Raw genomic sequence first — 112,282 nt, 5'->3', positions numbered from 1 at the left:
TGTGAGAATTGACTCGTGGATCATGTTTTTTTGACAAAAAATTACATTTTTATGAGTCAAAATTGATGCCTTCGTAACCACTGATTTTGGATCACTGAAAAAACCTGTATACAGGTCAGATTCTGGTGATCCAAAAGGTTCCCAGTAAAAAAAGCCTATATACAGGTCAGATTCCGGTGATCCAAAAGGTTCCTAGAAAAAAAAACCTATATAGATCACATCTATGATGTTAGATTTGAGAAAAAATACCAAAACTAAGATTTTTGAATGGGCTTCTTGGGGGCAGAACAGGCGCATTACTCATTTATATATATTGTACTTAAAATATATATAAATTGTATATATTACACTTATTAGTTCATGTTTTATGCATATATCTTTCATTCATCTTTCTCTTTTTATATATAATTTATGCATTATTTGTTTATGTTATATATATATATATATATGTGTGTGTGTGTGTGTTTATCTATACAAGTTCTCCTAAGCCAAATATCGTGTGTTCAGGCTCGATTCATTTAAGCTAAACAAGCTACTCGTGGCTCAACTCACCAGCTATACAAACTGACAAACAAGTTTGTGACGAGCCAAACCAAGCCGAGTCATGAGCTTCCACTACAAAAAAAAATTGTGTATTAGCGACAGACGGTATCCGTCGCTAAACTATTTAGTGATGGATTGACGATGGCTTAGCGACGAAAAGCGTCTGTCACATAATCCTGGTTGCTAATTAGCGACGGATATGATCCATCGCTAAATAAGCACAAATTTGATTTTGTGACATATACATATCTGTTGCTATTTTAGCGACAGATTAGCGATGAATTACATTTTGTTGCAAAACCAAATATTAGCGACGAATAATATTCGTCACAAAATTTTAAAAAATAATTGTTTGAAATATAAATATCAAAAAAAAAAATCGTTATACAATTTATATAAGTTGTGTATAAAAGACAAGGTACACATAAAAAATATATATACAAAGTAGGTGAAACAAATTTAACACAAGTTACAAGTGATTAGTTAATTTTGTGGTGTTGCATGTTAGAAATAGCATGTATGCAATACATCACCAGAGTACTATTAGGAAACGTTCAAGCAAGAAAATTGAAGAAACAAGAACAATCAAACCACAAAGAATATGGACACACAGATTTACGTAGAAAAACCTCTCCTCAAATCCGAGAGGGAGTAAAAAACCACGGCCGCACAGAGAGAAATCTTATTACTCTTTTGAATGATACAAGAGAGAAAGGAAAAATAAAGACTTTATACAAGGTAAGGGCGACAACCCTAAACCTAAATGAATCGGGTCTGATCCATAAGAAACTGGGTCTCAAACAAAAGCCCGTAAAAAAAATCTTCTTTGAGGGGGGAGGGGGCGCTGCCCCCCTATAACCACCCGGGACCCGCACCGGGGAGAACCCCTGGACCCCCCCCCCCCTCTAGTAAGGGCAAAAAACACTGAATCAGGCTCCACAACTCATCAAGTACAAGTATCAGTGTGACATAGATACAGGGAAATGATGGTTGTTGTGATCACATCCAAATTCGGATATCAAATTCTATATGCCTAAACAGTGCATAACTGCATTTTTATACTTCATATCAAAATTATTACATATAATTTTTTACAGTCACCAATACATAACTCTGATATACAAAATAAAAAATGTTATTTATCCAGAAGAGGAAAAGAACATAACATCATTGTTCCACAAAATACCCATAATAAAAATACATAAGTAATATGGATTGCTATTGCAACAATTAACAACACAACAGTAATATGTAAAAAGGCCCAAAGACTATTTTCTGGTCATGAAAGTCTGATGAGAATGCATAGCAGTGACATGCAATTTAGCATAATGGACAAAATCCTTACAACCAATGCTAGAAATTAGAATATTGACTACTCCTTGCTATTTTTTTTTATCATTAACGTTGGATTTGAGTGCAATCTTTTCACCAATGCTACAATGAAATTCTTTAGCTTACATAGTTTTTTATCTTTTTCTGAGTCAACAAGGATAACATCTGCTTTGAGGCCCTCAAGACTTAAAGAGTAAAGCTCATCAATAGAAAGAACCTTATGAAATAGCACTTTAAGTTTTGATTCCTGCATGATAACTGTAACGCCCCGGATTTCCAAAACAAAGCTAAGTTAAAATTTTCATGGATTTCTTTTTTTTTTCTTTGCAGCGGAACTTAGAAAAGCTTTTAGCAGCGGAATAAGACGATAATGAGTCGTCGGTTTTAGAAAACTCCGAGCACGTTGCAGGTATGTGACCAAGCAACTCATTGACCACCAAAGTGTTCCATTTTATCGAAAGCACATGTTTATTACAACACTACTGCTTAGAAAAGCAGTGAAGGTTCAATAAAAAGGAAGCAGTGCAACTCTGTCTAGAGAAACCTTGGAACTTGATGCCGCCTTGCTCCGCATATCGCCACGCAGGTTCAACACCTGAAATCCCCATTAAACGGGGTCAGAACCACTGATGGTCTGGTAAGTAGGCAAACACCTGTCTATTCAACTCAAGTAAATGCATAGACCACTCAGGGTCGCAGTTCGTAATACGACGCTCAAGCCTCCATGACTTAGCGTATATCGCAAAAGCCTCATCAGGGCTATGAGTTGAACATCCACGCAAGTCGTCATGACTTCGCATAAGCCTCTTCAGGGCTGTGAGTTAGAATAACCTCTTAAGTCTCTACGACTTAGCCTTGACTTCCTCAGAGTCACGAATGGATGTCTAGCTCAAGCCTTTATGCTTGGCACATCCGTATCCTACGAATCTAAGGACAGCTCTCCGAGCTTCACTTAGTCGTACGGATATCAATGGGGTTCTTTCCCAATCGGTCCAGTAGTATACCGACCATGACACCTTCACAAAGGTTATGCAGGACTGACTCAACAACGTCATTCACTCATACATTCAAAGTAGCATTGTACCTAAGCTAATGCTTTGTTTCGATAATTGCACCTCCCCCTGGGCTTAGGGGACTCATATCTGGGCGATAACGCGACGATCTGGGGGTTGATTATTCTATGTATTTTAGATACCCCAGAGGCCTGTTGACCCCATCCCCCTAGTAGGACGGTACAGCATACCGGAAGAGATCCTTACTAGGTATCTGAATGCATTCTGCTACTGCAGTAGTTGGGTTCAATCCTTAGATATTTAAGGATAACCACGACCTTCATACCTCTGAGTGACGAAGGCCATTAATGAACTCTATCAGGTTCGGGTGAAATATATGTCACTCAAGGTTGCGCCATCACCGTCTTCCTCGGTGAGAAATTCTGAAAGGGGCCTGCCGGTCTTACAATTACTTGACGAACATTGCATGCCTATAGGGCAGCCTTTGAGAAGTATGTACCCGACCCCAATCAACCACACAGTTTTCACCGTGGAACAAAGGTTTTATTCATATGCATGCTTAACTCTACTCTCGGCACTTCGGCCTTGACGAGCACTTCACCTCTTTCTGTGGAAACAACTCACTCCGGCTCAGCGGCCCTTACGAGTCTGGTTGTCTGATAATTCTCAATGAGTATGCACATGACTCGATCACTACGGATCGGCTACTCGGCGTATTTTTACGCAACGAGCTCAGGACCTTGTCAAGGCGCTACCACTACTTTGGCGCAACGGCTCTTACAAGTATGATGCCCTTGCAGGTGTCAGGGAGACGAGTCATTCTGACATCGTTCCAACAAAGGACATCATTGTGCCACTTAACTGGTTTTGGCAGCTCTTCTGCCAACCATTCTGTCAACACCTTCTCTGCTCTACTGGCAGTGGTGCGACGAACCTTTCTACAACGTAGAAGGCGTTCCATAACTAGGTAGCACTTCTGCTACGTTCTTTCTGAGCTATTCTTAGCCCTTCAGGAATTTTAGCAGCACTTCCTCTCTTTAACGGAGAAAGCGTGCGTTTTCTTTTATCCATTTCAGCGGCATCTCCCTTCTTTGGTGGGAAATCGCTACGCTTAACTCGGGAAATGGATGCGCACTGTTGTGCGTACTTTGCATCCATCAAGGTTACCGGAACCTTGGGCCATAGCCAGGCCATACGTAATTGATTTAGTCTTTACGTAAAGAGCATTTTGCCAAAAGGCGAAGCCTTTCCAATAGGGGCTTCATTCGTCAAGCAGAATCTTGTACGAGGAGCGGTAAGGGAATCGCATGGGCGATTTTGGAGTTGATCTCCGTTTGAACGCTCACTTACGCGCCATATATGTAATATAAGCAGAAGCCTGTGCTTTATACAGCGGCAGCGTAAAGGAAATGCATATACTATTGTTCAGGATGTGTAACTGAACGAAATATTCTACATATATAACAAAACAGGAGCCTTGGCATCGTTTGACGCGACGGCATAAGTAAATACATTGCAGAAAGCAGGAGCCTTGGCATCGTTCGACGCGACGGCGTAAGTAAATGCATAATCGGAAGTGCAGTAATCGGAAGTACAGAAAGCAGGGAGCCTTGGCATCATACGACGTGACGGCAAAGGTAAATTACATAGCCTGTGCGATATAAGACGCGTCGGCAGAATCAGCAGATATACACCTAGATCCGCATCCAACGATAGTTACGAGGCGAGCGGGTGAACACCGAAGTGTCCTAAAGAGCTCAACCAAAAACTAAAGCGAGATACCATTTTGAAGAACGCATATACTGCGTATTCGAACATATATATCCGACGATAGTTACGAGGCGAGCGCGTGAACACCGAAGTGTCCTAGAGGGCTCAACCAAGAACTAAAGTAAGATACTACTTCAGAAAGTATATGCTATATACAAACAATCAAATACTTGAGAGAGATGGTTTAATGAAGCGAACTTACTTCAAATCGTGGAAGAAACGGCTCCGGGTTGCTTCGTTGGCTTTGAGCCTTCCTTCGAGAGGTCAGACTAAGTCAGATGAAGCTGACTTAGTTGAGAAAAAGGTAGAGCAGGTCAAGCTACTCAACCTAAGTGGTTTGAACCAAACAGGGTTCGATTCAAGTCAACTGGGTTCAGCAGGTTCGAACTCAGCTCAAGTAGGCTAAGTCTGGGTTCAGAAATCCAAACCAAAAGCTGGACCAAAAAGGACTTTGACTTTGACTTCCAACCCAACTAGGTTCAAGTCAAGTCAACTGGGTTTGAGCTAGGTCAGGTGGGTTCAGACCTAGGTCAGGTGGGTTAGGACCAGGTCAGGCAGGCTCAGACCAGGTCAGGTGGGCTCAGGTGGGCTAGGCTAGGTAGGGGAGGTTTGGAAAAGGAGGAGAGAGAGAGGGCTAGACGATTTTTCAAAGGAGGGGGGCTCCTCTATTTATAGATTCTGAAACTTGAGCCCCAAGTTTCAGAATTTCCATTTTAGTCCATAGCTTTTTTAGAAATTCCCTTTGATCTTATCCATCTGACTGTTTGATCTTATCCATCTGACTGTTTGATCTTATCCATCTGAGATATTTCCATGAGATATTTTCGTGGGTCCCACCGAATATTTTCTGAAGAATATTTCTATGGGTCCCACCAACATTTTCGTGGGTCCCACAAAAAAGTTGAGTTTTCGACATTTTTTTCCGAAAAAATCTGAGTAGGCCATTATCTTCGTATTGATGCAACTAAGAAAGTTGGCTCGCAGAAATCTCTTGATTTCGATCAGGGAGGAAGTTATGATCTCCAGAGCGTTTGAGCATATATTCGTGAAGATACGAATATCCTAAGTATATTTGGATCGCAGGAATCAGTTTGATTCGCTTTACGATAAAAACGCTATTTTTCACTGGAAAAATGCCTCAGGAATTTATTCAGAGTTATCTGAAAAATTGCGGGTCTTACAATAACATACAAGATCTATGAGTTAGAAGATGGGTACCATAGCAAAGCATTAGTAGCACCGATAACAATAAAAATATATATGTATTTATAGGAGTGAAATTTTGAAAGCAGAAGCATGGACCACAACATGCCCATGCTTGATGATGAATAGTTCTTTTAGCTATATGATCTCCATGGCTTTTAGTAGCTAAGAAGAATTCGATGAAGGTACTTCAAACATGCAGTCGTTGATATTCCATTCTTTATTTATAAAACAAAGAAACCATAAGGCATCCTAAGAAAAATAAAAATACAAAATAAAAGATCAACAAACTCATGAGCACTGCAAATAAGATTATATAAAACCAGAAAAGGCAGATAGACCAAATCCCACAATAAAAGCCAAAAAGCTGACATATATCCACAATAAAACCCAAAAAGCTTTTGATGCCCAATCAATAAATAACATTGAGGTTCAGTCCTTTTATGTTTACAATAGTCAAAAAGGAAAGAAAACAACCCTCTAGTATATTTTTTTCATCCTTACATTTTTTCTTTACTCTTCTTTTCTCTATTGTTTCCTGCCATCCTCTTCTCCTTCTTCTTCTTCTTCCTCGTTTTATGAAAAGAAACCTAAGTCACCAAATGCATCTAATTATAGTCAATTTGGGGGTTTACCAATATCTTTCACAATAAGCAAACATGATGAGATTTTTGAACAATCAATTAGTTTTTTATCAATAAGCTTAGTATATAATTTTTCAAAATCTTATGCCTTATTCTTTCCAAATAATGCGAAATTAAAAATTAAACAATCTTGTCATATTTTTAAAAGATCTCCCATTGATTTTATGGAATTTGTGGGTCAGATAATTATCTTTTTACAAAAAAGATTGTTAATCTTTTCATATTTATAACACCATGAATATTTCAGTTTTTCAAAATTGCAAAAGATAAAGTTGCAACAGGGTTATCACCCAGAGCATATCATAGTACTACAGTTTTCAATATATTGCAATAATTTAACATTTACTTTGTTTTCTTTTTAAGTTTCACTAAGACTGTGTAAATTGAGAACATGTTAGATGTGGTGGCTGTGTGGATGAGATTTGCGCACTTGACAAAGTCATTTAATTCATCATTGTCATTGTCAAGCATTGTCTCATCTGTCGTGTGCATGAGGTCAAGTTTATTCATCTTACCTTTTTCTTGAGGAAATATGTATTTAAACTATTATTAATATTCAACTATTTCTTATCACCCTTGCTCTTTTGTTCGTTCTATTGTTGAACATCTCATAGCCTATGTATCATGAATTTATGTTGAATAAGATAGCTCCACCCGTTAGAATCACACTATCTTAACCAAGTGACCTCGGGTTCGAATCCCGGACAATGCTATGGAAGGGCAGGAAAAAAAAACAACAGTGACAATGAACACCACTTTATTTCCTCCACCCATCCATCATAAACAAATCTCACTAACAATGTCCTAATAAATTCAATCATTTTGCATAATATAACCAACTGTTATTAGTTACTAAACAATATAATTGTGAGTCAAAGTGACTGTTCCAAACATAAGCATCCATGTTGTGACTACACAATAAAATTGTGAGTCAAAGTGAATGTTCAGAACGTAAACATCCATGTGGTGAAGATCCCACCTTTGATCTATTTCAAGATCCAAAATTGTTAAATCGAACCAGAATGAATTCAATCATCTTAAAAACAAGAAAGTTCATAGAACAAATAAAAATAACAAAATACTATACATAAGTTAGAAGAAAACTAAGAACAAGTGAGAACAGAATAAAGATTCATGTTAATGAAACATCTACACATTTATAGAAATTTAATTAAGATACAATTCAAATTTGTCATATAAATGAGCAAACAAGAAGCAACTAAAAGGAATCTAAGATTCTAATTGGTGGCAAAACTTTATGACAATTAAACCCTATTAACCTTATTGACACAATATTCATAAATCAATACTCATTCCCCTTAAATCTGAACTAGATGACTGAATTGAAAATGATATTAGGAAATACAAAGGATAAGAAGAAAAAAAGGGAGCCAAAAAAAGCTAGGTTGTAGGGTTTATTATCTTATGACCTGAGGATGGTCAGTAGGTCTCAGGTAATTAAAGCTCCCAACACATCCTTCTCTATCGAAAAAACCCAGGTGCTCGGAGCTTGACAGGTATAATGAAGATATGAATGATTGTCCTTGTAAATTTGATGGTGTTGTCAATTGATGGATCAACAAATCATACAAGCAAACTAATGTACAATTTACAATGTATGAACAATTAGAAGTTATTAGCCAAAACCAATGATGCTCCATAATCAAATACATGATGGCATAAACTCATGTGGATGCACAATATGTACCAATTGTGAAAGACATTGGTAAGCATCAATATACATGAAAAAAGGGATATTCAAACCCAATGCTAAATCAACTCATAAACCCAATAAATTAAGGAAACAAAGACAAAAGAAAATGAAGTATTTGCTACTCTAATGAAATGTGAAGTAAGCTAGAGCTGACAGATCCATGAGGAATGAGTAATGAATTCATAAAGGCGGTCAGATGCATCAAGAAAGCACGAGAAAGGGATTTAAAAAAAATCACTCACAGGAATTACAGAATAAAACCCATCAGGAATTACCACACTAAAAACTCCAGTTGCCCACAATATCTGTGATGCTGCTAGAGACGACAACTAATCTTGTTCATGACTACAAGCAGAATCTCTGGTACTCAAGTTTTCCTCCAGAGAATCCAAAGAAACATACTGGAACCTTTCCATGAAACCAGGAGACGACCAACTGGCACTAGAAGTCTCTGATTCAGATGGACCAGGATCTTCTGTTGCTTCCTCCATCTCCTCGTGGATTGGCTATATTAACATCTCATCCCACCGGTCACCCCATGAGAAGCATCTCAAAGTTCATAATGATATCAACAAAAGGCTTCACAGGAAAGGCTTCTATCAGCAAAATATTGAACAATCTGGAAAAATGAAGTGGCAAAAGAAGATGTCAGTCACTGGGAAATGAGCCACTGTGGTGGATCGTGCAAAGGGTGGCGAAGAAGGGGGCGTCCGACAGTGGTTGGGGCTCCCGGCGGCATGGTAATAGCATCGAGTCGCAGTAGGGGTTGGTTCACCTCTGATCGGCATCTGAATAGGGAAGAGCAGGGGAAATAGGAAGAGGAGGAGGAGGAGGAGGTCACGACGGTGACAGTCACGCTGGTCTTCGGCAGGCTCCTAAACAGACACTTCACGGTGGTGGCTCACCCAACTTCTGACATCGACAGTGGAGGGTTTCAAAAGAGAGGGGGTCGCCAGAATGGCGTGGCGACTATGCACCCGTGGGTGCTTGGACAAAAGGGGAAACACAGGAGAAAGAAAGGAAGAGGGGAAAAGAAGAAGGGAAGGGAAAGGAGAGAGGAAGGAGGGGAAGACAAGAGTCGGCCGACGGGGGTCGACGATGACATGGCTACGATTGGCCTGCGGACGAGGAAGAGAAAGTAGAAGAAGAGAAGGCTTAGAGGGTGGTTGCGTACAGTGAAAGGGGGAAAAGTGCAGAGGGGGTGAAAAAAAATTCGTGCCCCAAAAAAGTAGCGACAAATTAGCGATGAAAAAACTCTGTCTCAAAATCCGTCGCTAATTAGCGATAGAATTAGTGACAGACAAATTTTGTTGCTCATCTGTCGCGAAGTTACGACAAAGTATATTTTCGTCGCTAATTAGCGATAGACTTTAAGACAAAATTTTTCCATCGCTAATTCCGCAGTTAATTCCAATTTTAGGGACGAATAGTTTTCTCTAGCTAATCTGTCACAACTTTGCGATGAAAATAATTCGTAGCAAATTTCTATCGCTAATTAAAGTTTTTCTTATAGTATTCTTCGTTTAACAAAGTGTCATTCAATGACAAAGAACTAAAGTTAAAAATATCATTTTTGAAAGTTTGGTTGAGTTAGGTTAATAAAAAAGCAACTCAAGCAATCATTTGATCAATTTTTGAAAAAAAAAAAGTTAGATGCTCATTTTAAATTTCTAAAATCTAAGGCAACTAAATGTAAAATTTTCAAATGCTAGGCACTTGTATGTAAATTACCCTTATCTTTATTTTCTCTACAAAGAGACATTGGTTATAGACGACGACGAATATTTAGTTCAGCTTTATTAACTACTGGATGAGGCAGCATCTCTCTCTCTCTCTCTCTCTCTCTCTCTCTCTCTCTCTATATATATATATATATATATATATATATATATATATATATATAGAGAGAGAGAGAGAGAGAGAGAGAGAGAGAGAGAAAAAACATGCGAAATGGGTTGAAATGAAATTTTCAACATTTTTTCACAAGTCTGACCCCGTAAATGTGTTATGCATGGTCAGTTTGCTAAGAATTAATACTTGGGACTGTTTTTCCATGAAAATAAATTTTTTTTTGAGTTAAAATTTTATAAAAACTTTGAACCTTTCATTTTTCAAATCTTATAATAACCTACCCATGTATTTGGATTATATGATCCAAAAGCTGATATCTATGAAAACCAATCATTTGAATAACATCTGTATGGTCAGAATTAAAAAAAAAATAAAAAATAAAAAAACCCATTTGCATATTTCATTTTATATATAGGTCTCTCTGGAGACACCAAAGAGGAACAGGGGTCACGGAGGCGTTCACAACCCCCAACCTTGAAAACAAGCGGATCCTAACGGGCCATTGGAACTAGGCATAAAACCAAACAATGTCATGCAACTATGGGCTGATTTGAGGAGACTAATTTAGGTACCTAATCGGCCTGAAAACGATTATCAAATGCCCAAAAAGAGATGATAAATAAAGAAAACTATCCAAAAAATTCCAGCATATACCCGCCAATAACCCAAACGGATCCTAACGGGCCATTGAAACTAAACCTAATAAAATAAAAATTACAAAGTTTTAAAATAAAAATCTTACTACAAAATAATTTTCGGACAAAACAAAATTTATTTTCTCCAAAATATAATCCAAAAGTTCCCAAAAAATACCAAAAATAAGCATTTTGTCCTGCAAGCTTCATTTAAGTTGGGCGTGAGTTAGGTTGGTGAGTCCGGGTTCTTCGATATTTTTTTTCCTGAATGTGTCTTCATCACGTCCTCTTCCAACTCACCCAGATGCACTGCATCACTCTCTCCATATAATGAGCAAGCAAAGCAAGCAGAAGCAGGTTGCACTAATGTATGACTGTATGCTGAACATGTTTCAGATAGAGTGATTTGGATGTCAATATCACGTCACGGTTATAGCATTTGGTGCAAAATGGCCGACCAATTTCTTTTTTTCCTCCGTTATATGAAAAGCTGTCTCACATCAAAATCAAGCACATCAAAGTGTTTAAGTAGATCGTGAAATGATCAAGTCAGTCACTGTACTACAATAGTCAAAATGATTGGTTTGCTGGGTACTGTGGGACACTATTCAACCACTCAGTGAGAGTATGCCAAGCTTACTTGTACTGGCTAGACAGAACCGAATGGCAGTGAGACATGAATGAGAGAAACAAAACGATTCAGTAAAAGAAAAAATTAGAACTTCCTCTTGGACTTCTATATTCCAAAGCGTATCTGGCAATCTGGATTTATCTGCCAACCTTTAGCCAGATGGCAATCGAAAATCAAAAGGCAGATGAGTTAACCATATAGCAGGAGTTTTTTTGAATAAGAACACTGAGGTTATTTTTTATGCGGGTTAAAAATAGTCATTTATTACATATTTTTTCAGCAAATCAAGTTCTTCAGATATGATCTATACGGTTAGTTTAGTTGAAAACATGTTTCAGATTGAATTATATAAGCAGGTTTCTAAGAGTCTCAAATTAAATCAAGAATAAATTAATATGCCCGAATTTTATGATGAAAAAAAAAATGTATTTTACATAAAAAAAACCGTCAATCCAAAGTGCAATTCTTAATAAATAGACCATAGGTACGGAACACTTCCATGGTGTCTGGTTGAGCAAGTTAGATACTGTGCAAGCATATGACAGAGTGGTTCTGGTCCAAATTTCTCGATAGGTTTAGTGACAAAAGTTTAAAATGGCAAAATATAGGCAGCCAAAAAACTTGAGAGAAATTGTTTTTTTTTAATTCGAGCATTTTTGGAAATGTCTTGGCAATAAAAATAAAATAAAATATAAAAAATATTTTTTTACAACGAAATATAAATAAAAAATATTAAAAATAAAAACACTATTTTTTCATGATAAATAGCTAATAAAAACATAATTATCGCATTTAAAACACAATATTTATTTTTCTGACAAAAAAACTCAGGAGACGTCACCTTGTGTTGGGACGTTGCAAGTTCAAAACCCAGTGGTACATTGCATAACTGGTGGGGGGTCTGCCTAACCCCAGCTTGCTTTTAAAAAAAGAAAAAAAACTTTATTTTTGCAAGATTTTTTCATAAATCTTACTAGATTTGTCACTGTGGTTGTCACCCAGTGTCATTGAGAAGTCGATAGGCTTCTCGGGAGAATCGATGACTGCATCCTTGCTTGATGCTAGGGGTGGCAATAGTGTCAGGTTGGCGGGTCAGCATACCTCAACCCGAACCGACCCGTTTATTAAATGGGTCGGCTGTGGCAAACACGAACCTGACCCGTTTAATAAACGGGTAACCCGACACGACCCGCCAACCCATTTAATAAATGGGTTGGGTCGGGTAAACGGGTTCTCAGGTTCGCGGGTCAGGTTGACGGGTCGGGTTGGCGGGTCGACGGGTTGACCCACCCGCCTAACCCGTTTATTAAACGGGTCAGCCGGGTTGGCGGGTTGGCATACCCCCAACCCAAACCCGACCTGTTTAATAAACGGGTTACGCGGGTCGACCCGTTTATTAAACGGGTTGGCTTAAGCCCAACCCGAACCCGCCTAAGAGGCGGGTTGGCGGGTGGTGTCAGAAATTGCCACCCCTACTTGATGCTTTGTTTTTAATAAAGTAAACTACTGCATCTTTCGATGCGTTGTTACTCTTACCTGGCCAATATTTTTGAATTTTATGCATGGAAAGCGAGGAAGCTTTCAAGCTCCAACATTTCTAGAAATTGGTTTTAGCACAGCCCTTAGTACAATGATAGATTGGGGTGTCAACGGGTCAGGTTTGGTTCAGACCCAAGTAAAAGACCAGACTTGGACCCAATTTTTGGGTATGGTATCGGGTTCAGATTCAGGTCTATAATCAGATCCACTATAAGAAAAACCATACCCACATCCGATAAGAACTACATGAACAAGACCCGGACCATACCCGATAAAACCATATTTTTTTATCATTTTTACATTGAAATTTTGTGGGTCTTAATTGGAACTCAGGTCGGGTATAAAATTTCACAAACTATATCCAGGTCCATGCATGTATTAATCAGATATTCAGTTCGGACTCGAGTCTTAATATCGGGTCTTCTTATTTATCACCATACCCGGACCTTATAGGGTTTGGTTAGGGTCCGGTCCGGTTGACACCCCTAATGATAGAGTGGTTGTGTTTGCGTCTCTCAAAGAGACAAAGTTCGTGAAGGCTCTGGCAACAATCCACATGGATAAGATCAAAAACTAAGCTCAAAGACAAACAATACTGCACTGGGTTGCCAGCAAAATGATGAGGCATAATACATCTCCTTTTTTCTGCATGATATTCATAATTTCCCTGACATATTTGTCATAACATTTAACATTCATCATCCACTACAAAAGTTCATTTAATTAATTTGTTGGTATTACACAAAGGCCCAACCCGAAGGCTAACGAAAGATATAAGCAAGTTAAAAGAACAACTTGGAAGGGGACCCCTACACTGACAGATCAATGCCATGATTGATAGAGAAGGACACAACATGACCAACCCCACGCTGCGCATGAGGCCCCCCTAAAGTCGATGGTGATCGATTGTGGGGGTAAATAGCCCACGGGGTCAAGTGTCCTTTGCTCGTGTGTATCTCCATCTGTCAATGCCATGTGGGGGCACCATCTCTGCTGCCATTGGGTGATTTTAGTCCGTATAGTGGGGTCTTTAATGTGAGTGAGGATCGTATGAAACTGTTGGTGACATTAGCAATCTCACCCAGCATCCAGAACCGTTAATCCCGTTCTCGCTGGGCATCAATAATGTCACCCAGCTTTTCATACAATCATCTATCTTTTAAAGTAGCCAGGGACGGACCCCCAAAACTTTTATTAGGGGAGGGGCCAAACATAAACAAAAAAAATAATTCTTATTGGGGGGGGGCAGAAAAAAAAATTGGGAGGGGGCCAAGAAATTTTATTTTTACCTATGTTGGAAGCAGCCAGATAAAGGCTCCCATACAAGTTTTAAATTCTTCAGTCCTAATGTAGGTCCCTCTACGAATGAAACCAACTGGAGACGACTTTTGATAATCTCTCTCTCTCTCACTTTATATATATATATATATATATATATATATAGTTTAGTCTAACATCGAACTGATTGTATTTAATGTTAGATGAATTCAACCTTATTAAAATAAATAAAAATATCATTAAAATAAAAGCATTTTTTAAGCTGCACCATTACTTTTTTGTTCTTTTGAACTTGGAGAAAATTCAAAAGTCAAACACCTTTTCCAAAGAAGTAACTACAAGAAGCTATAAAGTTATCTTTTTTACTTCAAAAAGTAACCATGCATTTTTTTTTCAAAAATTGTATTATTTTAAAGATGTTTTAGTCATTTTAATATATAGTTGAATCCACTTAATGTTAAATACAATTAGTTTAATGTTAATATATATATATATATATATAGTGCTAGCTGCCTACCGTCAACCTACCATGAGTGAATATGTATCTTTCAGGTGAGTTTTTTGTAAATATAACCCTATAGATGTGTTTGGAATTGTCGATTTGCTAGGAAACGATACTTAGACCATATTTTTTTGATAAAAAAATATATTTTTTTAGGCCATAAATATTTATAAAAATCTTAGACCATTAATTTTTAAACCTTATAAAACTTATTTGCATGTTTTAATCAGACCATAAGAGCTGATACTTATAAAATCAAGTATATAGAATACATTTGTATGGCCACTTTTAAGGAAAACATGAAAAAAACCCTTCAAAAGCTCGGTAGGCTGGTGGTAAAAAAATACCACATACTATATATATAAGAGAACTAGAAATATGGGCATTTCAATACTTTTTTTGCAAATCCAATCATGTAGCTATGTGCAAGAATTTGCTAGGAATCAACCATTGGATCGTGTATGGGAAAATGTGATTTTTTAATACTTGAATATTTATAAAGATTATGACCCAAATTTAAATCCTTAAAAAATCTATTTTATGCATCAAAATCGGATGATTCAAGAGTGGGTTCTTATAAAACCAATCATGTAGATCATGTCCATATGGTTAGATTCAAGGGAAAAGAATAAAAAATCTATGAAAACCATGATTCACAAATTAATTCTCATATTCTAGTGACTATATATAGAGCCACTAAAATATGAGAACTCCATGTGAACCAAGATTTTCATGGGTTTTTTGTTCTTTTCTCTTAAATCTAACAATCTTGATGTGTTTTACATGCTTTCTTTTATAGGTACCAACTTTTGAATAATCTGATTATGATGCAAAACCAAGAATTTTTAAGACTTGCAATTCCATGGCTCAGAATTTTTATAAATATTAAAGCATCCAAAAATTATATTTTACTGTTGAAAATAAACGATCCAACAACCCATTTCTATCAAATTCACAATATTTGCATGGTCATATTTGCAAAAACAAATTGAATGGTACTTCACATATTTCTAGTTCTCATATTCTAGTGGCTTACACGCACACAAACACACACATATATATAGATAAGAGAGATTATCCTCTCCTTTAAAATATGTATGTTAGATCAGTTTTTTAGCAAATCTTACAACATGGATGTGATCTCCATGGGTGAAAACATATGAATAGACTCTTGGATCAAACTTTTTTTTTACGTGTAGATAGGATTTTACAAGGATTCAAAAAACAATGGTTCTGAAATTTTTCAAAATTTTTATTTTATAAAATCTTACCTACAGAAAAAATCTTTAATCCAAAATTCTAATCATATGTTTTCAACCATAGAGATCATATGTATATTTTGTCAAATTTGTCAAAAAACATATCTAGCGTATAGATCTTGAAGGAGAGGACAAAGGGGTGGACCATCCCCCCCCCCCCTCTCTCTCTCTCTCTCTCTCTCTCTCTCTCTCTCTCTCTATATATATATATATATATATATATATATATATATATCCTAAATATTATAAAAGCAGAAGCAAGGTTAACGAGTTCAAAAAATGGATACTTTTTAACTTTTTCTTAATTGACATTGTTGTCACGTGGGTTGAGAACGTAATTAAAAATTTGTATGGGTATTTGCATAAAGTTTTCATAAAAAGAGAAATTCTATTTACATAACACATTGTTATCCTAAATATTATAAAAGCAGAAGCAAGGTTAACAAGTGCAAAAAAATGAATGTTTTTTAACTTTTTCTTAATTGACATTGTTGTCATGTGGGTTGAGAATGTAATTAAAAATGTGTGTGGGTATTTGCATAAAGTTTTCATTAAAAAAGAAATGTTACTTACCTAGCACATTGTAATTTTTTGACAAATTAATTACCACTTATAACTCTCTCTCTCTCTCTCTCTCTCTCTCTCTCTCTTAATATGCATAAAATAAGGAAACTCTCTCTATCTCTCAAAAACTTTTTTCTCCTTTTTAATATGCATAGAATAAAAGCAATTTATAACATTTTAAATTTATTAATATATTTATGATTTAAATATTTTTACTTTCAATCTTGATAACTTATATGATGTAAACCTTTTTTTTACTATTTGAGTTATCATATCAAGCCGCCATATGGAAGGGCCCATTCTCCAGTGTGTGTGTGTGTGTGTGTGGAGAGAGAGAGAGAGTAATGGGTCCGCGCTAAACCCATTTTGCGCTAAACCGCATGCTAAATGAGCTCTTCAGCTTCTCTGGTATTTTCTATGCGGTTCAAGCCCTATAAATGTGTTGGGCATAGTCGATTTACTAAGAATCCACACCTGGATCATGTGTTTCCAATGAAAAAAATGATGTTTGGAGCCTCAAAAAATTACAAAGATCTTGGACCGTTGATTTTTTGAACTTTATAAAAACCCACCCATTTGTTGGAATCAAATGCTTCAAGAACTGGTCTCTATAAAATCAATTTCATAAATCACATATGTACTGTTAGAATTTAAAAATAAAATGAAAAGGACCAAAAAAACCATTTAGCACGTGGTTTAGTACCAAATGGGTTTAGCACAGACCCACATACATATATATATATATATATATATATATATATAGAGAGAGAGAGAGAGAGAGAGAGTAAAGTGATCACCTTTGACTAGCAATAGCAGGATATGTGTTTTTCAGATAAACTTTGATAGATTCAAGTAAGATTAAATGAGCTAGCTTTTGTTTAAAAAAGAAAGAGCGAATAAGCAGCTAGATAGACATGATTTTCAATTTTTAGATTTTGCATACATGGAAGCACAGTGACAAACGTTTTTATCGGCAATTTCTCATTTTTCAAAAACTCGCTAGAAATTGAAAAAATTCCATAAATCTCGCATTTTTGGCAAAATCTCGGAAATAAAAAATTAAATTTAAAAAATATAAAATTTATTTTTATAAGAAAATATTAATAAAAATTATTTAAAAATAAAACTACACAATTTTTTTGAGATAAATAGCCATTTAAAATGTAAATATCGCGTTTAAATGATGGTATTTATGTTTTTTTCATAAATATCATGAGAAATTGCCCTTTTAAACTTTCAGGCAATTTCTCGCGATATTATCGCAAGATTTTAGTAAATCTTGCGATATTTGTCACACTGCATGGAAGAATAACCCCAGCTTGCTTATCAAAAAAAGAAAAAGAAACAGCGGACACTATTAGCTCCTTTTTAATTTTGGACAAATATAGTTGTGTTCTTCTTTGTTTTTTCCTTTTTTTATGTTAATGATGAGGAACCCTCACTGAAAACCCGTTCACTTAGTGGACCAGCCCACCTCAAGTACGAATCTAATAGTTTGGTGTTAGATGCAAAGAACCGGGGAGGTCTAATCTTTGAACTTTCTAACCCTTAACTCTTCACTGTTAGAAAGTTTCAAAGCGAAATAAACACGAGCGAGAGAGAGAAGAAAAATGACACACGATTTACGTGGTTCGGCCAAAGGCCTACATCTATGGGCGGCAGAGGAGGAGAGATTTTCACTATGTAAAAAAAAAGGAGTACAAGGGTAGATGATGGCTCTCTCACAGAAAACCCTCAAGCCACACAGAATGCCCAAATTCACAAAATAAGTTGTCTTAGCAATAAAACCCTAAAAGAGTATTTATAAGACTTGTTACAAAGGGATTGGATCCATACCGAAGGGACTTCACGCACCACATACTTCCAAAAAAATTCTCAATATGGTTTTTCTTCATGTCGGGGTTGTAACATGGAATTCAAGGCACATCTCAACAACGACAAACAAAGTGTTTTGGAATATATACAAGAAGGATGGGACACCAGAGTGCCAGGCCCATGATATGGTAATAGTACTTAGGTGCAAATATTTTGGCTGGAGTCTGAATAAGTCAGTGCTAGACCCTGCTCAAGTTAAGTAAAAGAGGGTGTCACTCAGCTTGGTCTGACCCAAGTCAAGCCAAAGTTGCATATTAATGGGGCCAAATTTTTTATTGGGCCTAGGGCTTGAACCTGATATTACATCATTGGTGTCTGACCTGAGTACAGGCCAAACCTGAGTCTTCTCCACCTCCACATACAAGATGCATGAAATTGAGCAGATCTCCTTTTGTGTGTGTGTGTGTGTGTGTGTGTGTGTGAGAGAGAGAGAGAGAGAGAGAGAGAGAGAGAGAGCATGGAAGCATGGATATTATATAATCCCATAAGTAAAGTTAGAGAGGATCATGTTCTTGGTCAGCCTATCAATTTGATACAAGACCAAAAAATCACTTAATTTGAAACTTGAATTTGAAATCCAGCAGATATGTGTTGGAATCCAAGAGGCCCCATCCCTCTGATGAGCTAATCCAAGGTCCACAGTACATAGCCCATGTCAACATCTTTATCCTCAAGCTGTGCTGCAAGCTCTGCCGAATGGTGTCCTTTTCAGCCACCACATTAAGAGCATGTCATGTGTCCTCTTTGAACTGTATTACATAAAATGCTGTTGATGAAAAGTGCATCTTAGCAAGATGCCTTGCTGTGAAAAAGTCACATGGCATGACTCGAATTGGTGGTTGGGCAGACAGTGTCATCAGCAACTTCATTAATCACCTTTTTCTTTTTTCATTTGAATAAATTACAAAAGGCATCCCAATTATTCAGATACTAAAAAAATACTCATTTTTGGTTATTACATTCAACCTGCCTGTTTTTTTCCTAATACATTTTAAATACTCGTCTAAGGTATAAAATTTCTTTTGTACTATTTTTTTAAAGAAAGGAAGATATTATTATGGATAAATAGCTAATGCAGTTACAGTACTATTTATTGATAAAATTACTCATCTTTGCCCAAGAGGGTCTCTACTCATCTGGCTAGAGTTGTCTCATGATGTCCCAAGTTGAAGAGGCATCATGAATTGGTAACTTGGTCTGTGCACTTTCATAAATACTGGGAGCCCTTCTATAGCACATGAAGCCCCCACCTTGATAATCTAGCCTCAGGCCCACTGACAGTTCAAAGTTGGTCCCTTGCCAATGACACCTATGCCCCCATAACCCCCAAAGTATCAGCACAGTTCTAGCTCTTGTGGAACCCAATAATACTGTTGGTAGAAACAGTGCCATGGAGATAAAAGAAATGCTTACAAACAGTGCATGTTTAGTAACCTCTCATGAGGTTCAGAATCTTATCCAAATGAGAGAATGAATCTCATTTGCACAACTAACCAAACATGACAAAATGAAAATGAGACAGATTTTGATTTGAGGGAATCTCATGTGATTTCAAATCACAATGTATTATGTGGAGTATATATGTGATTTGAAATCACGTCTCCAAATCTCTTGATGCAATCAAACATGTAAAAGTTTCTTACATTTCAATTACCCCTTGAGGTTATTAGAAAGGGGCGGATTTCTAAACCTTGTTTTTTTTTTAAATGAAAAAACGTGATTTATTTATAAACCTGAAACATGGGCATTATATATATACATGCACAACATGAACATTTTTTTTTATGACAAGAAACTTACTTAGGATCGAGCCACATTGGGCCCCACACTGGGTGGTACGTAAGCACCATAGTGACAAACATTTTTTTCGGCAAAATCTCAGCAATAAAAAAATAAATTAAAAAATATAAAAAATATTTTTATAAGAAAATATTAATAAAATTTATTTAAAAATACAAATACATGGTTTTTTCACGATAAACAGCATAAATATCGGGTTTAAATCGTGCTATTTGTGTTTTTTTTTATAAATCTCGTGATATTTTGAAAATCTTGCAAGAAATTGCCGTTTTGAACTTTCAAGCAATTGCTCGCAATATTATCGCGAGATTTTCATAAATCTCGCGATATTTGTTACAGAGGTAAACACTTGAGAGTGGCCCAAGAATCATACTCTTGATAAAGTCATGGACAGGCCATTGGTGTTTGACCTCAAGAAGTCTAGGAACTCTGGATCATCGACCGTCTCCCCTAGCCAGAGGACCTCATCCATGGGGGCCCGGCAAAACATGAACAAGTTCATGTACCCAAACATGTGTACTAGTAGAGAAGTTGCACTGAGTATCACTATCATACACGTAAAAGATCATGTCCAGTAGAAACATCGAAGTTCATGAACTTGGTTGTGTTTTATAAGATGCCAGAAGTTTTCCTTTATATGGAAGGGGACATTCATTAAAGATTGTGGATTCTAGGGCATATAAGGTCTGTGTTCCTCCAAAAGAAACTCTAAACTTGACTCAAGTATCCTTTTGAAGAAAGGAAACCAGGAAAATTATGATTTTTGCTTTTAGGTCCAGCCAACTTCTCCTACACTGTAACTATTGTAAGGTCCCAATAGTCAGCTTTTGTACGGGGTCTTAGGGGTGTCAATGGATCGGGTTTACCCGAACCAAGCCCTATAGGGTCCAGGTATGGTGATAAACATGAAGACCCTTAAGACCCGTGTCCGGACCTGAAGCTCCAATTAATACATGGACCCGGGTATAGTTTGTGAAAATTTATACCAGACCCGGGCCTGACCCGAGTTCTGATTAAGACCCACAAATTTTCAATGTAAAAATGATAAAAAATATCGTTTTACTGGCAATGATCCGGTTCCAGTTCATGTAGTTCTTATCGGGTCTGGGTATGATTTCTTATATGGTGGATCGATTAGACTCGGGTATTGACCCGATACCATACCTGAAAATCGGGGCCAGGTCTGGTTTCACCTGGGTCCGAACCAAACCCAACCCGTTGACATCCCTACCAGGTCTCCATCCCTCCAGTCTATGGAACCGAAATATTATTCTTTTTTATAGTCCAAGGGACCGACTGCACAATGGCTAGCCTCAGGTTGGTAAAACCCTTGAGATCCTCCTGCCCACTGGGGATGTCATCCATGAGTTTCGAGCTTGTGATGCCCCCTCAACTTGGTGACATTCACAAGGCGCCCTTACCAGAGCCCTTGAACCAGTCTATAGAAATACTTGAAGCATTCTTCTTACCCAAGAATTTTAGGCTACCATGCCCTGATGCATGAATAATAGCATCTCTGGCTTTCATGAAAAAGAAAATTCCTTTTTCTATCAAAAAAGATAAATCATAAAAATTCTTGGCATAGGCTAAGTTTTTCTTCTCAAAAGGCTATACAAACTTTAGCATTTAATACCTTTTTTTTTTATTACTGAGAAGACCACCTCACTCATTCCCAAGCCCATTGGTGTAAAAACTCTAGGTCCCCCTTACCCACTATGTAGTACACTCAGGTCCCCCTTGTCCATTAGAGAGTACACCCAGCTTCGACCTTGCACACACATGGGTTTCGTCCTTTGACTTTGCAGGTTGGCATAAATTCATCGTTCAGGCTCGGCTCAACTGGCTCATGCTAGCTAAGCCAAGCTCAGCTTCTATGAGACCGAGCCAAACAAGCAGAGCTTGAACTGGCTCGTTTAAATAAAAGTCTTTTTCTATCAATGGGTCCACAGTGAGAATGGAACTATAATCTGCTGGTTGTAAGTAAACCAGTCCAACCAGTTGAGCCATGATGCTTCTTTTAACGCATATAGTAGAGAGTTGCCTATACTCTATATAAATGAGCCTATATATTCTGAGCCGGGATGAGATGAACAACCCTTGTTCATGCTGGACTCGGCTATCTATACCGAGACATGAGCTGCTCGGTTCATTTCCTAGCCCTGCTTAGAGGACAAGAGCAAACTGTCGTTGGCTCATTGTTTAGTCCAAGTCATGCATATGCTTCGAAAGGCTCAGGCTTCCTTTATTCAACCAAATCTTCCCATTCATAACTCACCAATCTTTGTTCTCATGCATAAAATCTCTAGTATAAGGACCACCAAGTCCTTCACAAGTCTTTATCTGTTCCATCTATGGTCATGACCATGGTCTAGCCCCAGTCGGTCCGATAAGCTACAACTACAAGCCCAGATGTGTCCTGACTAGCCAGTCCAAAGAGACAGATTTACAGTGGGGACTCTGGCAACTTGAGAGCCACTACTCACTAGTGCATTTATTGTCAATCTAACAAGCGTACAAAAGTCAACCATGCCAGTACCTCCTTATAAGCAGAAGCTGCAAGAGCTTACGCAAAATTTTGCTGTCCAAAAAAGCAAATCTCAAAACTTTGTAGCAAATGGAAATTCATTCCAATCCTTTTTTTTATTTCTAATTATTCATGTGCCATGCATTCCATCCTCACCAAATAATTCATGAGAGAGAGAGAGAGAGAGCTAGTGGGTCCAATCTAGAAGAGTTTTCACGCCTTCTGTGATTCTAAACATGCCTAGACAGGAAGAGGTATGGTAGGAACAGCCAAAAAAGAAAAGGGAAGAGATAAAAATAGACCTAGCAGCAATCCACTAGAAGTTCACTTTTTACTAGATGCCACACATGGATGGTATCTTGGAAAAGGGATGAAAGGTGTTCATTTCCACTACATTTCTGCATTGGCCTTGGAAATTCCTACTGTTTTCGTAGGAATTATGCAACGAATACCCCAGGTATATCCGGCTACGTACATCGATTATGCTCTTTCTCTCTCTCACATTTTTCTCAAAATTTTCTGCAAAGCCCTGGGTGACGTACACTTGTCTTAATGTAGTATAGAAGTAGATAGAGATAGATGTCTGCAGAAGTATTATGGTGCCAGCCTGCCGTGTACAGTATTATGGCACACCCTTTCTGTCAAGAGAGAGAGAAAGAGAGGCTAGATGCCAGAAAATTTACCGGTGTAACTATGTATGTATTTTTCTTTTCAGATGCATCTGTTCTACATGCTTCTCATCTGGTGAAAAAGAGTTGTAGAATTACGTACGCTTGGCGGCTGTGAATTAGAAAATCAGAGAGATGGGAGTACACCCAATAATTAAGATGACTGGGATGTGCATTAGAAGCTCAGCTCCCCCTCTATCATCTAGCTGTTGTTTGGTGTTCACGGAGTAATGGGCTAAGAATTTCTAGACTGGAATTTTGTTAACGTTCATACATTGGGAATAATAACACTTTTTTTTCTGCTAGGAGGAATCATAAGAGACTAGAATAGCCAAAGTTAAAAAGGAATAATATATGGATAAGTATTCTTACAATTCTTTTTCTCTTTAAGTGCATTATTAAAGTGTCAAGGCATGAGACAATATATTTATTAGTGATTTAAAATATGAGCATTTCTTTCCTTTTATATGAATTAGTTCCTGTATCCAGTCAATCAAAGCGTATGGCAAAGAGAAATAATGATGACTTGTAAACCTTATGGTTTTCTTAACGCTTTTCTTCTTTACAAACAGAAGCATCAAATATAACAGGACACCTTTTTTTAAGTTTTAATAGACACTTTCCTGTCAGCTAGATTGCAAAAGGCCTTAATTTTTATTTATTGACTAGTGGGAGAGACATTCAACAAATGACTAGAGATATTGTATCATTTTCAAAAGACATCTTTAGTCTCTTCCTTCAAGGACCTAGAAAAAAATTCTTGTGATTTATCATAAATGTGAATTGTATTTTACTGAATATGAATTAAACAAAGCAAGGAGTAAAAGCATTTTATTAGTTGGCCTTTCATGTGGGTCATCTAATGCAATAATATTTATTGAAGACAACACGTCGTGGCCAATATTTTCCATTTTTTCATTAATTGCTTGAAAAGACACTTTGCTAGCTTGCTTCAATTGGACAATGAGACCTAGAGCTCTTGACAGTGAACTGTGCAACAATTGCGTTTGGTGAGCGACACATGTGAATGTTCATTCTTTTCATGAGTTGTGATCCGACCTTGTCAGTCGGGTGCATGTATCATTATTGTGCATGCATGTAGAGAGCTTGACCACTTTTCTGTAGCGTTTTTCTTATGTAAATTGGCCTTTAGATCTCACCATGAACGATTAAGGTACTGAGCTTGATTTCACTAGATCTATATCACTATCCCAAATGGAGAAAAGCTCAAGATAAAACATTTAGTTAAATGGATCATGGCGATACTCAAGTGAACTTTTAAATGAAAAGCTCATCAAGACACATGAAGAGGCCAGTGTAATTTAATTTAGTTTCAAGAAATGCAGATAGGTGCCATCTAAAGATTAACATGATTTGCACGCCCATACATTGGTAAAAGGATATCATTCTTTTTTTTTTTGAGGAACAAAAAAAGAATTAGTTAACCAAAATATCATTCTGGTGCATTCAAAATGTATCAACCATGTAACTTCACTTTGGAAAAAAGATATAGTTTATTTAGTTAACCAAAGTTGTAATAGCATGAAATCTTTTTGAAAATGCATTTCTCACTTTTGATTTCATTATTTTTGTGAAATACCATGGCTGCTGTTAATATATACTTATGGGAAGTAAAGTTACTATAAGTGACCTGAAAAAATTATTCACTAGTCAAATCCACATTATGCCTCAATTTCACAAGAGATAGATTTGGAGCTAGCAGATATATCCTATATTTCCAAATGAGGGTCGATGATCAATGTTATAAAGTAGCCCAAGTACAACTCTGTAACACGTCCAGACTTAAATATTGCAATATTTCACTCTATAAAAAATTTATGTGTCCTAATTTGAAATTGGCCATAACTACCAATATGCTAAAGCCAACATTAACTAAAATCATATCCAAATAGCATCTATCATAAATATACACGTTAATTTCAAAAGGTCACTTATAATTTCGATCACCATGTTTTCTTATCCACATTCTTTTCCAAGTTTCTATCAGGTGTACATATGAAAAGAATAGTTAGATGAAGAGGAAAAAGTATCGACGTTAACTAAGATTAGTGAAAGTACATTTCCAACGATGTAATAAAGCCTTGAGGCTGCTGTCTGCCGTAACATGAACCAAAATTTTTAACACAAAGCAGCTACTTTTATTGTGAAAATGAATATCCTAGCACCTTTATGTAAGTCTGCCAATATGGACGAATTTGCAGCATTAATACAAAAGATACATAGCAGCCAGATATTTAAGAATTTCAATAAGTGGGCAGTAGCAACTGGTTTCTTGCAGGGAGAGGCCAATATCTTCATATATATGATTTTGGGTCATAGCTACCGTATACACTGATATGGCATGTTAATAGTAAAAACTATAAGCCACTTGCAACAATTCCAAGTTAATCTATTTTAATTAATAAGTATACCAACTAGTAGTCTTTGGTGCTCGGATGATTAATGGAGTCTGCTAAATATAACTATTAACCTTATAATATTCTTTTTTTATCACCGTATAACTAATTCTACAAATTAAAAGAATTTGCAAGATGCATGCTGCAAGTAGAACATAAGCTGGATGATGACAGAAGCAAATCTACAGTTATAGAATGGATTGTCAGATGATGATCAATGATATACACCAACCACTTGGGATGAAGGAGTTATCTTGCAGAGCATAGATTCAACTCCAAACTTGTTTTTGTTTTACAGACCTTCTAAAGACAAAGTATAGAAATCAATGCGAGTTTAAGCATTTGATATTAGAGAGAGAAAAAAAGGTACAGAGAGAGCCTATCATCAGTAAACACAAAAAATGAAGAATACCAGGACTCCTCTTCCTAATGAAATCTTATATAACCAGGAACCAGCAATAAGTAAAGGTTAATCCACAAACAACTGTCCAGCAGTTAAGCAACTTTCAACATTTAACCAGTTCACAGATCTATATACACCACATAGAGTGGGGGAATTATCACATTTATGACAGAAGAGGCAATGGACAGTTTGGCATACAAATCCAACATCATTAACTCACAAAACCCAAGCAACTTGTGATACACTTTCTCTTCACTTCCATCCAAAACTCACTACATGATTAACAGCCATCTTTGAACTCTAATGACTTATCAAATCTTTACATGGTGCTACTCATTTGTAGTCAATGACCATGTCATAGATCTAGAAGAAGAAACCAAACAGAAGAAAGAAAAAAAAGAATATATGGTTTTTCCATTTTCTTTCTTAGAAGCATGGGAAGACCTCAAGGAGATGAATCAATAGATACCATCCCCCAAACTCTTAATTAAGAAGAATCCTAGCTTCAAACCTTGGATAGTAACAATGACATTGATATCCATACTGTTGATATAGAAGTGAGATTGATCACATGGGTGAGGACTACAAGTCAAAAGAAAGGGATGGTAGCTTCCCCTTCCTTGGCAACTCTGGCTGTGGAACTGTCGGCAGTGCTAACTGAGAGCTGGCTCCATCATGAAGCCTTAATTGAAGGTGTGATGGAGCTTGTGATAACCAATTTGGCATTGAACTTGAACACAAACCATCACCATCTACACCATTGCCGCCCCCGCTGCCGCCACAAGTGCTACTCTCAGTCTCCTCTTCGTCCTCCTCCACCACCTCCTCCGTTCCCTCCATTGCAGCGGGACACTCAAGGTTCACCCCGAACAGCCTCACCCGCTTGGCTGCTGCCTTTCCGTGAACCACCGGCACCGAGTCAAAAACTGTCGGGGGGAAGCCGATGCGCTCGGCCACCGAATCGACGCCCCTCTCAGCCAGTTGTGTGCCTGTTCTTGCTCTCAAGTAGAACATTGGGTTGGGCTGTGGCTCGACGTACCCGAGTCCATAGCCGTAGTACTCGTAGTAACCCGCGTGTTGTGATGGCATCGGCGCCGGTCGGCCGGAGCCCATCGGCCAGAATAGGCTTGAGCCGAGAAGCGACGAGCGGTCTGATGGTGCATTTTGCCGCCGTTTCCAGCCGATGAATAGCCTGCTCTCACCAGAATGGCCTACGCTGCGCTCAAAGGAAACTATATCTCCGGCGTCGAGCTTCTTCTCCTTGACAAACCGGCTCCACCCTTTGGTCATCACGTAGCTCTGGCTGCTATTCCAGTATGAATATCGGAACCGCCATGACTTCCCAGTACTGTCTTCAAAGTTGAGAAGTAGGCCTTTCTCATTAGAGGACGTATCCAACGGGAAATACTTTTCAGCATGTTGTTTTGGGATCACTAGTCTGTTGAGCTTCCCTACATCGCTTGGTGTAACCACCTTATCAAACATGTGCTCCCTCCTGGTGCTGTTTTCTTCTTCTATGTCGGCGGCAGACGAGTCTTCAGCAGCGGCACCGGCGGCAGAGCAGCTGGTGTTGGTGAAATTGGTCATATTACTGGTTTGTTCCATCTGATTTGCTTGGAAGAATCTGAACCTAGTATCTGACAAGTCCATTCTTCTAGTCCAACGACTGAGAAATTGAGCCAGATCTGGCTTATTCTCAAGTATTCAGACGGGAAAAAGAAGTGGGTACTCAAGAAAACTAAAATTCTCACCTGTTTGGTGACTTGGGTGTGAATTTTTACTCTTGGTTGGTTGCTTTTCTCCCTCAAATCTTCATGGAAAACCTTTCAATCAGCTTCTGATCCATGAGATTAGCATGCTACTGTTAGTCTACTTCTTTCCCTTCTCAACCCTTCTGTGGTTTCTCTCTTTCCCCCTTGTCTTCAGTTCCGGAATGGAAGATCATGAATGGTGGGCTGGGTAATACTCTGAAGAAAAGAGTGTAAAACGACGGTGCGTGCTTCTTTGACCATAGATGCGACTCGCAGCCCAAAACCAAAGAGTTATAACAGAAATCCATGGTTTTCCATTTTCTCCACGCGGTCACCAGCCTACATATCATTGACCTATTATGTTGACTTCAAAGTCTCTTTGCACCCCCCTCTCCCCACCCCCCCCCCCCCCCCCCCCACACACACACACACACACACATATATATATATATATATATATATATATATATATGGTGGTGAGGTACCATAATACCACATGATGGTACACACTCTTGTCTGCTAACTGTATGTATAAATGTGCTTAGCATAATTTATTTATTATGTTAGAAGGTTTTATCATGTTTAATATATATTTTTTGAAAGGCAAATTGGGGTTAGGCAGACCCCTACCAGATATGTCTTAAGCACCATGTGGCAGAGGGATTCGAACCTGGGCCTTCAGCTTGGCTCAGGACTCCGCTTACCACATGGGATACCACCTCCGTGGTTTTATCATGTTTAATACATCATAAGACTTTTTTTGAGAAAGTGAAAATCAACAACCCATATTTCATAAAAATAAGGATGGTTTAAAAATTGTAGAAAACATCATATTTGATTAAACTTTAATGCATGTAAATAATAAATAGAACTTGCTACACATTATCCAATGGTCAGACTTTGCTTTTGAAGTTTAGATATATGTACACATATATAGAGAGAGAAAGTGGTAGCTACTAACCATTTATCTGGCTAATCAAGATTTTGAAAGGTTTTTCATGTTTTCCTTAAATCTGACCATACAGATGAGTTCTATATTTTTTTATTTTAGAGGAGTAGACTCTTGGATCATCTGATTCCAATATGCAGGTAGGTTTTTAGAAGGTTTAAAAAAATCGATGATCAAAGATTTTTGTAAATATTTATAGATTAAAAACCATATTTTTTTATCAAAAAACATTATTCAAGTATCGTTTCCTAGTAAAATGACCTTGTCGAACACATCTGTAGGTTAGATTCAAGTTATATATGAAAAAAACCCTTTGAAAGTCCAGTTAACACCAGTCAGCTAGAAAAGTAGTTAGCAGCTACCACCTTATATATACATATATATATATATGAGTAGAAGAATATGAGAACTAATGTTAGCACTGTGATTTTCATGGATTTTTTTTCTTTTCTTTTGAATCTAACCATAGCGATGTGATCTACATGTTTTGTTTTATAAGAACCCGCTCTTGAATCATCTGATTTTGTTTCACAAATGTGATTTTTTAAGGCTTTAAAATCAATAGTTCATAATCTTCATAAATATTCAATCATTCAAAAATCACATTTTTTTCATTGAAAATACACTATCCGGTAGATTCCTACTAAATTCACCATGTCAAGCACATCGACATGGTTGGATTTGCAAAAAAAAGGTTTTAAAAATGCTCATATTTCTAGTTTTCATATTCTAGTGACTATATATATATATGTGTGTGTGTGTGTGTGTGTGAGCAAGGTAAATTTCAATTCGGTCCCGTTATCTTTTTCTCCATCTGATGACTCGACTCGTGAGCTTGTCCTTTTCATGATTCTGATGAGTTCACAAGTGGAGGTGTTTTTTCTTTGTGATATTTTTTTACGTTTCTGCAGGGATAAGGCTTTCAAAGACATTTGTTTGCTGGGGGGCAGATTTTTTATGAATTTTGACTTTAGGCAACCATGAAATGGGGTTGTGGGTTGTAGGGTGAAGATGATTTTGGATTTTGGTTGATCAATCCACGGTCCCCATTTGGGTCCTAGCCTTTGGAGAAAGATTCTTGTGTGAGCTACAAATGTTGAAAAAGTTGTGATGTAATGCCCAAGTTACATGATGGTGGGCGTCATGGGCATGGATGTGACATTTGAGTGGTACCATTGAACATGAAAATATTAAATTAATAACCCATCTTTACATTTCCTGAACGCACCAGTATCTCAAAAAAAAAAAACTCATAAAGCTATCTGATATTTGCAGCACAACCCACATGCCTTGTTCATATCAATAAAATAAAGAGGCCTTATCGCTAGGAGAGCAAAACAACCTCTCTTGTTCATGGTGATAATCTTTTCTATTCCTTTACCAATGGAATCTGCAAAACACTTGCTACTTTGTAATTGTCATCCTTCTAAAACCAGCCTGACGTTAGATTATTATTGGTAACCACAAAACCCACATCAAAAATTGGCATCTAACCATCCATGTTGGATTCCTTCCAAGTACTAAATTCCAACTTACAATCCAGTTCCCAAATCTAAGAGATAGAATCTGAAGAGGAGGGGGAAGAAGAAGAAGAAAAGAGGAATCGTTATAATGAAACAGATGGCTGAGAATGAAATTGAAAATAAAACTAGGCCCACAAAATCCAATATCCCATCACAGGATAATTCGAGTGATGGGCAGCAGCAGCCTCTTCACTATCATGATGGGCTTGTTTTAATAGCATGGAATAACAGCTTATAAGCAAAAGAATGAAAGCATCCTATTATCTTCAGGGTAAACTCCAGTCTGCCAAACCGAGGGGGAAAAGGGAACAACAGAAAGAGCAGAAGCAGCTGTAACAGGCTACACAGATATAGCATCAACCTAACTCATTATATTCCTTTTTTTCCTTTGATTTCTCCTAAATTTACACCAATTAAACAGTGCCAGAGTATTCATTGGGTGGGGTTTTGCAAGGAGGAAGGGGAGGGTGTGTCCTTACAGACAAAGGCAAGTAGGCAACCCCATCCATCTGGGATCTCTTGTCATTTATTCAGATGGATGCCTCATTCCATTATTTGCCTGCAGCACTTAAGCCCAGGACCACACTGCCACCCTTCCCCCCTCTTTCCTCCTCACCCTTTGCCCACTAGCAATGCATTTCAAGAAGCCACTCCCCCTTTGTTCCGGTTGGCGGTTAACCATCCTTCATAATCCCCCCTGTTGCTCTCTCTCTCAAAACCATACCAATTTCTTCTGTCCCCCTGACACCCCAAACCCCCTTTTTCCTTTTTTTCTCTCCATTGTCCACACCAGACAAACCAACCATCCATTTCAACCCTCCCCACTTGGGTCTCTCTCTCTCTCTGTTTCAAATCTAACCAGTAACCAGTGGCTGAGAACCAGAAAGCCATCGTGGGAATTCAATTGGGGAGTGAAGAAGGGGTGAAAGCTGTGGCGTGAAAACCCAGATAATTCCTCCCCCATCATTTATCGCCCTCTCCTCTCCCTTTTTTTCCTCCGGTTTTCAATTTTCCATCGCGGGTATTTCTGTACGGCCGGGCAGATGGGGGGCCTGCCAGACTTTGACTGCCCAAAAACCTTTTCCCTACTGTGGTCCGTCTGAGAAACCGTTGAGGGTCAGTAAGAGTGATGGGTCATTTTCTATCCTCATGGGATGATGGATTGGAGAGGGGCAGGCGAGTCTGAGTCCACTCTGTCCCTGCTGCCCTCACCTACCATACCATCTGGCACGCGTCTTTGCATAGATATTGGTGCACCCATCGGAACTAACACCCCCGTCTCTCTAAAACGGCGAACCTCTCTCTCTCTCGCGGCAAGGGAAGGGGCATCAGTATCGCGGGCAGGCAAGTAACGAGGAATGAGTGCGAGACGTCACAGGAGTCCTATGTCTCACGTCATGTGCCATTAAAGTAAGAAAAAGAAGGAAGAAAACAAAAAACAGAGAGAGAGAGAGAGAGAGTTGCCTTTGGCAGCCACAGAGGGAAATGAATCTTCCTAATGAATACCAACTTCTCCTTTCGGCTTCTTTTTTAACTAATAACAGCAGAAATCAGGATGAAAAGTGTCAACGGGTTCTGCTCACTCAGTAGTGATAATTTGGGTTCCTCTTTTTTTTTTTCTACCCTTTTTTTCTCCCCCACCAACTTGTTTACTCTCACTGTGGTAACCTTAGTTACCAAGGTCGTATACGAAAGTTTAGTTGTCAGCTTGTCAAGTGACTTGGATATCTAACGACGTAGTGTTGGGGTCGACTCGCAGATATACATGAGCAGGACATGAGTGCGGAGCAGATCCAGTGATGGGACCCGAGTACTTTAAAAAGTAAAAGTACTCGGGCTACACAAAACACAGAAAATCACTGCTAGTGCAACGATTTTCTATTGTTTTATATTTTACACAGAAAAATGCTGTTTGCATAGTGATTTTCTGTGTTTGTGTTTTACACAGAAAAACTATGGACGTGTTAGTGATTTTCTGTATTTTGTGTGGAGTGAGTACTTTGTAAAGTACTCGATCTGACTGGCATTTGTATTGTTGTAACCAAAAGTACTCTTGCTGGAAGTGCTTTTAGGTTTGGAAGCACAAACAAGCTCATCTGAATATTACACATCCATAAAATATTCTATTGTGAAGATTAGAGTTACTTGGGCTTATTCTTTTTTGTTTTGAAATTTGAATATTAGTGCAACTTACCACCGTGGGGTCGCTGAAGGCACCAGATCAAACCCTGCTGGTGCACGGGTGTGTCCATAGCTTTTAGAGGTGGGCCACGTAAGGTAGGGTAGTCGTGGCCCCACCCTGGGTTTTTCTCGCTTTGGCTAGGGTTTCGTTTCATCAAAATAAATATTAGTGCAACTTTGGTTGAATGAGTCACAAAAAGAGATAGAGAGAGGTTGGCGGTGGTGACACGAAATTTTGGTATGTCAGGTCGGCTTTAGAGACAGACATGGACGGCAGCCATGCTGACCACAACGCTGATTGGAGCCAATATTCATGTCAAAGACAAAGCATCTACATCTAAGCAAAAAAAATGAATTAAAGTTATGGATTGCCATTTTCTAGGGTCCAAATTCTATATCTAGATCATGATTAAGCAAAAAGAAACAAGTTGGTTGACTACCCACACCCATTCCCACCAATGGTGGTTATTTTGGTGGCTGTTAAACTTGATGGGCTCGTAGGGAGGCGGGCCCATCAGGTGACCCGGTTCTTGGTGAGGGTTTTTCTTGGGCATAAAAAAAAAGCATGGAGATAGACATAGGGCTCAAGCAGACATGGTCATGGCGATGGTTTGATAGTAGGACGGTAACGGAGATGGGTGTGACAGGCATGTGGGAGATGAAAACTTTCTAGTTTAAGTACAACCGTAGGTATGGCAGGCTGAGCCAGGTCTTCATACGTTTCTTCGGGTTATAATTAATAAAAAACAAAGTACAACCATAAACCATGGTTGTTGATACGTACATACTACAATGTGGCAGCCATCTAGCCGTAAGGGCTCTTGCTAGGTGGGTCGGCTTAAGGCATTCAAGTTGAAGGACGTCCAACGGTGTACATTCCCTGTTACAAAGTCGAAAACAATGGAAACTATCTCCAGTGGGCGGGGCAGGAGTACTCGTGGAGTTTTACACCGTGACACCAAACTGGGCCGCAATCAATGTGACACCTCTTGGCTTGTAAATAGATTTGCAGACCATAATAGTCAAAACAAATCCAGCACTCGGTCGATTATGGGTGTCAGCCAGTTGGGTTTGGTTCGGACTCAGGTGGAACCAGACTCAAACTAGATTTGAGATGATGGTACCAGGTCCGGACCCAGGTCTAATCAGACCTACCATAAAAGAAACCATACCCAGATCCTATAAAGACTACATGAACCAGGCCCGGACCATACCTGGTAAAAGAATACTTTTTAATCATTTTTACATTGAAAATTTGTGGTTCTTAATTGGAACTCAGGTTGGGACCGAGTATGGTATAAAATTTCACAAACCATACCCAGATCCATGTATTAATCGCACCCTTTCGGACCCAGATTCTAATCAGGTCTTACTTATCACCTGACCCTATAGTGTTTTGTACGAGTCGGGTCCAGGTCAAACCCGACCCGCTGCACCCCTTACTGCCGAGTACCTTGCAACAGTATTTAGCCCAATGACTGAATGGATCATGACATCCAGTCATTGGGGCTGAGAACGATGAAAAAAAAAAAGGTTGAAGACATGGATCCAAAGACAACGTACCCTAGGCAATTAAGTCAAGTGTAGGGATTAATTTACTATATATGGTTAAAATGTCTGGTAGAAATTTGGCTGGTTTTTATATTTGTAGTTTCAAGTATGTTTCATACAAACCATTAACTGATCTTGGAGAACCATTTTCATGTGTTCTTTCCAGAGGAAGCTAGGTCAAGCTAACAACCCGATCCTGGCCAATGCGGTTTTGCCATTTAGACGGCGGGATAAGAGCTGCAGGTAAAGACCATGAAACAACTAGGGCCCAGGATAACCTTATTCATCGTGCTAGTTGTTCACTATGGCAGGGAGACGGATCCCATCATTTTGAAAAAGGACGGGTTTCATCATACATTCAATCCTAGCCATCCATCAGAACCATTTAGCTATTGATTGGATGGTTAGGATTGAATGTATGATGGAACACAACTTGTTTCAAATGATGTGATCCGTTTCCCTATGGTTAGAGGTCTAAGGATTGGTCCAAAGGAAGCCTCTTTTAAGGGTAAGAACAGAATCATCCCAGAGAGGCTGCAAATTTTCAATGCATTTAAAGCATGAATGACATGAGCAATCAGCTTTGTTTGTGATCTAATATGCCAGCCCATGGCAAGAAAGCGTTGATTTATTGAAATCTCTAAGCAAACAAAATATTTTAGAATAGTCATAATCAAATAACTGACAAATTGTAGAACACTGTAAACAGTCCCACGAATAAACGAATATTATAGTGCCAAAAGCTGCTTCCATCACCAGTGGAAGCCTAGGAAAACATTTATATCCCTGTACCGAGAGAGAGAGAGAGAGAGAGAGAGAGAGAGAGAGAGAGAGAGAGAGCTCCTTTTCCAGTCATTAAGGCCGATTAAAGGTTTCTAGATGTACCAAAAATATTATTCCAAGAGGGACCATGCAAGTCAAAAATGATAAACGTGGAATCATACCTTCCACAAACTCACATGATGCAGAGTAGTCTCTTGTCGACTAGGGACCATGCAAGCTTGGTCAATATTTGAGGCACGGTCATAGAATTAATAAATTAGAACACATAATGCAACATTTAATGATTTATATGTAACTACTTAGTGGCTCTCTTCCTTCAAAGGTCAATGACAAAGATGACCACCCTTGATATTTTGACTTCATGTGGTCACCACCGGCTTGGTCTTCACTGTGCAAAGCAACTTGAGAAGCAATCTTGTCATTTTTCAGGTAACCCACCAGATGCCTGAAGACTTTGATCCAACATGGTCGGTTGAGTTCAACGACTTGATTCATTCATTCACTTTTAAACTATAGTTCAAGTCAACACGCTCAAGCACGTCTCAGCAAGCATGTTTGAACATATATATTCACAAGTGATTCCATAAATGTTTTGACATGCCCACCAGATCGACTCACCTAAGTATTGTTTGTGTATGTGAGACCTCAAAAAATAATGCTAAGATTCAAAATGTTATTAGATATACCAATATAGATTTGACATGCCATGTTTTACAAGAACTGCTGGTCTTCATTTGCATAACTTTCTAGCATGCAATCTCCTCCTTCAGCACATGCTCCCAATCTGACTGGGACGGGCTTGCGGTTCCACTTGCAATTATTTTATCAGACCCCTTCAATGGTTCAATTGGTTCCTTCAGAGTGCATACTTCAACAGGTGAGCTTGGATGCATTAGAGAGAGAAGCTCACTGTAGGTGCGACACAAAAAAATTCTGCTTGGGTCTAGCTCCTCCCAAGCCATAGGATTCATGTTGTGCATGTTGCCCGTGAGCCAAGCATAAGTGCCTGGTATTTCACGATAACTCCCACCATGTTTGATTATCTGGAAGCTGTACCAGACTATTCTGAAATGCAGCACTCACAAATGGCTGCCAGCTTTGTTCCGTCAAACCAAAGCCAGCACTGTTAAAACCCTGATACATTCTCATCGCTTTCGTCTGAGAAGGGACCAGCATGATTGCCTCCTCTGCGTGCTGGTTGCAGTCAATGTTTTCAATGTCAATAGAGTCTGGCAATATTGCTGGCCCTTCTTCCAGCTTACTGGATTTCTCAACGCGCACTTTTAGGATTTTAAGTCTTGCAGAAACTGAAGCCTCCACATCATCATGCTCGCTCAATAATCCCTTGGGTTCAAGCGGCTTCTGATTTATGCCATCCATGCCATTAAAATCCCTGATTAAACTTCTCATTTCCTTAGAACTGTGGGTGGGCATTGCATTTAAGGAACCAGCTGTATCTGTAAAAAGAACCACATGTTTAATTCTACAATGCAGAACAACTGAAGAAAAGAAGAGACAAAGATGAACCAATGAAATTGGATAAACCTTCGTTAGATTGCTGTTTCTCAATCTCAATCTCAGCCCTTGTCTGAGCCACAGTGACTGGCTTCTCCACATGCTGGTCAGAATCAACATCTTCAATGTCAATAGAGTCTGGTAATACAGGTGGCCCTTCTTCCTGCGTATTTGATCTCTCAATCTGCTGTATTAAGATTTTAAATCGTCTGATAACTGAAGATTCCAAATCATCCCAATCGCTTGATGACCTTTTGGCCTCATGCAAGTTCTGTTTGTTGCCATCCGTAGCATTGACAGCCCTATTTAATCTTCTCGTTTCTCCTGAACTAGAGTTAGATCTTTCACTTAAACCAGTGAAATCTGCAAAAAGAACACATGCTTAGCTCTACAATGCAGACTGTTTCAAGGACTGAAAAAGAAAAGATAAACCCTCCATTGACATTAGTTAAGTTTACCCTGATGCTGTTTGCATTTCACATTCTCAGCTTTCATGCGGGCCAGTCTGACCTCATACTTCATTGCACATAGTGCAGCTTCAGCCTCAAGCCACAAAGTTTTGTATACTTGAATTTGAGGATGATTATTGTGTTCATAATTAAGATTATCCTTCAAAAGCTTCTCCATGGACTGCAGAGTGCAGATGAAAGATCGACTGAAGCCATAAAGAATAAAATAAAGGAATATAATTTTGTTATTAAGCAGTTAAATTTTGAAATAAGGCCTGATAATGGTCTGCTGACACATGTTAACATGAGCTCTTTACCAAAAAATCATCTTATAGTAGTCCCTACAAAACCCTTTGTTTTTAAACCTCCTTGTTGCAAGGCAGCAGCTTGAGCACTGCAGCCTTGATTTTTCTGTACCAATCCCAGTCACCTTTCACCACCACAAAATAAACAGAAGGAATCAGACAGAAAAGTACCTGACGTACACCATTGTCTTTCTCAAGATGTAAATTGCCACCAATAGCAGAAAAATCATGAGATTCAATTTTGTTTGGAGTGTCAGTCTTATGAATTGGTATGCCACTTTCGCTGGCTTTCTTATTGCTAGTCTGGCTGGTACCATCAATCAAGTCCTCACAAGTGCCCTTACACCCACTCAAGCCTGTTGTAGCCTGGGAAACAAACAAAGAGTAAAGTCCACCATAATAGAAACCAAACAATATGAAATAAAGGGGAATTTCTTTCAAAAATCTGAACCTCTGAAACTGTTATCTTAAGCTGCTTGCGGAGACAACAACCCAAATGCAAATTTTGATGGTACCAAACATTAAAAGGGCAAAGCAGAGAACCAAAATAAGTACCCAAAAAACTGAGAGACAACAAGGATGAGCTGTAAGTGATAGGATACCTAACATTGCAACACTTCTTGATATAAGCAGATTGAGACAGAACAAGATGGATCAAGCACTTAAGCAAGGTTTTTCACACCAATCATTCAGCATAAATTTAGTTAAGTAGCATGAGGCTCTATATCAAAGAGCAACAGAGCGCACGTGACTTACCATCACAAATAGAAAACATATCAAAGAGTTCAACAAGATACTAGTAAGTGCTCGGGTACTAAGAAGCATGAGACTGCAGCAAAATCACAACCACCGGCCCAAAGTTGCACCTTTTCTTCCTTAAATATAGAAAATCTAATCCTCTAAAATCCACAAAAAGATCTTTCACTAATCAGTGAGACCTTGATCCTTGTAACTACCTGGACTCTTAAGACTAGTGTTGTATTGTATGCATCGTACCGTATCATACGATACATATTGTTACTTTTTCAGAAATCGATACGATATACACTCGTATCGCGATATGTTTTTATGATTTTCTGAAGTAAGAGTGCATTTCTGCCCTTTTCTACTTAAAAGAAGTAGGTTAATTTAAAAAATCTCTACCCTTCGCTTCTTATTGAGTTTTTTTGGGGAAACTGCTAGGACTTAAGTTTGTTATGTGTGTAAACTTGTCGAATATTTCTATCCCTATATTTTTATTTGGTGGTTAATTGGTTAAATTTTATTTTAGATCTTTCGATGTGGTCTTCACGTTCATCTTATAGATATGATCCTGCATGACAATTGTTAGAAAATAATACATATGTATATACTTGAATATATATATATATATATACTCTTCGTAATAGAAGAATGTGTATATGTATATAAATAAATATTTAAAATATATACATATATTCTTGTATTTTTTATTTTCTTACTTTTGTAATTTTTCTTTTTTCTTTTTCTTTTTCTTTTTCTTTTTCTTTTTCTTTTTCTTTTTCTTTTTCTTTTTCTTTTTCTTTTTTATGTACTATTTCTGTACACAGTCAGCTGACTGTGTACAGTGTACAACAGTCAGTTCAGCCACTGACTGTTGTACAGAGTTAAAATAAGAGTCGTTGACTCTTTAAGAGTTGCCAGGCTTTATAAATAAGGGGTTGTGAGCCCATTGTAACAGTGTAATATAAAGAGGGGTTTTGTCTCCTTAAGTTTATAAAAACAGTGCATTTGTTGCACTTCTCTTTTGTGGTGTAAACATTTGAATGCTATTTTATGCTATCATATGTCATGAGTATTTGAAGTATCAAGTTATTTGAAAACTTGATTGTTTGCAAGAATTTTTCACATGGTATCAAAGCTTGGCGTGTGATCAACCATGCATTGGTGGGCTGCCTCAAAAAGCGTGCTTATTCTCTTTCGTGGTGCTGGTTATTTTTTTTTTTCTAATTCACTATGGGTGAATTTTTCTTACACAACATAAGCAACTCCAACTTTATTCCGCCATTCAAACTTGAAGGAAGCAAATATAACATTTGGGCAGGACACTTGGAGACATTCATCAAGGATCAAGGTTTGTGGGAGAATCGTAAGAGGTACTATTCTTGAACCTACTCTCAAAATTACGTTAGGTGAAAATGGGATTTAGACTAGTCTTGACGAAAGAAATAAAACCATGGAAAAATACTACAATAAATTGGATGAATGAGAAATGAAAAACGCAAAAATTCTTTCATGGATGCTAACTGGAGTTAAAACAAAAATTGTCTCGTACCTATTATGCTTCAAAAAGGCAAATGAAACATGGGAATATCTTAGAGATATGTTTACCGAAAAAGATATGACTCACAAGTATTATCTCCAAGAAAAAGTTAGAAATATAAAACAAGGAGATAAAAATGTAAGAAATTACTTCATGGAGTTATCTTGCATATGGACCAAACTTGCCCAATTTGAACCCAAATGAGAAGGTGAATGTATAGAAATGCGAAGAGTTCAAGTTGAAGAAGATGAACTCTTCGTTTTTCTTTATGGTTTAAAACACGAGTTTGAACAAACAAAAGCTTCCTTGCTATCATTTTCATCTCCTCCTATTCATGAGATTCTCACTAAGCTTAGTGGAGAAAAACTAGGCTAAATATGAGTAAAAATGTTAGTGTGCTTGATACTTCTAGCAATGGCCAAGAAGAGGATTGTACACTTGCCGCATCAAAACCAGGACATTATATCAAGCCATGTAAACCTCCTCATTTTAGCAAAAATAGAGGAGAATAAAAAATCATTTGACATAACTGTAATGAACCTGATCATATTATGTCTCAATGTCCTAGATACAAATATAGACCTCAAAAAAAACGTGTTGCCGCTACACCACCAAAATAAGATGAGGATACTCTGAATCTCAAAGACCATAAAATCATTGTCTCAATTGACGGAAGCATTGCAACCATTACTCAAAGGATCTACCTCAGAAGCGGCCACTGCATCCTTTTCTACTCCTGGTATGTGCTCTTGGCTTCTTGATTTAGGAGCTTCTTTTCATATGACCCCACATTAGTCTATATTATCCAAATGTCAACCTAATTCGAATGCATCTTTTGTTTCCACTGTCGATGGCACTACCTTGGAAATAAAGAGTGCATGAATTTTTAAAAATAATTTGTCAAACAACAACAACAACAACAACAACAACTACGCCTTCATCCCAAAACAATTGGGGTCAGCGATATGAACCAAAAAAGAAATTCATTTTGGGTCTTCCACATGAATCCTTTTCCTCCAATCATTTCTATCCAACGCCATGTCCTCGGTGAGGTTCAAAGCATTCATATCCTTTCCTATCATCTTCATCCAAGTCTTCCTAGGCCTACCCCGACCTCTTTTAACTAATATATTTTCCCATTTCTCCAACCTTCTAACTGGAGCATCATTAGGCCTTCGCCGAATATGTCCAAACCACCGTAAACGATTCTCTCGCATCTTATTTTCAATGGGTGCAACACCTACCTTCTTACGTATCTCTTCGTTCCGAATCTTATCTTTTATTGTATTTCCACACATCCATCTAAGCATCCGCATCTCAGCTACACTCATTTTTTGAATATGATGTCTCTTGGCAGCCCAACATTCCGTACCATATAGTAAAGCGGGTCTAATAGTCGTCCTATAAAACTTTCCCTTCAACCTCAATGGCATTCTACGATCGCACAGCACTCCAGTAGCACTTTTCCATTTCATCCACCCAACCTTTATCCTATGATTTACATCTCCATCAATTTCTCCATACTTTTGAATGATGGATCCCAAATATTTGAAATAATCATTCACCGGTATATCTTGCTCACCAAGCTTCACTACACTCCCATCACTACTTCGTTGCTTACTAAACCGACATTCCATATATTCAGTCTTACTCTTACTCAACTTAAAACCTCTAGCTTCCAATGTCTGTCTCCATAATTCTAACTTAGCATTAACCCCAGCTCTAGACTCATCAATCAAAACAATATCATCAGCAAACAACATACACCACGGTACATTTTCTTGAATTGATCTCGTAAGCTCATCCATCACTATCGCAAATAGGAAAGGGCTTAAAGCAGATCCTTGATGTAACCCAACCGTCAAAACATAACAAATTTTACATTCAATTATTTCAAAACTTCATCTTAACCTATGTCACATGGGTGCGGGTTCGGGTACGAGTGTGGAGCAATTTCAAAATTTTTGGACACAGGGACATGGCTATATATATATATATATATATATATATATATATATATATATATATATATATATATATATATATATATATATAGATAACAACAATAAGATAATAAATTTTAAAGCAAAAATAAAAAAATAATTTTATTGAAGTAACAACACAAACTTACCAAAATAAATGGACAAAAATAGACTCGGTCAAATTTGACCGAGTCCAAAATGTGGACAGACTCGACCCCAGTGCTTTGACAGAGTCCGACACTTAGTTGACTGTGTCTGCCCCGTGTCCGAAGCCGCACCTGTGTCGACACGAGTGCGTCAACCTTTTAGCTGAGTCTGTGTGACTTAGATCTTAACCTTCTTTCAGTTTCTCAAATCTCGGATCATGGATATGATGTCATTTTCTCATCAAGTAAATGTTGGGTGCATGATCGCTAGTCTGAAAAATTGATTGGAGAAGGTTCTAGGCAAAGAGATCTCTATTATAAGGATTTCCTTTATATTCCAAAGGAATCATTTTGTAACACTGCCCAAACAAAAGATATACGGACTTGGCATCATAGACTTGAGCATCCAAATATAAGGAAATTAAATTTTGTTCCTGTTACCAAGAATCTTTGTAAAGAAAATTTTGAATATAAAGAATGTTTACTTGGTAAAATGGCAGCTTTGCCTTATAGTTAAAGAACCTTTTACTCTTCCATGCCTTTTGAATTAGTTCATTCGGATGTGTGGGGTCCTGCTCTTCTTGCTTCTAAATGAGGATTCTCTAATTATGTTGTGTTTATTGATGACTTCACTAGATATTGTTGGATTTACTTTCTTAAGTTTAAATCAGATGTATTTGCGACCTTCAAAATATTCCATAACATGATTAAAAATCAATTTGAAAGTAAGCTCAAAATTCTCATAACTGACTCCGGAGGAGAATATTTTTCAAATGAGTTTAAACAATTTTTTGAAAACGAAGGAATTTTACATCAAAAATCGTGTCCTATAACCTCACAACAAAACAAAATTTCAGAAAGAAAACACAGACATATTATGGAAACTACAAGAAGTCTTCTTATTGCTAGAAATGTTCCTAAAAATCTTTGGGTTGAAACTGTATTAACCACATTATATCTCATAAACATGATGTCTTCAAAAACTTTGTCAAATGAAATTTCCTTTGAAAAATTATTCAAATATCAACCTGACTATCAAAGACTGAGAATCTTTGGTTGTAAATGTTATGTTTTAAATGATAAAGGAAGGAGATAAACTATCATCTAAGGTTAATCAAATCTTGTAATCCAATATATAGTTTATATATATAAAGAAATACATATACATATATATAATATATGTATCTACCTATTATATATATAAAATATATATTTATTTCATTTCAGCCATGAGGGCATATTCATCTTTTTACACATATTCTTTTTTGAGAATATGTATGTAATTTTATTTTTTGTTTTTTTTGTTTTTTCTTATTCTTTCTTTTTGGTTTTAGCACATGGAGGGTCCCACTCAATATGATCGTTGGGCCCTCCCACGGTTACAATTATAACCGTTGGAGGGGTCCCAACGATCATATTGGGAGCCCCTCCATGGCCTCTTATTGTGTATAAATAGGGGAGTTCCCCCTTGTGTTTTGGTATGGCTTTGGGTCAAAGCCCAAGTGTTCAATAAAGGCTATATTCATTTTTTTAGTTTGCATTTGTGAGATTGATTGATTTGTGCTTTTGTGCACAAGTGTTCTTAGTGTTCTTATTGTGCATGTGTGCACTTATCTCTCGTCAAGAATATTGGGTCTTGATTATAGTATCTTGTTGAAGATACTTTTACATGGTATCAAAGCAAAGGTTTTGAGGAAGGAAGATCGTGTGTTTCTCAACTTTCTTGGGTACCTCGAAAAACGTGCCTTCAAGCTATTGAAGATTGGAGTGGACCATTTCCTTCGGCCAATATTTTAGAAGTCTTCCTTGTCAAGAAAGACTTAAAAATCTTTTGATATACGTGTTCTTTTTTTATTTTTATCCTCTCTAATGGGCGAAAAAGACTTTCACTTCTCCCTCAGGTTTAAACTCAATGGTTCAAACTATCATCTTTGGGCCGATAATATGGAATCCCATATTAAAGGAAATGGGCTTTGGGGGTATGTTCAAGGTTTGATACTGGAACCCGAACCAAAAATTACCATTATGGAAAAAGGAGATATAAAGATTCTTGAAGGAGAAGAGAGGCGAAAGGCTCTTGAAGATTATTCAAAGAAACATGATGAATGGGAAAAGAAAAACTTCAAGATATTATCTTGTTTTTTCTCATCCGTTGAAACTAAGATCAGCGCCAACATCATCAAATTGAAGAAGGCTTCTGAAGCTTCGCTATACTTTGAAAAAATGTATACTTCAAGAGATTTATCCCACAAGTACTACCTTCAAAAGAGGGTCTTGACCTTACAACAAAATGAGATAACTATTCGGGAATACTTTGCAGAACTATCTTCCATTTGAGACGAGCTTGCTATACTTGAACCCAAATGGAGTGGTGAAACTATCGAGCTTAGACACAAACTTGAGGAAGATATTTTTTTGACTTTTTAAATGGTCTTAGACCCAAATTTGAACAAATTCGGTCATCTCTTCTTTCTTCTTTTACATCTCCCGCTATTGAAAATGTTATTACCAATTTGAGTGAGGAAGAAACCCGTATGGGCATTAGTAAAAGCAATCCTAGGATCCTTGCAACCTCTTCTATTCAAGAAGAAAGTGAAGGAATGAATGTCGTTTTAAGACCGGGTAACCTTGTGAAGACTTACAAACCTCCTCATTTTAAGAATCAAAATCAATGAGGAAATTAACAAAATAGAAAAAAAGACTATAGCAAACTAACTTGTCATTTTTGTAAAGAACTGGGGCATATCAAACCTATTTGCCCCAAATGAAAGAAATTGCTTGCAATGGCCACCACATCTCAACCGGAAGAACGATCATCCTCTTCCAATGTGTCTCTTTTTTTACAACAAATTATGGAAGCTCTTCAACCTCTTCTCAAGGGAGGAACTTCTGGAGTTGCTATGACAACCTCTTCACCCCCGATAAGATATCTTGGCTTTTAGATTCCGATGCATCATTTCATATGACCCCAAGTGCTTGTTATCTTTCCGAATATTCTAAATTTTTTTTTCATCTTTTGTCTCAATAGCAGATGGAACATCTCTTGAAATTAAAGGAATAGGCAATTTCGAAAAACAAGATTTTTTATTCCAAAAATTAGATTCATACAAAAACTAAATTTGAATTTGCTTTCGGTTTCTCAACTCTCGGGCTATGGTTGCGATATAAAATTCTCTTTTGATAAATGTTGGATACAGGATCGCCGGTCCGGGAGGTTGATTGGGGAAGGCTCTAGGAGAGGAGATCTCTACTATGTTGACTCTCTCCAAGTTCCCAAGAATCAATTTTGTAATGTTGTCCAAAATAAGGATATTCATGTATGGCATAAGAGACTTGGACATCCCAACATTGTTAAAATTTCATATTTACCTTTTGTTAAACACCTTTGTAAAGGAGATTTTGTATATAATGAATGTATTTTTGGGAAAATGAAAAGTTTACCCTTTTATCAAAGATCCATATTTACAACAAAACCTTTTAAAATCGTTCATTCCGACGTATGGGGTCCGGCTCCTGTGATATCTAAAGGAGGATTCTCATATTATGTGATTTTTGTTGATGATTACACTCAGTATTGTTGGATATATTTTCTCAAGCATAAACATGAAGTTTTTTCGACTTTTAAAACTTTTCATAATATGATTTTAAATCAATTCAATGGAAACTTGAAAATTTTTAGATTCGACTCCGAAGGAGAATACCTCTCAAATGAATTTAAGAGTTATCTTGAAAGTTGTGGTATTATTCATCAAAAATCTTGCCCAAAAACTTCTCAACAAAACGGATTAGTCGAACGAAAGCATAGGCATATTATTGAAACAACTCGAACTTTACTTATTTCACAAAACATTCCAAAAAACCTTTGAGTTGAGGCAGCCCTTACTTCGATCTATCTCATAAATAAACTTCCATCAAAAAATTTGAACAAAATTTCCCCTTTTAAAAAATTATACGAGAAGGAGCCTGACTATAGCAGGTTAAGGGTTTTTTGTTGTAAATGTTTTGTCCTTACAGATAAAAATGATAAGCTTTCTCCAAAGGCCATTCTTTGTGCCTTTCTTGGTTATTCGGAATCCCAAGAGGGTTTTAAGTGTCATGATGTTAGAAATGACAAATTATATGTTTCCAGAAATGTGAGTTTTTTGAAAAATCTTAGTGGTTTCGAAAGTCTTAAATCTCATAATGAGAATATGGATTATTCCTTTCTATTTGAATTGTTAGCTAAAAATGATTATGCAAGTGATGATGAGTCAACTCAGAATGACTCAAGTGATAATGAAATCGAGGAAACTATCACCCCTCTGCTCTCTCCTCCTCATCAACATATCGATGAGGGAACATCTAGAGATCCCATCACCTATGTTCATAGAGATAAAAACACCTTCAAAAGTGCTCTTGAAAGATATGATGACACCAGTGGGACTGTCTCTCCAAGAGAGGAGAACCTGCGAAGAACCAAAAGACTTAGGAAAGCTCCCTCTAGGTTTATCTCATATGACTCTTTTTCACCTAAATATAGGGTCAGCGTTAGTGTCATTCATTCTTACGTAGAATCTAAAAATTTTGAGGAAGCACGAAAATGTTCTGAATAGGTAGAAGCTATGAAGAATGAACTTGGTGCTCTAAGAAGAGCCAAAACGTGGGAGTTTCAATATCTCCCTAAGGGTAAGAAAGCAATAGGATGTAGATGGGTATTTAAGGTAAAAACTAAGAGCGATGGATCTCTTGAGAGATATAAGCCTCGATTAGTAGCAAAGGGATATAATCAAGAATATGAAATTGACTATGAAGAAACTTTTGCTCCTGTGGCCCGTATGGTCATTGTCCGATGTCTCATCACCGTTGCTTCAATCAACAAATAAAACATTTATCAAACGAATGTTAAAACCGCATTCCTAAATGGTGATCTGAATGAATAAGTATATATGGATGCTCCACCAGGAATGGAGACTCCCAAAGGGAAAGTGCTTCGCCTTCGTAAAGCACTTTATGGTTTAAAACAAGCTCCCAAGGCTTGGTATGATAGGTTTAACTCCATAATGTTAGAAAATGGTTTTTCATCTTGTTTCACTGACACTACCTTATTTGTTAGAAAAACTAATACAGAGATTGTCATTCTGCTTTTATACGTTGATGATATGCTTATAATCGGAAGTGATTCTAAAGGGGTTAAAAGCATAAAATCAATTTTGAAGGATAAATTTGAAATGTCTAATTTGGGATTCCTAACTTATTTTTGGGGTATTAAAGTAGCATACTCTCATAGAGGGTATTTTTTATCTCAACCTAAACTTGCCTCTGAGATTATTGACAGGTCAAGTATTACAGATGATAAGGTTTGTGAAACTCGTGCTATAGTAGGAGCCAAAATAAAGATTTATGATGGTATTCCTCTCTCTGATCCTACCCCTTACAAACAGCTTGAAGGATCATTGATGCATCTGAGTATTACTAGACCAAATATTTCTCATTCAATTCATACTGCAAGTCAGTTTCAACATGCACCAACATCGATTCACATGAGTGCAATTCTGCGGGTCGTAAGATACATAAAGAGTACATTAAATAAGAGAGAATTCTTAACTTCATTCTTCTGAATTAAAATTACTTGCTTATACTGACTCAGACCGGGGAGGTGACCCAAATCACCGTCACTCCACCATTGGTTTTTGTGTTTTTTTAGGAGATTCGTTGATCTCTTGGAGATGTAAGAAGCATCAAAAAGTATATTTATCCTCAACAGAAGTTGAATATCGTGTCATGGCAACTACTACCATGAAAATTGTATGGATTCATCAGCTATTAAAAGACATAGGGATCACAATCGAAGGGCCCACCAAGTTATGCTGTGATAACAAAAGTGCAATATATATTGCCAAAAATCATACTTTTCATGAGCGGACTAAACACATTGAGATGGACCGTCACTATGTTCGGGAAGCGTATCTGAAAGGAGTTATAGATCCTTCATATATAACTTCAGAATATCAATTGCCAGATCTCCGCAGTTCAATTTCCTCCTTAACAAACTTTCGGTCATCCTGCCCCTAAGTTTGAGGGGGGTGTTAAATTATGTAATCAAATCTTGTAATCCAATATATATTTTATATATATAAGGTAATACATATATATATAATATATGTATACGTATCTACCTATTATATATATAAAATATTTATTTATTTTCATTTCAGCTGTGAGGGTATGTAATTTTATTTTTTTTCTTTTCTTTTTTCTTATTCTTTCTTTTTGGTTTTAGCACATGGAGGGGCCCACTCAATATGATCGTTGGGCCCTCCCACGGTTATAATTATAACCGTTGGAGGGGTCCCAACGATCATATTGGGAGCCCCTCCATGGCCTCTCATTGTGTATAAATAGGGGAGTTCCCCCTTGTGTTTTGGTATGGCTTTGGGTCAAAGCCCAAGTGTTCAATAAAGGCTATATTCATTTTTTTAGTGTGCATTTGTGAGATTGATTGATTTGTGCTTTTGTACACAAGTGTTCTTATTGTGCATGTGTGCACTTATCTCTCGTCAAGAATATTGGGTCTTGATTATAGTATCTCGTTGAAGATACTTTTATATCCCCTGTGCGTTCATTGGTTACTCTGAAACAAAAAAAGGATTTAAATGCTATGATATAAAAAATGATAAACTTTTTGTCTCCATAAATGTCAATTTTATTGAAAATGAAAGTAGATTTGAAGGAAATACATCACAAGACATAAATTCTTATTATTCTTTCTTGTTTAAACTGTTGTCTAATGATGAAAATAGTTATCTAGAACCTTTTATTAAAGATAGAACAACAGTTGAACCAATAATATACACTAGAAGAAATCAAAATGCAACCAATGAAAGTGTAAATCAAAGTAACCAAGAAGCATTAGAAATTCCTTCAGAACAAACCATCATTCGTAGATATAAACGAATCTCAAGAATTTTAAATAAATTTGTATCTTATGACTCATTCTCCCGTAGACAAAAAGCATGCCTTATAGCTATTCATTCATATTTTGAACCCTCATGCTACAATGAAGCAAAAAAGTTACCCGAATGGATAAAAGCTATGCATATAGAATTAGGCGATCTTAAAGAAGCTAACACTTGGAAAATTCTAAATTTACCCATTGGAAAGAAGACCATAGGATATAGACAGGTTTTTAAAGTAAAAACCAAAAGTGATGGATCATCGGAGTGGATTACAAAAAACTTTTGCTCATGTTGCCAGAATTACCATTGTTCGAATGCTTGTAGCTATTGCAGCTATTAAAAATTAGAATATATTTCAAATGGATTTTAAAAATACCTTTTTGAATGGGAATCTTAACGAAGAAATATACATGGATGTTCTGTTTGGATTGATAATTCCTTCAGGAAAAGTGCTTAAATTAAAAAAGGCATTGTATGGTCTCAAACAAGCACCTAAAGTTCTTTTGATACTTTTAACAATGTTATTACAAGATATGGTTTTAAATCGTGCTATACTGATAAAGCTTTATTTATCAAGAATTCTTTTGTAAGTATTATAATTTTACTTTTATATATTAATAATATGTTGATTACAGGGAGTGACAAAGAAGGAATCAAGAAAGTAAAACAGTTTTTGAAAAATTCTTTTGAAATGACAGATCTTGGGTTCCTAACATACTTTCTTTGTATAGAAGTATCATACTCTAACAGAGGATGCATATTGTCACAAACAAAGTTTGCTTCAGATATTATTGACAGGTCAGGACTATCAGATGATAAGGTTGTTGACACCCTAGAGACTGTTAGAATGAAGATACGAGCCGATCATGAAGTTTCTTTAGACAATTCAACCCCCTTCAGGCAGCTCGTGGGATCTCTTATGTATTTAAGTATTACAAGACCAGACATAGCTCATGTTGTACAAGTAGCCAGTCAGTTTCAACATGCTCCAACATCAGCTCATATGAGTGCAGTGGATTATCAAATACATTAAAGGCACAATAAATAAGATAGGTTTTCTATCATCTTCTTCCTCCTTAGATCTTATTGCATACTCTGATGCTGATTGAGGAGGGGATCCAAATAATAGGCGCTCAACAACTGGTTTTTGTGTGTTTCTAGGTGAATCGTTAATTTCATGGAGGTGCAATAAACAACAGAAGGTGTCACTATCATCTATAGAAGCTGAATATAGAGCGATGACGACTACTACCATGGAAATCGTGTGGCTCAAACAACTAATTTCAGATATAGGAATTCATCTTCAAAATCCTACAAGATTATGCTGTTACAACAAGAGCTCCATATACATTGCTCGAAATCATACGTTTCATGAAAGAACAAAGCATATAGAGATGGATTGTCATTTTGTTCGTGAAGAATATTTAAAAAAGACTATTGATGAAGAATATTTAAAGAAGACATCAGAATATCAACTTGCAGATTTCTTCACCAAGGCACTGTGCTCACCAAGATTCAACTTTTTACTTGACAAACTTTCGGTGACTTCAACATAAGTTTGAGGGAGACTGTTAGAAAATAATACATATATGTATATACTTGAATATATGTATATATATATATATATGTGAAGAATCCTTGCAAACAATCAAGTTTTCAAATAACTTGATACTTCAAATACTCAATACACCAAATAAATGCACAGTGTTTATAAGCTTTACACCACAAAAGAAGCGCAATAAATGCACAGTGTTTATAAGCTTTACACCAAAGAAAGTGCAATAAATGCACAGTATTTATAAGCTTAAGGAGACAACTCCTTACTCTAATACATGCATACAATGGGCTCACATAGCCCTTATTTGTAAGCAAACTTAAGAGACATTGGGCTATTCCCAACAGCTCTTATTAGAGACGTTGGGAATCAGCCCAACGTCTATATTTTTAAAACTGTGTACACAGTCAATGGCTGACTGTTGTACACTGTACACAGTCAGCCACTGACTGTGTACAAAAACATTATATAAAAAAAACAAAAATAAGAAATGAAAAAAATTACAAAAATAAAAAATAAAAAAGAGGAATGACTATGCGTAAAATGTAGAAATGACTAAAATACCCCTATAGCCAATACAATAAAGAAATATATATTTTATATATACAAGTAGATGAATACATATATATATGTATATGTATCTTCTTTTATATATATAAAATATATGTAGAAAATACATTGTCTTATAAATTACAACTTAACAATATATACACATATATATACTCTTTGTAATAGAAGAATATGTATATGTATAAGTATATGTATATAAATAAATATTTAAAGTATATACGTATATTTTTATATTTTTTATTTTCTTATTTTTGTAATTTTTCATTTACATTTTTATTTTTTATGTACAGCTGACTGTGTACAGTGTACAACAGTCAGCCACTGATTGTTGCACACAGTTAAAATAAGTCGTTGGGCTGATTCCCAACGGCTCTAATAAGAGCCGTTGGGAATAGCCCAATGACTCTTTAAGAGTTGCCATGATTTATAAATAAGGGTTGTGAGCCCACTATAACAGTGTAATATAAAGAGGGGTTTTGTCTCCTTACATTTATAAAAACAGTGCATTTATTGCACTTCTCTCTTGTGGTGTAAAACATTTGAATGTTATTTTATGCTATCATGTCTTGAGTATTTGAAGTATCAAGTTATTTGAAAACTTAATTGTTTGCAAGGATTTTTCAAAGTAATATGGCATAAGCATGGATGATGTATCATGATAAGGGTCATCATTCATATGTCTGTTTTGTGGTGCTATTATTAGAGGTGGACTGCATAGATCTAAGCAACATATTGTAGATCTTCGTCAAAATGTACGTCCATGTGATTATCCATTTATTCCTGCCACTTTTCGTGTTGATGTTATTGTTGAGCTAGAAGAAATTCTAAGATGAATAATTTTGCAAAAATGCCATTGTTCCAGATTCTCAAGATAATGATGATGACCTACTTGCCAAAAAAATAGCCGAAGATAAAGAGATTGTCGGGTGGCAGTTGGATGCAACACTGAGGAGTTAGTGTCCTAATGTTTGGCAAATAGGCCCTAGAAGATTTATACTTTAGAATGTTAAAGATGAAGATTAACACGTAAGACATTGGTTAAATGTAATGTTTTTAGTTATCATGAATTCTTAATAGTTTAATTATGACTTATGATATTTTAGTATGACTTGGATGTGAATTTAATATTATTAGTCACGACGTTAATTGTGTTTAAAATTTAAATTATATAGTGGACTTTTATTTACATTGTCGGTTATTAGTTGCATGGTTTGTTATTAATTTTAGCAGGAAGAAAATAAGAAAAGGATGATTATGATTATTGAGGTTTTATATAATATTTTGTTTATATTTTGTAATATAAAAGTATGAGTCGTGTGGCATGTTCTTAATTGCAAAAGTCTTATGTAGCTCATAGAGACATAAATGCTTCATATGTGATTTTATAGTTGTATTTTGTGCAATTCATCATTTTTTCATGTGTTATGATTTTTTTAGATTTTTTGCTATTTTTCTGATTATTCTTGTTTTTTTTTTATTTGGAAATTTTTTATTAAAAATTTATGATACGATATAGGCTAATTTTTGCCCGACCGATATGGTTAACGATACGATATTTACAACTTTGCTTAAAACAACACAACTTATGGTATAAGATCTTTCTAAAGTAGACTGCGTAACTATGTCACACGGACTCTGCTAAAGGGTTGCCGCACCCGCGTCGACACGCACGGACTCGGGTGCGGACTCGGGTGCGGCTTAGGACTCGGCCCGGACTCGGTCAACGCCGAGTCGGACTCGGTCAACGAGTCCGGACCGAGTCCGTCCACATTTTGGACTCGGTCAACATTGACCGAGTCCAAAATTGTCCATTTCAAGTTTTAAATTATGTTTTGGATCCGGGTCGGGTCGGGTCCAAACCCGACCCAGATCCAAATTTTTTTTGGCAGCCGAACCCTAAAAGGGGTTTATCGACAGGGAGAGGGGCTTACCCTCTCGATTTTGCCTCTCCCCCTCAACCCCTGCAGCTTTCTCCTGCACCCACGCCAGTGATCCGAACTCCGGCGACAGGCAGCCACCGTCTCCCCCTCCGTCAGGTATGTCGACCCTCCTGCACCCTCTGCTCGTAGCCTCCCTCCTTGCACCCTTTGCACGCAGAACAGGGGCTCGGCCCCCCTCCCTGCACCCTCTGCTCGCAGGGGAGGGGCTCGGCCCCCCTCCCTGCACCCTCTGCTCGCAGAGGAGGGGCTCGGCCCCCCTCCCTGCACCCTTTGCACGCAGAAGAGGGGCCCGGCCCCCCTCCCTGCACCCTCTGCTCGCAGGGGAGGGGCTCAGCCCCCCTCCCTGCACCCTCGGCTCGCAGGGGAGGGGCTCGGCCCCTCCCTGCACCCTCGGCTCGCAGAAGAGGGGCTCGGCCCCCCTCCCTGCACCCTCTGCTCGCAGGGGAGGGGCTCAACCCCCCTCCCTGCACCCTCGGCTCGCAGGGGAGGGGCTCGGCCCCCCTCCCTGCACCCTCTGCTCGCAGAGGAGGGGCTCGGCCCCCCTCCCTGCACCCTCTGCTCGCAGAAGAGGGGCTCGGCCCCCCTCCCTGCACCCTCAGCTCGCAGGGGAGGGGCTCGGCCCCCCTCCCTGCACCCTCTGCTCGCAGGGGAGGGGCTCGGCCCCCCTCCCTGCACCCTCTGCTCGCAAGGGAGGGGCTCGGCCCCTCCCTGCACCCTCTGCTCGCAGAGGAGGGGCTCGACCCCCCTCCCTGCACCCTCTGCTCGCAGAAGAGGGGCTCGGCCCCTCCAATATTTCCTGTTTTATTAACTTTATTTTATTTACTTATTTAATTATTTTCTTTTCAGTTTTCACTTTTCAGATATAATGGCGAGTTCTAGCGGTAGTGTCAATACATTTGGTTCAAGTTCTAACCCTGAATTAGATGTTTCTCAACCACTTTGGAGGCTTGTGACAAAAGGGATAAAAGCTAGTAGTGGTGATGGTGGGAATGTGCAGTTTCATTGTAATCTATGTAAGACTGTTTTCACAGGTTCTTATACGCGTGTGAAAGCACATCTTTTGCATATTCGTGGTCAAGGAATTAGGGCATGTTCTGGGGTTGACAAAGACATGTTAAAGCAATTAAAAAAAGAACAAGAGGAAGCTGAAAAGAAGAAAATTGCAGAGATGAAAAGCGATTCGATTAATTTGTCTTTTCCTACTGCTAGTGATACACAAGAAGAGCTTTTAAAGAAAAGAAAGATGGAAAGCAATAAAACAATACAAGCGTCATTCAAAAACATGGCAAGAGCAGAAATTGATAAAAAGATTGGTCGATTCTTTTACTCAAGCTCAATTCATTTTAATGTAGCTAGAAGTCCATACTGGAAAGATATGATTACATCTTTGGCTAATTGCAATTTGAGTGGTTATGTGCCTCCTAGTTCAGAAAAACTAAGAACAGTCATTCTTGCAGAGAAAAAAAATAGAATTGAAGACTTGCTAGAGACCCAAAAATTTGCATGGAAACAACATGGAGTGTCGATTGTTTCTGATGGGTGGACTGATATACAAAGGCGACCACTGATAAACTTCATTGCTTACTCACTAAATGGGTCAATCTTTTTGAAGACTGTTGATTCATCTGGAGAGTATAAAGATACTGAATATTTAAAGAGATTATTTGTTGAAGTGATAAAAGAAGTGGGTGAAGAAAGTGTGGTGCAAATCATTACTGACAATGCTCCAGTTTGCAGTCGTGCAGGAATGAATTTGGCAAGTGAAGATACATATTCACATATTTTTTGGACTCCTTGTGCAGCACATAGTTTAAATTTGGCACTTAAGAGTATATGCAATCCATCAAAAGATGATGCACATGCACATGAAATGTGCTTATGGATTGAGGAAATAGAGCATGATGTTCGAAATATTAGAAATTTTGTTGTAAACCATCATCATGCTCTTTCTATATTTAATAGGCATTCTGATCTCAAGTTACTGAAAGTTGCTGAAACTCGTTTTGCTTCTCTAATTGTTATGATAAAAAGAATTAAGCAACTCAAGAATGCATTGATGATGATGGTAGCTGATCAAGATTGGGATTTTTATCGTACTGAAGATGATGTCAAGGCTCAGGCTATCAAAAAATGCATCTGTGATGATTTTTGGTGGGATAAAATTACATATTTTGTTGAATTTACAGAGCCTATTTGGGAAATGCTGAGAGAAGTTGACAGAGATGTACCCATGCTTCATAGAATTTATGAAATGTGGGACAATATGATTGAAAAAGTTCAAATTATCATTTTTAAACATGAGAAGAAAGATATTGCACTTGATGATTCAGAATTTTACAATCATGTACATTCAGTTTTAGTGAGAAGATGGGATAAAAGCAATTCACCTTTGCATTGCATGGCACACTCTCTCAATCCAAAATACTATGCAAAAAAATGGTTGACAGCAGGTGTTGGTCGTGTTTCTCCAAATGAAGATCCTGAGATATCAAGAAATAGAATGATATATTTGGGAAGAGTTTTTAATGATCCCCACATGTTTAAGGTTGTAAATAGTGAGTTTGGCAAGTTTTCTACTGGAAGATTTGATTCTTTAGCAGCACTTGTGGCAAGGGACGAGGAAGATCCCCTTAATTGGTGGGCAACATATGGATCAGAAACACCAAATCTGCAACGTCTTGCAATGAAGTTGTTATCCCAACCTGCTACATCATCTTGTTGTGAAAGAAATTGGAGTACATATGCTCAAATTCACAATATTAAAAGAAACAAACTCACCAGTAAAAGAGCAGAGGATTTGGTATATGTTCACTCAAATCTACGATTAATTTCTCGCCGGATCAAAGAAGAGTATAGGTACTTTTTTTTCTTTGTATTCAAAGTTTGTATTTAAATATTTCATATTTGTATTCAAAGTTTTAACTTTTAAGTTAGATACTAATATAGTGATTTTTTGATGCAGTTGTGGACCATCCAAGAATTGGGATGTAAATCCAGAAGATTTTGACTTGGAGGGAGAACATAATTTACATACTCTCAACATGGACTACCTCGATCCTGTTCTTCCTTCTAATTTAGACGATGAGGCAGATTTATGATAAGTTTTGTTGTTTATCACACTCACAAGCTTCTTTATGTGTTATATTTTGGTAAGTTTGTGTTGTTAAGAATTGCTTTTTTTTTTGCTTTAAAATTTACAATCTTTATGTGTTAATTTATTGTTATATATATAATTATAATATTTAAAATATATATATTTATAATATATATTTTTTAATATATATATATATAGCCGAGTCCCCGTGTCCAAATTTTTTGGAATTGCGCCGCACCCGTGTCGCACCCGCACCCATGTGACATAGCTGCGTAACCACTCACTGAGATCGTTCTTTTGTCCTTCAATTTCACAAAGCCAAGAAGCTTGTGACATAAAGACAAGATTTGCCAAAGATGACAAAAGATGCCCAAGCAAAGAAAACTAGCACAAGTTCGTGACACCCTATTTTCAATAGAATATTTCAGTAAATTAAGATTATATCTTTCAAGAAAACTAGCAAATATTGTGAGGTTGACTTGTGTTTATTCTTTAACAAAAAGAATAACTTGGATTACAAAAAATCTACATAAGTGAAATAACAGTGAACCTCAGTTTCTCATAAATACCTGATCTCTAACACAGCATAAAATTTCAAGAAAAAGCATGAAGAAAAGAAAAATATGAAAGTGTATGACACTTAAAACAGTGTTTCGGGAACCAATGTGTCCAAAAGACCATTTTTGAAGTGTTGCACTGACAATGTTCCCAAAATTATCTTTCAGAAAACCAGAAAATTTTATTTGTTTTCAAAAAATCATTTTGAAATGACACACTACTCTCTCTCTCTCTCTCTCTCTCTCTCTCTCTCTCTCTCTCTCTCTCTCTCTCTCTCTCTCTCTCTCTCTCTCTCTCTCTCTCTATAATGGCATGACCTTTTCATCCACAACATCAGAAGCGATCAACAGAGATGATTTGTTGGACAATAACAAGCATAGAAACGGAGAGGACATTGTGCACAGGAGGAAAGGGAGCAAAATAGTTTGTGACGACTCCAGCCTTAGTGGCAATCCACAACCATGAATTGTAACCCACTCCCAGTAGCATCACCCGTTCTGCCACTGAAGATGGAAGCATTTGTGGCAGTGGACAGTTCCTACGATTAGAGAACTGGCGAGCATAAACCTGGCATTGAGGTCAAAGATGGAGATGAACGAGGTCTGTTTCAAAGCCCACCAGAGAGCTGGAGCAGGTCTGGAGATTGTTCAAGACGCTTGAAGCGTGCGAGCTGCAGCTTCGGGGGGAAATAGGATGGACAGATCACTTGGTTGCCTCTAAGAGAGACTGAGTGAGTGAGTGAGTGAGAGAGAGAGGACCTGTTTTCTGTTTATCAAACGATCATTTTATGGCCAATCTAATATAAATCCCTTTGTCAATAATATTGCACATGAACCAGCCATCTGTAGCTTGCAAAAGCCTTTAGAATGACACCCTATAAGCCTATAAGCCCTCACAAGATGAATTTATAGATCCCTAATCACAAATATATGGTGTATCTCTTCACTGCTCATCAAGTAACAAACCAGTGCTATCAACCTAATTGGATTATGATTAACTCCCATCCACAGCTTCTAATAACCACTGCATAGCTCAAATAATCATTAGCATACGGGCCAAACAAGAAATAAAAAATACCTTGCAAGGATCAGCTCCATGCTTGTGGATATAAGAGCTCTCCAATGGAGGACATGATTCTGATAGATGACTTGACTGCTTGATGATGCACTCATCAAGATTATTAATAGCAAGTTGAAGAACATCAAGGTCATGTTCTTTTAGGGCATTTTGATCTGTATAACAACTTGAAAGAAGCAAAGCTGACAGATTATACATTGCCTTGAGCACTATATGAACATCAGTCCTTGCAGGCAGATATCCACTTGAACTATCAGACAATCCATTATGTTTTTCAGGAACATCAGTGGAAACACTAGTTCCAGAACAAACCGAATTCTGAATATGACCAATAGGTTGAGAAAGAAAATCCGGCAATCCATCCTGGGTAGATCTCTTATTGTAGGTTGAACAGTCTGTTACCGTGGCTTCTGAGATGATGGGTTCTCCAAGAGAGATCACATCAGATTTTTCCTTGGTTAAAGAAGCCATACCTGGAATTTTCAGTTCAGGCCGGTCTTGATCACAGGTGGAAGCAATGCATTGTTCCCCCATCTTGTGAACTGCTTCAGAAATATCACCAGAGTGATTCTCGTATGCCCCTGAATTTATTTCATCTGAGGCAGATTTAAGTTCTAGAGGAAGTGGCGAAGCGGTCATATGTACATCAGGTAGTGAAGAACCATTAACACATAAACTATCAGTCCAAAATAATTGGTTGTATGCATTGGAAGATGGAACATTTCCATCATGTACAAAAAGAGACTGATCACACAATTCAAATTTCTTGAAACAATTAGAAGAAACACCTGCAGCTTCAAATGGAGAATACCGAAAACTCGGTGCCCCTTTCCAACAGGGTGAATCCACAGCAGAAATAAGTTGATCATTCTTTTCATGCAAATTTTGAATAGAAATAGCAGAAATGTCCAAAACCTGTTCAGAAGCAGCAGAAATTGGAAAGTTCAAGTGTGAGGACCTCAACTCAGAATTTCCTATTGACCTCTTATCAGACAAATAATGTAAATCCCTCCCGCAACTAGAGAAAGGATCTTCCACTGCCTGTGAATAAATAGTGTTGTTATTGTTGCTGGCATCATGATTACCTCGGAAACTCCGAACACGATTAGCATCTATGGTTGAGTTACACTTGGATCTTTTGCCAGTTGAGAAAATGCAATCAGCAGGGTCCTTTGTGTTTCTAAACGGATCAACAGGAAAGCCGCTGCTGCAACTTATATTTCCTGAAATTACTGTCTCATGCGATAGATGATTGGCAGTTGGATGTGGTTGTACTGCTGAGACAAATGGATAACATGTTGCACCTGGATAAACAACTGCAGAATCTGTTGTACATGAATTATGCTGAATGAAACATCTGTTGGTGGAGACAGAGTCTGAATTCGTGAATGCCCAAGCACTCACAGCAGGCAAGACATTTGATGAAGGTAGTTGATGATCATGCGGTGTGATGCAAGGTGATGATACTGATATCCCAGAAATTCCAATGAAAGGTGACTGTGAATTCTTCTCGGAAATTTCAGCAGAATGGTTTGCATCCAAACACTTCAGATCTGTGATACTAGCACCACTTTGGCTATGTCTCGTAAAAAAATCATTATATTTTTCTTGATGAATGATAGAAGTTTCTTTCTTCATAAAAGGATCTTCATTGGTACAGGTGTCTATATGAAAACAAAACCAACAAACAAGTGAAGCTTATGCAGGCAGTCATTCCATAAATAAGACACTTCTATGACATTCCTATTAAGATATGCAACATGGGTACTTCAAAATGTCCAGCATAGCCGTGCTTGTTGCTGATATTTCTTGTGTTCCCACATACAGATATACTATATAATATATCGGATACATTGCATATTTCTACAAATAATTTATACCTTCAACATTTCTTTCTTTATATTTTGGTTGGAATCTTAATTTGTAGTATATATTCTGTATAATATGTGTGTATTGTATAATATACACAACTAAGACATGCCCCACCACCCTTCTTTTGTAAAACTACCATGGCATACCAGCTGTACCCATGTTATGTTACATAATAGCACCTAACACAGCTATCAATATGACCAAGTGAGCAGTCACGGAACTATCAAAAGGACCAAATGAGCAGCCACAATTACATTCTACCCATAGGTGCACCCACCACCAACATCAAAAAGTATCTCTTATTGCGACACACCAACACATGCACAGGGATATGGATGAATGCAAATCCAGAACATCAAATAAGAAATGGATATAAAAATATTATACATAAATATGACAGTGTCCAGAGCATACACAAAACTGCATTATAGCTTTTTTAAACAGGCATGTAAGTTTAATGGACAAGTCAGAGCTAGGGTCCTTGTAAGTCAATGACAGATGATTACAATTTTAGAATCATCAAATCATCTAAAACTTTAAGAAAGCAAGAAAATTAAGAACAAACATATATGGCAGAATTATCAATAAGTGAAGATACTAATGCTGTATTGTTGTTTGGAGAACCCATGGTGAGTAGGTCATCAACAGAAGTTGCTGGGAATTGCATTTGATTGTGTATTTAATTGTAATTTTTGGTAGGTGGAAATGGAAATCTGCCCCTCATTAATATCTTAGAGTCTCTCTTCATAAAGCATTCTTTATTTTTCAAAAAGACTTGAAAAAAGAAAAAGAATATTGATCCCTTATGATCTCCTTAACCGAGGAATAGCCAAGCATGCAAGAAAGTTGGACCAGTTCCGTAGCCACCCCTGATTCCCCCAAATAAGGGAGATTTGTTCTGATAATCAGGGCTTGTATATTATTTAAAGGAACACAGTTCACATGGGTGTTCACCAAAATATTATCAAAGATTTGTGCATTTTACAACCTAACATCCAGACTTCAGTATATAGTATATTAAGTTAGTCAGTTCATGTAAAAGCCAAGGTAACATCAAGAGGAAGTAGAGAAAGTTGACCTGCAAAAGGAAAAATCAAGTAATTGGTTGATACATCAAAAGAGGATTGCAGCAAAAAAACAGTAGTTGTGAAGCCAACTGCTGAAAATAAATACAGGAAAATGGCCGCAGGAATGACGCCAAACCTTCCCGTCGATGTGAACTCTTGGGGAGGAAAGTAAGGAACCAGCTACTCGAACAAACAGAAACAACAATGCATTCAGATTAACGTAAAGAGATAAAAGCAGGGGCCCTGTGGACTAAAATTAAGTTGAACATATTGATCAAAGCATTTTGACCAAAGAGGTCTCTCAGACAGGTTGATGATCTTTAAGAATAAAGATAGACATCAAATTTGAAATTTGCCCTTTTAAGTCTTTGTCCTTCTACTACATATACAATATTAGTCACAGAGCACATTGTCTAATATGAAAAGATGGATATAGAAAGCAATCACTGCATCAAACATATAAAAAATGGAGACAATTCAAACTGCCATTTCCACTGATGATTGTATAAGATATCTACAAATAGAAAACAAAAGGTTCTCAACTAAAAACCACTTAGTTATTCAATGAAATCACCTCAAACAGTCTGATCAATTTTCGAAAAACTAACAAAACAGATGAATTGCCCAGAAGATGTACATGGTTCCGCCATATTAAAGCTTCAGTGACTATTGCATTTGTGATAATGACTTCAAATTTTAAAAATTTTCTACTATTTGTATTGAGCAATGAGCAAATCATCAAAATTAGTTCATCACATTCACCAAAAAGCGCCAGAAATAAAAATCAGCGGCAGATTCTAAATTCAAAATCTCCCAACTGGAATGAATAATTTTCATGATAAAATGTTCTCTAGATTCATATACAGAAGAAACAAAACGCGAGATACCCGGTGGGTGCAGAGAAAGTTCTTGTTGGGGACATCTGAAATTCGAATGGAACATCTTGATCTTTGGCAGGAAATAATCACCAATTTGCTCTGCATCATTCACTTGTTTCTCCTTGCCCGACTCTCCACCCTGGTAGCCCTCCCGCTTATTCGAGGGCTCGTAACCACACAGACCTTGATTGTGGCCGCCGCTCTGAGATGAACCATCCGGCACAACACCAACACAATAATAACCGTACTCTGTTGGATACTGGAAGTACTCTGACATTGAGGATCTTTTCGATTGAGCAAAACCAGAACCAACAGCGTCATGCATCCCCGAAACTAATGCCGCACAGTAGGGTTCATCTACAACCTCCCCCTTCTCACCCAGCTCCGACGAATGACCGGCGTATGGGTACGAACCCGATGGATAGCCGAAGCCATCGGAAACCCCGACAACGGCTGCTGCTGAAAAAATCGAACCAACAACACCTGCGTCCACATCAAGGGAACGCCGGCCATCGGGCGCAGGAGGGTGCAGATGAAGCCAATTATCAAGAGAACCAGACAGGGGCGACGACGAGTAACCGCGAAAGGAGGGCTCCACCAACTGAGAAGTGTTGGAGCTCGGTTTCTCCGGATTGCGCTTCACCATGAAGGGCGGGGCGAGCGGAGAGAGGGTGGAAGACAACCCGTGGCTCAAATTCGACGCTTCTTTCTGGCGGAACGATTCAATAAGAGGCATTTTCTCTTTTTTCACCTTTTTGGGGATTTTTTCTCTTATTTGATAAATTAAAGAAACGAAACGATCGAAACTACGATCACATAGAAGAAACCTTTATCGACAGAGAACCAAAGCCCTAAAAATTCCAGACGAGAATCCGAACGAAATGGAGAGCACAAACCAAACACGAAGACAACGAACCCAGATGATTTTGTACCGGGAAAACCGATAAATTCCACGTTTTCCTATTAGAAACGATGGATTTTCCCCCAGATTTCTTGATCGAGAGTGTTTGAAGGAATCAAACCAGCCAGACGTAGCAGAAGAGCTGGGAAATTCAGAGAAAGAGAAAATATTTCCTCTGCGAGAGTCGAACGGAGACGATCGTCTTCATCCGTCGATTCCTCGAAGATCGGAAAATCAAAGCTTTTCCAGCGTTAGGAAGAATCGAAGGGAAAGGAAATCCCCACTCGCTTCGGAAACCACGAGGAAGGCGAGTCACAGTGTGTGCTGGACGAAGAAGGAAGCTTTAACGCCACCGGAGATACCAAAATTACCCTCGTGCTTTCTTGTATAACACGTAACGTTTGATCGGAAGTTTATCCAGCGCGAGGGCAGGCCAGATGATAAGCCTTATCACCAACTGGTGCTGATACGATCAGTGCGGCTTGACTTTGGACCCAGAACCAGAACCAGACTTGGACCAGATTTCGGGTACGGTATCGAGTTCGGACCCGAGTCTAATCAAGTCTACTATAAGAGAAACCATACCCGGAACCGATAAAAACTATATAAACAAGACCCGGTAAAATATTATTTTTATCATTTTTACATTGAAAATTTCTGGGAACTCGGGTCGGGCCCGAGTCTGGTATAAAATTTCACAAACTATATCTGGATCCATGTATTAATCGGACCTTTGAATCCAGACCCAAGTCATAATTGAGTTTTATTATTTGTTACAATACCCGGACCCTATAGGGCTTGGTTTCGGTCAGATCCAGGTAAACCCGACCCGTTGACTCCCCTAAGCTTGACATGCCCAGTTATGTTGGGGACTCTCTTGACTGCTGTAAAGGATGGTGGCGATGACTTATCACCAGTGAGTAGTGATAAAGGTGAGCACCTCAGTATCGACAGTGAATACTTCTCTTACATTTCCTCTCTCCCTCCATCTTCTGCAAAAAGACTGGTCACTCACTTTCAAATCAGCTTGGATCACAAACATAAGAGGAAAAGGTTTAAGGCTCGCTCTACTTAGTAATAACATGCTAAAGTTGAGCTCATATCAGGCTAAACTCAAGCAGTTCGAGAAGTAAGAACTACAATGCTCATTTTCTCAACCTTACATTACAACATAGTAACAAACAATATCTTAAAGTTTATTAAGAATATTTTCATTTAGATGGATATATTACAACTATCATGAAAGTTTCAATTTTATTTGTGAAATATCTTAATAATGTCTTTTTCCATTTGTCACATTTTTTTGTTATATCTCTTAAATTTTATATTTTAAACCATAAGTTTATTTTCTTCCTGAGATTTTCCAGATAAAGTGAACATTTTCTAAAAATCTCATACAAAATTTGCAGCCAACTGAATCTGATACATGTAAAAATCAGATTCAATGTGAACTTTTATCCATCCAAATCTGACTTAGATTAGACAATATCCAAATAATCCGATCTGGGTCTGAAAAGATTCAAAATTGGTTAACCTGTAAAATTTTGATCTGATGAAAATATGAGTTAATTGGATCCGAATTTGGTCCCTAGTATACATATCGAGGATAAAAGTACCATATGCAAGGCAAGTGGAAGAGAATGGGTCAGGTCCTTCGGTGTTTCAAATGTACCTGGTAACTTCTTTCGGAGGAAAGGCCACAGGTTTCTAAAAAACTCCGGCCATCTCAGCTTTCTTATGAAAGGCTTTTCATGTGGAAGAAGGTATATATGAGGGGATTCTCACGTGAAAAGAGGAAAGTGGTGAGAAAAACTGCAGCCTAGTTGTAAGAGCATGGCACTTTCTCACCATGATGTTTGGATATTCTTTTTACCCATAGTAACAAAGAGAGGGAAAGAGAAGCTGTCATTCATTGTTAGAAAGGAAAATATATTTCTTAGCTGCCTGAATGCTGCTGCCAACAATACGAGGATTGGGGAAAGATATCCAATGGAACTAAGATGATAGTGCCTGAATGCGGATGCCAACAAGCCAGTCCTGATTTCGGCCTACATACATCATCCCACTTTATCAGATGGTAATGATAAGATAAGCACCAGAATCGATAACTCCAAATGATAATCCGCCAGGATAAATCTTGGAGTTATCACAGTTATCCTGATCGACCCCTCAGATTGTGTTGGTCGATCACTCTAATGTAGCTATTGTTTTAACTACCTCTTCAAAATAGCTATGAGTTATCATGCAGGCAGGAAACACAATTAACGTTTATTAGTTTGTAGCGGTAACTTAAGTATTATTTTTAGTCTTGTAAATTGGGTAACATTTGGTTACCATATTATTATTTAACTATTCCTGGACTCACAAAATACGTGAAAGAGAAAGCAGGTTTTCTCTGTTGCTGTCATTCTTGCAGGTAGTGCCTCCCACTTTCAGCGTCAACCCATAGGAAGTTTCTTGTTATTTTTCCCATTTCCTTTATCACCTCTATGGGAATCTTGAAACATTGCATTCAGTACAATGGGAACGACAGGAGCACGGTCTTAAGTAGGACAATTCTTGCAGTAATGATAGGAACCTCCCGTTCCACGTTTTCCAATTTTGCTCTGAATTTATCCAGTAGCTTTAAACCGAAGGATTTTCTAGCATACCTGTGAAGAGTAGAAGGCCTAGATACTGGAGGGGTAACTCGGCCAGTTGCCACTCGCATTTGCTGCTAATTGCTTGTCTGTGCTAGGTTGGAATATTGAAGGTGACTACTATTGTTTTGGATCTTTTTACTGTGAGACCTGATTTCTTCTCGAACTTGTCCATGATCTCTAGGAAGTTATTGATCGTCTGCCTTCGGTCCCCCAGAAGGAACAATGCGTTGTAAGCAAATAGTGAATGGGAAGTAAATTCTTTCACCAAGACAGGTGTGACATCCTTTTTCTCCTCTACCCAGTCTAGTATTGAGTGAGCCTCTCCATCACCTGCAAAATGCAAAATGAGGTAGGGGACACTACAAGAAAAACCCTTATTTGCGACGGATTTTTGCGATGGATTTTTTCCGTCGCAAATTAGCGATGGACTTAGCGAGAGAACATTATCTGTCACCAATCTTTGAAATATTTTTGAAATTAGCGACGGTATAACTTCTGTCTCAAATTCGTCGCTAATTATCGACAGATCGACGACAAAAAAATTTCACTGCAAAACTGTAGGAAATTAGCGAGGGAATTTTTCTATCGCTAATTAGCGACGGATTAGCGACGGAAAAATTCTCTCGCTAAATCCGTCGCTAATTTTTTATTTAAACCGTCCCACCTAAGGCGCGAAATTTCCCCTCTCTCCCCCGTTCAAAATTTAAATTGATGCTCGATTTAAACCGAGCCTCGTGCTCCCACTGGTCGATGAAGCTGAGCCTCATGCTCGCCGCAGTAAGGCTCACCGGACGATGTCGACCGTCGCGACTGTCGTCGCCCAACTCCGACGCAGCAGAGGAGGGCGGAGGAATCTCGATGAAGGGCGTAAGGATCACGGGGCGGCCTGTGAACACCCCAAATTTTTCAAAGTTTTGTAAAAATAACCCTTTTTGCCCCTAACCCCGTTTCCTGAGAAAATGAAGTCATTTCTTCAGATTCTCTGAATTAAAATTCATATTGATATATTCAAAATCAACTCCGGATCCGAATCCAGCACTTTAAATCCATATTTCCTCAAAATCCGGATCAAAACCCATTTCTGAAGAAATTTTCTCAAAATAGTTTTTAAATTCTCAGAAAAGTTCCTTTTGTAAATATTTTTGCAAAAACACAAAAAAAAAATTAAATCTTTGGTTTCTCGTAAAACTTTAGGATTTTATTCTAAAAACACAAAAAAATAGAAAAATAACACAAAATATATATATATATATAAAGAAAATTGGAAAATTTACGAGAAAAACGAATGAGTTTAGCTTTTAAAATCATCTTTTACTAAAAACCTCATTTAAGAGAAACACTTTTTTTGAAAATCTTTTTGAAAGGGCCCCCTTTTCGTAAAATAAGGGCTTAGGGCTTTCCTTCGTAGAAGAGGAGAGGGCAGCGCCTCTTTGAGGGAAGAGGGTTTCCTCCATGGCCGACCTCCCCCCCCCCCCCCCCCATGTGCGACCTCCATCTACAGCCCTCATCTCTCTCCATCTCGACCATCGGACCCATCTTCCTCCTCCATCCATCTCTAACAACCTTCTTCTCAAACCTCCTCTTCCCCTATAAAGGAATCGCATAGGGGAACCCTAAAAGGATCCGTCTTCTGCCTCCCCATGAGCCCTTCTCATTTCCCTCTTCACAACCCCCGTCTTCACCCTACCACAGCTTCTTCTTCTCGATTTTCCCTTTCCTTCCTTCCCCTGGATCTTCTCCTTTGAGGGATCAAAGGACTTCCAGCTACCAGCAAAAGCAGCAGAAATCGATCTTGCCGCGGAAGCTCTAAGTGATCTATTGAAGCCCGATCTGATTGACTTCCAACTCTAGAGTTCCAGCAGAATCACATTTCTCCTTCCCTCTTTTCCTGGTGCTCGTCTGCCTCAACTAAGGGAGCTCAAACTGATTCCAGTCCTCCTAGGTTAAATCTTGGCAACGAAGGCACAATCCGATCCCTATTGGTCTTCTCTTTCTTCCAGCTTTGAAGATCCAGAACGAGAAACAAGGCAAGAATTCATCTTCATTCTCCTTCGTTTTCTTCCTTTTTCTTTTTCTTTTTCTTTTTCCTTTTTACATAGTTTAATGGCAAATCTCACGTATGGTGTCGGATTGCATATAACAATTTTGGCTCATACAGAGTAACATCAACAGGAACTCTTTGATTCCAACATCTTACTATGTTTCGATTGCAAATTCCTTCTGCTTTTTATTTCCCTTGAGAGTTTTTTTTATTATTATTTCATTACGGCATTCCCGGTGACGTTGAATTGCTTGTGCAACACCAGCTCCATCCTTATGCTACCATAAAATGGTCCTGATCCAACAATTTTATGCCTCATTTATTTTGTTAATCTGTTGTTCATGCTAGTTATGCTTATAAGTCTAATCCTCTGTTCTTCATTTGACCCCACCCTATTCTTCTGCTGGTTCCCGATCTATACTTTCATTTTTATTTTATTTTTATTTTTTTTTCTTCTATGAAATTCTAATTTCTTGTTCACGATATATCTTGAAATTTGATTTCCAGTTTTACTAGTCATTACATTTTGATCTTCATTGTAATTTCCTGTCTTATTTCATCTCATGGCATTTGTTTTTTTTCTTTTTCTTTTTTTCTTTCTTTCTTTCTCTACTGTTCGGCATTAACTATGTTGCTGGATTAATTCTGATATGTCAGAATATTGCTAAAATTTGAATCCAATTGATTAGCTGAGTATCGATTGATCGTAATTCGATTTTTGGTGGGTAATTATTTGACCGCCGGTGGCCGGAACAATGGCAAGTCATCGTCTGAATCCTAGCTCAATGTTTAAAACCAGACCTGCGTGAGTTCTAGGATTAATCGTTGTTTTTCCCCATTTACTCGTTTAAAGCCCTGGGTCAATCACAGGTTTGTCAGCAATCAAGGTAATATCTGAACGTTGATTAGCTTTTCTCCAATATCGATTGATCGACTGCTTATCAAAATGATTACTAGAGTGCCTGAAGCAATCATTTAGCCTCCAGTGAGTGAATTTTTTTTTATATATAGAAGAATTCTGATTTGGTTTTACTCTGTTTCTTTATTAGAACAAACTTGAATCATCCTGTCCGATTAATTATCTGTAAAGAATGATCTGATTTTGCGGTGTCCTTTTCTCTTACCAAAGGGAATTATTTCCTGGTTGCTCCCGATGATTGGATTTTCGCGATTTGAGGACCTCACTACTGATAATTAGTTATTTACAGGCTATTCCTGACAGTTGATGACAATCTGAGTATTGATCATTCACAGATCTCCGGATTGAATGATCATCGATTTATTGAGCTTTCCAGCTTGGTCAGGTACAAAGCTATTACCTGTATGGTCCTTCCAAGGTTGAGCTGAGTCTGCGTATGTATGGGTTGAGATAGTTTTTGTTGGAGTACTTGGTGCCGTGAGGTCGCCCCAACTGATGTTGCAGGTGACTGTAGCGCAATACACTTATGTGACGTAATGGGATCATTTTATCTCAGGCCAATGAAAATGATTTATTAAGAGCCAGGTTACTCCTTAACTCTTCTGATATTTTCCATTTTATTTCTTTTAAGGAAATATACATAGCATCTGATCATATTAGTTGCTATATTTGTATTGTGAATCCAGCTTATTAAATCCTTGTTTTGCTTAAATTCCCACCTCTGTTTCATTCATTTAGCCCATTAGAAATTATATTTAAGACCATCACTACATCTTACTAAGCCTAGCCCTCTGTACATTTTTTTTTCTTAGCTATAGATGCTTTTGAGTATTCTGTATTTTGAGCCTTCAGCAGCCTTTTTTATTTTTTTATTTTTTTTACATTATCACCATTTTATTTTAGTATTTTGTTGATCTAGCTATATTGTTTATTTCTGAAATATTGTTTCCCTCATTAACATGTATATCCTCATCATGTCCAGTTCAGTAGCCATCCCTGGTTATAGCCAGTAGATATTCCCCAGAATTCTCTTTTGAACCCATCCCCTAGATGATGACCTTATCAATCAGATTCAATACAGAACCTGTCTTCATCGATGGAGGATGAGAAAATTGTTGGTGACACGGATGATGTCTTAATCAAATTGATCTAAAGGCCTTCCAATTATAATTAATTGTCTTTTCTTTTTTCTAAAGTTGTTGTGCTATCTTCCTGAACATCCAAAGCAGTAAATTCTGCAAGTAAGGGAGGAATGTTCCAACTCCTGAAGCATGGTTGTTGGGAAACCTCATCAACCTACTTACAACAAGTCCTTTAGGGAAGAAGTTACAATAATGGCACTGCTTTAGCTGCCAATACTGTGGCTTCACCCTTTTCACCAAAAGACTTTGCATGAAGAAATCTGAGGTATATAAATGCATAAAGATGTGCCATTTGGAACACACTGTTCCGAATGCCACCTCACAGTCTTCATCACAAGCAAACAATGAGTTGATATCTAAACTAGTTAGTGTGACTTTGTCATCTACATCAAAGATTACCAGCTCACCAGCAGCTAAATGGAAGACAATTAGAAAGCCAGTCAACAAAGAACTTGCAAAGTTCTGTGGTGTCACACTCCATACACCTTGCTGTTGTCGCAAGTGCTGCCTATAGCCATTCCCCCTCCCACGGTGGCTGTGTCCAACTGTCTCACTGATTGTAATTCATAGCCCTCCATACCAACATCTAAGACCTCTTTCACTGAAAATCAATTTCCTATCAAAATTTTGTGTATGATATGGTTCTTGTAGGTGGCAAAGAACCATATAGGGATTTCTGGGCATCCAGTGGCAGAATGTTAAGCCATAGCTGCAGGTATTTTTCAAATCACCTACTCCTGCCCTCTTCATCCATTCCATCAGCACCTGTGCACGTTACCATCTCAATAATATATTTACCACTTCACTTATTATATGCATAGGCCATACCCATAATCCCCTTTGTCCATTATCTCCTGCAAATATTGCTGCATCCACATCCTACACACATCTTCCCTTCTTGTCAACCTAATGCATGCGTATTTCTCATTAGGTCTGAATCATGCCTTTAGGTATATATATTCTATTCCTCCATGTATATAAACATTTTCATTTGGCATAATACCTTCCATCTATCTTATGCTAACATTGTTTTGCAGGAATTAGATAGAAATTACTTTTTCCTTCTTAGTTCAGGAGTATGATTTCAATTCAATTGTAATAGCTAGATTTGAATGAAAATTTACATTTTCTGCTTTAAGTAGAATGAATGAGCATTGTGAATATCATTGAATTACTTGTTCTTCATACATTTTTTCTTTATTTATTAAATTCTCACATTGGTGAAACACGAATGGCACGTGCACCATTTCGTAAGAGGTAAACCAACCCTAAGTTGATGATCCACATCAATGGCCATAGTCAGGGTGTGGACAAAACTTAGGATTTTTATCTTTTATGAAATAACACTGGATCCACACTGGATCCATTTTCAAAATTCATCATATTTCCTTAAATATTTTCTCCTTTTATCAGAATTTAACTTAAAATTAACTCAAAATATATACCAATGGCCACAGTCAGGGTATATTGAGAGTTAATTTCATTTTAAATTCTATGAAAGTACCAAATGTATTTTATTCTTTACCTGAATTTAAATATAGATTATTATATAATACATTCAATGACCATAGTCAAGGATGTATTATATCTTCAATCTTGTTTTAATTCATTTAAAGAATAGAATAGCTTTTCAAAATCCAATTTCAAATTCTTCAAATTCATTCATCATTTAGGATAAAATTAAATCATACTTTCAAAATTCATTTTTCAAAAACTCCAAGTAAATGTAAATATCTCCCTCAATCTATCTTCAATCCTTATCAAATCCGATTCATCCTTTCATTTTTTCAAAATTCTATTTTTAATCTCAAAGTTCAATTTAACTTTGAGATTTCATATTCAGATTCAAATCAGATTTCAAAAATCAAATCTGACTTTGACATTCCAAAATTCATTCAAAACTCCAATCCAATCTCCAAGTTCAATTTAATTTTGAGATTTTTGATTCGTCTTCTAAATTTCAAATCCAAGGTCTAATTTGACTTTGAAATTCATTTGTATATTCAAATATTCAAATTTTAAAATTCATTTTTCAAATTAAACTTGGAAGTTCTTGATTCATCTTCTGAATTTAACTCCAAAATCCATTTTAGGATGCAGGATTCAACACTCATATTAGATCTCAGGCTTCAGATCCAATTCCTCTTTAGGATCCAGGATTCAACACTCATATTGGATCTCAGACTTTAGATCCAATTTCTCTTTAGGATCCAGAGTCCAATTCCACTTTTGGATCTCAGACTTCAGATCCAAATCCATCTTAGATCCAGAGTCCAACTCCACATTGGATCTCAAAATCCAAATCTATTTTAGGATCCAGAACTCAACTTCCATTTTGGATCTCAGACTTCAGATCCAAATTCATCTTAGAGCCAGAGTCCAACTCCACATTAGACTTCAGATCCAATTCCATTTTAGGATCCAGAATCCAATTTTACATTGGATCTCATACTCCAGATCCAAATCCAATTCAGGATCTAGAGTCCAATTCTACATTTGGATCTTAGACTTCAGATCCAATTTCCATCTTAGGATCCAGAATCCAATTTCACTTTGGATCTCAGATTCCAAAATCCAAATTTATTTTTAAGATCCAATTCCATTCCAAAGTCTAAATTTCAAATCCAATTCCCTTTTCAAATCTCATCTGAATTTCCTAAAGTCCATATCTATTTTTCCATTTTAAGATCCAATTCCATTTCCAGATTTCAAATCTAAATCCACTTACAGATCATATCTGGAATTCTTTTTCTACACCATTTAGATTTCTCAGATCCATTCTAAATTTAAGATTTCCAATTTCAAAATCTAGATTCAAACTCAAATATTCATTTCCTTTCCTAAATTCAAATTCAAATTCAAAGTCCATTTTGACTTTGAAATTTCATTTCCTTTCATTTCAAAACTTCAAGTCATCCTTTCTCATTTATTCTTCCAAATCCTGATTTACTTCAAAAACTTAGAACTCCTCTGATCTATTTCAAGTTCTAAGTTAGATTCAACCATTTTTTCATCCTTTTACCAAGTTTATTTCAGAATAACTTGGAAATTTTCAAAATGTCTTTCAAAAAGAGCATACATCTTTGCATTGCATAAGCATGATTCTTTGTGCATTTAGATCTTTTAGAGTTAGAATAAATTCTTAGATGATATTTAGGCAAAGCAAAAGGCATAGATTCGATCCTTGGTTCGATTACCCCTGGTAAAGGCGCCAGGAACAGTCGAACCTCGTACCGATGAGCGAATCCCGTCTCTCCATCTTTTTCCCGCAAATTTTCAAAACGGAGGCGAGTTATTTGCTAAATATTTTCAAATCAAGGTCAAGTGAGACCGCGCAAAAGAGTTCATCTTCTCTTTTTCTTTCTTTCCTCTTTTCTCTTCTCTCTTTCTTTTCTTTCTTTTATTCTCCTCCCTTCAAAAAGGAGGAAAATAGAGGTTAGAAAAGGAAAAAAGAAAGAAGAGAGAGAAATCACAAGAGAGGAAAAATTTTGCGATGATCACACGGCCGTTGTACCTGGACATGCAGACGACGTCGCCGGTGGACCCACGGGTGCTGGACGCGATGCTGTCCTTCTTCACTGGCCGTTTCGGCAACCCCCATTCCCGCACTCACCTCTACGGATGGGAGTCGGACGAGGCGGTCGAGCGCGCCAGGGAGCAGGTCGCTTCCACGCTACTTACCTCCCCATCGGCTCTGACGACCTCCTCGACCTTGACCGCCTCCGCGATGCCATCCGCCCCGACACCGGCCTCGTCTCCGTCATGGCCGTCAACAACGAGATCGATCCATTCCGACCTCTGCGAGACCCAATCGGAGATCTTGGGGTCGAAGGAGTACAGCTTGCTGGGATCCGGTGGTGGGTCGTCCTCCTCCTTCGTCGCCGCCGACGAATCGCTCCAAGTCCGGCTTATTGCTGCCGGAATACCTCCCGGTAGCGAGCAAAAAAATTTTTTAATTTTTTTTAAAATTTAGCGACGAATTAGTGACAGATATTATTCGTCGCTAATTTAAAATAGCGAAGGACTCGCGACGGATATTATCCATCGCTAATTTAAAATAGTGACAGACTCACGATGGATCATTTCCGTCGCTAATCCATCGCAGATTAGCGACAGATAAGTTTTGTCGCTACTTAGCGTCGAAAAAATCGCGATGAAAGCTATTTGTCTCTAATCCGACGCTAATCCGTCGCTAAACTGTTTAGCGATGGATTTAGGTCGTCGCTAATCCACATGTTTCTTGTAGTGGGATAGTCCCCTGCTACTCCAGAATTGGGAGTTGGGTTCACCAACGATGATAACAACAAAGGAGGAAGCACGCACACAAGACACCACCCTTTCTCTCCATAAATTAGACAACCCAAAAAATGCCATTATTTCCTCCAAAAAATCTCATTCAACATTGTGGCATGCCTTTGTTAAGTTTGTCTTGATCATGACAAATTTCTTTTTGCCATGCACCATCTCAGTCCACAATCTCATGTGCCAACAAAATGCTTTCTTGTATATAGGAATGACAGTTGACCGGGATCCGTTCAAACCCACCTCATTTGGGGGTAGGGATGAAAGACATGGAACAGGGAACAGACCAAGGATGAAGGTGAAAATCAAAAGCCGTGCATAGATAAAGGTGGGGGTAGACCTATTCTCCCCCCCCCCCCGCCTAGACCCACACGGGTGAACTTATTAAATTTATTAATATACCCTTAATATTTTATAAAATAACATTTAAATCCTTTACATATATATTCTAACCCAAGTTCCTAACCAATAGCAGTTGTAAAGACTAGAATACACGTTCCTACTGGTAGGCTAGCTCACATGCATGGCTTTTCAGTGTTTAAGAATATATTGAGGAGTGATGAACTGTTAGGGCAGGGAGGAGGGTGGGAACGGGAAAGAGAATTTTACCTGTGGGGCAGGGTTGGAGGTCCAAAGTTCTCTCCGTCATGAAGATGGAAGGAAGAATTTTGATAAGGAGCGGGGGTGGAGAGCTTGTCCCACACGCCCATTCCCATCCTTGTATATGTCTGCTTCTCGCTGGTTCCCATTGATTATTCGTTCCAAACATGGGGAACATCCTTTTCACAATGAACTTAGTGATTACTTTATTAATAAAGTTAAACTAATTGGACGGAATTGGCCCATTTGCTCCACTCCTTCACACTTTGGTATAAGACCAATATTTGTGCACTTTAATCTTCGGAGGAGTTTGCCTATTGTAAAGAACCCCCCAACCGTGGCACATGAGTCTTTTCTGACAATATGCAGTAAGAATGGAAGAACTCACCAGGGAACCCTCGGGTCCCGGGGCGCTGTCCCCATCCAATGGAAGACCGCTTTTTAATTTCCATATCCCACACTTCTCTTTGCTATGCGTGGTTCTCGTGTTGAAAGTCAAGGAAGCTCTCTTCTACTGAATGGAGAACTGATTGCTTCACTAGTAAAAAAAACTGAATAGAACGACAACGCTTAAGCCTTCAACTCTTCCTATTCAGTAAGAACCTCCTCTCTATCCTTCACTGGCATGGTGATTTTATTATGCATCACATTCCTTTTAAAAAGTGCCTGAAAATATTTTGATTTCACTACAAGAAACCTGTGGATTAGCGACAACCTAAATTTGTCGCTAATCCGACGCTAATCCATCGCTAAACTGTTTAGCGACGAAAAACTTTCATCGCAAATTTTTTGACGCTGAGTCATGCCAAAACTTATCCGCCGCTTATTCCGTCGCTAATTTGCGATGGATATGATCCATCGCGAGTCCTTCGCTATTTTAAATTAGCGATGGTTAATATCCGTCGCTAATCCGTTGTTATGTTAAAAAAAAAATGTATATTTTTTTGTTCGCTGCCGGTGCGTTCTCCGGCAAGGAGCAAATTTTTTTGCACAGAACCGGCGCGTTCTGGCAGGCTGCGACTCCGCGCGGATCCGAGGGGAGCTCCTCTTCAAGTTCCAGGTCTGCCACGAGAACCAGCCGAAGAGCTTTGCGGCGGAGGCGCGTTCTGAGGGGAGTTCATCTTCAAGTTCCAGATCTGCCACGAGAACCAGCCGAAGAGCTTCACGGTGGGGGCGCTCAGCTTCAGCTGCGACTCCGCACGGATTTTTGCGAGCTTCAGGGGGAGAAGCAACGAATACGACATAGGGGTGTGGGACAACCACACCGGGAAGCAATCAGATTTCTACTACGAGACCCTCGGCTAGTCCGTCGGTGACTCCGGCAGGCTTCAGTGGCTCCCCAACAGCAGCCTCCTCTTCGTCGCCACTCTCTTCGACTCTGGCAGGCTCCAGTGGCTCCCCAACAACAGCCTCCTCTTCGTCGCTCGCTTGACGTCTCGACTCCGGCGAAGCCACGACGGCTCCATATGCGACTTCTCCATAGGTGGGGATCAACTCTTTGTCTGCGTCGTCAGCAGGGCTTTTGGCGTCCTGAGAAGCGCCTCAAGTGGGGATGGTTTAAATCAAACAGGAGGGAAAAACAAAGGGAGGAAAATTTTTGAACGAAGGGGAAAAAAATTTCGCGCCTCAGGTGAGGCGAAAATTAGCGACGGAATTAGCAAGAGAATTTTTTCATCCCTAATCTGTCGCTAATTAGCGACAAATTAGGGATGGAAAAATTCCCTCGCTAATTCTGTCGCTAATTAACATTTTTTTGTAGTGTTTTGGTGACGAAAAATATTGTCGCTAATCCCTCGCTAATTAGCGACGACTTTAGCGACGGAGATATTGCCATCGCTAATTTTGCAAATATTTCAAACGTTAGCGACAAATAGTTTTTTCTCGCTAATCTGTCGTAAATTAGCGACGAAAAAAATTCGTCGCAAATTTTGGTCGATATGTAGCATTTTTCTTGTAGTGTTTGTTGTCTCTTTCTTGCAGCCAACGACTCTTTGATTTTTGTCTCCGTAAGGCTTCCTCCATTTCTTGGAGAAACTGCAGCTTATCTCGGATGCGCAATTCAGCATTGGCTTTTGCTCATTGCTTGCTGATGCTTTTATGTGTGTTGGTCATTGTGTCATCCATACACTTATTGAGGGGTGGGGTTTGTGGTTGTAAACGCTGAGTGAAATTGCAGCGATTTGACAGCATCAGACACGTGTTTATTTTTTTTAACTTGTTGTCTACTGTAGCCGTGGTTGTGTGTTCTGACCGAACACTTATGTAAGTGTTCTACCTTTTAAGAGGGGGCAATACGCTGAGGTCCCCTCTTTAACAGGGGCAGCCATGTTTGACAGAACACTTATATAAGTGTTCTTCTCAAAACACTGGATTTGCTTCCCTACTACATGGTTGAATCCATAAGATGCAACCACAATTTTTTTAACTTGGCCCACTTAGAGTTGGATCTCATGCTTGCCACTCCAAGTTCTGTGGACTCGTGGCAAGATAATATATATATGAGAGAGAGAGAGACGAAAGTAATTCAACATTACCACTCATGAAGATCAACAAAATGTTGAACCCATGAAATGAACAAGAACAAAAGCCAAAACAAATAAAGAAAGCACAAGAGAAAAGAACATTAGACCCATAAAATGGGCTCACGTCGGAGCCGCTTGCCCAGATTGCGACAAAAGATAGATAGCATCAGTAGGAGGGAGTGGAAGATCACTAAGATGCATACGCAAGATCGCATAAACATCTACCATGATTTTATGCACCATGTTTTGAATGTTAACTCGAATATGACGAAAATGAACATCGTTTCGCGCCATCCAAACAAACCACCAAGAAGTAAGCAACCATGTCCGCCAGATGAACCTCCACCTCTTATTGCGCCTAATACAAACCGGCCCCAAGATCAGATCTAGCGCAAAGGACTCCTCCTTAACAAATACTTCTGGATGCCTCCAGGTCCTGCTAAAGATTTCCATAAATATTGGGCAAGACCAAAACAAGTGAAACGTAGATTCTTCTGCAGCTTGACAATGCACGCACCAACTCGAGAGTTGAATGCCCCACTTCTTTAAATTACTTTGGGTCTGGATCCTATCGTGCAAAATTAACCAAGTTAAGACTCGAGAACGGGGGGAAGGACCCTTCGCCCAAAGCACATCCTCGGACAACCAATCAACCCCTGGCGGTAGCAACGATCTATAGACTTTTTTGGTGAGAAACTCTCCGCTTGGTGCCAACGCCCACTGCAACCACTCACCAAAATTTTCGGAGACCTCAAAATGGTCTCTAAAGCAGGCTAAAGCCCTCAACCACGATTTACGCAAGTGCGAGAGCGCCAAACTCGGGTTCTCAGACGAACCGGAATAAGAGTTGAATCCCCATATTTAGCAAGAAGAAAACTAGCACAAGGGTTATTCGGTTGTTGGGCCAACCAACATTGCTTGGTGACAAGAACAATGTTTCGCAGTCTGGGCACTAGAATGCCTAAACCACCCATACGTCGAGGTAGTACCACCGAACGCCAACCAATCAAGTGACGCTTACCTTTGAATTTACACCCAGACCATAGAAAGCCTGCCAGCAAGCGCGTCAACTGCTTCTCTACTCCCATAGGCATCACAAACAGAGACATGAAAAATTCTAGAATAGTTGAAAGAACATGTCTGACTAAGGTTAGACGTTCATCGCTAGAGAGATAAGACGATTGCCACGAAAGCAATTTGCGCTTCACTTTTTGAAGTGTCGGAGCCCAAGCCACTGAAGAGAGGGGCTTCACTTGTAACGGCAAGCCAAGGTACATAATAGGCAAGTCAGAAGTAGTGCAATTAAAAATTCTCTTTTCAGCTGCAAGCATATTGGCATTAACATTGAACATGGTAATAGAGCATTTGGTCTCATTTAGAGAATGCCCAGACATGGAGAGAAAGAACTGAATGATAAGCTTGAACCTAAGCATCTGTTGAACATTTGCACGACAAAAAATGATCATATCATCAGCATAAGTAAGAATATGACCCGGAACGTCGAAAACCTGCAAAGGATCAATGAAACCCGATACAACAGCCCGCTTAAGCAAGACCACAAGACCCTCAACAACCTCATTGAACAACAAAGGTGATAGGGGGCACCCTTGCTGCAAACCCCGCCCTAGCTTGAACTGGTCTCCTCTAATACCATTGATATTTAACATGGCCTGAGCATTTGAGACCAGTTCTCTCACCCAACCAGAAAAACGATGACCAATACCGAAATTTGCTAACATTTGAAATAAGAATGGCCAATGCACAAAGTGAAAAGCTTTATGAAAGTCTAATTTAAGGACAAAGTAAGGTTGACCGCTATGCTGCAAGGAATGGACCACCTCGGACGCCATGATGAACGAGTGTTGGACCCTCTTATTACGGATAAAGGCGAACTGAGAGTCTGAAAAAATCTGGTTAGCCACCGATTTCATTCTATTCGCCAAAACTTTGGCAAACATCTGATAGAAAGCACTCATAACTGAGATTGGTCGGAATCGAGAAATATCATTGGCCTCATCATCTTTCGAAATGAGCGAAATAATAGGAACATGCAAATGATAAGGCAGTCTGGAGTTACGATGAAACTCATCAAACATACTCACCACGTCTGATTTAACACAGTCCCAAAAGATTCTAAAAAAGTCGACATGAAACCCGTCAATGTCAGGCGCTTTCCAACCCGACAGATCCTTAATGGCCGAAAAAATCTCATCTTCAGAGAACCTTCTTTGCATAGATCTGGCTTGCTCTGGCTGAATTGAGCCAACTAGGATATTACCAAAGACACCCTCTGCAGTTAACGAAGCAGAATATAAGTCCTTAAAGTATAGCGAGACTGTCGGATTAACGTGTTGATTGAGATAAGAAACACCCTCAATGGAGATAGAAGAAACAACCTTCCTCCTATGACAATGTGAAGCATATGAGTGAAAAAAATTAGTGTTGTCATCACCAGCCGCAAGCCATTTCACCCTAGACCTTTGCTTCCAACGAATTTCCTCTTTGATCCTCCAGTTTTTCAAGAGCATAGTTAATTCTAAGGACCTGGCCTGAAGATTGAGAAGTTGCAAATCAGAAAGAGAGTCAGGAGAAGACATAGACTGATACAACTCAGAAATCTCTTGATCCCATGCGGCTATTTGCTGAAATTTCTCCACCTTAGGACTATGAAGCAAAGATTTGATATCCTTAGCTAGACGAGAAAGCTTATTTTGAACACATAGCGTGGCCCAATGCTCATCAACAATTTTGTTCCAAGAATTAGTAATAACCGTGAGAAAATCTGGCTCCTGAAACTACCATTCTTCAAACGCAAAGCTCCTAGTGGGTTGAAAGTCATCCCCCCAATGAGTGATGATCTGCCCATGATCCGAGATAGAGGGAGCAAACAACATACACTTAACGTCGAGAATGAGGTCCAATAAATTAGGTGTGACAAATACCCTATCAAGGACCCTACAGCATGGACGAGACCGCATATTCGACCAAGAGAAGCGCTCTCCGGTTAAAGGAATAGGGTAGAGAAAATGACGGTGAACAAAGTATTGGAAACCTCTTATAGAGAGATTAGGAATTACGAGGTTATTAGAGCCATGGATAGATAACAAACAATTGAAATCCCCCATAAGAAGGTGACAATCCGCGCTGGAAACGACAACCCTTTCCAAATCATCCCAAAAAGCGGGCCTCATGGCGGCAAGATTAGGTCCATAAACAATAGAAACCACTACTCTTCTATCAACTGCATGCAAATTGAAAGCAACATACAAAGAGAAAAGACCCACATCCAGCTGTGATAAATTTAAAGACTGTTTTCCCAAGATAAGGATACCTCCTGCATGATTTACCGTTGGCTTATAGAAATAGTCAGCTCCCTACCAGATGCTAGAAACGACCACGAGCGAGATGACCTCCATTTTAGTTTCACATAAAGCAAGAAAGTCAGGCTTTTGCTCCCTAACCCAATTAGCCAGAAACATGCGTTTAGTGGGACAATTTAAGCCCCTAACATTCCAATAATCAGTCTTCATGAAAAAAAATCTGGAAAAACCCGTGGTTGGTGGCATCGAGATGACCTTCGTGGGGACCTAGCATCGGTAGCCGAAACAATTAACGAATGCCTCCTTCTTCTTCGCTGACCACCAGCACTGACAGACGACCTCAAGTGACCATCGAAAATGCCCAACTGCACGCAATCTGCTCCACCAAAGTTGCAGAGAGAGTCCCCAATAATCGCAGAAATAGCTGAAATCGTAGAATCCATATCAACAGCTATCGCTTGCAGCTGTGAAGATGAGAGAGAGATATCCAGCAACTTAGCTGCATCGACAACCGTGACACCCAGGGGTTGTGGACTAGGATGTTGCTGACCCTGAGCTGGACTAATGTAGGAGACCGCGTTTGGCGGAATACCAAAAGATTTTGTAGAAGAAAAAACCTCAGAGACATAATGTGATACAGGGAAAGGACGAGGAACAAAGAGAGAGAGAGAGTCCAAATCTTAATCTTTGCATGCCTCACCTAAAGAATTTTGTATGGTGACAATGAATAATTGCATGACAACTTAACACGCATCGGGTTAGGCCTATCCATAGTGCCGACAAAAATGTGTCCTGATATCCATGGCAGCAGTGTGCACAATGATCACTACAGTTTTCATAATTTCTTGCTGGCATGCACCAGGTCTTCGTGCCAGGTGCAGTTTCTTTGGGTTACAAATCAAAAAACAAGATCTAGGGTTTTAGAACGTAATTGTTGCAAGGGCCGATGGCACAATCTGAGATCAAATCTGCCCTCCCCTTTTTGCTAGTCCAGCTGCTCTGAAAAAGGATTTTTGCTTTGAAAGGAAGTAAAATTTTATTGAACATAGAAGAAGAATTAGCCCCAAGAGTAAGGCAGCACGGTGACGAGAAATCACCCCCCTAAAAGAAAATGTCAGATTTATCATAAAACAGAACACAAGTGCAAAATGCAAAGTGCAAAGTGCAAAGCCGAGGAGCATAGCCTAACAGAAAAGGGTCTCAAAACTGGCAAACAAAATACCAGCAACAGAATGCAACCTGCTGGCTTCCTAGATGTTGCAGAATACCAATATGTGAATTCCTCCTTCGCACCGAAATAGTCTCTTGATTGCCACCGAAATAGTCTCTTGATTGCCATGTGACTTCACAATCACTTGGGAAAACAACTGAAAATAAGCCAAAACCTTTGATTCTTCTCTCAAAGGGATTAATAAGTTTTGGTTCACCTTTGAACATGGGGCATGGTATGTGGTTGATTGATTTGAGATGCATCAGTCACGAAGGCATTAACCATTCAGGTTTACCATCAAATTTAAAACCTTAAATTTAAAAATTCATGCCTAAACTTTGACATATTTAGAAAAATGCAACTCAACATTTGAGAAATTACATTCAACCACCCGAATTAAGAAACATATTCTCAACAACCGCCTACCCCAATTCTAGTAGTCTTAAACTACTGATGTTAGCCATGACAAGAGTACCATTCTACCCTTATGCATGAACTGTGAGCGAGAGAGAAAGAGAGTTTTGATGTGACTTGAGCTTACTTTTTTCAATAAGCCAGTAGGTATGACAGTCCTTTTTTACCGCTGCAAGCTTACCTATAATCAGCTTGTATCAATATATTTTCATGTGTTAGATCATTTTCATTTTTCCTGATCTAGTGTGCAGCTGTCTAACGAAAACTGATGTAGTAGATGCTGCTTAGTGCATAATCATCTCACGCCAGCTATCACTTTAAAAAAAAAGCATAAATTTTACCTTAAGTGTTATAAAATGTATTACAGTTTTATAGTCAGGACATAACAAAACCTCATCATTAAAGAGAGAAGACTCGAAGAGAATAGAGAAATAAGTTCTGATTGAGAGAGTAAGAAGAGAAAGAGAAAAGGTAAGTCAAAAGGGGCTTTAAGGGAGCTTAAATACCTCTGGTGCTGACCGTCCGATTTTGAGCCCATGTTCGATGGGCGTTCGGTGATACTCTCTCTCTCTCTCTCTCTCTCTCTCTCTCTATATATATATATATATATATATATATATATATATATATATATATATATATATATATATATATATATATATATATATATATATACACGCGGATACTGTGATATTTAGCCCAATTCCATCAGGCCAAACGCGCCACTATAGAGGCCGCCATCTTACCCCCCTCTTCAACAACTCATCTGCTCTAACGATTCTAGTCCGAAGTTTCCCACACCCATTTGGAGAGGCTTTTCGATCGATGGAATAGTTTGAAGGAGTACCCATGTCGCCAAGCGAAGAACCATCGTTTGAAATCGATTGGAGAGTCCACAGCGTCTTCGACTCCCACCGAATCGGCACCGTGAAGTATGTAGGACCCGTCGACGGCTATCCGGGAACTTGGGTAGGCGTCGATTGGGACAATGGGGACGGCAAGCACGATGGTAGCGTCAATGGGGTTCGCTACTTTCGCGGCAGAGGCGAGAAATCGGGATCCCTTGTTCGCTCTCACACCATAAGCAAAGGGGTGTCCTTTCTAGAGGCCCTTGCTTGCCGGTACACTGGTGAAACTACAAAGGAAGAAGAGGGTACGTCAAAATTCTGGTTTTAACTCGTTTTCTCTTCTTGTGATGCAGTTTATACGGATTTTTCTTTATGGTTTTGATTATTTTTTGTGAAGTAAATTAGTTACTTTCATATTGGTTCCCGTCTGTTCCTGGTTTGGCACTACAAAAGCAGTAGATGGTTTGTCAAAATCTGCAATTCGAACTTCGTTTCGCCTTCTTGGTGTTGTTGTTATGGGTCTTTCTAATGGTTTTGATTTCCTTTTTTGCGAATATGACTGATTTTTATGAGAAAATTAGTTGCTTTCATGTTGGTTCTTTTCTGTTTCTTGTTTGGCACTGCAAAAGTAGAAGATGGTCTGTGGAATTTGCCATTTGAACTCATTTTTCCTTCCTGGTGCTGTTTCCAAGGATTTTTAAATGGTTTTGATTTATTCCTTTTGAGTAATTTGATTTTTATCATGTTGGTTATTTTCTGTAGGCCATTTTAGATTATGTGACTTTGGTTTATTGTCTTTGGAATTACTAGATATTCTTATCATAATCCGGTTGTTATCACATATGGCATCCTCTAACTGCTGGTTTATTTTCTTTAAAGATGAGATGTATGTCTATTCATTAAGAAAGAATAGAGTGGGAATTCAACTTTTGGGCAAGGATAAAGCTCAGGAGAAGTTCAGTCGACTTGAAGAATTGCAACATGCTTCACTCGCTTATTTAGGAGTTAGCTCGTCTGGGCCACCGCATGTGATTCGTACTGTGATACCAAGTGAGTCTTGCTTTATGACTAAATTATAGTATGAAGGAAAAGGCCGGGATGAACATGATTCTTCTAACATAACTCATTATTTGTATCTTTACATGGTGTGATTCGTGCTTCCACTACTAATACTTCAGAACTGCGTGCTTCTTATTCTTGCATGATTAGATCCTTTTTTGCCCTTGCATTTCTTTTTGATGGATTTTTTGAGACTTTTTGAGAAATATTTTTCTTCTCCATTGATAGTGTAAGATTTAGAGACAGAAAAAAATCAATGGCTGCAGGACTCTATTATAGTCATAAGTGAGAACAAAAGACTTATGATGGTTGAAATAGATTCAGCAGTGAAATGCCTATAAATGTACTTTGGAAGTGTGAGAACATCGTCATCAGATATTTGCATGAGTGGCAGATATGTCAACCTTCAGTTATAGCTCGAGTCTCCATCCAGGAGATTGCAAAAATAGGCTCAAATGGGTGAGCTTCATGATTCATGACCATATGACTGATCTTGATGATCTGGTCAAATCATGATAGGAACGGTTAATTAATGTTGAAAATGTAAAGAGTACCATATTAATTAATAAAAAATACTAAAAGACACAACATAACTTGCCTCGGCTAACTCTCACCCATCATTGTGGTATATAAATCCATCCTAAGGGTCAATTCATTTCCTTGAATGTTTTAGCATTGACTTAAATTGGCTGGAAAACACAAAGTTGGGAATCACAAAATTCATATTTGCAGTCAGCCTTTGGGCAAGGGCTTGCAGCAAAGCTGTTCCACCTCCTCCTGAATCCAAACACTAGGTCACAAGTTGTGATGCGACACGGATATTGCAGCTTAACATACCCTAACACACACTTATGACTTATGAGGGCTTCCAACTATATTCATTGTCTGCTACTCTAATGAAGAAGTTTTCTATCTATTTAGATGAAGACAATAAATCCTCTTCCAAGTTAATTACAGATGGAACAATAGCTAATTTCAGTATGTTCCGCTACTGAATGAGGTCGTGAAAAACCGTTGAAGTTATTGTGATGTCACAGACTGGATGTAAGGTAAGTGATAATTGAAGAAACCAAACAAGTAGTGTTTTCTTGAATGTGTTTGATGTCACTAGCATGCCGCCCCCAAAGAAATGAAAATCAGCTATTGGATTGTAAGAACATCACTAGCTTATGAATTTTAGACGTACTTGATGTGTTTCAATGGAAATTCATATAAATGCTACTTTATGAAACTATTGCTTTTCCCAAAACAGTGATCCACATTAAAAAGTTGTGCAGTTGAAATGGTTCTTTTGATGTAGACCAATTTATGCACAGAACTGTGCTTTCTTGAAGAAACCTCATGAATGTGACAAATCTTGACTCTAAATATTGTGCTTCCATCTAATTTTGACAATAGTTCTTTCAAGAGAATTTCACATATTTTTTTTCTTCATGTAGTTGATATTAACGATTACAGAAAGAAAATACTGTGCTGCACATAAATGCTTAGAAGTGAAGAGTGTATGTGTATTGTTCTTGAAAACCGAATCTAGCTCTGGAAATCAACTTGTGGAAGGATATATAGAATCAAGGTTTGGTACCGTGTGAAACTGAGGACTGTTTTATGTACTTGAGAGGAACATGGATTTCATTGATTTTTTTACAATTGTTCCCTTTGTGGACACTGCAACTATCCTAGTGGCAAAGCAATCATTGTTAATAAACAACTCTTGAAGTTGTATAGAAAGGTTGCTCAACTGAAAACTATCTACTGCAAGTATCACATGCAGTGAATTGTATTGGCAATTAAATATAGTTTATGAAGCAAGTTTTGCCTCTGTGGTCCTTGTTCCATGCATATTCTATTCAGAAAATTGGGCATGCTATTATTTTAATTCCTTGCCATAATAGAAGATTATGACTTGGATGTAGCTACACATGTTCCTGTGTGACTTTTTTTTTTTCAAAATAAATGGATTTGTGCAAATATTTATACATTATATTACACTTAACTAATAATTTGTAAAAACTCTGTTGAAACCTATAAAATTATAAATCATTAGTTCTTTTCAGCTTAATTATTTTTTCCTTTTTACTTTTAATACGTTTGCTCATAAATTTTTCATATAATAGATGATAAATTTTTTATGCTTTTTTCTTGTTAATGCAGATCTTAAGGAGCTTGATCTGACCGGAAACTTACTTTCACATTGGAAAGTATGTGTCTTGACATTTACCTTATATTTATGTAGGCCTGCTACTGTTCAACATTATTTTAGGAACTAATATGCTTTTAAAACCAAAAATAATAATTTTCTTGCAAAAGTCCCTGAGGATGGACACATAACTGCATATCATGGACTAATTGCAATAGTAAATTAACATACAGTCTTGATGTTGCTCTTTCAGGTACATATTTGTATAACTTCATATTATGCATAATGTTTTCACATTAGTAAATTCCAACTAATGCTATCAGATAGCTTGAACAGATAGCAGCACATCATAGAGTGACACTATTGTAACCAAGGTCCAAGAGTTCCGCAAAAACTTTATTGATTTGGGTTTGATTGATGGTAGGATGTGAATTCTATCTGCGAAGAACTGCCAACTCTTGAAGTCCTTGATTTGACTAACAACCGCATGTCACATGATGTATCTGGGATGCATTCTCTCAAAAACATTCGTATTTTGGTCCTCAATAACTGTGGCATGACATGGAAGCAGGTATTGCTGTGAGTTTGTAGGAACTTGATGTAGCTTCTGCCATTGAGATGCAGGTTCTTGGTCCTGACTACTGATGTTTGGATTCCGATAGGTTGATGTGCTGAAGAATTCTCTTCCAGCTATTGAGGAGCTCCACATAATGTCAAATAGATTGATGAGAATCGAGGTAAGAGCCAATGTTTACAATAGCAACCATGTCAGACGCTATTGTTGGATAGCAACAATGGTGTCACATAGTAGCAAACAGATTGATGAGACAGACATGAAAGGGGGAGTAAAGGTGTTTTCATGTGCTTGCACGGCTGTGGAATGTCGTTATGTCCACACTATTCACTTTGACAAGCTTTCAGGGTTTTATTTTTTCTAAAATTTGTATTTTTTAATTGGGACAAAAAAGGATAGAAGGCTTGCACACTTTATACAGTTGGATCTATCCATGACAAGGATTAACATAAAATAAACGAGGAAACCTTCCAATCCATTCATTGTGGTGTCCTTGCATGGATAGTGCATTCTTTGTGCATAAGGAGAAAATGCCTTCAATTTTAGAAATCATATTGGGTGTTTGCATATAGGCCTTAACTTTTACCTCACCTCAAACAATAGTACCTTGGTAGCTGCTTTTATGAGGAGGTTGTGATTTTAAAACAGAGCTGTAGAAATATTTCTTTCATACAGATATTGCCATGTTCACTATCATGCTCCTACGTGGAAGGATTTGATCTCTTGCGGGTTTTAAATTTGGAGGATAACTTGATAGATACGTGGGATGAAGTTATGCAGCTTTCTCAGTTAAGAAGGTAAAGTATGAAATATCATTCCCACATCAGAAATTGTTGATTTTAAGCTATTATTTGGCTATGCGTCTGGATTCATTTTAGTTTTTAAAAGATTCTTTTGTCCAGCTTGGAGCAACTTCATTTGAGCAAAAACAACTTAAAAAGCATATCTTATCCAGCTTTTCATCCAAATCATGATTCCGTGTATGGTTGTGGCTTGCAAGAGAATCACTTCAAGCCTTTCAAGAACTTGCGCTGCCTGCTTCTGGGTATCTTTTCAGCTTTTTGTTTTTTTCTTTTATTATGAGATGACTGTGCCATTTATAAGTTTCCTATTGTACCACTGCTCAGGTGGTAATAAGATTGATGATTTGGCATCTGTGGATTCACTGAACAATTTTCCAAGCTTGACGGTGAGGTTCCTAGCTTTATAGTTCAAATACTTTAAACCTATTAAGAGAGTATCTTGCACCAAATTTCTTTTCAGTGACAATTTTCATAGAGGATTTGCAATAATAAATGTATATGTATAGCTGTATTTCCTACAATAATCTGCTTGCTGAATGTATTTAAAGGATGTTAGACTCTCTGAGAATCCAATTGCTGATCCTGGAAAAGGTGGTGTGCAACGATTTGTTCTAATCGCACGTTTAGGAAAAGTCACCATACTAAATGGGAGTGAGGTAGTTCAAAAACAATCTTCTATTTAGTGGTCAGTTTTTTTAGTTACAGAATTTTGTTGAAAGTTACGTCATACTTGATAGGTAAACCAGAATGAACGGAAGGATGCTGAGATAAGGTGAGATTACACCAAACTGCTTGTATATATCATATAAATATGAAAATAAAAGGAAACAAAAAGGATAGTAGTTTTCCTAATATTATCTTTTAGTTATCCTTTTATGTGTTTCACAATCTCGTGTTCATTATTTTACACAAGCAAGCAAATAATGTGCTGAAAACTTCCAAAATTTTGGCAATGTTGTCAACCTTACAACAACAACAAACAGGATATTGTACAAACAGCTTTCCATGCAAAATTTGTTGCAGTTGTTGCTTGAAGAGGAATAAACTTAATACACTCCCTATGTAGATGAATGGAATATATGAATGTTTGCGATCTTCAACTTATCCATCATATGATTACCTATTTTTCTTTTCTGAGTTGGCACTCTACTTTCAGGTATGTTCGTCTAGTAATGGCTAACATGCAACTGGACAAACAAGAGGAGATAAGGAAAATGCATCCAAGGTTAGCTGCCATAGAGTGTGCTTTTAGGCATTAACTGTAGTTTATTGCACCAACATATGTTAGTAGATCTAACCACTCTCCAATTCAAATTTTCAGATAATACAAGCGTAAAGGTACCAAAGTTAGGACACAAAGGGCTCTTGTTTTATAGTGCTGATAAGCTTTGAATGAATGCTCATTCATATTAACACCTTGACCAATTTGGTCTGGTGCATTCAGAGAGAGCTAGGTTGCTCATGTCCCTACCACACAATGCTTGCACTTAACCAACCTGCATATTCCACCCTTTAAACTGTCAATCTGTAATACCAAATCATTGTAATGCTCATATATATTTTATATATATAAAGAGAGATACATATACATATATATTTCATATATATGTAGATGTATCTATCTAATTATATATATACAAATATACATCAGCTGTAGGGGTATTTTAGTTTTTTTCTCTTTTTACGCATACTTTTTATGCATGTTCATCTTTTTGAATGTGTTTGTATATATTTTTTTCTTTTCTTTTAGTTATTGTACTTTGTGTACCTTGGGGGGCCCACATATAGTCGTTGGGCCCCTCCAACGGTCACATTTATGACCGTTGGAGGGGCTCCAACGACTACATGTGGAGCCCCTCCAAGGCCCACAAAATGCCTTTTTTGTTGCTCTATAAATAGAGCCCTTCTCTTTGTATTTGGTTATGGCTTTGGGACAAAGCCCAAGCATTATCTAATAAAGTTTTTCATTCCTTTTTATGCCTTAGTGAATTTGTGAGATATTGTGGGTTGTGCCTTTGTGCACAAGTGTTCTAAGAGTTCTTATTGTGTATTTGTGCACATGTTTTTCATCAAGAACTTTGTGTCTTGATTGTAGTGTCTTTTTGAAGACACTTTTATATGGTATCAGAGCAAGGTTGAAGAAAGAAGATCGTGTGGTTCCTCACATTTTTCGGGTGCCTCAAAAAATGTGCCTTTAATTTTTTGGTTATTGGCATAAATTCTTTTCTACATCCAATATTTTAGAAGCCTCTTTTACCAAGAAAGATCTAAAATTCTTTTGTAGTACGTATCTTTTTCTCTCATTTCTCCTCTCTAATAGGTGAAAAAGACTCTCATTTCTCTCTTGGTTTTAAACTTAATGGCTCAAATTATCACGTTTGGGCCGAAAACATGGACACCCATATTAAAGGAAAAGGGCTTTGAGGCTATGTCCAAAGCTCGATTCCGGAACCGGAGCTTAAAATCACATTGACGGAAAAAGGAGAAATAAAGATCCTTGAAGGAGAAGAAGAAAGAGCCAAGGCTCTTGAAGACTATAGTAAGAGATATGAAGAATGGGAGATGAGGAATTTCAAAATCCTATCATGGATCTTCTCATCCGTTGAGACAAGAATTAATGCCAACATCATCAAGTTTAAGAAAGCCTCTCAAGCGTAGGAATACCTTGAAAAGATGTACACTTCAAGGGATTTGTCTTACAAGTATTATCTTCAAAAAAGGGCCTTGCCCTTCAACAAAACGAAATGACTATTAGAGAGTATTTCGCAGAATTGTCTTCTATTTGAGATGAGCTTGTTATGCTTGAGCCCAAATGGAGTGGAGAGGCTATTAAACTTAGGCATAAACAATTAAAGGAGGTTCACTTCTTTAATTTTTTGAATCGGCTTAGACCCGAATTTGCTATCCTCTCTTTTATCCTCTTTCAATCCTCACTCTCTTGAAGATGTAATTACAAAACTAAGTGGGAAAGAGACTCGTATGGGTATAAGCAAAAGTAACCCAAGTGTTCTAGCAACACCTTCCAAACATGAAGAAAGTGAAGGTGTTAATGTCGTCTTAAGATCGGGAAACAACTTGAGAACCTACAAACCTCCCCACTTCAAGAATCAAAGTCAAAGAGCAAGTGGTGAAGGCGTAAAGAGAGATTATAGCAAGCTTGTGTGCCACTTTTGTAAGGACCCAGTGCACATCAAACCAATTTGTCCAAAATGGAAGAAGTTGCTAGCTATGACTACCACTTCTCAACCTCAAAAGGAAGAGTGCTCGTCATCTTCAAATAGAGCTATCTCGTTACAACAAATTGTGGATGCTCTTCAACCTCTTTTCAAGGGGGCAATTTTCGGAGCCGTCATGTTTTCGCCTCCCAGTAAGACCTCTTGGCTCTTAGATTCGGGTGCTTTATTTCATATGTCCCTAAGTATTAATACATTTTCCGAATACTCAAACAATTTCTTTCCATCCTTTATTTCAACCGCGGATGAAGCTTCTCTTGAAGTAAAAGGAATTGAAAATTTTGAAAAACAAGGGTTTTTTTATCCAAAAAATTAGATTTATACCAAAACTAAACTTAAACTTGCTTTTGGCTTCTCAACTCTCGGATCATGGGTGTGATATAAAATTTTTATCTAATAAATGTTGGATATAGGATCGCCGGTCCGGGAGGTTGATTGGGAAGGCTCTATGTAGAGAGACCTATACTATGCCGATTCCCTTCAAATTCCAAAGAACCCTTTTTGTAATGTTGTCTAACAAAAAGATATTAATGTATGGCACAAGAGACTTGGACATCCAAATGTTGTAAAAATTTCCTATTTACCTTTTGTTAAACACTTGTGTAAAAGTGATTTCACTTGTAACGATTGTATTCTTGGAAAAATGAAAAAATTACCTTTTTGTCAAAGATCTATGTTTACAACAAGACCTTTTGAAATTGTCCATTCAGATGTATGGGGACCGACACCAATTTTATCAAAAGGGGGTTTTGCGTGCTATGTAATCTTTGTTGACGACTACACAAGATATTGTTGGATATTTTTTCTTAAGCACAAATATGAAGTTTTTTCGACTTTCAAAACCTATCATATGATGATTAAAAACAAATTTAATGGAAACTTAAAAATCTTTAGAACAGACTCTGGGGGTGAATATCTTTCAAGTGAATTCAAAAATTATCTTGAAAGTCATAGTATTCTTCACCAAAGATCTTGTCCGAAAACTCCTTAACAAAATGGATTAGCTGAAAGAAAACATAGACATATTATAGAGACAACTTGAACCCTTATCATTTCTCAAAACATCCCGAAAGGTTTTTGGGCCGAAGTTGCTTTAACATCTGTCTACCTTATAAATCGGCTTCCTTCTAAAATTTGAAAAAAAATCTCGCCTTTCGAAATGTTATATACCAAAGAACCTAGCTATAGTCGATTGAGAATTTTCGGTTGTAAATGCTTTGCTCTTACTGACAAGAACGACAAGCTCTCACCAAAAGCCATTACATGTGCTTTCCTTGGATACTTCGAAACCCAAAAAGGGTTTCGATGTTATGATGTTAAGAATAGGGGTGGCAATCGGGTCAGGTTGGCGGGTTGGTGGGTCGGGTTGGCGGGTTGGCGTGTCAGCATACCTCAACCCGAACCCGACCCGTTTATTAAACGGGTCGGCTGTGGCAAACACGAACCCGACCCGTTTAATAAACGGGTAACCCGACACGACCCGCCAACCCATTTAATAAATGGGTTGGGTCGGGTAAACGGGTTTTCAGGTTCGCGGGTCAGGTTGGCGGGTTGACGGATCGGGTTGGCAGGTAGGCAGGTTGGCGGGTCGAGTTGGCGGGTTGACGGGTCGGGCAGACGGGTTGGCGGGTTGACCCACCCGCCTAACCCGTTTATTAAACGGGTCAGCCGGGTTGGCATACCCCCAACCCGAACCCGACCTGTTTAATAAACGGGTTACGCGGGTCGACCCGTTTATTAAACGGGTTGGCTTAAGCCCAACCCGAACCCGCCTAAGAGGCGGGTTGGCGGGTCGGGTTGGCGGGTCGTGTCAGAAATTGCCACCCCTAGTTAAGAATGACAAGTTATATGTTTATAAAAATGTGAGTTTTCTGGAAAATGTTAATGGTTTTGAAAGAAGTGAACCTTATAAAAAAATATGGATTATTCCTTTTTATTTGAGCTATTAGCTAAAAATGATGATAGTGATAATGAACTCACTCATGAGGCTAGTAATAATGAAGATGAGGAAAATATTTCCCTCGAGAGATCATATAACATATTCTCATAGAGACAAAAGCAATTTTAGAAGTGCAATTGAAAAATACAGTGAACCTAGTGGCTCAACTTCAACAAATGAAGAAAACCTACGAAGAACTGAGAGAAATAGAAAGGTACCTTCTAGGTTCATCTCATATGATTCTTTTACACCTAAACATAGAATTTGTCTAAGTGCCATTCACTCCTATGTAGAACCCAGGAACTTCGAAGAAGCCAAAAAGAATGATGAATGGTTAAAAGTGATGGATTGTGAACTTAGAGCCCTCAATAAGGCTGAAACTTGGGAATTTTAAGATCTTCCCAAAGGTAAGAAAACAATAGGGTGTAGATGAGTATTTAAGGTAAAAACTAAGAGCGACGGATCTCTTGAGTGATATAAAGTTTGACTAATTGTTAAGGGATATAGTCAAGAATACAAGATTGACTATGAAGAAACATTTGCCCCTGTGACCAGAATGGTCACTGTCAGATGCCTCATCACTGTTGCTTCAATTAATAAGTGAAACATCTATCAAATGGATGTTAAAAATGTATTTTTAAATGGTGATCTAAATGAAGAAGTATATATGGATGCTCCGCTTGGAATGAAGACTCTCAAAGAAAAAGTGTTTCGTCTATGAAAAACATTTTATGGTCTAAAACAAGTTCCTAAGGCTTGGTATGATAGATTTACTTATGTTATGTTAGAAAATGGATTCTCATCCTGTTTCACTAACACTGCTTTTATATGTGTATGATATGCTAATAATTGGAAGTGATACTAAAAGGAGTTAAAAGCATAAAATCAATTTTAAAGGATAAGTTTGAGATGTCTGACTTGGGATTTCTAACCTATTTTTGGGGAATTGAAGTGACATACTCTCATAGAGGGTATTTTTCTATCTCAAACTAAGCTCACTTATGAGATTCTTGATAGGTCAGGTATTACAGATGATAAAATTTGAGACTCCTGCTATATTGAGACTCCTGCTATAGTAGGAGCCAAAATGAAAATTGATGATGGCATTTTCCTCACAGATCACACTCCCTACATACAACTTGTGGGATCGTTGATGTATCTAAGTATTACTAGACCAAGTATTTCTCATGCAGTTTATACTGCAAGCCAGTTTCAACATACACCAACATCTGTTCACATGAGTGTCATTTTGCGGATCAACAGATACATAAAGGGTACATTAAATAAGGGAGTATTCTTATCCTCTTTCTCTGAATTGAAATTAATTGCTTATACTGACTCTGACTAGGGAGGTGACCCAAATAACCGTCACTCCACCACTGGTTTTTGTGTGTTTTTAGGAGACTCGCCGATTTCATGGATATGTAAGAAGCAACAAAAAATGTCTTTATCCTCTATCAAAGCTGAATATCGAGCCATGACAACTACTACCATGAAAATTGTATAGATTTATCAGCTATTAGAAGACATGGGGATCAATGTAGAAGGGCTCATCCAGTTTTGCTGTGATAACAAAAGTGCAATTTATATTGCTAAAAAATATACATTTCATGAGTGGACTAAACACATTGAGATGAGCTGTCACTATGTTCGAGAAGCATATCTGAAAGAAGTCATAGATCTTCCGTAAGTAACTTCAGAATATCAGTTGGCAGATTTCTTTACCAAAACACTGTGTTCACCGCGGTTCAACTTCCTTCTTGTCAAACTTTCGGTCATCATGCCCTAAGTTTGAGGGGGGGGGGGTTTAAACTGAAATACCAAATCATTGTAATGCTCATGTATATTTTATATATATAAAGAGAGATACATATACATATATATTTCATATATATGTACATGTATCTATCTAATTATATATACAAATATACATCAGCCATAGGGGTATGTTAGTCTTTTTCTCTTTTTACACATGTTCATCTTTTTGACTATGTATATATTTTTTTTTCTTTTTTTTTCTTTTAATTATTGTACTTTGTGTACCTTGGGGGGCCCACATATAGTCGTTGGGCCCCTCCAACGGTCACATTTGTGACCGTTGGAGGGGCTCCAATGACTACATGTGGAGCCCCTCCAAGGCCCACAAAATGCTTTTTTGTTGCTCTATAAATAGAGCCCTTCTCTTTGTATTTGGTTATGGCTTTGGGACAAAGCCCAAGCATTATCTAATAAAGTTTTTCATTCCTTTTTATGCCTTAGTAGTGCATTTGTGAGATATTGTGGGTTGTGCCTTTGTGCACAAGTGTTCTAAGAGTTCTTATTGTGCATTTGTGCACACGTTTTTCATCAAGAACTTTGTGTCTTGATGGTAGTGTCTTTTTGAAGACACTTTTGCATAAACATGCCTAAAGCATTGAGTGATTCTCATGCAGATTTTTTGAGGTAAAAAAGTTTCATGGTATCGAGGATGAGAAGCGATCTTCTGGGACATTGGGACCTCAGAAAATGGCTTCTGGTTTAATGTGTAAGAATTGAAGGTTAAATTAATGATTGAAGAAAGCCATTTGCAAGGGGATTTTGTACGATGACTCATGTATGCCACATGTTGCACGCAGCAATTACTCTGAAATGTGTTGGAGCATCCATGGGGGAAAAGCCGCCTCTAACAAAGAAACTTCCTGCTACAACCACAGTATTCACAATGCCTCCTTATAATTGTTTTTGCTTTTCTCATCTTCTGCATATACCGAAAGTTTTGTAATCATTGAAAGATGTGATACAGGTTGGAAAGCTGAAGGTTCTGTGTATCAGTTTCTTTAAGATGAAGTCTGTAAAGCCAAAATTATTTCTTCAAGAAGAGGTATGAACTTACAATAGTTTTATCATAAACTTTCAATGGTTTTTTTTTTATCCAAGTATTCTCTAGAAATTCAAAATATGGTAAGAGGAAGACCAGTACACAGCAGGCGTGTATATAGGTCGACCATATCCCCCATTAGTCTTGGAGGACAAAGTTGGAGTCCGGTCTTTGGGTGCCATTTTTTAGAATCCTCACCTTCCAACGACCTTTTATTCTGTTGGGGTATATGCAACTATCATTTGCTGACTTCTTTTTTAGTTATCGTGAGATACTTTTTCTCTCCCCTTTGTTCTCTAAAACATGACATGTTAAGATACATTACAAGTATTTTAAGTTATCCAATTTGTGGTCACCATGAACTAGGTAAAATATACTCTCAAGCGTATGCTTTCTTTGTTTTTAATTTGGGAAATGTTCATCTGTGCAGGGCCGGACCATGCCTTTGCTGCTTGACAATGACATGGATTCTCTGTCAGACCTTAGAATTGGAAGCAATGGAGTTGCCATTTTGGTGGATGAAGAAGGCTAACCATTTTGAAAGCACTTCATAAGTTGCGAATACCACATTTTGCAACAGCAGATGTTTTCTTAATGGTTGATATACGAGAGAGAGAGAGAGAGAGAGAGAGAGAGAGAGAGAGAGAGAGAGAGAGAGAGAGAGAGAGAGAGATGCATTCTGTTTTGCTGCTCGTGAACTTATTTGGCTCTCAAGATTTGCTCATTTTGCACATATTTATTGTTATGTCTGTTGTGAGTTAGACTTGGATTTAAATTTGAGGAACTAGTGCCATTTGATCTTGTTTCTTTCTGCCATGAGTTCATCTCTTCTGTATACTGCAACATGAACACCCATATGTCCAATATAGTTTCAAAACAGTCCAATGCCATCCTGTTTTTCCCACTTCTTGGATCTCGGAAAGGCTGCATGGAATCGCTCCATCCAAAGGAAGAAATTCTGGAACCCATCATATAGGTAGGCTAATTGCCCTGATGAACAAATTTTTTTTGAGACCCTGATGAACAATTTCTAGTCAGAAGTGGACTTTAAATGATGATCATTTTCAGATCAAACACTTAGTAGCAGTAACAGTGATCTCGTTAAACAAAGTTGAGGTGATAACCAGAATCTTCAGACTTCAATCTTACATCCAAGCCTACAAAACTGGCATACCAAGCTGCTTGCTACATTGCTGTGCTATTGCCCATTTCACAAGAGCACTTCTAAACCAGCTTTACTATACTATAACAAATTACTACAATTTCATAACCAGACCTAATTACCGAAATGCAAAAGATAAACCAATGACCAATCCCCTCACATCTGTTGCTGCATAACACAATATTTTATGTATCACATGATTCTGAAACTCGCATATGTCTGCAACGAATTATCGAGACGCCGTGCAAATATATTCTGCAACAGATGATTATGGATATGCATTGCGACACAGCGCCTCAGCATCACGTAAAAAGCAAAGCTTAAAACCACGTGAGAGCGACTCTCTTAACACTCCGCTTTCAGCTTGTAGATCAACAGTGAGCGGGTAAGTTGCATATGTAAAACAAACATGATTGTGCATGCATCATGTAACAAAATTTTAAGGTGACAAGGAGAAGATCATTCATTCAACTTCAAAGTAGCATGTACCAAAGACTTTCTGGCATGCTTTGCCTGCAATGATTGAAGCATGTGAATATATTTGCTGCACATCCATGAACGAACAGATAACCCCACAGCATCACAAAAATAAGCTTAAAAGTTAAAATCATAAATAAGAGTACAACTCATAAGTGAGATATTTCATAAGAAAATTATAGTAGTAACAAACTAAAGGACCTGTCAGTGGACATGAAGTTGACAACATACTCCATGCCTCACATGCAAGAGATTAAAGGATAAGCCCCACTATAGAGGCTGCCATCTTCCCCCACTTCTTCAACAACTCATCTGCTCTAACGATTCTAGTCCGAAGTTTCCCACACCCATTTGGAAGATTTTTCTAGAGATCAGAGGCTTCTCGATCGATGGAATAGTTTGAAGGAGCACCCATGTCGCCAAGGGAAGAACAATCGTTTGAAATCGATCAGAGAGTCCAAAGCGTCTTCGGGAACTTGGGTAGGCGTCGATTGGGACAATGGGGACAGCAAGCACGATGGTAGCGTCAATGGGGTTCGCTACTTTCGCGGCAGAGGCGAGAAATCGGGATCCCTTGTTCGCTCTCGCACCATAAGCAAATGGGTGTCCTTTCTAGAGGCCCTTGCTTGCCGGTACACGGGTGAAACTACAAAGGAATAAGAGGGTACGTCAAATTTCTCGATTTTAACTCGTTTTCTCTTCTTGTGATGCTGTTTATATGGATTTTTCTTTATGGTTTTGATTCCTTTTGTGAAGTAAATTAGTTCCTTTCATATTGGTTCCCGTCTGTTCCTGGTTTGGCACTACAAAAGCAGTAGATGGTTTGTCAAAATCTGCAAATCGAACTTCCTTTTGCCTTCTTGGTGTTGTTATGGATCTTTTTAATGGTTTTGATTTCTTTTTTTGTGAATAAGACTGATTTTTATGAGAAAATTAGTTGCTTTCATGTTGGTTCTTTTCTGTTTCTTGTTTGGCACTGCAAAAGCAGAAGATGGTCTGTGGATTTGCCATTTGAACTCATTTTTCCTTCCTGGTGCTGTTTCTAAGGATTTTTAAATGGTTTTGATTTATTCCTTTTGAGTAATTTGGTTTTTGTCATGTTGGTTATTTTCTGTAGGCCATTTTAGATTATGTGACTTGGTTTGTTGTCTTTGGAATTACTAGATATTCTTATCATAATCCGGTTGTTATCACATATGGCATCCTCTAACTACTGGTTTATTTTCTTTAAAGATGAGATGTATGTCTATTCATTAAGAAAGAATAGAGTGGCAATTTAACTTTTGGGCAAGGATAAAGCTCAGGAGAAGTTCAGTCGACTTGAAGAATTGCAACATGCTTCACTCGCTTATTTAGGAGTTAGCTCGTCTGGACCACCGCATGTGATTAGTACTGTGATACCAAGTGAATCTTGCTTTATGACTAAATTATAGTATGAAGGAAAGGACCGGGATGAACATGATTCTTCTAACATAACTCATTATTTGTATCTTTACATGGTGTGATTCATGCTTCCACTACTAATACTGCAGAACTGCGTGCTTCTTATTCTTGCAGAATTAGATCCTTTTTTGCCCTTGCATTTCTTTTTGATGGATTCCTTGAGACTTTTTGAGAAATATTTTTCTTCTCCATTGATAGTGTAAGATTTAGAGAGAAAAAAATCAATGGCTGCAGGGCCTCTATTATTTGAAAATGCTGGACTCTCCACAACAAAATAGTCCATGAGGGGTTTCATATTCACTGCAACAATTTAAGCGGGAAGTATGGCTTGCTGTTTGGAGGTTCTTCAGAGAAGAAAGTAGGATCCTCCTGTTCTGGAGTTGGTGAAGAAGTGGGGCCAGTTCAACATTATTCTAGATCCCTGTCCACAGTTGGGTGTCAAGGAATTTCATATTTGGTTAGCATCCATCCAACTGTGCAGTCGTCGTTGCTTGTCTTTCACCATCAGGAAGGCTTCTTGTGATTTTGTTGCTGCAGGGTCTTCATGCTCAGCTTCGGATTTTCTATTTCTTGAGACATCTTATTTGGAGCATCTCTTGGAGTCATTTTATTCAGGGGCGAGATCCATTTCCATTTCATCTAATAATGGATAATGGATATCTTGGCTTAAAGCAGTTCACGAAGGATGTAAGCCTCTTGCAGAGCAGTTTCCTCATCTTAACAATCACTTGGGTGTGTTGTGTAATCTTAACCCTCAGGTCTGTAAGTTATTATTATCCTATGCTTCTAGGATTGGGCAACACCATGTTTGGCATGTTCAGCCTTTTTTCTGGGCCGATTAAGGCTTGTATCTATACCTTGTAAATTCCCCTAGCACTTTTGTATTTGTTTCACCTCAGTAAAGGTGGGGGCTGTAATCTCCCCAATGTTCTTATCGAAAAAAATTCATGAAGCATTGCTTTGGCTATCCAGAACCTGCATGTAGCGCTATGTTTCTGTTATCATCCATAGACTGTGAACACATAAAAATGAGTATAAATAGGAGCTTTAACTGTCTTCTCCTGCTCTGTTGTTGATATCTAGTAAACACGTGTTATCTTAGCATGAGTTTGAATATCAGATCTGAGATCTGATGACAGATCTCACTATGGGGCTCACACATGATTGTAGTTACAGTGGACCTCCGCTCTGCTCCTCCCAAACTGGATTTGAAATCCTCAGATCTCACACCCTTGTTCAGACTTGAGATATAGGGCAATTAAACACACCCTCAAGGTTGAAAACATGCATTACTTATTTCGGTAAAGGATGTGAAGATCAAGAGACAAAACCATTTGCAAATTATTGGAAGTAATGAGAGGTTAATGACCCATACTGAGGTAGTCATATATTGACTATTTGGCTGCAGGTTTAATGGAATTGCAAAAATAAAAATAAAAATGTATAGGCACAAGATTGTTGGACAAATTTTAACTGAACATATAAAGATACAGTTGCAGTAATCTGCTGATCAAATGTATTTCATTCTTAATAAATGTTTAGATTTGGCCATATTAACCAAATCCTTATTTTTTTCTGCATAGAAAGACAAGAACTCAGAAATCATACCCTTCTTGAGGATGGAGACACCTTTCCATCTCTCTTTCACGTTTCATTAAAATTATACATGGTATGAGCAGAAAATATTTCAAAATGGAAAACATAACCTGAGCTCGTGGATGTCTGTGTTCATTCATTTTTTTTCCTAAAACTGAACATGAGAACTGGGAGTCTCATATTGAAAAGTGGCAGAGCCTTATTATTCACTATAAAAGGCTTCCTGATTGGTAGGTTCCTTAAGTTAAATCTCCTTGTCATTCATATACTTCAAATGTAAAAAGTTTCATCTTTCTTACAGGTATCCTGTCACCCTCTTCAAAGAGCTCTATTATATTAATGCAGGAGGAACAATTTGGACAGGTATTTATTATGTTCTTATATACTTTTGGTCATGGAATTTGTTTTTAATGTGGCACAGTTCAGTGAATCTAAATGTAGAAATTTCTGCAGATGGCAATCCTCCTGTTCGGAACCATGTTTCTGTCGTAGATGAAAAGTTTTCCCTTGATAAAACCAATTTTAAAAACTTGGTAAGCAGCAATCATGATACTGCACTTGATATCCTTGATAGAATGGCTGTCATCCTTGAACAGATGCTTAATCCACACATATCAAACTCAGCATTTGGACCTGCACTGCTTCAAAATGGAGAAGAAAATGTTAGGCAGTTCCTATATCTTGAAGGGATTGAGTATCTTATGTGGAACACTTATGACGTCCATTTTTATGCATCATTTGCTTTAGTCAGGACATTTCCAAAGCTTGAACTAGGCATCCAGAGAGACTTTGGCACCAGTAATGATAAATGATCCTGAAAAAGTGCAAATGCTATCTGATGCTCAGTGGGTTGCAAGAAAGGTTCTTGGTGCTGTTCATCATGATCTTGGACTGCATGATCCCTGGTTTGAAGTAAACAGTTACAATATCCACAACACGGACAAATGGAAAGACTTGAAGCCAAAATTTGTACTCCAAGTATACAAAGATGTTGCAACTGGTGGCAAGTCATTTTGTCGTGCTGTTTGGCCATCAGTTTACATGGACATGGTTTGCATGGAGCAGTTTGACAAGGATATGGATGGGATGATTGAGAATGAAGGTTTTCCTGATCAGACTTATGATGTATATGTTAGTTTTTGATCCACTCGTGAGAGCTGAGAGACAGGGAAAGAGAGAGGGAGAGAGAGAGAGAGCAGAAAATAAAAGCCGATAACCCCAATGCTTAGGGTCGGCTGCTGTATGATTTCATTTATAATAACATACAAAATATAATACTAGGGTACAAAAGTACCCTTATTACAAGAAGGTAAATTACACAGTGCCATTAATGACACGTTAATGATCACGGGTCTGGATCTCCAGACCCGTGACCCGTAACTGGAGAATACACTTCTTTTCACCCTCCCTCAAGTTGTGCATGATCTTGGACCATGAACAATTGCCTTTTAACATCCAAAATCTGTCTTTCGTCAATCCTTTTGTAAATATATCCGCCACCTGATCTGTGGTTCGTACAAATTCAGGCTCAATCTCTTTCTCTTCTACCTTTTGTCTCACAAAATGCTGATCTATTTCAATATGTTTGGCACGACTGTGGTGGATTGGATTAAAAGACATACTAATGGCACTCTGGTTGTCACACAAAAGAAGTGATCGAGAGATCGATTCCCCTACTTCTGTCAGTAAATGTCTAATCCAAGTAGCTTCAGCAGTGGCGACTGCCATTGACCTATATTCAGCCTCTGTACTGGATCTGGCAACAACCTTTTTGTTTCTTACTACTCCAAGAAACTAGATTCATCCCAACAAACACACAATAGTCGGATACCGATTTGCGTTCATTTGGATCTCCTGCCCAGTCCGTATCAGAATAAACAGTGATCTCATGTGCATTTTGCCCATTTGTCTTTCGCTGATATATGAGGCCATCCCCAACAGTTCCCTTTAGGTATCGAAGTATCCGTTTAACTGTTTCCATATGCCCTTCACATGGTGCATGCATAAATTGAGAAACTTGATTCACCGAGTAGACTATATCTGGACGAGTAAAGGTGAGATATTGTAACATACCTACTATGCTACGATACTGTGTGGGATTATCAAATGGATCCCCATCTTGAGACCGAAGCCTTTGATGAAGGACACTAGGAGTTCCCAAGGGCTTGCAGTCTTTCATACCCGCTTTATTTCGAACATCAATGGTATACTTATGTTGGGTGAGATTCATCTCTTCAGAAGTACTGTCAACTTCAACTCCAAGAAAGTATCGTAGCTTGCCAAGGTCCTTCATTTTGAACCTTTGATTCAAGAGATGTTTCACTTCTTTAATGTGCTCATTGGAATTGCCAGTGATGATGATATCATCTACATATATCAATAACAGAGTAATTGTGTCTTGGTTCTTAAAGATAAATAAGGAATGGTCAAGAAGAGATTTCTTAAAACCATATTTTTGAATTTCAACAGAGAAACTGTCGAACCAAGATCGAGATGCCTGCTTTAATCCATATATCGCCCTTTTTAGTCTGCATACATATTTTGTAGGATCGCCTTCTGCGTAGCCAGTGGGTTGTTCCATGTATACTTCTCTCAAATTTCCATGAAGAAAGGCATTTTTCACATCAAGTTGGCTAATAGTCCATTGATGTTCAATAACTAAAGAAAGTATAATCCTGATTGTTCCCATCTTCACCACTGGACTAAAAGTTTCATCATAGTCCTGTCCTTGCTCCTGTGTAAAACCTTTGGCTACAAGTCTCGCCTTGTAGCGCTCTATAGACCCATCTGGTTTATACTTTATTTTGTACACCCATTTCGAACCAACAACATTTCTGTCAAGTAGTCTTGATACGACATCCCACGTACCACATTCATGTAGAGCTTCCATCTGCTCATTCATTGCTTCAATCCATCTTCTGGAATTTGATGCTTCAGAGAACGTTGTGGGTTCATCTTCTTTATTCAAGGCTGTTAGAAAGAGTTGAAAATCTAATGAGAAATTTTCATAACTGACCCATCTTTCAATTGGATGACGAGTACGTGTCGATCTTCTATTATCAGCGATGTTGGGTGTAGAGGATCTGTTCGTTTCTGAATTAACTATGGTGGGCGGCTCTCTTTCTCGTCGAGCGTAGACAAGACCTTTATACCTTTGTGGATTCGAAGTTGGGTCTGTATTTTCATAAGCAACCACTTCATCAGCAGACATAGATTCGTTATTCTTTTGAGTACAGTTCGAGCAAACCTCACTAGTTCCGGAGAGAAATTCATAATTCAACCAAGGATGATAAGCCTCAACTTCAGGTTGTGATTCTGAAGAACTAGTACATCGACAATCAAAATTCAATTCATCGAAGATGACATTTCTTGATATTTTGATGCGCTTGCTCACCGGATCATAGCACCTGTACCATTTATAGTCATCGGCATAACCTACAAACCTGCACTTCAGGGCCTTGTCCTGAAACTTATGTCTCATTGAACTATCAACATGAACATAACATAAACAACCAAACACATGCAAATCATGATAGTTGGGATGTACACCAAAAAGACACAAGTAAGGAGACTTGTTTTCCAAAATAGTCATGGGTAAACGGTTTATCACATGAACTGCAGAATGAAAAGCCTCTGTCCATAAAGTGATCGGGAGACCGCTGTCATGCATCATGCTCATCGCACTCTCAACAATATGGCGATGCTTTCTTTCAGCAATCTCATTCTGCTGAGGTGTGTGTGGGCAAGACACCTTTTTCCTTATCCCGTTACTTTGGAGAAAGTTAGTAAAGTCAATGGATGAAAATTCACCTCCTCCGTCACATTGGAAACTAAGGATGTTTTCAGAAAATTGGTTTTTGACAAAGGAATGGAAGTTTCAGAACAACTTGAAGGTCTCAGATTTGTGTTTCATGAAAAATATCCAAGAATAACGAGAATAAATGTCAACAAACAAAAGGTAATATCTAGTTCCAGATATGGAAGCAACTGAAGCAGGCCCCCAAACATCAGAACAAATAGTCTCAAAAGGTCTTGAAGCTCTTTTATTGATAGAATGAAATGGTAAGACATGACTCTTACATAAGAGACAACTAGGACATTTGTTGTTATCGACATTTATTCTTAAACTTGACTTGGGAATGAGGTTATTTGAAACAAGCTTTTCAATGAAACTACTACTGCAATGACCTAGACGACCATGCCAAAGATTTGGCTTATTGATTTCAGAGACACTGAAGACACAAGTGGAATTTTCAGAAGGCAACGATGATTGAAGCTTCAAGTTTGGATCTGCAGAGCGAATATGTGCTGAAGGATCTTCTTGAAAGGCATACATATTGCCTTGCCGTTTTCCTCTAGCGAACGTCTCCTTCGTGCAGAGATCCTTGACAAGAACAGAAGAGGGAGTAAATTCAACTGAGGCTTTGATATCATCAACAAATTTAGAAACTGAAACAATGTTTTTCTTGATTTCAGGAACATAAAGAACCTTTGAAAGATTGATAGAAGATTCGGACAGCGGTATAATGGAGTTTCCAATATGAGAGGCAGAGTGGTGTGATCCATCTCCAGTAACTATACTGCTTTTACCAATGTAAGGAACAAGTTTTAGGAGCTTACCTGCATCACCAGTAACATGAGTCGCCGCGCCAGAGTCCACATACCAAGTACCTTGCTCATTTTGTTTCAGATTCAATTCTGCTAAAGCTGACAACAATAATTCATTTACTTCTCCATTGGTCCTTGTACTGTCTGTGCTTCTTTTTGCTTCAGTTTGGGTTGATTTTCCTTTATTTAAAGGATTGAACCAACAGTTAGCTTTGATATGTCCCCTTTTATTACACAGAAAGCATGTAAGGATTGACCTCTGTCTTTGTGAGTTGATATATGTGTTGGGTATGGGTAATAATCCACGACCTCCTTGACCATTTCTCCCTTGTCCTCCTTTTCCCTTGATATCATAGCTTCCTCGTCCTCATGCATAAGTAACCCCTGTAGCAAGAACTTCTTGTGCCCCAGTATGCATAGATGATTCTTCAGAAAACCCCTTTAGGTTCATCTCATATTGTAACAATTTTGCACACAAATCTTCAAAGTTGGGGAGCTCAGGTAAACATAACAATGAAGTAACAATCATATGATAGTCGTGTCCCAATCCACTGAGAGTTTGCTGTACCAAATCTTTATCAGTAACTATACTTCCAACAACTGCAAGTTGATCTGTGATAACCTTCATTTTGTTCAAGTATTCTATGATGGTCATGGAATCCTTTCTTAACATTTGAAATTCTCTTTTAAGAAACATAATCCTGGCCTGAGAAACCTGTGAGTATGTCTGAACAAGTCTGTTCCAAAGTTGCATGGCAGTACAGTCATCTGGAATTGCTACAAGTACTTATTGTGACAGTGTAAATGTGATATAAGCAACAAGCGCTTGGTCTCTTTTCATCCAAGCCACAAATTCAGGATTTCTAACATATACTGTAATAGGTTCCCCTTTATTGTCCCTTTCTTCTTGTGATATGAATTCAGGAGGAACTGAAATAGATCTATCCAGATGTCTAGAAAGATCCTAACTCCTAATAAAAGGTATGATTTGTCTCTTCCAAGTCAAGAAGTTACCATTGTTTAATTTTTCAGACACGAGTTGACTGAGGAAACTTGAAGAAAGAACTGACTGACTAGGAAGTGAATCCATGGTTTACAGTATTAAGAATGTGTTTATCACAGTCTGTCTACAGTTTCTGTAACCTTTTTTTTTTTAGCAGAAACTAATTCAGATCAATGGCCGACGACAGTGGCTGAATTTGAAGCAGAAATTAAATATTTGTCAGATTTCTGATTTTCAAAAGTGATTGAATATTGAATATGAAAATCGTGAATATGAATTCACGACTGTGAAATGAAAGGCAGTGTAGTTGTATCAAAACAAAACCCGATTGCGTGATTAGGTCACACTGTGATCAAAGGCAACTAGAAAAATATATGAAGGACAGAATGAAGAGATATTAAAATATATGTAAGAGATATTCAACTGGGTAACTCAGACAAGAAGGAGAAGAAATGATCAGATCTGATTAACGTCAGATCTGATCATTATCAGGAGATGGAAACAAATGCGAGATGAAAAAAAAAAGGTGCAGACGAGATTGGGGAAAGCAAAGGTATTTTTCTGAATATCGTCAGATCTGAATAATGTCAGATCTGATCGAACTTGGGTAAACAGAAAAGAGGGGCAAACGAGATTGGGGAAAACAAAAGTATTTTCTTGACTTAGGAGAAAGAAAAAATATTGAGGAGAAAGGGATCTTTGAGACGTACCTTTTTGGATCGATTCCAGCTTCACCTGTAACGTGGCTCTGATACCATGTTAGTTTTTGATCCACTCGTGAGAGCTGAGAGACAGGGAAAGAGAAAGGGAGAGAGAGAGCTGAAAATAAAAGCCGATAACCCCAATGCTTAGGGTCGGCTGCTGTATGATTTCATTTATAATAACATACAAAATATAATACTAGGGTACAAAAGTACCCTTATTACAAGAAGGTAAATTACACAGTGCCATTAATGACACATTAATGATCACGGGTCTGGATCTCCAGACCTGTGACCCGTAACTGGAGAATACACTTCTTTTCAGTATATTCTGTAACATGTGTAAGCGCTTACACAGGGGGTCTTTGGGTGGCAGCACTGCAGGCTGCTGCTGCAATGACACATGAAGTTGGTGATGAGATCTCTGAAGAGAATTTTCGAAATAAATTTGAGAAAGCTAAAAATGTTTATGAAAAGACATTGTGGAGTGGTTCCTATTTCAATTACGACAGCAGTGGCGGTGTTTCAAGCTCATCTAGTCTGGCAGATCAGTTAGCTGGACACTGGTATGGACTATGGAGGATGGCTTTAGTTCTCAGTCTCATGTATATAATAATTTCATGTCTTGCTGTTTTTCATGTCCATATGGTTTTCTAAATATCTAGAATCAATAACTGTTTTGATTTTTGCATATTATGGATCATGTGTATTTATACTTTCAATGCTATCTCACATGGATATGGCTGCAGATATGGGGATGTGGCCATTTTTATGAAGATTTCAACATGACTAGCATATAAGAGGATAAATGGAGTACCCGTATGACATAGTTTAGAATATAGTCACCAATATCATCGATATTTTGAAAATATTGCGCTATTATCAGTATTTTTAGGTAAGCTGATAATAACGGCAAAAAGTCACAATATGTTCAAAATATTTCCAAAAAAATATATTGTGATATATTCACGAGATTTTCGTATATTTCTTATTTTTATAATTTTAAGCCTATGTTTTCTTTTTTCTTTTTTGTATTTTAAGATCTTTTCTACTTATTTCTTTTTATTTTAGCAAGAAAAATGAATACAAAATCTTTGTTTCTTATTTCTTTTATTATTTATTATATTTTTAAAATTTTCAAAATTTCAAGATTTTCCCGAGAAAAAACAACTCTGAAAAAACTCCGAGAAAAACCCTCAGTGAAAAATTGTCATGACCAATACTGGTGACTATGGTTTAGAAGAATCGAATTCTTTTTTGTCATTTATTTTGTGTTTGAAGGAAGACAGCTGGAGTTTTTTGTTGGTGTCCTTAGTATTTACATATAATTCAAGGAGTGGGAACTATAAATGACATATTATCATATCCATGCTCAGCACATAGTTCAGTTGTCTATATCAGGTCAGAACCAGGACACAGTATTTCTTATATAGGCGAGAATTGGATGGCCAGGGTTGAAATCTCTACTACTTAAATGTACCTCAACTTATTTTAATGTTTCTTCATGGCTGGCAACTCTATTTCAATAGACTATCTTTTCTTTGCATTTTACTTAGATGCCTAGTTTAATAGATAAAGAACTTTCTTGGTAAAGGGTGATCTTGTGGTTAAAATTCTGTAGATTCCTGCATGACAAATCCACATTCTGAATTTCTACTTGATGACAAGTTTGCAGCATTGTCAAAACTAGAATACAAACATGTAGTGTGATGACTATTAATCTGTTCAGTGTTCATAGGTATGCAAGGGTGTGTGGTCTTGCACCAGTTGTGGAAAAAAGCAAAGCACAGATGGCACTTGAGATGATTTATAACTTCAATGTGTTACGATTCAAAGATGGAAAGTGAGGGGCCATTCATGGTATGCTACCGGATGGAAAAATCGATACAACTGCAATGCAGTCAAGAGAGGTGTGGCCAGGAGTGACATGCTGTAGCTGCTAGCATGATTCAGGAAGGCATGGAAGAGCAAACATTTAGAACTGCACAAGGAGTCTATGAAGCTGTTTGGTCTCAAAAGGGACTAGGTAATCCCATCACTGGCTGCTTGTGAAGGTGCCATCCCTTCTCTTTGTACATGTCATTTTATATATATATATATATATATATATATATATATATATATATATATATATATATATATATATTCCTTGGGTGAATTTAACAAGACTAGAAATCATAGTTGTAAGTTGCATCTTCTCAATCAGACCTTATAGATGTATTCAACATAGTTTATTTGATAGGAATCATGCTTCGGATCATGTTTTTTGGACATAAAAATAAGATTTTTTAAGTCATGATACATTGTAAGCCATTGATTTTTAAAGGTCTTAAAAAACCTATATGTATGCTATAATCACATGATCCAAAACTTGTTTTCTACGAAATAATGCTTGTAGATCATATCTATAGGGTCTGATCAACTAAAAAAGTTCAAGAAATTTGAAAATATAAAGCTTCTATTAGGTGGGAGTAGGTGCTCCAGGAGCACCGTATCATTACTAATTTAACAATGAATGTTTTTTCTCATAAAAATTTGGAAAAATATCTTGGGGATTCTTAAAAATAAATAAAAAAAATCCATACCAATGTGGTCCCATATTCTAGGGTGCTAGGGAGGGGCATACCATGCTTCTCAAAAGTACTAATTTAAAATATTATAATAGTTGGTGGGCCTGTGCACATATGCGTACTTAAATTTGGCTAAATCTCAAAATCAAGAATATGAAAACTGCATGGATTAACGACCTTGCTGCAGCACTGTAGCTATTGCTCCCTTGGCCGCTTGTGTATCAGAGCAAGACTAAAGTTGAGATGCAAACCTTTTTAGTTTAAAAGTTAAAGCCTGCACAAAATCTGGCTACCATAAAGGACTTGCATAGTGCTAAATCCTTGATTCAAAGCCAAGAGCCTTCATTACATCAGTTATGGTACGGAAACTGAACCCAAAAAAAAGAAAAAGGAAAAAAAATCACATTCTTGGTGATGAAATAACATAATATCTTCCTTTAGATTGATGAAGATTTGAAAGTCCCTTGGTAAGCAAATGTGGTTTAGAGTAAACCTGATCAACGGCATCATCAGTAATTATGAAAGAGAAACTATAACGACAATAATGATGGTAAAAGCGCAAAAACAAGTCTGTATTGCTAGCATAGTTGCTAATGTGATACTGTCATTTTACTTAGCAATAGTTTAGTGCATTATTGTTATACCATTGATAAAACAGGTTCAAGAAGCTTGTGTGTGTGTGTGTGTGTGTGTGTGTGTGTGTGTGTGTGTGTGTGTGCATTGTTGGATTTGCCACTTAATTTCCCAGTAAAGTACTGCAGCTGCTTGTGATAGCAATGTTCAATTTCAATGCCTGTGCACTTTGCCTTTCAAACTTCCGAAGCTTGGACGAGTGGAGATGAGTACAGGTCTATCTGTTACATGAGGCCCCTTGCTATCTGGGAAATGCATTGGGCTCTCTCACCCCCTGAACGCATCAAACAAGTGTTGGGGACAAGAATAGAAGCAGATGTTCCAATCAAACACCACACGGGGTATGCAGCCGATGCCGACTTGCTGAAGTTGCCTGAAGAGGACAAGACCAAGAGCTTCATCCAGGCGCTTTATGATTATACTTGCAGAAGAATGTGGCCTTGATTATCCAGCTTGGTCCAATGCGATTCTTATGTTTTAAAGCACCCCTCATCAAAGAGGCTCATCGATATCACTATTGGATGTTTCATTGCTCTGGTGAAAACTAGCCTGCACATTGCAGGAGGCTTATTTTTATCTGTATAGTGATTGATGATGTTTGCTCTCTCTCTCTCTCTCTGCATCGTGTTGCTCATACCAACCTGAATTTGTCAAGTGTCTTTTGCTGCAATCGTCAAAACACTGAAAGGAGGAGCTGCCCCTTGTTCATGGGCGCTTGTGTATAAGCGCATACAAGCTTGGCTACGGTGGGATTAGGGATTTTGAACCCTGACGTTTGTTTCATGCCCTTTCCTATGAAAGAGGCCCTCGAAAGAGGGTCCCCTACCTTAAGCGGGTGTGAAACAAAATTAGCAAACATATGGGGCCCACATAATAAATGCAAAAAATCCTTTTCCTATGAAAACCTTCTCCCATGGGAAAGCATTTTCCTGCCTAAGTGGCTTCTGGTGTGCAGGGGCGTAAACAAACGCTCTTATATTTCACCCATGGAAATGGGGGTGAAACAGAGCTTTTCACCCAAAATGCTAGAAGGATAGGTTTCCCACTCTTGGTAAAATGAATGCCCACTCACATGGTTGGACCCCATGTTTTCATAGGAAACAGAGTGTGTTTCATACATACCCAGATATGTAAGCACTTTCCCATGTGGAGGCCTTTCGTTTTTTTTGGGTAGGCCAAGGGAAAATCCCCCCATCACCGACTGCACATTGGCCGGCCTCCGGTTGGTAAACCCTCAAGTCCCCCCTGCCCACCGGGGAGTACACCCAACTTCGACCTTGCGGCAAAGGATGCTCCCTGTGGGTTTCAAACTCATGACATCTAGTCAACTTGGTGACATTCACAAGTCACCCTTACCAGACGAGTGGAGCCGTTGTGACCATAGGGGGGCCTTTTGTGTGAGTGCGGTCTTGCATCACTGAAACCAGAACGTCCTAAGGGGGTGTTTGCATGGTAGGACAAATGCCACGTGGGCAGAGCAGTGTGTATCAAACACGGGACATCTGCACATGTATCTATCGGTCTCGCATGGGTGTGACCTGTGTATCAAACCTAAGACACCTTAGGAGTTAGGCCCAGTTAGTTTTAGAAAGTGTGTTAAGAGACAGACTGCATTTTCCTATGGAAAGCATGTTTTTGGAGGAAAACTAGTGGCCCCATCTTGGGCATGTTTGTATTCGATAGAAAAAAGGGTGGATTCGGAAAACCAGTTGTATGAAAATTTTCCTTGCTTCTCAGGGAACTCGATTGCCATTCCTCCCAATTCTCAGAATTCAAACATAGCATTTGATTTCAGACACCCAATTCCTTGTTGGTATCTAGGGAGGGATTAAGTGCCCGGGTATGTAACGCAGCCAATCACATGACAACAATCAATGTGGCCCACAACAATAGACTGCAGACCCAATATTGAATGTTGTCATGTGATCGGCTGCATCACATACCTGGGCACTTAAGCGCTCCCTGTATCCCCTCTCTCCAGTGGTGGGGCCACATTAGAGCCAAGGTGGGCACCCTGACTCAAAATTCTTGAGAGAGGCTCGGGTCAAGGTAGGCACCGAATGAGCCCAACCCACTAGGGGTCACGAAGTGCCCTCTCTCTCTCTCTCTCTCTCATGGAGGTAAGGTAATGAGGAGGGCGGGAGAGGTAGAGGATGCCGCCTTCTTCATCGTCGAGAAGACAAACACCTAAAACTATGATTCTTAGAGATTCCTAATGGCGATCTAATAAAAAAGATGGCAGGATAATCCTCACTCTCTCTATCCTTCCTCTTTCCCCTCTCCTCTCCCACCACTCGCCCATCTCTCGCCTCCGCCTGCCATCTTGCTGGACGACCTCCTGTTGGCTGCTGAACGGCCTCCCGTTCCCCTCCCTCTGCTAGTTTGAACAACCTTCCATTTTTCTTCCTCCACCTCCCGCCGCCTCACCGGACAACCTCCTGCCTCCCCTGCCTCACCGGACAACCTCTTGTTGCTCCTCTGCCCTACGTACCGAACAGCCTCCTGCCCCAACACCGGATGACCTCCTGCCGTCTATCTCTCTCTCTCTCGCCTTCCCTCTCCCTCCCGCGATGGTCTTTGGTGAGTTCATGTTTGGGGTATGAGGTGGGAGGCAAACTTACGATTTGGGGACGTCTTCAGCACAAGTATTACGCCAGCTACTCCGCCGGCTTCTACTGCTCCGGTAACGGTGACTCTCTCTCTCTCTCCTCTCTCTCTCGCCTTTCCTCTCCTTCCCGAGATTGAGACAATGAGCAACACCGCGATGTCCCCTGGATCCCAACCATGTCAACCACCACCATGCCTTCGAAGGTGCCTCCTCTGAGACGTCAAGCACCGCCGCCACACCGTCAGAGCACTACCACCACACTGTCAGATCTCTCTCTGTCTTTGGCCGTAACCCATGCCTCCCTCATCCCTCTTCATCTGGGCTTGTGCCACCAACCCCCTGCTTGTCAACCAGTTTGCTCTATCTTCTATCCAAGAGGCTTTGAGCGATTGGGGGCTAGTTTTCGCTCTACGTCGTCAGGGTGCCTCTCTTGCCCTCCCTTTCCACCTATCTTTTCGTGTGTTCTTCTCCCTGTCGAAGGTCTTCACCTCCTGTCTCGTCGCCGGATCGCTGCTACCTCGTGACGTTGGGCAATTTCTGCGGATCATCAGGGTGGAATCCCTTCATGCTTACTCTATTGGTGCCACGCTACGAGCTTTTTTTTTCTTCCGTAGGCCTCCCAGTTCGGTCGCCGATCGGAGCTAGCAAGAGGTAAAAGCAACCTGACAGCGATCTTTGTAAAACCCACGATATTTTTAAGATAATATTATACGATGTGCTTCAGTGAATAAAAATTTCTTGTATGATGTTGAGAAATTTTCATAATAATACATGTATGAATATATGAGGTCCGAACGTTCCTGTGGGGGTAAAGTTACTCAACTAAGGTAGTGGTTTAAACCGGAAGGTACCATTACTGAAAGCATGATATGTCCTGTTGCAGATTATCTC

General features: G+C 38.3%; 3 protein-coding genes and 1 pseudogene across 5 annotated transcripts; 2 read left to right on the top strand and 2 right to left on the bottom strand.

The window, feature by feature from the left end:
• Window positions 1-26,204: 26,204 nt before the first annotated feature.
• LOC149836233 (B3 domain-containing transcription factor NGA1-like) lies at window positions 26,205-28,329 on the bottom strand. Of its 2 annotated transcripts, none has more exons than XM_090009073.1 (2): window positions 27,917-28,329; window positions 26,205-27,831 (listed from the first exon to the last, which is right to left on the bottom strand). In XM_090009073.1, the coding sequence occupies exon 2, from the start codon at window positions 27,813-27,815 to the stop codon at window positions 26,748-26,750; it is 1,068 nt and encodes a 355-aa protein (XP_089865199.1). In that variant the 5' UTR covers window positions 27,816-27,831; window positions 27,917-28,329; the 3' UTR covers window positions 26,205-26,747. The 2 variants fall into 2 exon arrangements, with proteins under 2 accessions (XP_089865199.1, XP_089865200.1); XM_090009074.1 differs by having other exon boundaries at window positions 26,205-27,729.
• A 7,126-nt stretch (window positions 28,330-35,455) lies between these two features.
• On the bottom strand, window positions 35,456-62,338 carry LOC149836232 (uncharacterized). Its single transcript, XM_090009072.1, has 6 exons — window positions 61,137-62,338; window positions 57,311-58,974; window positions 37,344-37,538; window positions 36,877-37,048; window positions 36,449-36,781; window positions 35,456-36,360 (listed from the first exon to the last, which is right to left on the bottom strand). Exons 1-6 carry the CDS (start codon window positions 61,861-61,863, stop codon window positions 35,918-35,920), a joined length of 3,534 nt encoding a protein of 1,177 aa, XP_089865198.1. The 5' UTR covers window positions 61,864-62,338; the 3' UTR covers window positions 35,456-35,917.
• A 19,500-nt stretch (window positions 62,339-81,838) lies between these two features.
• Window positions 81,839-95,397, top strand: LOC149836231 (tubulin-folding cofactor E-like). The gene is made up of 15 exons (XM_090009071.1): window positions 81,839-82,293; window positions 82,868-83,038; window positions 85,199-85,245; window positions 85,609-85,755; window positions 85,847-85,921; window positions 86,434-86,555; window positions 86,661-86,803; window positions 86,886-86,947; window positions 87,110-87,217; window positions 87,299-87,333; window positions 87,718-87,786; window positions 94,166-94,257; window positions 94,349-94,425; window positions 94,516-94,593; window positions 95,021-95,397. Exons 1-15 carry the CDS (start codon window positions 81,990-81,992, stop codon window positions 95,120-95,122), a joined length of 1,632 nt encoding a protein of 543 aa, XP_089865197.1. The 5' UTR covers window positions 81,839-81,989; the 3' UTR covers window positions 95,123-95,397.
• Window positions 95,398-99,678: 4,281 nt separating this feature from the next.
• LOC149836230 (uncharacterized) lies at window positions 99,679-100,411 on the top strand (annotated as a pseudogene). Its single transcript, XR_016432456.1, has one exon. The product of XR_016432456.1 is annotated as an uncharacterized LOC149836230 (transcript).
• The last annotated feature ends 11,871 nt before the right edge of the window (window positions 100,412-112,282 follow it).

The sequence above is a fragment of the Nuphar pumila genome, chromosome 6 (assembly GCF_984573655.1).
Source record: "Nuphar pumila chromosome 6, dmNupPumi1.hap1.1, whole genome shotgun sequence".
In the NCBI taxonomy this organism is placed as follows: Eukaryota; Viridiplantae; Streptophyta; class Magnoliopsida; order Nymphaeales; family Nymphaeaceae; genus Nuphar; species Nuphar pumila.
This window is presented reverse-complemented; position numbering and strand designations above follow the sequence as displayed.

Bases quoted from the DNA above. Each gene is read 5' to 3' on its own strand.
- LOC149836233 (XM_090009073.1), bottom strand. From the start codon at position 27,815: ATGGACTTGTCAGATACTAGGTTCAGATTCTTCCAAGCAAATCAGATG.
- LOC149836232 (XM_090009072.1), bottom strand. From the start codon at position 61,863: ATGCCTCTTATTGAATCGTTCCGCCAGAAAGAAGCGTCGAATTTGAGC. The intron at 37,539-57,310 runs GTATTTTTTATT...TTTGTTTCCCAG, and splicing joins ATGGAGCTGATCCTTGCAAG to GCTACAACAGGCTTGAGTGG. The intron at 36,782-36,876 runs GTAAACTTAACT...TTCTTTTTGCAG, and splicing joins GAAATGCAAACAGCATCAGG to ATTTCACTGGTTTAAGTGAA.
- LOC149836231 (XM_090009071.1), top strand. From the start codon at position 81,990: ATGTCGCCAAGCGAAGAACCATCGTTTGAAATCGATTGGAGAGTCCAC. The intron at 94,426-94,515 runs GTATTCACAATG...GATGTGATACAG, and splicing joins AACTTCCTGCTACAACCACA to GTTGGAAAGCTGAAGGTTCT. The intron at 94,594-95,020 runs GTATGAACTTAC...TCATCTGTGCAG, and splicing joins AATTATTTCTTCAAGAAGAG to GGCCGGACCATGCCTTTGCT.